Below are 112,908 nucleotides of genomic sequence, written 5' to 3'. Positions count from 1 at the left end.
GTTCAGCTGCACCCTCAAGAGCATGATCCGTAAGGTAGTGAGCTGGGATGGGAGAGATTGGGATGCCCTACTCCCCTACCTGATGTTTGCCATCTGGGAGGTTCCTCAGGCCTCCACTGGTTATTTTCCCCATTTGAGTTGCTGTATGGGCGGAGACCCCAAGGCACCCTGGACCTCGCTAAGGAGACCTGGGAGGAGCAGCCAAACCCAGGGTGCGATATCATTGAACATGTCCTCCAGATGAAGGACCAAATCGCCAAAGTTACCCCCATTGTCCGCAAACACCCGGAGCAGGCCCAAGAGGCTAAGCAAACTCACTACAACCGGCAGGCCAGGGTCTGGAATTTTAAGGTAGAAGACTGGGTGACGGTGTTGCTCCCGACAGCGGAGAGCAAGCTCCTCGACCAGTAGCAGGGACCCTATGAAGTGGTTGAAGTCCTGGAGGAGGTAAACTATAAGGTGCGGCAGCCAAAGCACCAAAAGACAGAGCAGGTTTACCATGTTAACCCACTAAACCCTGGCAGGACTGGGACGTGCAGCTGGCTGTCCTGGGGATGGTGTGGGTAGAGGAAGGCCAGGAGCAGCGAGTAAGAATCTCTCCAGAGCTAACCCCAGACCAGAGAAGGAAGTTCCTCAACACGCAGAAACAGTATTCAGACGTGTTCTTGACAAACCCCGGTTAGACCACTGAGGTAGAACACCATGTTGTCACAGACCCTAGAGAAAGGGTACAGCTCAGGCCTTACCGACTCCCAGAGGCAAAGCAACAGGAGGTGCAAGAAGATGTGAGAAAGATGCTGGAGCTTGGGGTAATCAAAGAATCCCATAGTCAATGTTCCAGTTTCGTTATCTTGATGCTTAAGCCTGACGGCACCCTCTGGTTCTGCAACCATTTCCAAAGGCTAAATGAAGCGTCCAAATTTGATGCGTACCCCATGCCTCATACAGATGAGTTGATTGATCAGTAGGGGAAGGCTCACTTCTTGTCCACTCTGGACCTAACCAAGGGCTATTGGCAGATTCCCTTGGCCAAGGAAGCCCAGGAGAAAACAGCCTTTTCCATCCCAGATGGCTTATATCAATACACCATCCTCCCGTTTGGGTTACGTGGAGCCCTTGCCACATTCCAGCGGCTAATGGGTAGGTTACTATGACCACACCGCACGTATGCTGCAGCTTATCTCGATGACGTCCTCATCTATAGCCCCGACTGGGACATGCACCTGGAAGAGGTGGAGGTGGTGTTAGATACCCTGAGGGGAGCTGGCCTCACAGTAAATCTGGCAAAATGTGCAATAGGACTGGCGGAAGTGAAATATCTGGGGTACGTCGTGGGAAGGGGCCTGGTGAAGCCCCAACTGAATAAAGTGGCAGCCATACAGAATTGGCCACGGCTGGCCTGGAAAGAGCAGGTCAGACCATTCCTAGGTCTAGTGGGGTATTATCAGAGGTTTATTCCCCATTTTGCTTCCAGGCCTTGTCCACTGACAGCACTCACAAGGGCCCGCGGCCCAGAGGTAGTGAATTGGACCCCTGCAATGGAGGAGGCATTCTTTGACCTGAAGGCAGCCCTATGCAGTGATCCAGTCCTCATCACCCCCGATTTTGGGAAGGATTTCTTGCTGCAAACAGATGCCTCTGAAGTTGGCTTGGGGGCAGTACTGTCCCAAATGGTTGGAGATGAAGAGCATCCTGTCCTACACCTGAGCCACAAGCTGCTCCCAAGACAGCGAAACTATGCGATCATCGAAAAAGTGTCTTCCTGTAAAGTGGGCCACGGAGAGCCTGAGGTACTACCTCCTTGGACAGAGGTTCACCTGGGTAACAGATCATGCCCTCCTGCAATGGATGCACAATAACATGGACAGGAACATAAGAATAACCTGGTGATTCCTGTCCCTGCAGCTGTTCAACTTTCGAGTACAACATAGGGCTGGGTCCCAGCATGGGAGAGCTGCATGCCGTCCCAAGTTGCCCGACCCTATGATGTTTAGCTGGGGAGGGGGAATGTGTGGCAGAGGGGGCCGGGAGAGGAAAAGACAAGAGCAAAAACAGGGCAGAGATGGAGATGAAAATCAGAATGGGAGCAGCTGAGGAGTAGGCTTCCCTAAATCAATTAGGGCCAGCTGAACCCACTCAGGGCTACCTTTATAAGCCCTTCCCCACTCAAAGCAAGGGAAGGGTGGCTAAGGAGAGTTTAGAAAGCGAGTGAGGAGAGGGAAGCAGACTTGGAGGAACATCAGAGACCACAAAAGAGGAGAGGCGCCTCAGCAACCCGGGGGGTGGGGCTGGACTGCCCCAGTCCAGAGGACGTGAAGCTCAACCAGAGACTGTGGGGAACTGGTCAGCCAGAGGAGCCAAACAAAGGAGGGGACTTGCTGCCATGGCTACCACTAGTAGAAGGCGGTACTGGGGGAATCATCTGGGGACGTGGCCCAGGGTGAAGAGCTGCAGGGGCAAGGGTGAAGGGAGTCAGCCCTCGTTTGCAGCAGCCATCCAAGGTCCCTGGGCCAGAACCTGGAACGAGTGGGTGGGGACGAGGTTCCCCTCAGGCCACCCCGTCTCCAGCAAGGGTAACAGGGTTTGTATGGTGGGGCCAGTGGACTGAACGGAGAACCTGGAGCCAAGGAATGAGACTAACCTTGCCATGCACCATGTTGCTAGATAGGCAACTGATGTAGTGCAGAGTGGAGTAATGGATTCCATGAAGGAGACCAATACCTATCTTAAAGTACTGTGCTGAGGAGTAGTTATAAGAGGGGTGACAGAGAGAGAGAGCCATGTTAGTTTATATTCTATCAAAACAAAAAAAGCAGTCATGCAGCATTTTAAAGACTAACAAAATAACTTTTCCTTTAAACAAGCCCCATTGCCCACTTTGTCCACATATCTATTCTGTTCTGGAGATACTGTCGCTGGACCTAATCACGTTAATTGCAGAATCACAGGCACATTCTCCTGTTCCTCAACTGACATCATATATGCCGTCATGTGCCAACAATGCCCACACACCCCATATATAGGGCAGACTGCAAACACTCTTTGACAAAGAATGAATGGACATAGAACAGCCATCAAACATCTCCAGATACACAGACCTATCAGCCAGGGCTTTAATGGAGTGGGCCATTCAGGTCTATTAAAGACCTGAGTTTGTGTTCTGCTTAAAAGAGACTTTAACAGCTATCTGCAGAGGGAATGCTTAGAACTAACATTCCTATTCAAATTTGACACATTAGCACATAGTTTGAACAGGGACAGCAATTATCTGACCCATTACAAGGACTCTTTCACATACTTTTTGATGTTTTCTCTAACTCGTAACTTCTCCACCCCCCCACCCCCCGCCCCCATCCTTCTGCTCTTGTGGTTTGCCAACTTCGATAACAATTTTTAGACCTCTGTGCTTTATATATTGAGTCTGTTCTGGTATGGCTATGATCTGAAGAAGTGGGTCTGTCCCACAAAAGCTCATCACCTAATAAATTATTTTGTTTAGTCTTTAAAGTGCTGCAGGACTACTGGTTTGTTTTTATATTGAGGGATAGCCACTTGTGGGACTGGGTGGGTTGTGGCCCACCCTCTTTGCATCCAGGCCACGCTGCAGTTCCTCCTCCCCACCCCCCAGCTCTTCTTGTGCCCCAGCTCTGCACTCCAGCCGGGGAACAGGACAGGGTGCGGAGGCTAATGCAGACTCTGTTCTGCCAGGCACTCCAGTCTTGGAGTGGGGTGAGGGCTCACCCCTCTCCATCAGCCCAGTGCTCCAACCAAGCAGTAGGTTCTTACCTTGCTTTGCCCAATGCTTCAGCCGGAAAGCAGGATCTAGGTGCAGGGGCTTCAGCTGTTCTGCCTGGTGCTGCAGCCAGACACCAGGGTTGAGGGCTAGCTCCACTCCAACCTAAACTCAGATGCTGCTCCTGGCCTGGAGGGCCGGGCAGGTGGGTGGAACAGGACAAGACCCTACATCTGGAACCCACTCCACGGCTGCATTTCTGGAGCAGAGTCCCCTGGTCAGCAAGTCTATTCCTCCCTTCCCCAAGGCCAACTGGCAGGGGGCAGGTGGCACAATCCCTTCTGCTCCTCCCTCCCCCGTCATCATTTGAAATCCAGTACTGTCTCAGATCCCCAGGTCCCAAAGCTGCAAGACATGGAGGTACCAATGGGAAGTCTAGGAAAGGGTAGTAGCCTATCCAGCGTCAGCACCCATGCCACTGTCTTCTTTTGGCTATGCCACTGAGCTCTATGACCTCTTTAAAGTGCTCTGAAGAAGCATAGGTGCCTGATGGTAGCACTTAGGAAGTGCACAACTGGCTATGCCCCGGAGGAAACTGTACTTACTAAATGAGGTGCCCACACACATCTTCTCCCTGCACTACTGGCTCCCCCCCCGACCCCCCGACCCCACCCCGCAGGCACCAGTCCCCTTTGCAAATAAGTGCTACAAAAGTATTATTACCTTCCTCAGAATTAGCCAGGAGGCTAGATCAAAGCCCCGTAAGAAAGCAGCCACGACACCAGCTTTTTGAACTCTGATGTATCCAGTCTTCAACAAAACAGCCAAAACTTTGCAAAATCCAAGTGCTAAGAGGAGGGTGTGAAAAGGCTACAACCCTTCTCTAGATATCCCACCACTACCTCCATGTATTGCAGCTGTTGGACCTGGGGAATCTGTGACATTACTGGCTTTTGAATTGAAATTAAAGCTATGTATGTTAGCCTGTGTCTACACGTGCACGCTACTTCGAAGTAGTGGCGCCAACTTCGAAATAGCGCCCGTCACGGCTACACTTGTTGGGCGCTATTTCGAAGTTGAAATCGATGTTAGGTGGCGAGACGTCGAAGTCGCTAACCCCATGAGGGGATGGGAATAGCGCCCCACTTTGAAGTTGAACGTCGAAGTAGGGCATGTGTAGACGATCCGCGTCCCGCACCATCGAAATAGCGGGGTCCGCCATGGCGGCCATCAGCTGAGGGGTTGAGAGACGCTCTCTCTCCAGCCCCTGCAGGGCTCTATGGTCATCGTGTGCAGCAGCCCTTAGCCCAGGGCTTCTGGCTGCTGCTGCTGCAACTGGGGATCCATGCAGCATGCACAGGGTCTGCAACCAGTTATCAGCTCTGTGGATCTTGTGTTGTTTAGTGCAACTGTGTCTGGGAGGGGCCCTTTAAGGGAGGGGCTTGCTGTTGAGTCCGCCCTGTGACCCTGTCTGCAGCTGTTCCTGGCACCCTTATTTCGATGTGTGCTACTTTGGCGTGTAGACGTTCCCTCGCAGCGCCTATTTTGATGTGGTGCTGCCCAACATCGAAGTTGAACGTCGATGTTGCCAGCCCTGGAGGACGTGTAGACGTTATTCATCGAAATAGCCTATTTCGATGTCGCTACATCCAAATAAGCTATTTCGATGTAGAGTGCACGTGTAGACGTAGCCTTACTGTTATATCAAATTGGCACCAAATCGTGTGCCAGGTAACCCATGTGAGATGCCTACTGAAAGCTGGCAAGGCCCTGAATCTGTTTATGTTGCTTTTATGTCTGTGCCATGTTTGTAGGTAAAGTAATAGATTTTGCCTCTAACTCTGTTCGCAATGTTCAGCGCCAAGGTGGCCTCTACAGCCAGGATGCTGGACTAAGAGAAAGAAATACATACCCAGATGGCCAATACACATCTCAGGAATGTGTAACTGGGCTGCAACAAATGGCAACACACCACAGTAACCCACCTGATCAGGTTGTAAGCCAAGCCCTACGGGAGAATAAAGGAATTTTCCCTCCATATAGAAAAACAAACAAACTATAAGACAGGCCCTGGCAGGGATCATCTTTGTTCTTTCCGGCCTCATGATTTAATCCTATGTGGACTGAGGGCTCAAAAGGATGCTTGCAGAGACTTTCAAGGCTCAGTATATAACATCGCTGGCCTGCATCAATATCCGTAATTGATGTATATAATGTACCACTCTAACAATTTTTCTCTCTCACCCTGTTCTTTCTTAGTTATTAAACCTTTAGATTTTAGATCTCAAGGATTGGCAGAGCATGCTGTTTTGGGTAGTATCCAAGTATATACTGACCTGGGACTGTGGCTGGACTCTTTGAGGCCCAGAAGAATCTGAGCGGAGTTGGTGAAATAGATTTTAAGAACCTCTCACCTGAGTAGGAGACTGTTGGACAAGGCATTTTGAGATAGCTGGAAAATCTGTGGGTTTGCTTGTGTGTCTTCTGGCTGGCCAGTGGGGGCTGGCAGAGGTACTTTTGTGGTAGTTTGATTTGCCTTAGTGAGAAGGTAATCCCAGCCTGGGGCTGTAAGTGGCCCAGTTTTAAGCAAAAATACCTGGACTGATTTTCTTAGCTGGGCCCAGAAACCCCATCATGTTACAGGATCATATAGGCAAGGATGGATAAAGAACTGATTTACTTCCATTGACACAGTATAGGAGCATATTATGAAACAAAATTCTAACTGGTTCCAATTTATGCTCAGTTCATATACACAGTTGGAAGACTTAACCAGCCCCCCCACCTGTGCTCTGCATGGCCCAAGAAGCTGCAGCCTAGTATGTGTCTGCGTGGGGTGGTGGGCGGAGGGTGAGGCTGACCCAAGAGGGATACTGGCAGGAGGGGAGTTGGCAAAAAGACCGTGGCAGGGAGAGGGGATAGACTTATCCGGGCCTGTGCACTGGCTGCGCATCTGGGTTCTGTGGCAAGTCCCTGTGTCTAAGCTAGGGGTTGGCAACCCCTGGCACACATGCCCAGCGTGGCACACTAGCAGATTTTCCTTGGCATGCAAGTGGGAGCTCAGCACTGCACATCCTCCCTAATGCAGCTCTTCGCTGCAGCTCCATGCCCTGGGCTAGTGCAACTTTGCCAGATAAAACCAGCCCCCTCCTTTGCCTGGCCAGGGTCCATCTTGGGCCAGCCCCCGCAACCTACTGGGCTGCAGGTTCCCAGGCTGCGTGAAGCACAGACAGTGGCTGGACTGACTACTCCCTGTGGAGAAGATGGGAAGGGGGATGGTGCAGGTGCTGTATATGTCGCTCTGGGGGCTGGCTTGTGGTCAGGGCTCATCCACCTCTTTCTATTCCCCCACTGCCTGGGCCGGGTGGGGTGGGGGGGCAGCTGAGGTCCTGCTGCATGCTGCAGAAAAGCACCTCATGGGCTAAGTGTGACACGTGTGTCACGGGGTTGCCAACCCGAGCTAGAAGATAAGGATATTACTGTGTAAGGCTCTTTGACTGGTAAAAAGACCTTGCACAGATGCAGCAGATTATGCCCTGAGCCTTAGGAAATGGCTAAGGGTGGGTACTTAAATTAACCAGATCACGCCTGGAGCCAGTGGATGTGTGAATCAATCAGGCTATGCCATGAGCCCTAGGAACTGGGTAAGTGTCAGCACCCTAAAGCGTGCAGGTAACAGCCCCAATCTGCCACTGCTGTTCTGTTAGCTGTACCTGGATGTGGGGTTTCAAGGCCCATGAGGAGTGTTTGGAGGCAGGGAATGACTGCTGGGAAACGTACCACTGTGTTCAACCAGGGCTGTGATTTGTTATGCAACACTTTTCCCTATGCTTGCATGCTGGACCTCACCTGCTTTTTGCTGTCTATCAGCTGGAGGAAAACCTGCTGGAACTGCCAGCTGGAGCTTCTGTGCAAAGGCTGGAAAGGTACTCTGGTCTGTAAGTTTTTATGGGACCAGGCCTAACATTTCATATCCTGATCTTACTACTCATGTGTGTGGAGTGAGTGATTAGAGGGTTGAAGCTTTATGCTGAAATGAGAAGGCATGAGAAGGCAATTTCTGGCTCAGGAAGCACCGATGAAGCTACAGGTATAGTATATCCTGATTACCCACAACAGCTGCTTTTGTGTACACAAGAGGAGTCAACTCTGTTAACTTTGAATGCTGCTTGTTACTGTGACACTAAAAATCCCGCAGGGCGCAGGAATGCTGTGTTGTGCTATAAAAGCTGAGTATGTATGTGGGGGGGGAGGGGTCCTTTTGAGGCTCTCCATTATCTGACCCATGTCACGTAAGCATCGACGTTTTCCACAATGGCAGTAGACGCCCATTTCCAGGAGTCATCACAAAGTGCATGTGTGCTCACTGAACCTCCCTGAAAAACTGCCCTCAAGCCAGGTCACTCAGCTGTGTGGGAATTCTCCATGGCTGCTGGAAGATTCCAGTTACCAAGGAATCCTCTGGGCTAGTGTATGGCTGCTGCAGCTGGTAGGCCAGCATGCCCCAGAGTGCTGACTGCCACTATAGGCCTGGAGCTTACTGACTATTGTTGCAGATTAAAATAAGCTGATCTAATGTGCACTGGTGCCGAGAGGCTCAATGATCAGAGGGTGCAGACAGCACCTTTACAATCTGCTGTGGAGCTATGCTGACTGAACCCCTTTGGGCACAGCTCAGATCAGTCTTACTACGGTGTTCATCATCAACGGAAGAAATTAGGAACTGTATAGAAATCCAGTCTTGGGCTCCTAGCAAGTTTCCTGTTCCGATTACTGACTGTAAAAATGTCTAATAACTTCTGTTTTGTGGGAACCACTGCATGTTAGCTCAAGGAATAAAACCAGAAACTGGCATTGCTTCATTCTACCATATGCTGAGCTCTTTGCAGGGGCACACATTCAAACAACACACCTTTATTCTAGTCAAAACAAACCATAAGTGCACAGCAAGGTTCTGGGATAATGCAGTGGAGACAGGTATCAGCTGAGTGTTCAATAACAGAAAAGCTGCACTTTGCACTGTTTAGCTAACTCTAGTGTCCTGGGGATTAATGCTGGCCCATCTTGGGGAAAGAACAAATGTTCAATTGGCATAAGCAAAATAAATTAGATGGACAGCAACAAAGACAGCAGTCCTAGTCCCATCTGCGATCCAGCACCATACTAAGATGTGATATTTTTTTAAAGACATTTTACTGACTTTTTGCTTTTCAATTTTAGAATAAACTACTTGTTTGCTTTTGCCTCCAGTGGGGCAACATCCCTCCTCTACTTTCTCAGGACTCTCCAGCACAGCCACTCCCTTATATGTAATGTATTCCATGTTATTTCTCTAAAACTCCCCTTTGACTGACAACCTTCAGTAATACAGAACTGGCTGGGATTCCCTTGGGACTTCATCAGCACCGTACCTTGAAGTGGCTGGGATAGTCTGAATTGAGTAAGACAAAATATTCCCATTTTTAGTTTTCATTCTGTTCAGACAACACTAATTCTGACGACATCATATGATTCAACTGGCTTTTTTATATCTGAAATTTGTTGACGATTAAAAAATGGAAAAATTCTGAGAGAAACAAAGTCTGTGTCTTCTTCGGCTGCCACCACAGGTTCTGGAAATCTGCAAACTGTATTCCAGAACAGCATAAGGCTGTTTCTTTGCCCTGAATACACTTCAGTTGCATTTTCAGAGCAGCTCTTCAAAAGGGTTTCTCCAGGACTGGATTCTTAATCCCTCAGGGTATCACTTCGCAGGATTGGTGTCCTGTCTGAATGGAGCCTGCCTGGTTGTATATTTCGCTTTTAAGGTACCATTTTTCATAACATTTATGTCAGTTTCTACACCTGACAGCAAATTCACCCAGTTGCGACTGCAAGGTCTTGTATGCAGAGCCTGTGAGCCAGGCTCCAGAGTTTTTCTCTCAGCCAAAGCCTTGGTCTGACTGTTGCACAACAAGCCTTTCACAGATGTCTTCTTTAGGGCACACAGCAAAGATGCTTGGTTGAATGTTTCTCTATTGTCACACTGAGGCAGTACAATCATTTTGCTTAATACTGTAGGCCTGGCCAAGTCCTCTGTTGTATTTGAACAAGCTGTTAGGTCTGCTCTGTACAAAAGAAATAGAACACGTCAATCATGTATCTCAGACCACCCCGTTCAACTAGTATTATAGACATGTCTACAAAATGCTACCTAGTGCAGAGGTCTCAAACTCCTAGCCTGCAGGCCATCTATGACTGGAGCAATTTTTCAATCTGGCCCAGGAGTCCTGATAGCCTGTGGGGCATGTCGATACCCAAGGGATGCGATTTCAGAGGTTACAGGGGTCTTTGTGTGGAGTGGCAGCAGTAGCTCCCCCAACCCTGCACTCACCACTGCTCCCCCACAGCTCCTGATGCCACAGTGAGTGCAGGGGGACCTGGCTGCTGCTGCTGTCTAACACCAGGCCCCCTGTAATTCTGGAGGCCACATCCCTCAGGAGATGAGCTGCAGTGGATGGGAGAGGGTGGATCAGTGATGGGAAGGGAGGGGTTTGAGGTATGGGTGCAGACAAGCCATCTTCTAGGTCACCGGGACTCTGGCCAGACTGCAAAAATGCTCCAGCCATAGCTGGATCCTGGGCCATGAGTTTGAGACCCCTGACCTAGTGGCTAGGCCCTCCAAAACCAGCTGTCTAATTATGCTATCATTTTAGGTATTTTACAAATTCTATATATTAATTAATAATGCTTTACAGCAGTATACACACACAATCAAAGGAGATTTATTTGACTACTGCCAAATCCAATGCTGGCCCCATTCAAACTGCTCAGTACCAGGTTTTGACTTAGTTTGGAGTACAAGCCATTGAGATGTAGAGAGAAAGAAAAGGAAGGGAGGGGGCAGCTCTAACTAAATTGAATGCTGGGTAACAAAACAGGATGAGAAATTTAAATAGCTCGAGTTCAACTGGATATGAGATTTTTTCACTTCCTATGCTGAATTCATAAATGGTTGCAAGATCAACTCCCAGGTTTCCACTGACAATAAAATGATACCCATATAAAGATTTTGTAAGACTGCAAAATGCTTTGGGATTCTCCTGGATGACCTTCTAATTTATCTATCACCAATCAAGAGATATACATGTCACTCTCAAAAGAGAGTTTGAGTGACTCAGTGAAAAAAAACTTAGCAGGATCCAAGAGTCAAGAACATCTTGAGATGTTAAACAAAAATGAGAGCTAAGTTCTTAGCTCATGTGCTACTGGGCTGGACTTTGCATTACCCTTCCTCGCTCCCAAAAATAAAATAAAAAAAATAGAACTGGAAGGAACTTCAAGAGATCATCAACTCCAGTACCCCGCAATCATGGCAGGACCAACCACTGTCTAGACCGTCCCTGATAGGTGTTGATTGAGCACAAATGGAAGTTTCTACTCAGGAGACTCTGAAGTAAGCTGATGTACAATGAGAACTGTGAGATCTCCCATACAGCAAACTCTTTCATATCTGGCATTCTATCATCTGTAACTCTCAAATAACTGGCCTTTTAACCATAAGTAAATTTTGATTATATTTTCCATAAGTACAGTATAGTGAAAGTAAATACAAATAAATACAGCAAATAAAGTTTACAGTACTACTGTTGGTAAATCAAGTATGTAGCAACACTTATTTGTTTTTTAGTATCTAATCTTGTTTTTCTTTAGTATTATGCATTGCTAGGTATTACCTCTCTATTATCCAGCATATTTAAAGATACTGGAGATGCACATCTCCTAGAACTGAAAGGGACCTTGGTAGGTTATCTAGTCCAGTCCCCTGCCCTCTTGATAGGACCAAGCACCACCCCTGCCATCTATTTGACTCAATCCCTAAATGGCCTCCTCAAGGATTGAGCTCACAGCCCTGGGTTTAGCAGGCCACTGCTCAAACCACTGAGCTACCCCTCCCTTCTGTAGAACTATTTGTCCTGGATCCCTAAATAGCCCCCTCCCCCTCAAGGATTGAGATTGCAACCCTGGGTTTAACAGGCCAATGCTCAAGCCTCTGAACTATCCCTTCCTGCCTTGAAGATGTGACAACCAAGCACCACCCCTGACATCTATTTGTCCAGATCCCTAAATGGCCTCCTCAAGGATTGAGCTCACAACCCCAGGTTTAGCAGGCCAATGCTCAGACCACTGAGCTATCCCTCCTTGCCTTGAAGCAGTGACAACCTCCTGGTCCTGGGGCAGCTGGATATGAAAGAACTTACTGTATTTCAGTTGCCCATCTGTGCATAGCTTAGAAATTAAGCAAGAACATTTGCTTCTGTTGATGCTGACACCCTCATTTTAATGCCATAATGGACATTCAACATATCACTGGCTGGAGAGGCAATTTCAGTACCTGGACTCTTCACTTACTGGTGCTGGCCAAAGGATTTTGGCTGTGGTTCACCCTCATGACACCTTTCATTGGATTTCCTGCCCTTTGCACCAGGCACTATAGGGAAAGAAAGTTGCAATGATTCCTGTGTCTGGCAAGACTAGATCATCCTAACATTCACTTCTTGGCTTGTTGCCCTGTTTTGACAGGACCTTGCACTTTTCAGTGGTGGCCTGTCCTTCACTTTTCTTTCTTCCCTGCTTGAACTGCTCTCTGTATGGTGGTCCAGATCTGTCCCAGGAAGGAAAAAAAGCTACACCACATCGGCCATGCACCACGATGGCACATTATTTCAGTGAAATCGACACCTACTCTGATAGCTGAACTAAACTTAGGAAAAATGGAAAGTCTGGCAGCAGTGGGTGTGTCCAGTATGCACAGTGGTCTGTAACATGCTTTGCAGCCTATTAGACCATAATGCATGAATCACTACCTGGGGTACTGAATTTTGTTTCACCTATTGCAAGTAGTAGGCTATTCTGTTGCTCTTATTAAAAGATTTTCTTGACTATTCACAAACAGCTGTGTCATATCTCTTTATGGCACACTGATGCATGTATGTGTTAGACTGTGAAACGGTGGATGGACTATTATCCCCAGTCACCGGATGGGAATAATGAAATGCTAGAGGTGTCATACTTTCAATACAATATATAGTGGTTCTTCAGGCTCATTTCTACTTGATGTTAAGGCCGAGGATAACAGCCTGTAGAAAAGACATGGACTGATCTCCTGTGTTGTCAATTTACCCAAATGAAACCAGTTCTGACATCCCCTGTGGCATGCAGGCTGTTGCTAAAAGCCAGCTGAAGTCCATTCATATTTTTCAACACAATAAATGCACTTCCATCATCTATCTCATTGCTTTGCAATATTCAGAATAAGGAATGCATAAAAGAAAAGCAAATCCTGTTCTCTTTTGGCACCTAAAATATTTTAATTAAAAAAACCCATGAAGAAAACCTTTCATACAAGTAACTGCCTTTTCTGTGCAGCTGGTGACCCTTCTGCCTGGGTGGTTCTCTACACTTCGGGATGTCATCTTGAAGAATGGTGAAGAGAGGTTTGCTCTCTTAGGTAGGGTGGTGGCTTGGGACATTCTTCCTCCTAGCCCCAGTGGCAAAGATTTCTTTTCAAGAATGTTGCCTTCGGCACCCTGAGTCATTCTTTCAGCACTGAAATAAGTGGGATAATTAATTTATTTCCAGACTAATCATGACAATATCTATATACGATAGATAGATATAAAAATAAAGGCATAGAAAAGGACACTGTTATAGGTTGAGGAACTCCTGCTTTTACATTAATGCCAAGTTAAACAGGCATTTTCCCATATATTTCACCTGTACACAACAAAGTATGGTGGCTCAATCATTTTTATTTGATCAATACTGGTGGAAATGACATTTCGTCATTTTACCACCATCCATCCAGGATATTACACTGGTGCCCATCCCAGTAGCATTGGAGAGTCACCAGAGTATCAGAAGAATGAAAAACAAGAACAATCATATTTTTCCCTTCCAGACACTAGGGCCATGTCTAGATTGCGCAGAACTGTTGGCAGAAGATATGCAAATTGTGCAAAGTATTTGCATATCTCCTGCTGACAGTTCTGTTGGGAGAGGCTTTCCCAGATTTGTCCCATCTACATGGGGCCAAATGTCGAGAAAACCCCCTCTGCCAACATCCTCCTTCCTCCTTGGGGAATGAGGATGACTGGAATTTCAGCAGAAGGCTCCCGGAGTGAAAGGCTGCTGTGGGGAGAACTCTGGGCTCCCGAGAGAAGCCTGCAATCTAGACATAGCCTAGGAGACAGGCTTATGTTCTCTTGTACTTAAAAAAAATAAAGTCTGAGAAATAAAGTGTTGTTGTGGGAAACCTTGAACAAAGAGGTGGATTTTGCATTAACCCCGAATGTAGAAAATTTAGTTGCCATCCTTATTTCATAAGCTTTTTAGGGCAGTGACCAGCTTTTGGTTCTGTTTATACACTGCCTCACACACTGGGATTCCAGTCCGTGATTGGGGTTTCTGGGTGCTACCACAATAATAACAGTAATAATAAACAGTTCTCAAGCTGTGGTTTGGCTCTTGTGAAGGTTCTTTCTCTACTGCATACAGAAAGAAGAAGACAAGGCTGCTGTTAGCCAGTCATGCAAGCCAGCTTGAGCATAAAATATATATATTTTTTAAACATATGGTTCTCTTTTATAAATACACTGGATGCTGACTGGCTGAAGCTTTATCCTCTTTCAAATGTAAAAAATAACTTTCTGCCTTCCTGTAATTTGACTGGCTAACATGCCACCAGGCGCTGTCAACTCAGAAATAGCTTACAGTGCATAGTAAACAAGCAAAAGGAACTAACAGCCTATCAATATGCAAGTGTTTATGTACATAATGAACACATTGAGCACCCGTGTTACTGGTATAAAAAACCTTCACATCCATAAGAAAATACAGCGTTCAGAATTCATTCCCAAGACAGCCAAAACCTGGAAGTGCAAGTATCTGTCTTACCTGTAAGCATGTGAATAGTCTCACTGACTTCAGTGAGGCAAATCACATTTAAAGTTAAGCAACTATAAAAAGATGTGCAGAACTGAGGTTTACAAAGACAAGATAAAATGACAAAGAACAGAAAGTCAGATAAACAAAAAAGATTGGCGGGGGGGAAAAAACCACCACCAACTCTGAAAATCATCTCCCAAAAGTTGGTTATTTTTGCCCTGCTAAAAGGTTTCAGTCTGTGTTTCAGTTTATTTCCTTTTCTACATCAAAGAGATAAAAAGTGACTCAGAAAAAAGTCAAACTGGGATAAATCTTTCCCCACACAAGAGGAATTCTAGAAGTTAAATATAACATTCTCTTACGTGAAGCATTTTCCCACTTGCTTGATGGAGGTCATAATAGGCAGCTTTACTGTAAAAAGTAGGTAAGAAACATTACTGTACTGAATGTACATGTCAGATTTACAGGAAATAGTTAATCATATAATACAATAGCTTGGTTTTTGTCTTTGCTAGTATACTCTGACTTTTGGGGACTAACAAGTCATAGAGAGTTGCGGGTTCTTAGGATCTCAGAAAATCAAGACACTTATTTAGGTGTTTAAGTACAGATTTAGGAACTGCTTTGAACATTTTGACTTTGGATCATATATCCATTATTTTGCCAGTACTTCAGCTGGATTTACTGTGATATTTGAAACAGAACAACTGATCAAACATCCTTTAGATTAAACAAAATGCAGACTATTCAAGATTTGGTAGATGAGTAACATACATCATAATTTCAATTAAATATGAGTAAATCCTGATTATTTATCATTTCAAATGGGCTCAATACCTTAGTATCTCAGCACCTCTAAGATTAACAAATTAACCTCAGTACCCCATGAAGCATGCAAGTACTATTATTTTTACTTTACAGATGGGGAAACTGGGGCATATATCAATTAATTGATTTGCCCAAGGCCACAGAAAACTCCTTTGATACAGTTTATAATTGAACCTCCAACTCCTGACTCCCAAGTCTGTCTTTAACCACAAGACCATCCTCCCTCCTATTTGCTATTATGCTTCTTTCAAAATCCAAGAGAAGTCCTCTCTACTGCACCCAGTTTCAGTATATTGGTTCAATACCTCACTCCACCACCAACTTTTTGTGTGACTTCAGGACGAGTCACTTCATTTTTTTAAGCCACCATGCTTCATCTGTAAAATCAAGATAACAGTATTTCCCTTCTTGTACTCTGAATATCTTGCCAACTTACCCTGTAAAATCTTAACTACCAAGACAGCATCTCCTCCCATGTACACACAGAGCACCTAACCCGGGGTCAGCAAACTTTTTACATTGGCACCCCACTTTTCATCCTTGCAATTAGCTGGGCCTCCCCAACCTGCCTAATGTAATCCAAACGGCTAGAAATTTCAGTTATGTTCATATGAAAGAAAACCATTTCAGTATGTATAAAAAATAAGTCTGTAGAATGTAAAAACTTTATTAATCAGTATATAAAAATGAGTACACATACACAAAACCAGTCACATATTGTATTTTAACATGGATGAGCCTGAGAATGAGCAGCTGATTGTACTGCACCCATTACAAAATTTCACCCCCACAAGAGGGTCCACCCCTGACTTTGGACACCCCTAGGCACTACTGTAATACAAATAATCAACAGATCTTCACAGTTCTGCTCTGTGGATTCTCAGCTGCCTGATGAGTTCTAATGTTAAAATGGCATTCAATTTTCCAGAGGTGATTTACCTTTTCATCTACCTTCTAGTTTCCACCACTTCTCACCTCTTCGCTGGGCCTTTTTTTCGTTCACTTTCGGCCTGTTCACCACCTTGGGAAGCTGACAGCCAGTGACCGCCCCATTCCCTCCAGTTGGAGCTATATAGCACATTTGTTTGAGGATGGCAGGAGGGAGAAAAAGTCTCTGGGATATGAAATCTTTTAGAGGTTGGGATACAGTGCTCCAGTCCAAGTCTAAGAAAACAACAATCATGGTAAAAATAAATGCAGTATTGTCATGCAGTATTGTATTCTTTCCTTTAGCTAGTGCAATTTCCAGGAAAGCCTGGGAGAATATAGTATTTTAATCTCTATAAACTGTGTATTTTTGGACAAGGGTACAGTATTTAAGGAGCATGAAAAAGAAAACACAACTCCTCTAAAGGCTGCAGGGCAAATCTCATAAACCTCATTATTCCATTAATCAATGCTCAAGTTCCTTGTTAACATCTTCTGCAGATAGGCCTTGAAGCAAAGCATTTAAAGCATGTGCCTCAATTAAATACATGAATGGGCCCACTGGAGTCAATCACGCTTGGAATTACTTGTGCCCACAATTAAAGACTGCAGGGAAAAAATATAAGGTCAGATGTTTAAAATATGTCCTTTCAGAATAGCTCAGCGGGTATATGTATTGGAACTGTATCTATGTAGGTGTGAAATACTCTCTCTCCCTCTCTGAAAGCTTTACTTTAAATAAATAGGTGGTTTTTTTTTACAATTGAAATAAATTTCAACAATAAAAATTGTTCAAATTGTATTGCTTAATAAAACAAAATTCTCAAACTGGAGACCAGCAACAAACTTTGGGTGGAATATTTGAAAGCTTAACTGTCGTCTTTCATCCATGAACCCAAAGAAGGAGAAGGTGACAAAATGTAAGGAAAGATTAAAATAATTCTTTTCTTGTTGTTCCCCATTAAGTTCTACACAATAAAGACCACCACTTAGATAGCTCCCTTGTTAGTGTTAGGTACAGCAGCTATGAATTCATGGCAGGAAAAACAGAGATTCAAAGACCTATTTTTATGTAGCATGAATGAAAAGCACAAAATCATTATTAAAACAAATGGTTAGAATATGAGATTAATATTATCCATCGGTATTATATCATGGGTTTGTTTTTCTAAATGAAACACCTTCACAATATACTAGTTCTTTAGGTATAAAAAAGGGAAAACTCCTGTCTAAAATTTATCCCTATGAGTAAGGCTAAGATTTTGTCAGGTATACTTTTAGTAAAAAACATGGATAGATCATGGACAAAACAGAAAATTCACTGAAGCCACTCTGACGAAATGGGGTTCTGTAAAACAAAAAACCAGTCCAGTAGCACTTTGAAGACTAACAAAATAATTTATTAGCTGATGAGCTTTCGTGGGACAGACCCACTTCTTCAGACCATAGCCATACCAGAACTGACTCAATATTTAAGGCACAGAGAACCCAAAATAGCAATCAAGTTTGACAAATCAGAAAAATATCATCAAGCTGAGCAAATCAGAGGGCAGAAGGGGGAGAGGGGGGAGTCAAGAATTAGATAAAGCCAAGTATGCAAAAGAGCCCCTATAATGAGCTAGAAAATTCCCAACCCAGTTCAAATCACATGTTAATGTGTCAAATTTGAATTCGGGGTTCTGTAGTTCTCCACCCTACTTCAAGAGAGGCATCTGCAGGGACGAAGATACCCCTGCTGCCTGACACTTCAGGTGTTTCCCATTGCCCCAGGGCCTGGGAGCTTGATGCTCTCTGCTGAAGCCATGTCAGAAAGACAGCTTCCAGTATCCTCACAACAGTTACTAACAGAAAAAGAAAAAAAAAAATCAAAAAGCTACCACATACCTGTACTTAACAATACATAATGCAAATACACTCCTTCCCATTGTTACAATTCCTCACCTGATGCCTCCTCAGGAAAACAAGGACCTAGATATTGTTCTGTATAATTCACTTGCTCAGCTGGCACTGCTTCTGGAAAAGATTTTAAAGATTGTATTTAAAAGAAAACAAGTTTCAGGCTTTCAACTGGCACAACATTTCACCACAACAGCTTAGCAGAAGTGGACCAGAGGGCAGAGCTTAATAAAAATGTAATTTGGGCAAAGAAAATGTTAAATTTTCTAAAGATGAAAATACTGATTTTGTGTCTAGGGAGAATCTTTCTGGAATAAATAATTATCAAAGGCATAAAAAATAATGTCCAAGTACAAATGAAAATTAGGACCAGGGTGGGATAGGTGCAGAGAAGGTTCATTGTCATAACTGTATCCTTCTACTCTCCTCATAGTCCAGCTTATAGACTCTTGACTGTGATGAACTAGAGTGGTGTGTCATGTCTTTCTGTCCAATTGTTGGCCCATATTAAGCAGCAGACTAATACCACACATCCCAACAATCATCAGTGCTAAGAGACAATATCTGGATTACAGGGTCTTCATTTCCCTCCTCTCTGCCCCCAAAACTGAGGTTTACCTTTCACCATGGGGTCAATTTCCTTAAGTATTTTATGTAATGCTGCCACGCTGCTAGTCTGTAAGAAAGGAGAGAGACATTTATTATGAATCTACTCTAAATGAAACTGTGAAACAGAAAAAGAAAATGACATTGTGCTGCTGCTCAGTGGTCTCCCAAAGGATTGCAGATTGGTTCAATGATTTCCTTAGAGAGTGAAAACTTGGGTAGGAGTTGGTGGGGTGGTGTTCAAATGGGAGAGGAATAATTTGATTGAGGCTGAGTGGGAGACTAAACTGACTGGTTGATTGCTCTTGAGATGAATGGCAATTACTGACCATGGGAGTGAAGCAAAAGGTAGAAATACAGGGTACATGTAGACTGATGGAAAACACTGAGTTACATGAGAGACCTTGTTCCTGGAATTCTTAATTTGGGAGTGGTAGAAACTCAGAAAAAAACTCAGGCAGGAAGAGTCATGGAATATAAATTTTATTTGCAAGGAGATCCAGCTAACTGTAGGGCCAAAAAGTGGGGCATGGCCTAAAAAGTTTGCTCACTCCTGTTCTAGAGGAGAATCCGTCTCTTTGTGCAGATCCCTTAATTTGTACAAGTACTATAGCATCTGACAAGCGGCAGCTCTTAGTAAAACAGGCTACAGTTCACAGTACTTTTTGAATACAATAGTTAGTGTTCCTGTGCCATCTCAGGGACTCTGACATGGCTTCCCTTAGGTCAGAGGTATCCATCCTATTTTTATCAGGTGGCACACACCAATCTTTTACATGTTCCAGGGGCCGAACACAAAATAGCCTCAGACTACCACCACCCCTCAGCCCCAAACCACCCTCAGGCTTGCAGCTCCAAGCCACCTCAGATAGCTATTGCATCAGATCCTTGGCCTTGCTGAAAATGAATTACTATTAATAAATGTATATAATGCCATGAAGGTGTTCTACAGACTATGAAAAAAGCTGAGTTTTCCTCCTGGGACAGGGCAAGCCAGCAGTGCCCAGTCATCTGTCCCCAGAGTTGGGCACCCGGCATACCCTCGCATGCACAGAGAGAGGCACCTGAGTTCCTCCAGCTCCTCACCAGCTCCCACATCTTCTCCTGGGTGCCCCCTGGTCTGTGCAGTGCAGGAGATCTGGCATGAGGGAGAACTGCTGCCTGGTGTTGCCTGGCCACATGCTGCAGGACCAGAGAGACTGCGGCTGGCAAATCGGGGATGTAGCTTCTGCCAGCTGCAGCGAGCTGAGGGAGCGGATCAGGATGGCCCAGGAAGCACCACAGGGAGCAAGGGGTGCTGCCCAGGGTGGTTCCCACCCTGCAGTGGGGATGCCACATCAATGCTGGGCCCTGAGACAGGATTGGGGCCAGAATCCGGGCACTCCTCCCTCTTGGAGGAAGCTGGCTTCTCTTGGGTGGAGAGGAACTTGCTGCGTCTTTCAGAGCCTGAAGCAGGGCTGGCCATGGGCAGCTGCGTGCAGCACCACTTGCAGTCCCTCCTTGATGTGTTGCCATAGGGAGGCACTGTTGACCTGCAGCCCACGCACTGGGTGTGAGGCCCCAGTGGGAGCCACAGTCCCCTGCCACTGGCTAGCTCTTCTCCGTGACGTCTGACTGGGGCAGGGAGCTGGAGCAGGAGTCAGTGGTGGCAGCATCCCGAGACACAAACGGCTCCTTAAAGAGCCACATGCAGCTCAGACCCACAGATTGCTGACCCTGCGCCCCAGGGCTGGCTTTCAAAATGGCACCGCTGCTGGCCCCCGGCCATGTATTGGACATCCCTGCTTTAGATATTGGCCCAAATGGCAGTAAGGTGGTTTTTGTTTTGTTCTTCCTGATTCCTCATGATGTAGCAGCCTGCCTGACAAATGCTGTCTGATGTGTCAACCAAAATCTTTCTTGTTAGTTTCTTCAAGGTGGACTGTCAATATTTGTAACATTATTTTGGCTTCTCAGTTCACTATGCCTGAAATTTACAAATACTTTACATGCTCTCTATCACCAAATCCTAGTTTGGACTGACACTATAAGCAGAACTAATTTAGTACTGTGGCTTTAATTAATGTCTTTTTTGCACCTACACTTCCCAGTTGGGGCCATTTTTTTAAAATCCCATGTATGAGAAATGCTAACCACCATATTAAAGTTGGATGTGGATTGATCCTTCTGGACAGACTGATTTATGATAGGAACCATAACACACTAGAGTACAAGATTCTTTCTGCTCAAACACAAGTACCTGGACTTTGGTAACATCATTGCTTCTTGAACTACAGGGGAGATAGACTGAAACCTTTGAAAAGAGAAATGTATGAATCATATGACAGAATGACACCATCAGCACTACAAACAATGAAACCAATTACCTATTGGTCAGAGAGTGCTCCGTAGAGTAAGGCAATGGAATAGTTCCAAACACCTTTTACATTTCTACTTATTGTATACAGTGAGTCAACAAAGGGAAAATAGCAAACAGATTTTTATTTACCTGCACTAAAAAAAGAATCACATTTGAAAACGTCTCTAAACATAACGTAAACATGGTTTTGCTAATCCAATTCTGAACAGTTTGGATGAAATTTTGTTTTTAAATAGCAACAGAAAGTTGGGCATTTAAATAAATGGCCCAACTTTTAAAAAATGGTGAACATTCAAAAGCAGTAACTGATCTGGCACTCTGATCTTTTGCAAAATTGGCCACTTAAAGTGTTTCCATATGAATTTAACTATTTAAAAAAATCCTGTCTGCAGAGTCAGATTTTCAGTGATCAAGACCTCAATAAAAGTCACATTTTTCAAACAGCATGGCGCCTAGTAAAAAAAGAATTCAGTAGCCAACATACTGAATTCTTTTGAAAACCTGACCCCATTTATGAAGCCAGATTTAGAGGCTAGAAATTGGGGGAGGGAGTGCGCTCCATAATTGTATCAAGAAGAGGCTAAAGTGGGATGAGGGAAAAAACATAAGGTACCATGCTGAACTTCAATATCAGGCTTAAGCCCTGAACTGGCCTGCACAGAGGAATTTTGTGGACATGTGTGGACCACAATTTTTTTCAATATAAAGGAGTTCAAGCAGTTGTGCAATGAATGCATAAGAGAGATTAATGAAAAATTGAGTAGAAACAGTGATTGATATTTATGATGATTTTGTTACAACAATCTAAAAATGTATACAATAGCACAGGTTTTACAGAAATTATCTTCTGGGATCTTGCTGTAAAATTATAGGTAAAAACCAATATTCCCTCATCTCCTTCCCTTTCCCATTGCTAATGGCCAGTGGCATGCTAGGAAATGTAGTCCCTTCCCTGCTCCAGAGCCAGTTCTCTAGGCAGGGAGCCAGCCAAGGAACTACAGTTCCCAGGGTGCCTTGGTTCCCCCCCATCATGCCCTGCAGATCCCTGCACAGTACAGCAGGGAGGGAGAGAAACTGGATGTAGGAGGGGAGGTGCATTTGCACCCTTTGCACCCCCTCGGCATACAAGCTTGCTGAATTTATAAGTGATTCCATGTTGGTGACCCCCTGTACTGGCACAGAACCCCACTGACCACCAAGAGAAAAGTGTAATAAAACTAGCGGACATTGAGAGCACTTTGATTTTGTTACCCAAGGCTTACTTAAAAAACAAAAGATGCTAACCTTGTCAGTCAATAAATGCTAATTATGATGTTACTCCCTTTGAAAGGTAGAAAGGCATGTGGATTGGCATTACAAATCATGAACAATGCAAATATTTTGATATTCAGAACTCTGGGATGAAATGATTTCCAAGATTATTTAGAATCATACAGGCTTTTTTCTCTAGAACCACAATGGGTTTGACATGATTGATGGAGAAGAGCTAGAAAAATGTAACATTTTAAAGGATGGACAGAAACTTCCATAAAGGGAAGTTTTTACAAAGGTGGAGAAAGAGTAGTAGGCGGCTTCTGAAGTCAAAGAGGGTCTGGTCAAATCCCATGCTATATGTATCCTGGAGAAGAGGGAAAGGCCATCAAATAACATGCTAGTGGAGACTGAATGTTAGTGTCTTTGGCCTCTCCCACATTGGATGTTGAGACATTGCTTTTGCTTGGAAACCTGTGACCTAAGATAAACACGTTTTACAGAAGAGAGAAGTGACCCTTTTCAGAAGAACTATTTTTGCTTTATCACAACGTGTCTGAACTCACTGCTTTGAAATTAAACTGCCCATGTGTTATTCTGTGGTCGGGTCAGATACAGAACAACCTCCTAAACTGAAAGAAGGCAACCCCATAGTTCAGAGTACAGAAAAACCCTCACATTTTTGCTGCCATTTCCTCTGTTCTTAGTGATGTTGTTAAAATTCTCTTCTGATGGTTTGGCTTTTCTCTAAATAGAAAACAAATAACCATCTTTACACATAAAGGAAAATATTACAGCTTAGGGAAAGGGTGATACAGGATACTATGTTCCCAATGGTAAAAGCACGAGGCATGAGCAAACAGCTAAAGATAAGTGCTCTCCTCTTACAGTTCTAGTCCCAAAACAGCTATGAATCCTGAACACAAACATAACTTGAACTAGCAGCAAGCCTCACTCTTCCTCATCACTTCATACCTGTCTTGGAATCTGGGACACAAAATTCTACAGCCATTTCTTCAAGGCCGCAAGAAGGGATGTTGATAAAAATCACTGATCTTGTCACTTCAGTTAGTAATTGAACCCAAATCCTCAAAGGAGGAAGACCATTGTACAACATACTACATCAGCAAGCGTTCAAATGAAAGTAATTTTTTCCAGGAGTGGTGATTTACTATGCTTTCAAACAGATGTGGCAAACGTTATTCATCTTTCCCAAGTAACAGTTCACACAACTGTTTACTGTTTCTTGTTGCTATTGTTCATATGGTAGAAATTATAATCCACACAATATGCAATGTGCATAGCACATTTTTAATCTCTTCCCACATGTGAGTAAATATCTAATAGCAAAAGGCATGCTGAAATTTCCTATGAATAGGATTTCATTATTTTTACAATATACTCTACACTACGTGTTGGCAGAATGTGAGGGGCAGCTGTAAAAGTGATTAGAATTGAAACTGACCAAATAAAGGCCTGATTCTGTGAAGAGACAAGTATCCTCAACACTCACTGACTTTAGTTTTTCATCTGAGATATTCTGTATCTTGCAGGATCTGTACAGCAACATCCTTACTTTTTAACTGTTTGCTTGCTACTGGCTAATTTGCAAAGTGTAATAATTCACAATGCAGTCCCTGATGCAAAACAGTAAGGCTTAAGTGATAATCCCAATCCTGCTGGATGGACAAATGCTGCTATGATTCACTAACACAATACAACCCTTGAAATCATGCCCTACCACTTGCTCTTGTGTTTGTTTTGTAAGGTTTTTTTCCAGTGTTTCTAGGTAACAATTCCTCTCTTTCTTTCTTTTCATGCACTTCTTCTTGGATTTTACCTAACAAACAAACAAACAAACTTTATGTGCATGAGAAACAGTCATACCTTACATTTCTATGGGTATGTCTACTCAGCAAAGTTAATTTGAAAAAGGAGTCACTATTTCGAAATACCTATGCGAGCACCTACACAACACAACCACTATTTTGAAATAATTTTGAAATAGCACTTGCCTTATTTCACAATAGGTAAACTTCATTCTGGCTATATACACACTAACCCCGGAACTTCAAAAGGGGCATGATAATGAACTTAATTGAAAGATGCTAATGAGACACTTCCATGACTATGCAGTGTCTCATTAGCATAATGGCAGCCACAGCACTTCAAAAGCACTACTTTCGGTAGCGTGCGGCTCGTCTATGCGGAGTCCTTTTCGAAAGGACCACACACACTTCAAAATCCCCTTATTCCTATTTGGTTATAGGAATAAGGGGATTGCAAAGTGTGTGGGGTCCTTACAAAAAGGACCCCGCGTACACGAGCCACACGCTACAAAAAGTAGTGCTTTCGAAGTGCTGTGTCTGCCATTATGCTAATGAGGTGCTGCATATTCATGGCAGTACCTTACTAGCATCTTTCAGTTAGGTTCATTAACATGCCCCTTTCGAAGTTCTGAGGCTAATGTAGACATAGTTTCTCTGAGGAAAAGTGCCTATTTTGAAACATGCCATAGTGTGCCCAATAGATCGATTTTGAAACATGCTCTGTTGTGTTTAGATGTGCTATTTTGAAATACATTTTGCACGTAGCTGCATTATTTCAGAATTAGCTACTCCAGAATACCTTATTTAGGAACAACGCTGCTGCGTAGACATAACTTACAAGTTTCACTGCTTTGGGTATCTGAGGGATGGATAAAAACAGTCATGTCTCCCCCACCATCTATTATTTTAATTTAAGAGTCCCTCTATTATCTTAAATCAAAATTATCCACAATGATTCATTGTCTCCCATGAAATTTGGATAACCAAGGTCATACTGAAGTGTCTTGCGTCCTGAGCCCTAGAATAAACCATAAATTTGTACGTCTTGGAACAAACTTTTGTGGACCATCTAGATTAACTCTTGTAAAGGCTCTAACTGCCAAATCAGTTCAATTCATAAACTCAGATTAGAACAGGGCCACAAAAATACTGTGTGGCTTTTGCTATGTAGAGACCAATGACAGCCAGCACAGGTGTAGGGCTGTTGGAATCAAAGTCAACCCTCTCTGATTACAGCTATGGCCTTTCCTGGGTGGAATACAAAAGAGTAATATACAACGATACATCTTTGTACTTTGCTTTCACAGGACCATATGACTGAGTTTGAGCTTTACTAGTTTATTTCTTTTTTAATTCAGGAGGGAGGGGTGGTAAATCAAGTGTAAACCTCAGGTTTTGAGGAAGATTTCTCATACTGCTTGCAGCTGGCTACTCCCCACTGCCACAGTTTTGTGTCACTCCTCAGGATAAACATGCATAATGCTAACCTGATGGCTGGCAGTGAGGCAGAGGGAATACAGAGTTTGAAATGGTCAGGAAAAAATTCCAGTTTATTTTTGTATAAATCAGTATTTACTGCTAAGTCTAGAATCTGGTTTAAATTTTTATTTAGCTGGTTTTAATAGGTAAACATTAACTCTTCACGCCTAGAACCAGAAAATTCTGACCTAAATACAGGTTGATCCTCTCTAGTCCAACACCCTTAGGACCTGACCAGTGGTGAACAAGAGAATTTGCCAGACCATGGGAGGTCAACATTGTCTAGCACAGCAGTTCCCAACCTTTTTGAGATGGGGACCCATTTTGACAATTCAGGAAGATTTAAAACAATTCAAAACTGGGGGTTGGGGGGGCACTCCCCCACCCCCCCTGGCTAAAACCCCACTCAGCCCCCAAACACACCTCTGTTCACCCCCTTAAACCTCTCTCAGCTTTACCTCCCCGCCGCCCCCAGGCTCAAAGCCCTCTCAGATAGGGGTGCCAGATTTTTGGAAAACTCACGTGGGACAGGCCGCCCCCCCGCAGGATCCCCAGTGAGGCCTGCCTGTCTTGCATAACATTTCCACAAAATGGGGCAGGTGGTGGGGACCCTGGCAGCCCTGCAGCTGGGAGCCAGCTGGAGCACGGAGCCCTGGCTAGCAGCGCCAGCCATGGGATTCCTGGCTGGGGGAGTGGGGAGGACCTGCAGCCCCACAGCTGGGAGCCGGCTGGGGCATGGAGCCCTGATTAGCGCTAGATGTGGGATTCCTGGTCGGGGTGGGGATACCCCACAGCTTGGGTGCAGAGCCCTGGCTGTCTCTCAACCTCTGCCTTGTCCCCAGGCTTCAATCCCTCTCAGCCTCCCCCCAGCCTTCACATGACTTCCACACACTGCTGCTCTTTCGCTGGGCTGCCACCTCCGTGTGGCTCCCCCCAGTCCTCCTATTAGTGCAGGCAGTTCCCAGCCCTGCCATGCTGAAATGGGACTCAATTTAATTGGTTTAATGGTTAGACTCCTCCACTGGCCATTAAGCCAATTGAACTGAGTTTCATTTCAGTGCAGCAAGGCAGGGCAGGGACTGGGAACCAGAGGAGTGAGCGGCAGCAGAGCCGCAAATGGCTCCTTTAAGAACCACATGCAGCTTGGGACTGCCCAGCTGGCAACCCTTACTACATCTAATCACAATCGATAGGTTGGGAATCCCTGGTCTAACAGCATTACCAACACTTCCACTGCTTACTGGGCTCTTAGAATACACTTAGGGGTAAATTACAGCTAAGTAACAGCACAGACCACGGAGAGGCAGAAATGTTAACAAAAATCATAGGACTACAGGAATCTTGGCCACACCCATGATAAGCAGTCATTCAGTTAACTAAAACCATGCCAGATTACAGATGTTGCCAGATGAGAGAGTGCCAGATGAGAGAGGCTCAACCTGTATTTGTTCATCTGGATTTAAAATTAATATGTTAATAACTCTTAGATTGAGTTTAAAGATGGTAATTCTTTGAGGAGGCCAACAGTGGATAAGAGACTGAAATGCCAAATAATTTCTCATACAAAAGAAGTAGTGATCTCTGAAGAGAAATAAATATAATTAAATCTGAGTTAAAATAGCCACAATAATTACACAGCATTAGTGTTTGGCTTCTGCTTGCATGGAACAAATTGGGGTGCAGAAGCTTCAGTTTTAACTAGATATCGTCTAAACTGGATCCACAAGTTAGAATCATTCAAATGAAATCATAGAGTCAATGAGCCTGGCCATCCAGAAAGCCCATGTGTGCTTGTCTGTAAAAGGATTTTAGAGGCAGGCTATTTTTGGAATATAGGTTTCAGTTTTACAACTTTCCTTTTATTATTTCTATTATGTTAAAATAGAAAGTAACAGTACATGGAAAATATTACTGTTGACTCAAAATTACTAATAAAAATAGTATTATTTCTGTCCCTACCATGTTTAAACCAATTTTTGGCCTTGGTCTTTAATTTTGCATGCCTGTGTTGGGTTCTTTTGTCATATTTAATCTTTGTAATTTGACCTCATTTCCACTTCTCTCTGACTCTTTTTTCAGTTTCAGATCATTGAAGATCTCCTGTTGATGTCAGGATGGCTACTTACCAACCTTCCTAGCTTTCCTATGCAGTGGGATAGTTTGCTTTTTTTATGTCCTTAATAATGTCTCTCTAAAAATAGCCAACTCTCCTGACCTCGGCATCTACATGGCCCCTTTAGCAGAGTGCTGCTACTGGCAGTGTTATGTTAATGATAGTTCATGAAATTGCAAATGAAGGACCACTTGCAAACTTGCGTGGCTAATTAGCATAAAGCATTCAGACATAACAGACTGGTGAGGGAGGTTGGCTTAGCCGGCAGAGGCATGTCCACATGGCCTCTGTACTGCTGGCACCCCCTACTGCCGAGAGCAAAATCTCACACAGCTACACTAAATTAGCCACACAAATTTGCAAATGGTCCTCCAGCTGCAATTTTGTGAACTGTCATTAGCATAGCACTGCCACCAGCAGCACTGTGCTAATGGGCCATACAGATGGGGCTCTCTTGTTTCTCTTTACTTTGCTTCCCACAGGAGCTTATCTACCAGTTTTGAGTTTGTTAACATGTGCCTTCTTAAAGTCCACTGTATTTATTTTGCTGTCCTCCCTCCTACCATTTCTTAGAGGTAGGAACTCTACCATCTCATGATCACTTTCATCTCAGTTGCTTTCCACCTTCAACTTCCCAGCCAGCTCTTTCCTGTTTGTTAGAGTCAAATCTAGAATTGCCTCTCCCTTAACTACTTTCTCCAACTTCTGTAACAAAATATCATCTCCGGTGCATTCCAATGATGCACACCATGATCCTAACCCTATTTATTCTTTTCAACAGCAAAAATATTTCTTTGTAACCAGAAGAGTTAGAAACTGTTTTTCTTCTGAAATGGAAAACCAAATGTTAAAGAAATCAGTAAAGAAGATTATGACAACAACAGAAAATTATGAGAAAACCCTAATTTTGTTTACTATTCTATCTTACAGAGTTAGATTGTACCTGCACATACAGTACAGCTCTGTGAGATGTGGTAGAGCAACAGAGACCATAAACTGTACTTCACACTATTCAGGAGGAGATTCCAGAGACACACTCAATTCATACAATAGCATTATGACTAGCTTGTTACACACTTTTACTTCCTGCTTAGTCTAAGCACATAAACTTGTTCTTTTAGCTTGAGCAATTTCTATCTTGCTACACTCATTAAAGAGACTGAAGCATCTGAGTGAAGTGTATAGTGTACCTGAGTATCCGGTTTTCGTTGGTGTGCAGCTGCATCGTTGGAGCCTGAGCTGTCAGAAATGTGGGTACTGTGAAAGATTGAACATTTTTCCATTTTATTTCCTTATTTTTGGACTGGAAAAAATATTTTATTGCACTGCTCCATATAATAAGCCACTGCCCTGCCCTGATTCCCTCTACACACAGTAACCCAATTGGAAATGTTGTATAGATTGTCATTTTCACACTTCCCTCATCTAAAAGTATACAAACCCAGTGTACAACAGAAACTCCATTCCTCAGTACAATGTCATGTGCACAAATGACATTTCCTGTTTCTAGATAGTTATATTATAATTCTATCTTGCATTTTCAGTCTTTTATTTAATTTAATAACACCTTATCTTGTTTTCCATAACTAACCCTTCTGTTAGTTCTCTCCCAAGATGCAATATATTGCAGGCATTAAGATAAGTCTGTCTGTATTAAAACAAAACTTCATCTCTTCATTTGCTTATTATTCACCAAGAGGAGGGAAGACTTCAGGTTTGAGATGTGTACTTCTTAATAATTTATAGTGGAGATGGTATTTTGAAGAGGCAGTTTTCAAATAATGCACTGACTAGGGCCACTAGATATTTAATTTCCTGTATTAATTAGAAACATCAAGATTTTCATAGTTACAATATATTACACTTTGTGACATGATTTTGGAGTTCTCCACACTATTCACAATAGGCTGCTCACAATCCACTGTCCACATCTCATTAATCACTGCACAGCTATCACTAATTAACTCATCAGTTTCAGGAGCGAGGTAAAGAGCAATTGGGCTTTGGAGAGTGAATTCTCCTCTGACATATACAGCTGGATTGCTCATGGGAGAAGCACATTGCTGAGACATTGTGGGGAATCTTGTATTGCTATTCCTTATGATGGACCTTTTCTGCAGATAAATGGACTACAGGATATAGTGGCATTTTCCTGCTGAATACAGTGGAACCTCAGAGTTTCAAACACCTCAGGCATGGAGGTTGTTTGTAACTCTGAAATGTTTATCATCTTAAGCAAAACATTATGGTTGTTCTTTGAAAAGCTTTCAACCGAACATTGACCTAACACAACTTTGAAGTTGCTATGGAGAAGAAAAATGCCATTTTCTCTTTTTTTAGCAGTTTACACTTAACACAGAAGGGTACTGCATTTACTTTTCCCCAACATCTTGCCTGCAGCCTGACTACATACTTCCAGTTCCAAATGAGGTCCATGGTTGACTGGTCAGTTTGCAACTTTGGTTTCTGTAACTCTTGAGGTTCTACTGTGCATTCATGTACACTGAAGTAAGTGATACACTTCATCCTAACTACAGCCAGGCTTTTCTACAAACAAGTATGGTCGAAAAACTGTGCACTGATTTCCACAGCACAGCTGATTAAGTTCTGCACCAGTTCACAGTCAGTGCAATTCCACGTCTGCTTATGAGCATTCAGAACTGTGCTAAATGAGGTTACATCTACGCAGCAAAGTTATTTAGAAATAACAGCGATTTGCCTCAGGTGCATCCTTGGAATATCATGGAAGGACAGAGTGGCCAACACCGCCGTCCTCGAGCAAGCTGGAATCCCAACCATGCACACCCTCGTCAGGCAGCGTCGGCTCCGCTGGCTTGGCCACGTCCACAGGATGAATGATGCAAGGATTCCAAAAGACATCCTGTATGGTGAGCTAGCCTCTGGCAAAAGACCTACCGGACACCCTAGTTGCGCTACAAAGATGTCTGCAAGAGAGACCTCAGAGAGGTAGACATCGAGCTGGACAACTGGGAAGAACTAGCAAACGACCGCAGCAGATGGAGGCAGGGGTTACACAAGGGCCTTCAGAAGGGCGAGATGAGGATCAGACAGCTAGCAGAGGAGAAGCGAGCGCACAGAAAGCACCCTAAGGACTTGCCAGACACCCACCACATCTGCAAGAGATGCAGCAAGGACTGTCACTCTCGTGTGGGTCTTCATAGTCACAGTAGACGCTGTAAATGCAGTCCTCAATTGAAACTATAAAGGGCGCGATCCATAGTCTATGCAGACTGAAGGATGCCCACTACTGAAATAACATTGAGAGCATCTACACTATGGCCATGCAATTTTGAAATAAATTTGAAATAGTGGACACAAACCTCACTGCAGAAGTAATAGCTATTTCTAAATAGGTGCTGTTAAGACAAGGAATAGTGCTGTTTCAAAATAAGCCGTAATGGCATCCAATGGGACTATTTCCAAATAGAAACTATGGCTGAGGCCACACTTGGCCAAACTTCGAAATAAGAACATAAGAACATAAGAATGGCCATACTGGGTCAGACCAAAGGTCCATCAAGCCCAGCATCCCATCTGCCGACGGTGGCCAATGCCAGGCGCCCCAGAGAAGGAGAACAGAAGACAAGTGATTTATCTCCTGCCATCCATCTCCTGCCCTTGTTATGAAGGCTAGGGCACCATACTTTATCCCTGGCTAATAGCCATTTATGGACCTGACCTGCAAAAATTTATCAAGCTCTTTTTTAAACCCTAATAGAGTCCTGGCCTTCACAGCCGCCTCGGGCAAGGAGTTCCACAGGTTGACTGTGCGCTGTGTGAAGAAAAATTTCCTTTTATTAGTTTTGAACCCACTACCCATCAATTTCATTTGGTGTCCCCTAGTTCTTGTATTATGGGAAAAGGTAAATAATTTTTCTATATTCACTTTCTCCACACCATTCATGATTTTATATACCTCTATCATATCGCCCCTCAATCGCCTCTTTTCCAAACTGAAAAGTCCCAGTCTCTCTAGCCTCTCCCCATATGGGACCCTTTCCAAGCCCCTAATCATCTTAGTCGCCCTTTTCTGAACCTTTTCTAATGCCAATATATCTTTTTTGAGGTGAGGAGACCACATCTGCACGCAGTACTCGAGATGTGGGCGTACCATAGTTTTATATAGGGGAAGTATGATATCTTTTGTCTTATTATCGATCCCTTTTTTAATAATTCCTAACATCCTATTTGCCTTACTAACTGCCGCTGCACACTGCGTGGATGTCTTCAGAGAACTATCCACTATAACTCCAAGATCCCTTTCCTGATCTGTCGTAGCTAAATTTGACCCCATCATGTAGTACGTGTAATTTGGGTTATTTTTTCCAACATGCATTACCTTACACTTACCCACATTAAATTTCATTTGCCATTTTGCTGCCCAATCACTCAGTTTGCTGAGATCTTTTTGTAGTTCTTCACAATCCCTTTTGCTTTTGACTGTCCTGAACAACTTGGTGTCATCTGCAAACTTTGCCACCTCACTGCTTACCTCATTTTCTAGATCATTGATGAACAAGTTGAACAGGATCGGTCCCAGGACTGAGCCCTGGGGAACACCACTAGTTACCCCCCTCCATTGTGAAAATTTACCATTAATTCCCACCCTTTGTTTTCTGTCTTTTAACCAATTCCCGATCCATGAAAGGACCTTTCCTTCTATCCCATGACCACCTAATTTACATAAAAGCCTTTGGTGTGGGACCGTGTCAAAGGCTTTCTGGAAATCTAGGTATATTATGTCCACTGGGTGCCCCTTGTCCGCATGTTTATTAACCCCTTCAAAGAATTCTAATAGATTAGACAGACACGACTTCCCTCTGCAGAAACCATGCTGACTTTTGCCCAACAATTCGTGCTCTTCTATGTGCCTTGCAATTTTACTCTTTACTAGTGTTTCTACTAATTTACCTGGTACTGATGTTAAACTTATCGGTCTATAATTGCCAGGATCTCCTCTAGAGCCTTTTTTAAATATCGGTGTTATATTGGCCGTCTTCCAGTCATTTGGTACCAAAGTGGATTTAAAGGATAGGTTACAAACCACTGTTAATAACTCCGCAATTTCACATTTGAGTTCTTTCAGAACCCTTGGGTGAATGCCATCTGGTCCTGGAGACTTGTTACTATTCAGCTTATTAATTAATTCCAAAACCTCCTCTAATGTCACTTCAATCTGAGTGAGTTCCTCAGATTTGTCGCCTAAAAAGGCTGGCTCAGATTTAGGAACCTCTGTAACATCTTCAGCCGTGAAGACTGAAGCAAAGAAATCATTTAATCGCTCCGCAATGGCACTGTCTTCCTTGATCGCTCCTTTTATATCTTTATCATCCAAGGGCCCCACTGCTTTTTTAGCAGGCTTCCTGCTTCTAATGTATTTAAAAAACATTTTACTATTGTTTTTTGAATTTTTGGCTAGCTGTTCCTCAAACTCTTTTTTGGCTTTTCTTACTACATTATGACAGTTAATTTGGGAGTGTTTATGTTCCTTTCTATTTTCCTCACTAGGATTTGACTTCCACTTTTTAAAAGCTGCCCTTTTCTCTCTCACTGCCTTTTTAACATGGCTGTTTAGCCATGGTGGTTCTTTGTTAGGTCTCTTACTGTGTTTTTTTATTTGGGGTATACATTTAAGTTGGGCCTCTAGTATGGTGTCTTTAAACAGTTTCCATGCAGCTTCCAGGGATTTTAGTTTAATTACTCTACCTTTTAGTTTCTGTTTAACTAGCTTCCTCATTTTAGTGTAATTCCCCTTTTTGAAATTAAATGCCAGAGTGTTTGACCGCTGCGGTGTTCTTCCCAACACAGGAATATTAAAAGTTATTATATTGTGGTCACTATTTCCAAGCGGTCCAGTAACAGTTACCTCTTGGACCAGATCCTGCGTTCCAGTCAAGACTAGATCGAGAATCGACTCTCCCCTTGTGGGTTCCTGTACTAGCTGCTCCAAGAAGCAGTCATTTAAGGCATCAAGAAATTTAATCTCTGAATCCCGTCCTGAGGTGACATGCACCCAATCAATATGGGGATAATTGAAATCTCCTATTATTACTGTGTTTTTTATTTTGATAGCCTCTCTAATCTCCCTTAACATTTCAGCATCACTATCACTGTCCTGGTTAGGTGGTCGGTAATATATTCCTAATGCCATATTCATATTAGAGGAATGAATTGTTATCCATAATGATTCTATGGAACATTTTGATTCCTTTAGGATTTTTACTTCATTTGATTCTATATTATCCTTCACATATAGTACCACTCCGCCACCCGCACGACCTGTTCTGTCTTTCCGATATAATTTATATCCCGCACGACCTGTTCTGTCTTTCCGATATAATTTATATATATGAAATAGTCATGCTAATGGCCAAATCGAAGAACACGAATGAGGTGTTGAACTGAATATTCAGCGCCACATTAGCATTAGCATGCTTCCGGCCACGGCACTTCGAAAGCACTGCCTTTGAATGCATGCAGCTCAGCGTGGCTATATGGGGGTACTTTTCGAAAGGACTCCGCACATTTCGAAATCCCCCTATTCCTCTCATCTGAGGATTTCCCCTTAGAGGGGATTTTCAAATGTGCAGGGTCCTTTCAAAAAGGATGCCTGTGTAGCTGTGCCAAGCCACGCACGTTCAAAAGCGGAGCTTTTGAAGTGTCATGGCTGGAAGCGTGCTAATGCTAATGAGTCACTGAATACTCATTTCAGCACCTCATTAGTATTCTTTGATTTGGCCATTAGCATGGCCATTCAAAGTTTTGGCCAAGTGTGGCCACAGCCTATGTGTCTGGACATGCTATTTCAAAATGCATTCTTGTGTGTAGCTGTGTTGTTTTGAAATAAGCTATTTAGGAATAGCTATTCTGGAATGGATTACTTTGAAATAATGCTGCTGAGCAGACGTAGCCTTAGAGACTACCTTTCTTTTGTAAAACTGGGCCAAGCTGAGCAGATGAAGGGGTTCTATCCACAGCCAATTGACCATTAAAGAGTCAAAAAGAGATTCACATATAATAACCTTTCAATAATTTCAATATTAAATTATTGATATTCTAATGCCTACTGTAGTGCTCTTTACCAAAGTGCAAAACAAAGAGGAATAAATCTCAATATCTTAATAGTTTTGATTTACCTGGAATCTTTGTCTAAGATGGCATCTGTGACAGAGGCATCAGAGTCACAATTAAGATTCTCCGAGTTTGTCTTAGGTTGCTGTTTCAGCATTTCCTCTAATTCTTTCAGATACAGATTATACTAGGGAAGAACACATACTCAGTTAATAGTGAAGTCCAGTGACTTATTGAAAGGGACTTATCAAAACCAATGTGGAGTTTGCCATGATGACCTTACAGAGGGGCTTCATTTAATGACAGACATATTTTTATTCCAATAGCTTTCAGAATGGCTTTTCTTACCTTACGCTTGTTTGGATCACAGTAATCCAAGAGGGCATCACAGAAATGGTATCCTATTGACTCTAGGTCTTCTGTGTTGAAGTGAGTACCTCGTCTATTCCCTGAAACAGCACCAGGAACACTCTCAAATGAAGACCCAATTGTCCTGCTCAACCCCCTGCAGTGATATTTTCCACATGGTGGTAAAAAGGAAGTTAAAATTTCTTTGCTTTAAACCTGGAAAAATCTAGTTTATAGTTGCTGCCCCCACAATAATATAACCCCCGAAAGCCATTTCCCTCAAAGTCATTGCTGAAGGCTGCTGGTTTTTCTAATACATTTTGGAACAGTTTTACCATCTCAGTACAATCACTCAAATGATTTGATTATGGCATTGTGGTTTTCTTCCTGTGTGCCAATCTGATGGAAGCCAGGGTATGAGCAAAACTTCTTGGAATGCATCAGTTGGTCCTCAAGCCTTTGATCAAATGAAGCTGGTGCTTCCCGGTGTCCCCCCCACCTCTCTCAGAGGTCAGAGGTTCATTTATTTCTTTTGGGGGTGGTTCATAGTAATTATCCCCATTGGCAGTCGATAAAACAAATGACCTCAAAAAGAGCACAATTGATTTAGCACAGCAAATAAAAAATAAGAGAGAAAAGTCATGCAACCACAACTTAAACTTAATACAGTTACTCTTTCTAGAAACAGAGAGGTAGCCATGTTAGTCTGTACACCAACAAAACAAAGCACCAGAAATGTAGAACTTTAAAGACTAACAAAATTATTTATTTGGTGATGAGCTTTCGTGGGCCAGATCCACTTCTTCAGATCAATTTCATTTCCAATACAGACTGACATTTATAAGTACAGAGGACAAAAAAAAAAAAGGGCAATAAAAAAAATCAAATAGGATTGAAGAAAGGGGGTGAGAAGTGGGGGGATGTTAATTGTCCTGTCTGAGATAATTATGAGCATCAAAGTAAGGGAAGCAGTCCTTGTAATATGTGAGGCAGTTCATATCAGAGAATCATAGGATCATAGAACACTAGGACTGGAAGGGACCTCGAGAGGCCATTGAGTCCAGCCCCCTTCCCCAATGGCAAGACCAAGTAGTATCTAAACCATCCCTGATAGACATCTATCTAACCTGTTCTTAAATATCTCCAGCGATGGAGATTCCACAACCTCCGTTGGCAATTTATTCCACTGTTTGACCACCCTGACAGTTAGGAACTTTTTCCTAATGTCCAACCTAAACCTCCCTTGCTGCAGTTTAAGTCCATTGCCTCTTGTTCTATCCTCAGAGGCCAAGAAGAACAAGTTTTCTCCTTCCTCCTTATGACTCCTTTTTAGATACCTGAAAAACACTATCATGTCTCCCCTCAATCTTCTCTTTTCCAAACTAAACAAGCCCAATTCTTTCAACCTTTTTTCATAGGTCACATTCTCTAGACCTTTAATCATTCTTGTCGCTCTTTTCTGGACCCTCTCCAGTTTCTCCACATCTTTTTTGAACTGAGGTGCCCAGAACTGGACACAATATTCCAGCTGAGGCCTAACCAGCGCAGAGTAGAGCGGAAGATTGACTTCTCGTGTCTTGTTCACAACACACCTGTTAATGCATCCCAGAATCATGTTTGCTTTTTTTGCAACAGCATCACACTGTTGAGTCATATTTAGCTTGTGGTCTGCTATAATCCCTAGATCCCTTTCTGCTGTGGTTGATCCTAGACAGTCTCTGCCCATTCTGTATGTGTGAAACTGATTGTTCCTTCCCAATCCCTTCCTTCAATCCTACTTCATTGGTCAGTTTTTATTGCAATTTTTTTTTGGTCCTCTGTACTTATAAATGTCAGCCTGTATTGGAAATTAAATTCATCTGAAGAAGTGGGTATGTCTCATGAAAGCTCATCACCAAATAAATTATTTTTTTAGTCTTTACATTGCTACATTTTTGCTGTTTTCTTTCTAGAAAATGATCAAAAACCTAGGTCAGCCACCCAAAAGTTCTGGGATAATAATCAGTGAATAATATCCAACATTCTGGACTTGACAAAGCAATGTGTCTGGTCAGTACACTATCTTGGTCTGTGTATGATTTCCTTCATTCTCTGGGCAAAAAAACACCCTCCTTTGTAACTACTATGGCTTTTTTTACAATAAGGAAACTTGGTCCTGGTACTTCCAACATTGTTGCACCAGTGGGAAAGTGGTTGTTCAGACAGCAGTAAGAAAGGTGCAGGCATATTTACACTAACACTTCCCTATCACTTCTACTGATTGAGTACCAACTATGGAAAATTCTAAATCCATGTGTTGCCAGTGTAGACATTGTCCCTGTTGTGTGTCAGAGGGACGGACTTTTATATGACATTACTTTAAACAAAACTAGCTTGGATCTAATAACATTTCTCCTAACCTCTCACCAAGTATTCTCAGTAAGTATTCCCTTCTCTCATTTGTGCAACTGTTTCTACTACATCTATTTCTGGTAAGTCCATTTAATTTGGTGGCAGGCCAACTAATTTATCTTGTGTTGGTTTCCAGTACATGTCTGTAATAACACTGGACTGAAATTTAACTTATGCATACTCGGTGTTAAAATGCTCACTCCATATTCACACAATATAATATTTACCTCTGTTAAGCAGGATTATTTGAGGACTATAGTAGCTAAAACCATGGTAGATCCCTACTGCATCTGTAAAAACACACGTTCAAAACAGACTGATGATTCCCTACAATCTCTCCCAAGTAGAAAGGTCTTACCTATCTTAGATCCACAAAAAGTGGCTTCCAAAGTATAGCTGTTGCAGATGCCCATCTTCCACATCACTACTCGACCTGTTCCTTCTTTGCTTTTATGCACTTTGAAATTGCAGTCTGGGAATGAAAACTTAAGGGAGAGATGTAGGGTCAGCTTCCTGTATTGTAAGGAGCATCCTTTCCCACTACAGTAGTGATGAAGATGACACAGTTTTATCTTAACATCACCAGTGTATAAAACTTTCAAGCTTCCTAATTAGGAAAATAGTGAAAGGTTCACTCCATCTTTCTTCCACCCTTTACTGGATAGGCAATTCACCATACTTGGTACACAATAGTCTAAGGATCAGCAACCTTTCTGAGGAGTGCCAAAATTTCCCCTTTAGACCTCTATGTACAGTCCAGGGGCCAGTGATACTTTTTAAAAGTTAATTATAGTCCTATTTACAACAGATTCATTAATAAATAAATAAAGATGCAGAGCTTTACTGTTTAGGTGGTGCTTGGTAGTATTAGCTTGTCTTTTGTTAATCCACAGGGTTTGAGCTCGTTCGCAGCTGCATGGGGGGAAAAGGGTGGAGCTAAGCTCCCACCTCGCATGCTGATGAAAATCGGCTCGTGTGCCACTTTTGGAATGTGTCCCACGTGCTGCTGACCCCTGTAATAGTCTTTCAATATCTAGTCACAACAGAGTGGTGGATGGGATGAAAGCCCCTCTTTGATTATAGGAGTTTGTTTTATTTTAACAAAGGACTTGTTAATGTTACACATGTAACATCTTTTAATATTGCTGGTCATACTATCCCCAAAGGAGTCTTCTTCAATTGTTGAACTAGCACTAGAGTTCTAGAACAACCCAAAACCCTCCATTTCTGTTTTTAATACCATGTAAGATGCATGGCTGGTAAAAGTCTGAATAGCTCCTCTATCATGAATGTACCACACAGAGCTCTGGATCACCTTGTCATTGGTTTCCGAAGACAACAGAATTGGACTCAAATACTACAGTACTGAAAATACTAATATGAGAGTTGATGTGTTGTGCTATTGTAGAATTTGATTGGTTTAGAAAATGGATTTGTTGTGTGTTTTAGCCAAAGAGAAGCCACTTGATCAATAAGAGCACACTTATGGAATACTTAACCCCTTTATAAACAAGCTTGTTTCCAACTTTACTGACATGTTAGCAAATCTTACTGGCTAACACAGATTCCATGTAGGGTAGTAAAGGACAATTTCATGTTAGTGACTTGCTTACCTTATCAGGGCAGTTCTTGCTCATAATGAGAGGAAAAATACGGTGGTGCAAACATGGCATCTCTGCTTGCTCCCCACCATCACAACCATACATGAAGACATTCTCTTTTCCGCTATGACCATGAATATCACAATACAGGAGAACGTCACGCTCCTCCATCACTCTACAACAAGAGGGGAAACACTATTTTAGTTTAAATGTTTTTTTAATGACGCAGCCAGGGCTGATAGATTGCAGCAATATTCATTGGAATAAAGTTGGCATAGGCTTAAGAGTTTAAGACAACGAGGAATCCCATTGATTTCAACAAGATTACTCATATGCCTAAAATTAAGCATGCACTTAATAGCTCAGCACCTTGCAGGATCAAACCCAAAGAGTGTGCCATGGATTAGTAACAACAAGATCCAAAGCTATGCATCAGAACTTCACATTCATTTTATCAAAACAGGTATCACGGATCAATCACCCTTCATGAATGCAAAAAGCTGGGAGTAATTATTTTAAATGTGAATAACAGAACTGCATTCCTTTTTGGATCTCATTTCCTTGATCTTTCCTTCCTCAACAATTACTATGTGGGTATTCTCTTCTTTCTCCACATTTCCCTTCGCAAATACACTTACCCTGCAAAATTTCCCCCCCAGTTTTATCAACACCCAGGTAAAGGAATAATCTTCTGCCACTTTAGGTGAATAGTAAAATAATTTTTAGTATTGTAAGGCACTGCATCAAAATGCTACTTTCATGTTCCTTGTTTTGTCACATCCTACATGTGATACAATCTTGAGATTTATAACAAGCCACAAACACATAGCACAGACCCGTGCAGCAGGTAGCCCTTTCTCCATTCAGGGCAAAAGAGGTATCGGTTTCAACTATCCATTTTTTGCAATATTGCAAGTTTTGGAATACACTGTATTTTATCTATATATTTTAAAAATTGCAAAACTGCACAAGTTTAAGAAAAAAAATCCCTGCAATTTAACACTTTAAAGCTAGTTCATGAGCTTAATGTGGTATCGTTGAAATCTTTCATGTCAGATCATTACTCTGAGCAGGAGCTGGCAATTCATCATGGATCAAGAAAGAAAGGTGAAAAAAGTATCATTTTTTAGTTGATAATGTGCTAAATGTGAGTTTGGCTATTTAGGGCATTTCAGCACATTTTTCTAAACGTATTTATTTTTATATTTTACTGTACTGGTTGCCTTTATATATAAAACTGAGACGCAGGGTGAAAAGTGGGCTTTTTCTGCTAATAAGTTTGCAAAAGCCTAGCTTGCGTCCCTAGATCATAAAACTTTTGTGTTCTCTCAAAACTATGTAAGTATTTCCCATGGGAGAAGAGTGAATTTTGTTCTCTAGAAGACTCTGAAGTTCTTTCCTGCCATCATCAAAAACTCCTGAAAAGCTCAGTATTTGATCAGAAAGAAAATAAGTGGAAGAATCAGTGCTGGAACTTGAAGTTCTTGGAATATTTTCCTAAGGGAAAAATGGTCAGTTAGAACAATTCTTGCTTGAAGAATGGCAAGGCACAAAAGGAAAATGCTTATGAGCAAACCTATACCAGAGAATCAGAGAATACTGTAAATGACAGTAGATTATTAGATTTACCAGTGCTGGGAAAGTCCTTTCAAAGTTAGAGGTATTGGAAGAACCCCGCATGCGTATACAGTTAAACGTATTATCCCACCACTAGATGTCTGCACTGCATAAGGAAGTGGAGGATTATACATTAAACCCATTTAAACTGAAACATATAGTAGACATGACAGGATTACTAATCAGATACAAGGTCAGGATCCACTCTGAACTTGACCTACTTTAGGGAACTGCCCTGCACCAATGAAGCTGGCAGACATTTTGCCACTGATTACAATGAAGCAAAACTGAGGACTTAATCTGTAAATCTTAATGAGTGGCAGTGAGAAGGACGACTATGCACAAAACTTCCCTTTCCGTTTTGGGGCTGAAAGTTTCCTGAAAAAATTCTCCTTTGTTACCCAAGCTCTCATCTCTATTCCTTGTATTAAAGCTATATTACAGGGTGCTGTACGACACAAGAAAAACACTGGTAACTGCAGTGAAATCCCAAGCCTTTTATAATTTTAGCAAACAATACAAATTGAATGGGTTAAATGTGAGATGAGATGCAATAAATATGAGGCCAATATAGCACAAACAGTGGTTCTACTAAATAACAGACATTAAGAATACAAAGGGGCTTTTTGTTCTGAAGAGGGAAAAGATGATGTTACCTTTTGATCATGTTCCGAGTGTACCAAACAGGAGGAAAAGATTCCTTCAGGTCTGATGTGTAATTACGATTTAAGTCTTGACCTGCTAAAGAGCAGCGGTAATTTCCCACAATCACGCCATCTGGATTCAACATCGGTACCATCTTGAACACAAAAGTGTCCCGGAGTAATTGAGCATCGCGTGAGTTGCCCAGAATATAATCCAGAAAGCCCTTCATTATCCATGAGCTGTTTGTTTCTCCGGGGTGCACTCTAGCAGTCAAAATCACAGCTGCCTTACGCTTTATCTCCTTGCCACTTTCAGAGGGACTGGTTATGGTTAAAACATACACTATGTTCCTTGCTAGGGAATGGCACAAGACGCGGATCTTGCAAAACTTTGACCTTACTGGATCTCTAGAGATGGCTGCCAGGTAGTCATGAAGGTTGGAATAGGTGTATGGATAGCAATGGGCAAAGTAGCAGGTGTCTCGATCATGTGGGAACTGGAACGTCCATGTGAGTGAGAAATACTGACGTCCATCTTGGCCAAGGTTATTTTTGTAATACTTAATTTCATCTCCTGTCCTTTGCCAGCCAACTCGACGGATCTTTGCATCCACCTCTGAGTACAACAATGGACGCATACCATGGTTATACAGGCTGCTGGGCTTGGTGAAGTTGACAATGGTGAAACGGTAAGGCATACCTGCCTGAGTGTTGGTGACTCGGAAGTAATACCATTGGGTGTGTCTATTTGTGTAGAGGTCAGTGCGCAGTGTCAGCTGGTACTCGAATTCACTACTGGTGTGTGGAAAGAAGACAAACATATTTAACACTGGTTACCACAAAAAATTAATTACAAACTCAAATCACGCCAGTGACTACAGGATGAGGAAGGAATTCCTTCAACATCGCGATGAAGCACTTTACAATTATCCACATGCAAGTGTGTGCAGTCAGGATATCAGAGTACATGGAATGCTTCAGTACTATAACACCACATTCCTGTACAGCTTAATTAAAATAATTAAAATGTGAGACCGATCCAAGGCTCATTTAAAAAATTGTCATCTCTTATAAAAGTGTGAAAGTGTGTGTGTTTGTGCACATAGGGTGAAATGTATAGCTGTGCAGAGAGTCTATATCACCATTTTGAAGCTTCACCTCAACACCAGTGGTACATAGTCCTTGCCCAGTCCATTTGTACAGAAGTGAATTTCACCCATAGACTATATATAGAGACTATATAATGCCATGGAACCATTATGAGACTGTTCCATTCGAAGTCCATATGAAAATATTCTTGGGGCTTATTCTATTCATGTAACTCTGAATGCAGGCCCCAGCAACACGCATAGCACCACTTACAAAGGTTTATTTGACTGCAGCTGTTGCCTACATTACCTCGTTGATGAGGAAAAGATCACAAACCTACACTTTGACCACCTTTTGTAGATTCCCACTCTCAAAACGTGCCTCAAAGATCAAAGTGTTGTCCCAGTCTTGAGGGATGACCTGCTTCAACGGCGAAGGGTAGCTACCCCCTACTCGAGAATACACAAAACAGGATTCCTCATCACCTAGTGAAAGGAGCAGAATATACATAGTGTTCAGTTGTGAATGATTTTCAGCAGTGCCCAAAACCTTTCACAAGAACTAAAAACCTAATTTTCAGCACATATCTAGAAGAAATTTTCAAAGGGGCTGTGCAAAGTTTTAGCCACTCCTGCCAATGACCTTCAACTTGACACATGGCAGAAACATCACCATTACGGTTTGAAAATGTATACAGTTAGTATTTGTTGCTATTACTGTAAAGCTCAGTTTTTAATTATAGCCTCTGTATTAAATTTATCTTATTTACATGTGACAAACTAAAACATTAATACACCAAACTGTGATCACCCAGGGGAGAACATACTTTCACGTAATTTTAATTTGCTGCCTTTATTGCAGCTGCTAAATCAGATTAATTATGTTGTATGTATGCAATTGCTGTAGTTACCACAGGGATGTTGTAAAATCATGAATTAGAAAGGAAATCGTCTAAGCTGTCATGACTTGAAGGGGTGACGTACATGAAACAATTTCTCTATTAAATCTGACCTACACTTTGCTATGTTTAAACCCCTGCGTTAACCCATTTCACTACTTGTTCTCTGGTTCCCCTGTTTGTGACAAAAGAATAATTATCATATGCAGTCAAGATTTATTTCAAAATTCTAAGATCCTGATTCAGTGAAGCACACAAACATGTGCTTAATCCTCACTGACCTTAATGTAAAGCACATGCTGAATTATTCAGACCTGGAGTCCAAATTAAGTGATTCCTATACTATATAAAGCATCTTGAGATTTCCCTTGATGGAAAGTACTATACACACTCAACATTTTTATTACACTTTCCTCCAACTTCTATGATTGTTACTGGAAGCTATGCACAAAAATCCATTAATCATGATAAAGACTTGATTTTAAACACAGCCTGTCATACCAAAGCAAATCACAGACATAGACTGATATACAAAATAAAAAATAAATATCACTTCAGTCACTGCTCAACCACAGCTCTGTCCAAAGTGAAAAGCAGTACTCAGCTGACAGCACACAGAACACTAGGTCAGTGTAGCAGGAAATGATCAGTACGATATCCAAACTGTAGGTGGAATTTTAATTAAACAGAATGTAATGATCCAACTTGGTATTTTGCCAGGACAACACAGTTAAAATCTCACCTCTTGTGAAAAGCACCAGGGGGTATTTAACATCTTATCCACAAGAGCCATACACTCCTTATAACATGTTTTGTATGTTATACATACACTGTGGTTCAGGAGAGACTCAGAAAACAGAGTACCACCAAATGAATCAAAATTACCACTACTAGCACCAAATAGTCTTCCCCTTAGAAATATGTAGTAGTCACCCAACCTGATTCTGTTTAACTTGAAGAGAATTGTACACAAAATACCTCCAATTTTATCCCTGTAATTATAGAAGAAAATAATTTGTGAATGTGCACACACTCTTTATGCTCAAATATTAGGAATTAGGGCCCTACCAATTTCACAGCTGTGAAAACCATGTCATGGACCATGAAAATTAGTCTTGCCCCATGAAATACAATTTCCCAGAAATCAGCTGGGTTGGAGAGGGACAGGACTTCTCTTCCCCAGACTCAGCTGTTATTGGAGGAAGATAAGACTCACCTCCACAGGCACCCAGCCTGGGATTGCTTCTGTCACCTGTAACTTCTGCTGTGACTCTGACTCTGGACTTCTCTGTCCACCCCATACCACCTGCAGCTCCTGCAGGGTTGGGGTAACCCCAGGCTACACCAGGGGCTTGGGCTTGCCGTTCTCCACAGCTTCAGTGCCTGCAGCTGCTGTCCAGCTCAAGGCGCTTCTCCCTGTGTAATACCTGCCTGGGCTTGGGATTCCAGCTCTGGGATTGCTGCCCTCCCTCCCCACTGCCATGCAAGTCCTGCTGGGGCTCTGGGCACTCAGGGCTTCTGTTCCCTCCCTACTAAGGCTCCTGCTCAAACTCAGGATGCCTGAGCTCTGATTTGCTGCCAGCCCTCCCACCTCATCTGTCCCCTGTTCCTGCTCTGGCACAGGACACCTGGACTTTGGGGTTGCTGCTGCTGCCCTCGCCTCCTCTTCACCCTCCCCATGGCTCTTGCCTGGGTTCTGGAGGTCACCTTAAGATTTGCTGGTGACCCCTTCCTGATCAGAGGGGCACCTGGACAGCAGTTGGGACTCAGAACTTTCATCCCATGTGCATCCTGTTTGAGCTCAGGGGGCGTTAGACCCCAGGAGCATTTTTCCATCACAGCTCCTGACTGAGCTCCTGGCTTTCCCCTCACTCCCCACCCTTTTTGTTTCCAGCTGGGACTTGGGATGCCCAGGTTCAGAGCTTCAGCTTCCATGGCTGCTACTGAGATTCAGGGCACCTAAACTTGGGGCTTTAGCCCCCATAGCACCTGCTGGGGCTTGGGGCTTCCACCTCATGTTTCCTGCCAGGGCTGGGGGACCCACTTTTTAAGTTATTATGTCCCCTGGGTACAGATTCCCATGGCCTGTGTGTTAAGCCATCACTCACCCTGAGTCTGACTAGCAGTTAGAAGCCTTTTTGGGGCCATACTTTCACCTCTGGGAAGCTCTTCCAGCTGCAACAGACTCCCTAGCTGCTGCCTTCAGAACTGGGTTCTCTGCAGGCAACACCAAAGTGAGTATGGCAAGACTACAACCCTCCTACAACAGCTTTGAGACTCCCTACAATTCCTTTTTGGAGCAGCATCCCCACAGTTGCAACATCATGAAATTTCAGATATAAAAATCTGAAATCATGAAACCGGTAATTTTTAAGACCCCATAACCATGAAATTGACCGAAGTGAACCATAAATTTGGCAGGGCCCTAATCATGAAGTCACAGCATTGGCTCTGGCCCCAGCCAAAGTTACGAGGGGTGGGAGCACAGCACCAGCTCTGGTCACAGCAGCAGGACATGGAAGGTGGTATATAGACCCAGCTTTGGTCAAAAGTGCAGGTGGGCTGAAGGGTGTTCACAGCCTTCAATGAACCCACAGGCTAGAAGACAACAACCATGGATTCTGCTGCAGCTCCGAGAGGGGCACACAAACCAAGCTCTGGCCAAAGTCAAAAGGTTCAGAACGTCGAACCTTCCATCTCCAACCCCTTAAACCAAAGTCATGGAAATCTAGTAAAGTCACAGAATCCATGCCGTCCCTGATCTCTGTGACTAAACTGTGTCCCTGTGAATAACATAAACAGAATCCACGAATGAGGCAAGAGCTCTAATTTCATCCTGTATCTTCAAATAGAAACACTTATGCAAAAACACATTAAAATGATGAGAGAGATTCCTATTGATTTAAATTGGCTATGAATCAGGCCCATAAAAATAAAAGAAACACAGTCAGTCAAAATGTGTACCAAAATTACAGGCACCTTGTAATAACATTTCACAAAGCAATGCCCACCTTCATCTGCTAAATAAACTACTGTGCCTTCTCTGGGGTCTTGGTACAGCGGCTCGAGCTCCAGGCCTGTTGGGTGGTACAGTGGCTCAGGCTTACAGGGAATCCAGTCTGAAAAAGGAGAGATAGAAAGAACTAAAGACTACAAAGGGTGTCTATAAGTAAAGAAGGGTCTGAAAGCTGCTCCTTGAATCTTCTGCCTGCTTCACAAAATTTGTCTGAAGTGGGAATAAATGAATCATGCTTTTGGAAGATCAAGAATTCTTAGTTTACACATGTTTCATCAGCTCATTCTTTACCTTGATAATTTGCCTTTAAAAACATCATAGTGGATGTCATGATTGGGGGGGAAGGGGGTGGCAATTCAGATCAGTAAAAAATTGTGTCATTTCCTGATGTGTAAAGAGGAGTGTCTTACATGGCCTGCTACTGCAGCTCAGACCCTAGACACCAACAGCCAGCCAATAAGCACGCAACACCATGAGTGTCTGCGTGCTGGGCGGCTCTGGTTCAGCGCTCTGACCTTAGCAGCCTGCCTGCAATACAACAGCCCCACCCTTGTCTTCATCAGCTTTGATTACTTTTTAGGATGATACCAATATACCCACCAAACCCCAAAGTTCCCCAAAAGCATCTACCCTGAAGTATCCAGTCTTCTCCTGAGTTCAAGTACAAGAATTAAAGACAAAAATGGTTACAAGCAAATAAAAGTAAAATATGCTTTCTAGTGACTAAGGACTTTCAACAGCTAAAATTTTACAGCAGAACAGCTGCAGTTCCAAAGCTGATGGGAATGGTTCTCTCACTGGTATAGATGAGGGTTTCCCAAACTTTATGTAATTAGGACCCATTTTTTTCCAGTACCTTTTTTGTGGCCCAAAAATATAAATGCAAATAAAAAAATGAAAACTGAATAAATTTTCATTGCTTATTATTTATTCACAATAATAACAATACATAGGAAAAATCTGTATGTTTTCTAAGGGCTGGTATTTTTTTTCCCCATGGACTGGTGCTGGGCTGTGGACCACACTTTGGGAAATGCCGGTGTAGATAATCCACCTCCCGGAGCTGTAAACTAGGTCAGTGGAAGAATTCTTCCATTCACTAAGTGCTGTCTATGTTGTGGTTTAGGTCGGCTTAATTGCTTCACTCAGGGTGTGGATTTTTCAGATATATAGCTGGGTCACCCTGATTTTTAGTGTTGACCAGAACTAAGACTTACCTCAACAAGCTACAGCCTTGGTTCAAGCTAGATTTCTTACCCATCTCTTTCCTTCCAGCAATGGTCAACTTCCTCTGTTAGAACCTCCTACTTATGTACATATGGTGGTTTCCCTTGTCTTCCTAAATGAAAGATCTTTGGCTCAGCTGGTTTCTGCAACATATTCAGTTCCCACAGAACTCACCTGCTATGTAAACAGCACTTCCATTGTTTTGGCCACATTTCCCTTAATTTCATTGGAGACGGGTAGATAATGTAAAATCCACCACTCATGAGAGTTACCAAAGGCAGTCCCTTGTGAAAGATGATCTCTCTTCAGAGGTTTGAACACCAGACACCAGTGATTGGTAGCCTCTGTTAGTAATCATTTTTGACAGGTGGTCTTTTTTCTGAGGTGTTCCTTAAAACCAGATATTACTGCAGCTCTTCCCTCCTATCTAGGAGAAAATCTGTTTCTCCTTTTGTTTGGCCACAAATTTTCTAGCATAATATCAGTGAGTATTTATAATTCTTCCTACAGTGTTAACACAAGCATTTTACAAAGATATGACACACCAATGTGTTATTGGTTTTCGTTACAGACCTTACTTGATTCATTTTTATACTACAGCAATCTCACAATCAAGTTGATATGATTTCTTCTCCCTTGATTACCTGACACCTGCAAGAGAATCTCCCTCCTACTCACAAGGTTGATGGCTTTATTCACTTTTTATATAAATGCACCTTTCTTGCCAGAAGACCAGGCATCTCAGAAAAACATATTTGTTTGTCCAAGGCAAGCTGTGCTTATGCTTTGCTTGCCAAACTCATTTTAAGAACAAATTCTAGTCCATATTCATAACTCTTTGTAAACACCTTGTACATACATCACACGAGAATATGAATGACCAGTGAGTTATTTTTCAATATCTTACTTGACCCCTTTTAGATACAGATTCTGACTAGAGTATGTCAGGTACAGTGAGTATGTCAGGTCTAACAAAAGATACTGATACAAAGAGTGAACCACAAATTGCCACCTGTGTCAAAGTGGATTGCTTTAAAAACAACTAAGAAATATAGAAGTTTGGAAGCTCCACTGCTCATAGTGACTGTTCGACCAAAACCAACAGATAAATGACTATCTTAACTCAAAAGATTAGTGGCAATGCAAAAAGAAAAATGGAAAGGCACATAGTCCCAGAGAAGCATGCAGCTTGTTAAAGGCCTGCAGAAATGTATACATGACAACTGTTTGTTAGGATTATTTAACTTGTAAGCAAAAATGAGCAAAACCTTTACTGGAGTATTCAAAATACGAAGGAAAGTATAGCTGTCCCTTCCTTTTTATCCCACCCTAGGATAAAAACATAGGGTAGTTAATTGATTAAATTAAAGGGCAATACATTTGGACCACATTTTTACTACCTAGCAACAATTCTCATTCACAATTTGAAATAAAAACAAGAATGCGTGTGTGTGGCTAACACACTAAATCTTTGCTTATGACATGAGTACAGTTCTCAGCCCATAAAACAGTTTATAAAGCAATGGCTAGAGGTGTTAATTATATCTAGCAGCACTTTCACATGAAGGGCTTCGTTGTCAAAGCAAGGTCCAAAAAGCCAGCTGTTGTTACAACTTCTATTACGGAATGGGAGACTGCACATTCATTCTGTGTTTAAAAAAGTGCTGCATCAAACCATAATGAATCATTCTTCCTATCAGTGTGCACAAGATTGACTCAGATACAATAAACAGACTTCGCTACATCTGGAAGTTGAAAATCTTTTTTCCTAGACTTTTCTATCCCCTTTATTCTAACTTTGAGAATACAGTCAGGGTCCCTGTATTATTTTTAGGGATCAGCATATTTTCAGGGATTGGATGCAATCACAGGATGGCCAGTGGAGAATTCAGCTACAGAAGAAAGACATTTGTGTAAACTTTTTGGCTGTCTGTGTAGATGCCCCACTCTTCCTTCCTTTTAATGGGAAAAATGGACATTTGCTTAGCACAGGAGGGGAATGAGAAAATGCAATGTGGGAAGATGATGTCAAAGACCAACAAGCATGCCCAGAATGCTATGGGGATGAGGGAACTGTGGGATAGGTTCCCACAATGCACCACCTCAACAGTCAACGTTTACCAATTTGAGTGTGGCAGCAATGATTCGACTTTTTGAGGAGCACGTGAGAACTAAGGATGGTCAAATTCAAACTTATAAATTCCAGAATTATAAAACTGATATTAATAAATTCAAATTTATCTCATAGTGTAGACACAGCCTAAGAGTTGTAAAGGTATTCAACTGTGAAACTGCAGTACTATTAACCATGTTATGTAACCTATTGCTTAAATCAGGCTCTGTACTAGATGATTGGTAATATAATGCAATTTTTTTAAAAAGGTCCACAGGTAAACCTGGCAATCACAGGCCTATAAATTCCACTTCAGTACCAGACAAATTGTTTGAAACAATAATAAAGAACAGAATAATCAGACTCACAGATGAAAATAATTTGTTAGGGAATGTACAGCACTAGTCAAAACTCCAACTGAATGTTAGAAACCATTAGGAAAGGGATAGATGATAAGATAGAAAATATTATAATATCTGCATATAAATATATGGTACCCACACACTGAATAGAGTATACAGTTTTGATTGCCCTATCTCACAAAACTACATCAGAATAGGAAAAAAACAGAGATGGGCAATAAAAACTATTAGGGGTACAGAACAATTTCTGTAAGAGGAAAGGTTAAAAAACTAGAGTTATTCAGCTTAGAAAAGAGATGACTGAGTGAAAACATGATAGAGGTCAATAAAATCATGACCAGATTTGCTTTTTCTCACACTCACACAAATATGCAGAATTTTAAACGCCATAAAGAAGTAAAATTAGGCATAAATCTAATTTTTGTAAAATGTCTTTTGCAGGTTTCTTTTAACTCTGATCCAAAGGACCAAGTCTAGAAGCAAGAACGAAGTTTGTTTTAGATATTAGACCACACAGGTTTTCTTGTAAGCCTGCTGTACAATATTTAGGATTTACTCCATTCTCTTGATATCCCAGTGGCACCCCACTCCTTTCATTTTCTAGAGTATTGTTTGTTCTCCTTGAACAGACTTACTTAAGGGTGCATTTAGGTATCAAGACAGATGGTGATTATATTCAAATCAAATCCACGTGACCAGCAATACAATAATTACCTTTCTATAATTCAGCTATTTGTCACTCTTCCACAGAAAGTATGTCATTTCCTATGCACAAGGTGAGGGAGGTATTATTGTTTATTGGACCAACTTCTGTTGGGAAGACAGACACACTTTCACGCATACACAGAGCTATGTTTCATCTTTCTGTAAGCTCAAAAGTTTGCCTCTTGCACCAACAGAAGTTGGTGCAATGAAAAGTATTACTTCACTCAAGATACTACTAATGGCCTGGGATCAACTCAGCTACAACAACACTAGGTTATCTCAGAAAACAAAAGAGCAGCCACGTAGCGCTTTAAAGACTATCAAAATAACTTATTAGTTGATGATCTTTAGTGGGACCCACTTATTCAGATCTGGAAATAGTGCTGAAAATGAACTGGTGCAGCAAATATATAACAGAGGGTGCATATACACTAGGAGGCATTACTTTGAAGTAGCTAACAGAGAGTCTACACACATTTTCCCTTATTTCGAAGTTAACCTCAAAGTAGGGAGCCCAACTTCAAAGTCCTTACCCCATTCCCAGGAATGGAGTAGTGCCCTGCTTTGACGTTTAACTTCAAAGTACGGTGTGTGTACATGTTCAACTTCAAAGTTGCTTATTTCAAAGCTGTACTTCCAAGTAAGCAACTTCAAAGTTATTTTTGTAGCATAGACAAAGCCAGAGCGATAGTAAATAAAAAAAATGAAATGAAAACTGACCAACAACTGGGGGAGGGCAAAGGGTAGGGAGGAAATTACTTATTTCTCTGTATGTCTGTTTCCAAAAATATAATTTTATTTATCTTCTCAATTTTGAAAACAAGTATGCCTCTACTAAGTGGGTAATGGCAACCCAATCCTTCACTACTCAAATCAGCAGGAGTCTGATCAAATTTTAATTGGAACAGAATCAGGGCCATTGACAGTTCAGTCTCACCCCAGAAAAGCACCTAATCACTAACTGCTCCCAAAGCACAGTGAATTGTATCACTAAACCACAGGGACTGGCAAACAAAACTCTTAATAGTATCCCAATGGCTTTGGCAAAGATTCATTTGTGAAAATGTGAAAAAAGGATTTTATAAGAGTTAAGCATTAGTATTACGAATGACCAATATTTAGGACTTACCAATGTGCTCAATTCTGTCCCTGATGACCTCACATTGATGTGGCCAACGTATTAAGCACATGTGACCTGTAGGGGATATGCCATAAAGATTGCGAGGCTCACGGAGCTGGGGTACCCATCTCCCAGAGTTATATGCTAAGACAATCTGTTTTGTCCATGGGAAAAGCTGATCACAAATGGAATCTACGGGAAAACAAAAAAAATATATACTTGTATCTTCTGTCCTTTGAGTAACAGCATGCAAAGTCATTCTGTCTGAAACCAATGGATAATCCACTACCCCACAACAGTTTCATGAAATTAGTGTCATCTCACTGAAAAAAAAGATCATCACTACAGGTTATAAATCACCCTGAATTTAAAAAGCTGAGTTAAATGGACTATGGATTTTATGTATCACAAAATACATCAAGCACTCTGCTATAAGTAAAAAACAGGAAAATACTTCAAGTCAGGACATTTCATTTGAGTCTTTGTAAATACGTATGAGCAGCTTATAATAGAGTTAGAAAGGATTTGTTTCATGTAATCTTGAGCAAATCTCTTAGGGTTATCATTGTTGGGGTGTTGAATGAAGAGAAAATAGAGGAACAAGCAGAATTTTCTGAAGGAGAGGGACCCAGGTAAGACTACCTACAAGTAACAGAAGTCACATTCTGAGAAGCTCTTGCTTCTCTTTTGGGTTCCTCACTTTAATATCACTGCATGGCACATGTACTCCTTGCCAGGTTGCCATCTTTTATGGAGAGGTCTCAGAAAAGGTGGAGAAGGTGGCCTGAGATGGCAGTCCAGGGTTCTAGGCAATGAGGACTGCGGGGGGAGGCAGGAAGGGGGCTGGATGAAGAGTTCTGGCTGGTCTCTCTCATGCAGGTACAGGTCTTGGACAAGGAAAAAAAAAAAGCAGTGAATGAAACTGTCACACCTAGACACAGGAGGGGTGGGAACACCTCCACGATGCCCTAAACCCAGAAAACAAGGCCACTACGTCCTCATGCTGGTTCTACCATCTCTTCAATTTCTGGGCCCGCTCTGAAAGGAGAAATGGCAATTTGGGAAACAGTTTCACAGGAATTTATAGTAGAAACTGTGGCCGAGGCGGAGTTGTTGCACCTATGCAGGGAATTCTGCCTTTTTAAAATGTTCAGTTTGTTTCTGCTGACTACTTTCTCCAGATCTGCTTTGTCTTATCACAACAGAGACTGGGACCATGCCTTACTTTTTAATCTCTTGGGATATGAGTTCAAATCTAGATTATATCTATAGATTAGATCTAGAGCAGGGGTGGGGAATCCTCAGACTGTCATCTGGATCCAGGCCATGGCTTGTCTGGATCCGGACCCCAAGGCTCAGGGCTCCACTCCATGGTCTCCAGCCCACAGTGGGGTGGAGGGTGTGGAGCCTGAAGCCTCATGGGCTGGATCAGGGAAGATGCGGTCCAGGTCCAGACTGTGGGCTCTGCTGTGGGATGGGCATGGGAGGCCAGGAAGTGGATCTGGGCTCCACTGCAGAATGCTGTTGTTCCCTCAGCCAGGGGAAGGGGAGAGGGAGGAGCAGCAGGCTAGGCAGCCTGCCCAGAGGCTTGCTACTGTTGCTCTCATTGGTCAGAATTCTGGATGCGATGCGAGACCTGACACACTAAGAAGTCTTCAGATCACAAGCTACAGACATTCATAAACAGATGCCTGAGGTACATCCCTCACATCAAATGGCAAGACTTTGTCACAAATGAGGAGCTTTGGACCACAGCAGGACAAGAACCACTTGACGTTCATATCAAGAAAAGAAAGTGGGGATGGCAGTCTCTGAAGACCATCATCCAACATAGTCCGTCTAGCTCTCAAACAGAACCAGCAAGGAAAACACAAAAGAGGAAGACCTTGGACAACATGGAGAAGACCTACTGAGCTTGAAGGACAACAACTGGGATACTCCTGGAGTCAGCTAGACATTTTGTCCTGAGCCACAGTGAAGTGGAAGAGACTTGTAGATGACCTATGCTCCACTTGGAGTACAAGGGTTTAAGTCAAGTAAGTCGGGGTAGAGGAGAGTGGTGCTGGGGAGCAGGGGGGAGAGAGTGTAAACCCATGTGTGTCTAGCATGCACTCCCATCACCCAGGTTCCATGGCCCCAGACAATTCCTGTGCCCCCTCCCATCCAGACCCCCACTCCCAGCCTCTTCCCCCTTCTCCTCCCAGACCCATCATCCTCATCCTGACCTCTCCCTCCCAGGCCCCACACCCCAAACCCTCCACCCTCTCCTGCCCAGAACCTCTACCCACATCCTGCTTTCCCTGACCCTTCCCCACCCCTCCCCTTCACAGACCACACCCCAAACCCTCCTACATCTTTCCTCTCACCTAGACCCATAAACCCAGCCTGCTCTTGCACCCCACCTCCCACTCAGATCCCATAGCCCTGTTTCCATACAGTTGAGACCACATCAGTAAGGTTTCAGGGGTTTTTTGCTTCTTGCTTCTGCGGCTCCTGGCTGATTTGTCTACAGGTCAGTGGCCCCTGACCTGAAAAGGTTCCATACCCTTGGTCTAGGGCACATAGCGAAGAAATTAGTTTAGCTCTCTCATTTTCATTCCTAGTGGATAAACATTCACATTCTGAAGCCACCACACAATTTGTAAAATCCACAGTTTCTAATAAAAGGAATGCAGCGAATTATGACTGAGGTGCATTAGCTGAACTGCCTGTGGAAACAAACATGAGAATTTGCTCATACTACACTTGGCTCTTTTGTCAATCCCTGCTTACCCTACTTGCACTGAAAGTATATGGGAATAAATGGAAGGGTTCTAACCTGTGAAAAATGCACACTGCTCAAGATCTTCTGCCACAAATGGGTTAAAGGGATCTTCATCCTAAAAATAAGACAACAGGATAGGTTCGTCTTATTTCTATTCAGCCAAAAAGAAGTAGAAACAGCATCTGTTCTGGCACATGTCCTAGAAGGATAAGTGGTTTTCAACAGTGAGTTTATTCGCTTGGTCATTATTATTATGAAGACACTATATCACAATGCAAATATTTCAGTGGTGGAGAAGAGGAGGACATGCCACAAAGGGAATGAGCTTCAACAAACATTGTCAATAAGAAGAACTAACTACTCTCTGCATAACTGATCAGCTTCCCACTGGCCAATTACCTTGCTGACTGTGCATGAGCAGTGGGGGCCAAGAGACTCACTGGGTCCCTGGGCAAGGTGTGGCAGACAGTTCCACACCCCTGGAAGTGGAGCGGCTTGGACTAGCTTCCCCCAGGAAGCCTCAGCACAGCTCAGAGCACAAGATGCCTCCCCCAGCGAGCTCTCAGTACTGCCTGGGACTCTGAAAGGTCATGGGGGTTTGTCTGCTGCTGTCTCTGCAATAGCAGCAATGGTGGGCAGAAACTTTGGGCCCTTTTGAATTGCCTGAACTCTGAGCCAGTCGCCTGCCAACCCCAACCTGTTGGTGGGCCTCAGCATGACTGAAATATTTTGTGGGACATCTGAACAGCAGCAATGCCAACTCTAATTGGCCAGATAAACGATTGGAGACTAAAAGGCTCAGAGGACTGGTATAGGACTCTAATTTTCTCACTTTGTTGGCCAGTCTGAAGTTAGTTATAGCAGAAGTAACTGAAAGTCATTGTTATTAGTGGCTGTTCAGAGGTCTATGCAAAATGAGTTTGGCCAAGTGTCTATACCACAAAAACCCCTATTTCACATTTAGCACTTTTGTTGGCAGGTTCAGTAGAGAGAGGAGAGAGTTCACAGAGCCTCTCTGAAGTGGGGAACTGGAATCAGATCTCAAAGTCTGCACAGAAAGCAAATTGTGTTATTATATTGATGGATATATCAAAAATATACATACAAAAGGCTGGAGACCAATAGAGGACATACCGAATTGTATTCCTCACTTATAATACGATTTATCAGCTGCTTTTCCTTGTCTGAATCTTCTGACATAATCTTCAGAAATGTGAACATTAAATTGCTCTGTAGCCTGTGAAATACATTACAATTTGAAAATGACTGTTTTTGCAGTGTACTTTCTGAACTGATTTCTACATAAATAAAAGGGCAAGCAAGGGTGAGAATCTTACTGAAATCTTTGCCTTCTATGAAAATATTTGCAGTGACAAGCAATTAGCATTATACCACCAAAAGAGGTAGTCAAACGCTATCCCTGCAATCAAGAAGAGATTAAAAAGACAGAAGAGGGAGCCATACAAGGAAATCTGTTGCAAAAGAAAGCAGATAACTTGACCCCCTGGAACATTTTTGTGATGGTATTTACATTAACCTCTTCCCTAACTATTTCAAATGTTGCCAGTGCCCCACACATCCTCCTGTGATAGAAATGGGATATGGTAGAGGATGGAAATGGAATACAGACTCAGCAGATTTCCATACCAGGGTATTCTCTATGACACTTTTCTCACAGACTCCTCAGTAAAGGGAAGGGGTATGGTTGTAAAAGGGAGATATGCCAGGGAACACCATCCTCTAACTATTCTCCTGTCCCAACAAGGTTGTGGAGGTGAGGAAGGCCATGCAACAAAGCAGCCTTAGGCTGCTCTGATTTATGGCAGGGATTCAAACACTCCATGATTCCTTTCTGGAACTGGAGCAAACGGTAAACTGCAACACAGCCATTTCTGCCTCCCTATTTTACAGAGCTCAGCTTGGCTACTGCCAAGCAAGGCCTCTGTTTAATCTGATTCTCTTTCTCTGGGGGAAAAAGAGAAAAATCAGATTTTGCAAAGCAGCAAGTTTAAACTGGCATAATTCTTGTTATTTTAGTGGTTGCAGCATGAAACAACGATATTCTCCATTTCACTTGACCATTGTTTGGTAAAGGTACCAGCAGAAGTGAAAGCCCAGGAACAATCTGCTCAGGAAGAGGATTCATAGTTTATATTTTTTTCTCCTTTTTGCTAAAAGCACCAACTTTCAAAAGTGAAATTTTGCAAATTAATAGTTGAGGCCCCAGAGATCACCAGATGCATTCAGGAAAGTGCGTTTTTCAGACTCTCCCTATACAAATCAGCAGTTAAACAGGGAGGGGGACATTCACAGAGGGGAAGCAGACAATTTGTGCCTCTGAGCCTTTCCACCTCAAATACCGTTGCGGTATGCGAGCTGGTTTGTCCCATCTGATACATTTATTCCCTTCTGAGGGACCCAGGACCTGTCTCCTGAAAATCCTATTCCCACCCCTTCCTGTCCAGGCCTGTCCCCATTCTACACTCACTGCACCACCCCCCATTTACATCCAGCCGCCGCCCCCGCACTCCCACCACACACCCTGCCAGACACTCCTCCCTCACACCTCACGCACACTCTGCCCTACCCTCACTCTACCTCCATTTAGTGTCTCCCCCATACCTTGTCCTCACTGCCCCCCCACCAAATCCAACTCATACCACCCCCTGCCACGACCCTATAGCCCGCCTCTACTTACCCCTCCCCACATCATATCCCCCACACGCTGCCTGCTGCCTCCCGCCCCCCGGTGCTCGCTCAGTTTCCGCGAGTCCCTCACTCTCTATGCTCTACCTGAGCCCCACCACAGGCCCAGACACAGAGCCACCTTGTTTCCCCAGCAACCGAGTTATTCTCAAATCTCGCGAGAAACGTGCCTATTCTCGCCCCCCACGAAGGCACGCGGCGAAGCGCACGTGGGCGGGGCGAATAGCTCCCGTTCGACAGCGAGCCCCTGCCCCTCCCCCCTGTGTCTCCGCCCCCTTCGCCAAAAGCCCCGCACCTGTGGCTGGTGGAGGTGGTTGGGAGGCAGCCGGGCTGCCTGGGTCGCTCCATGGCGGGGGCGCGTTGGGGCGGCTAGCAGCGCCCTTGGGGAACAGCGGGGCTGCAAGCAGTGAGCTCTTACCTTGCACGGGGAGCGTGTCCCGGCCAGCCCCAGAGGGCTCATCGCCCTCCCAGCAGCTTGCTGAGCATTGGCAGAACTGGCACTGAAATAGAGCCCAGCGCAGTCAACCAAACCCTTTCCAATGTAGTCAGAGGAAGAACAACGAGCTTAGTGGCACCTTAAAGACTTCACACTGGTATTATGGCATAAACTTGCGTGAGTTGCAGCTCAGAAAGTGTATGCCTTGATAGGCCCTCTGACTGGGATGTGGAGGCAAAGGAGGCAGTTGTCCCTGGGCCCTGTGGTTAAAGCAGCCCAGGCTCTGTCTACTGTTGCAATAGCAGTGGCAGCAGCTGGAGCCCCCAGGCTCTTTAAATCTCTGCTGGAGGGCCAGGCTTTGCCTTCTGAGCAGCCCTAAGGGCTGTAGGAGAAGTGGGTGTGCTGCACTTGGGGGCAGTGCTGAGGATCTGCTACCGTTTGCCCTGCGTCCTTGGCCCCACTCCTGGGAGCTCAGGGTTGTCCCCTCTCCACATTGCCCAGGGAGAGTGTTCCCTGTCAGCTGAGCTGTTGGACAGTCAGCCAGGAGGCTGTCAAATGCTGCTTAGCTCAGTGGTGTCCAAAAGGAATGTAAGGAGGTATGTGTGCAATGTATTGCCACATGGGAGATGCAGTTTTCAAGAGTGTATTCCTCTGCCACTCCTAACGTACCCTAGCATAAATGGCTCATTGTGGTGGCGTGACAGACAATAATGTCATCTCCCTCATAATAGACAAGACCCATCCAATTTTGTCCTTCTACTGAAGGGGACAAACTTTAACAAGCAGGATTGTCTAGTTCAGTTGTGCCCAACCTTATTACACAGAAGAGTCACAAAAACCTAAGCTCAGCCTTGGGAAGACCAAGCAGATTCTACATATTGTAATAAAATATAAATCAATACAGGTCACTTTAAACCTTAAGTTCCAAGTGTTTCATATGTAGACAGCTTATTTCTATGTACTGCATTCTCTGTTTACATACTTGAGAGAATCAAAAAGCTCAAATGAACATCCTATACATAGCTACGTGGAATGTGAGAACATTATTGGTGAATGGAAAACTTGAAAACATCAAGCAAGAGATGAAAAGAATGAAGATGGGGTGATGGGGCTTTGCGAGATGAGGTGGAAGGGAGCTGGAATAGTGACATCAGTTGGGTACAAAGTAGTTTATTCAGGTGGAGAAAAACATGAAAGAGGTGTACGAGTCATTTTAAGTCCTGGAGAAGTGAATAGCTTGAAAGGTTATTGGACAATATCTGACAGAGTCCTGCTAGCAAAACTGGAAAGGAAGCCTTTTAACGTGACTTACAATAATTCTTTGCTTGCTCTATTTCTGTATAGAACCTTTCTATGTCTTCTTCTGAGCTATCTGCAGAAATAGAGCAAGCAAAGAATTATTGTGAGTCATGTGAAATAATAGTTGTTCAAGGAGATTTCAACGCCAAGGTTGGATGCAAAAGAACAGAGGATATTGCAGGGCCTCATGGTCTAGGTTGCAGAAATGAGAGAGGTGAAAGACTAGTAGGATGGGTGAGAATTCATAATTTGATCATAGGGAATACATGGTTCAAGCAACATCCAAGAAAATTATGGACGTGGAGGAGTCCAGGAGATAATGTCAAGAACCAAATTGATTTTATTTTGATAAAAGATTCAGAAATGCTCTCATATCAGCTAAAGCGATGCCGGGAGCTGATTGCTATAGTGATCATGTACCGGTGGTAGGGAAACTGAGAGCAAAGTTAAAGAGAATCAGAAGAGCAGAAGGAAACATAAAACTGAATCTAAAGTTACTGCAAACAAATAGAGAAGTTCAGGAGCAATTCAGTATAGCTATTAAGAATAGATTTAGTGCCTTAGGAGAACTAAGTGATCAGTTAAGGCTGCTGCAGTAGAGAGCATACCAATAAAGAAAAGAAACGCAAAGAAGAAATGGATGACGGAGGAAATTTTGCAGTTAATGGACAAAAGGAAACTAAACAAGAGGAAAACGAATATGAAAAATTGAATGAGGAAATAGTGTTAAAATGTAATATTGCAAAGGAGAATTGGCTAAATGAGCAGTGTAAGATAATAGAACAGCAGCACAGAAGCAGTGCAAAAGAGATGCATAAGTGCTTCCAGGAGGTAAGAGGAGAAAGATCATGCTCATCATCTGGCTGCTTGAAATCAAAAGATAGCAAGATATTAACAGAGAAATTGGATATTCTAGATAAATGGTCAGAATACATAGGAGAACTATACGATGATGTAAGGCCTGAAAAGTTCATCTTGGGTAAGATTGCAGATGGTCCACAGATACTTCAGGAGGAAGTAAGGAAAGCTTTAAAAAGCATGAAAAGCGGCAAGGCACCTGGACTAGATAGCATTACAAGTGAAATGATTGAGGCATTAGAAGACTTTGTTATTGACATAGTTACGAAACTTTTAAATGAAAGATACAATACAGGTCGTATCCCAGTGGACTTATCAAAGTCAGTTTTCGTTGCTTTACCTAAGAAACCAGGGGCTTCTGAATGTGAGCAACAATAAGTCTCATGAGCCACATTACCAAACTACTCTTGAAAATCCTCAGGAATAGTGCACGAAATAGGATAAAATCAGTTCTCTCTGAAGAACAGTGTGGCTTTGTAGAAGATAAAGGTACTACCAATACTATTTGCATCTTATGGTCATCAATAGAAAGAGCATTAGAAGTACAAAAGGACATATATTTATGCTTTATAGACTTTGAGAAAGCATTCGATAGGGTAAAGCACGATGAAATGATAAAAATCTTAGAGGAACTGGACATAGATGGAAGGGATTTAAGAATAATTGGGAATATTTACTGGGATCAACCAGCACATGTAAGAATGGGTGGCGTACCAAGTGACTATAGGAAAATAAAAAGGGGGGTTAGACAGGGTTGTGTTTTTTCGCCAGATCTTTTTAATTTGTATAGTGAAAGGCTTATGTGAAAAATAGAGGGTCTTCCTGGATTAAATATTGGTGGGTACAATTTAAATAATCTTCAATATGCTGATGGTACAGTTTTAATTGCAGAAAATGAGAGAGATCTTCAAGAATTAGTGAATGTAATTAATAGAGAAAGTGAGCTGAAGGGACTTAAGTTAAACCTTGCACAAATGGAATCAATGGTAATAACTAAAAGCCAAGTTATGCCAAAGTGCCACATAAGAGCAAATGGGATAGTCATACATCAGGTGACTAAATTTAAATACTTGGGGTGTTATATCACATCAGATGAGAGGTGTACAATGGAAGTTAAATGCAGAATTGCACAAGCGAAGTCTGCATTCCAGAGAATGAGGAGTATCCTCACTAACAAGTCGTTATCATTAGAAGTTAGGAAAAGAGCTTTGCAATGTTATATTGAGCCAGTATTATTATATGGGTCTGAAGCACGGACAATCAGCAAGCAAGTTGAGAAGTCCATTGAAGCCACAGAAATGTGGTTTTTAAGGAGGATGTTGTGTATTCCATGGACAGCTAAGAGGACAAATGAGTCCGTTTTGATTGAAGCACAGTGCAGGAGATCATTGCTAGTGAGAACAAGGACAAGACAAGCAAAATTTATAGGACATGTAATGAAGAAATTAGGACTTGAACACCTAGTAACGACGGAGAAAATAGATGGTAAACGGGGTAGAGATAGGCAGTGAGAGAAATTATAGGGCAGTATTACCTCCTGGTTACGGTGTGGAATCACTGTAAAAATGCTAGAAGGCACTCAGAATGGACAGGGGTGGAGGGCCATGATCGCCTTCGCCACTTGGCAGGGCACTTAAGGAAGGAAGGAAATGTGGCAAGAAAAAAAACTAATGAATTGGCTGCTAGCATATCATTTTAAATTAGGCCTTATGATAGTCTCTTGTGGGTCCTGTACAACCCATAGACTGTGGATTGGGGATCCCAGGTCTATTTTAAAACCAGATGCATGGCCTTTCCCTACACCAAGCCTCCTTTGTAAAGAACTGAGTTGCAGCGCTGCCCACATACGGCCTACCTGCAGCTGCTGAAGAAGAGAGCTGTATAAGAGGGAGTGTTAAGGCTGAAAGAAAGTTGTGATTTTTTGTCATTGTTGTTCAAAAGTTGCAGCCACAGTTTGTTAAAGTTGTGGTTTTGGAATGGTTAGCTCAGCTACCACAAAAGGTAGTGTGGGGAGTGTGTGAGGGCGGATGTCAGAAAAGGGGATCTAAACTCTCGTTTTGTAATTGATTAGGTGTTGATTTAGCAGCAGGGTTCTTTACCGCTCGAGGGAGGGGATCCTCCCCTAGACCTCCCCTCCTCCAAAGTCAGTGTCTGGCTCTCTCTTCTGCAGCCTGTTTCCTCTTTCCAGCTCTGGCAGGAGCCCCAGCTCAGGTCCCAACCACCAGAGAAGGACAAGTTTACCACTGCTGCTCCCGCTCCCCACCCTGGGTGGGGCTGGCTTGCTGGAAGCAGGCTGTGCTTGGGACAGACTGTCTGAAGCACCATGCTGGGCTGCATTGATTCTTCTCCCCGATAACTGGTGAGCTCTGGGGACTCTGCTCATTTTGCTTCTGGGTAGCCAGGTGGCCTAGCACCAAGCCACAGATGGGGCTTTGCCTGCCCAGCTGGGTTGTGTGTGTATGACTGGTGAGGTGGCTGGGACGTGGGAGGGCCAAGTCTGGGCCACCTTTCCACTTAGCTTCTGCTACAAATGGCAAGCCCTTGGGGAACCCATCCCCAGCCTGCATGAGTCCTGGGTCCCATTCTCCTGGTCTGCCTCCACCACATGCGCCAAGTCAGAATGCCACTCACTCAGATTTGGCCCAGATGCCCTGTGCATGGCAGAGAGGTGCCTGGGTCAAATTAGAGAAAGTGGCAGTGTTTTCTTTCTTGGAAAAATGGTGCTGGAACACAAACCTCAACCTTCCCACCCCTCAGCCAGGCTTAACCTCCCCCTGGGGCCCCAATCTGTGACCAGGCTTAACCCCCTCACCCTGCAGGGCCCCAACCTGTTGCCAGGCTTAACCCTCACAACCGCCCACAGCCCCAACCCACCACCAGGCATAACACCCCCACCACGCAGCCCTCAAACTGCCCGCCACCTACTTCACACAGGAGCAGACAGGGGCTCCTCTGCTCTCCTGCCCAGAGCGGCTCCCCGTGTGGTACAGCTCAGCCATATACAAGCTGCCCAGAGTGGCTTCTGGTGTGGCGTGGCCATGCGCAAACCTCCTGGAGTGGCTCCTGGTGCAGCATGGCTCTGCCATGCATGGTGCCCGGCCCGCCCAGGGAGAAAAGGTGCCGGAACGCCGTTCTGTGGTGTTCCAGCAGAAAAAGAGCTCTGGAAAGTAGCATTGCAAAAAAGTTGCAGTGAGAGCGGAAAGTTGCAGTTTCCACAACAAAACTGCAGCCTGCCACTTTCTTTTGTTTCGGCGTTATTTATTCGCCCTTGACTGCTCCTGTGATGTGTATGAAAGACAGCAGGTCCCAGGGGCTGTAAATCCAACACTTCCCAGCAGCTCAAATTTGAAGTCTCAGAGGGGCAGCCATCTTAGCCTGTAGCTTCAAAAAACAAACAAACAAAATTTTAAAAAACCAGCAGTTGTGTAGCACCTTTAAGTCTAACAATTTTATTTGTTACGTTGTGAGCTTTCGTGGGTAAGACCTGCTGAAGTGGGTAAAACCTGAGGAAGTAGGAGCTTTCCCACAAAAGCTCACGACCTAATACATAAAATTGTTAGTCTTTAAGATGCTACAGGGCAGCTTGTTTTTTTGTGTGTAGTATAATATAAATAATAACATGCATTGCTATCAAAATAAATAAAATCAGGTAAAGCTTGCCCCTCAATCCCGCAAATAAATATTTATTCATGGCCACTACCATCTCCTAGCTCTGCATGCTATTAAAGTGAGTTAAAAGTAACTTACCTTAAATGCTGATTTTCTTCAGGATTATTCCCTTAAAGTTGAGGTGTTTTAAACAATGCCATTGAAATGTTAATGTTATTGAAGAGTTAATATTTAGGGACTAGAAAACAGAAGTAGAAAACCGAGAAATCACTTTCTCAAACCAGTAGCCTTCATTTTATGCTGTGTGCTTTGTACACTTTGGAGATCTTGCTAAATAATGGATTCTGCGGGCTTTCTTGCCTTGTTAATGAGAGGGCAGCATCATGAAAGAGATCCTCAATCTGTTGTTACAGGCAACAGTCAGGGATCTAACTAAGACAGTAGTGAAGAAGGGGTAGTAATGATATAAACAAAGAAATTAAGAGTGAAAGAAATCCACCTAGACCTCCCCCCGCCATGGGAGAAGTACACTGATATACAATAGAAATGACGTAATATTGTGCAGCAATCCTTGTTTCAGGTTAATGAAATGGAAAAGACTAAGTGATGAAATTATAGAGACAGAAAGATGCTGAACATGGTTTTCATTTGGGTATTAATTTTTACTCCTGTACTATTCATCTAACCCAACACTTGCCATATGAATTATCATGGAGGGGAAACGTAAGTTCCTCTTATTACTATAACATGTTTATTTTGAGACTTCCAAAAGATCCTGTTTCTCACTGCTGAATCATTACATGAGGGAGGCTTTGTATAACTGTTGGCTTGGTGAATGGACGTTCAGTAAACTCTTTCCTATCTGGCAGCCCCAGGACTGGGAGGTTGCTGGATATTCAAATATTCTGGATAATAGAGAGGTATACCTAGCAATGCATAGCACTAAAGAAAAACAAGATTAGATATTAAGCAACCCACAGAAATGTATGCTGAGTACTTCACCTGCAAAAGTAGTATCATATGCTGTACACTTATACAGTATTTGCTATATTTATTAGTATTTACTTTCACTATACTGTCCTTATCATAACTAAAATTTACTCATGGTTAAAAAGCCAGTAATGTGAGAGTTCTGGATGATAGCATGCTGGATATGAAAGAGTTTACTGTACATGGTAATTTAGACACAGAAAATGCATCAGGCCTCTTCTTCTCTTAGGACACTGAATTCAGAAGACACTCTAAAAATGGCACCATAAGAACAGAAATATGTTACTTATGATTTTTCTATGTTTTCCTGATCTCAGATCGAATGCATAACCAGAACAGCAAAGGAGGCCCTCAGGGATCATAAAGTAGGCATTCATCCATGCAGTCAATTCAGAGACTAATGAGAACTGTGATACCATGTCACAGAAGTGTACAGTATAAAAGAAAATTTAGACTGGACGTAGAAAATTACTGCAATGGCGTAAGTTGTAATGAAAGGTATGTTATGAGGAATTACTAATATGTCATTCCCTACAAGAGATTAAATACAGGGTCTTGTGCAAAGGACTTCCCAGGGACTAGCCATAGTCCTAATGGGGGTTTTGTGGGTTAGCCAGTCTTTCTCCTGCAGACCCTGACTCCCACCAGAGCCACACAAAGGATTTTGAAGGCCTGAGACAAAGTCTGAAACTGAGGGCCTCTCCTCTTACAAAAACATACATACACCCCACACAAGGATGTAGGGATGGGGGAATTTTTAAAACCACCAGTTGGGAAGCCCTAGGTGGAAGAGCAAGTTTGCCTTGCACTCACCAGTCAACCTATTGCTTTGCCACGTTGTTGTTCTGCTGGGCTGGAACAAGTTTCCCACTCTGATGGCTGTTGTGATTTGGTGCACAGGCTCATAGCCACTTGGTTTAGGGGCCCTCTCAGATGGAGGGGTGGGGGCAGCAGGGCAAACTGACCCTCCAGGAGGCTCTTTTTTTTGTAAAATGAGAGGAGCTGGTTATCAGCTGGCTCCGCTCCCCTCTCCTCAATGCAATCCCGCTGCCAAGGTGCCGGTATTCACTGTGTGCAAGCACCAGCACAACAAAGCACTGGTTTAAAGTGTCCCTTCAAAAGCAGGAGGGCCATCCTGAAGCAGGAAACAAGGCTCAGGGCACCTCCCACCCTGTGCCCTGGTGTGGGCCCTGGGTAACCCCTGATCAAACTTGTGCCATGTGCCCTGCTCTACCTGCGCCCTGGCCCTTGGCTCCCTTCTCCAACCAAGAACTTTTTTTTTTAACTTTCATGCAGAAAACACAAGCCCAGTGGTGTTGAGGCCGAGCCCTCACACAAATGACACACAGAGCTCAGGGCAGCAGAGGACGGTGTGCTTGCTTTTTGCTCCTCATTGCCAGACTCCCCAAACTTTTCAGGAGTTGTACATGGACTTGCTCTCGTATAAATTCCTGCAGGCTCTTTTGGTGCTCTGCCTGTAAGGCACGAACTGTTTCTCTGCATTTTGGGATTCATGGAAGGTCTGAGAAGTCTCTTTACTGCTCTACCACCCATGACAGAGTTTCTGCTCACTCCCAGCCTGCCAGACCGTTTCAGCAGTTCCTTCAGTTACACCACTCCAGGCAATTCATTCCCAGTTAGCTTGTGAGTTGTGATCTGGTGGTATAGCACATCCCTGTCTCTTCTGCAGACCCACCAAGGCTTGCTTTCTTGTAAACAGCTGCTGTCATTTATGTGCAATGATTTAATTAATCTATCAATACATACAAGTGTCTCAGCCCTTCCCACCATGGTGCTGAACAATTTTACAGAGGGTGTGTTTGTAACCCACACACCCATGTGCCTAACAGTCTGATGTAGTGGTACCTAGACCACTTCACAGAGAAACAAATAAGTATGCGCTACAGCCTAAGCTACCAGCCAGCTAGCCTTCAGCTCATGCTGTAGAAACAGCTGTATTAAGCTTCAGAGATTGCAGGTTTGAGACCTGCCCCCCCTACCCCCGTGGGCTGTTACATGTTGATAGTTGTTGAACCGTAAACCCACTATCTGATAGCAATCACTTGCAAATTCAGGGGTGCTGCTCAGTTTTCTCACTTCACCTCCAGAAAGGGAAGAAGAAATAACAGCTCTACTCAGAGATCTTTCTCTAGCAAATTTTCTTAACACTCCCATATTCTTTTGCACAGGTTCTTTGTTAATGGATCAATAGACTCCCTAGCCCCAATCTGCACTGCTAATCAGCCACACTTCTGTTCAGTTAGGACAGTGGTTCCCAAACTTTTTGGCATCACGCCCCCTGTTGATTTTTGAGAAACCCTTATGGCCCCCCTTCTTTACCATCATCCAACCCCCCTTTTAACAAAAAATTAAATTAGTAATTTAAAATTAACACAAAGACTTGATATAAAATGGTATTTAAAATTAAAAATAAGCACAAATAGTTTTTCTTGGCCCCTTGTGTGTGCCTGATGCAGCCCCAGCTGGAGCTGGGTGCCTGAGCCCTGTGCCAGCTGCCAGTGCCAGCTGCTTGCCTGCCTGAGACCTGTGCTGCCAGAACCGCCCACCTGAGCCCTGCACTGTCGGGGCCAGCCACCCGCCAACCAGCCTCTGGAGCCAGCCACCTGCCTGTCCACTGCCCGCCCAAGCCCTGCACTGCCAGAGCCAGCCGCCCACCCACCAGTCCAAGGTGCCTCTGCCCCATGCTGCTGGGGCCAGCTGCTCGAGTCGCATGTTGCTGGGGGCAGCTGCCCACCTGCCAGCCCAAGCCCCACACGGATGTGGTCAGCTGTCCGCCCTCCAGGCCGAGCCACCCAAGCCCCGCACTGCTGGGACCAGCCACCCATCCTCCAGCCCAAGCTGCTCGAGCCCCGTGCTGCCAGGGCCAGCCACCCAAGTCCCGCACTGCCAGGGCTAGCCACCCAAGTCCCACGCTGCCAGGGCTAGCCACATGAGCCCCATGAGTACCGCAAGCTGGCCGGCCACTCAAGCCCCACAAGCCCCATGAATTGCCCAGCCAAGCTCCTCACCTCCCATAAAGCCAGGCACCACCAGCCCCCCAATCTTACCCCATCCCCGTCCCCCTCTCCTGAGCCAGGCACCCCCAGCAACCCATTTAACAGGAGGAAGAGGGAGGTAGCTCCATATGGGTCTTCTAGCTCCCTGTGGGTTTTTCTGTCTGCCTGCTTTGTATAGTGGCCGCGCCGGGTCACCCACATAAAATGGCAGGGCCTGAGAGCCGGAAGCAAAGGGTGGCTCTTTCTTTAGGTGGGGGGAAATGATGGGGTGGGGCCTGGGTCACTTTGTGACCCTCCCTAGAATTTTTTCATGCCCCCTCAGGAGGACAAATCCCCCAGTATGGGAAACCATGAATTAGGGTTTGTCCAGGGGAACCTCATAAATATTAATAGTGACAAGAGGGTTGGTTCAAACTAGGGCGACTGTATCTCCCTGTACCAAATACGGGACAGGGAGATATGGTGGGAGGGGTGGCTCCTCCCGGCTCCACCAAACTGCAGGGAGCCAGGAGGGAGGCGGCAGTCACCCGACCCCTTCTCCCCCGAAACCATGGCAGTCCCCAGCGGTCCCAGGACCCCTGAGGAAGCGACAGTGATGGTGCAGCCACGGCGCTTCCCCCCAGCCTTTCCTGAGCCCACGGGGAAGGGGAAAGTAGGCTAACCTGAGGGCTCCCTGCTCTCTGGCCAGCAGCTGTGCCTGCTCAGCTGCTGGTGGAAAATACAGGACAATTAGTTCCTTTTCTAAAAAGAAGGAACATCTTTTTGGCATCCCAAATATGGGACCTTTCACCAAAAATGGGACAGATGGTCACGTTAGGTCAAACACTAGGTGTTAGTTCTCTGTCCTCAAAAACTCTGGTTGCCACTGTCCTGTGCGTGTAAAGAATTGTCAGTATTGTGTGACTTGATCAAGCCTTTTGTATAAAATTTGAAAAAGTGCCTCCAATATATTTTCTCTTCTGTCAAGTTCCCTAGCTTGGTATAACTAGCTTTGAGTGTTCTAGAGTTGTTTCTTCTGTTTTTAAAGGAGATAGTTCACCCAACATGCCATAAATACAACTTACACAAGAGAGAAAATTAGGCTAAATAATGAACAGAACAGGAATATATTGAGCAAAGTTTTTTTTTAATTATTTTTTTTAAATAGCATCTGACGAAGCAGGTCTTTGCCCACAAAAGCTTATGCTCCAAAATATGTTAGTCTATAAGGTGCCACAGGACTTCTTTTTGGTTTTGAAGAAACAGACTAACTTGGCTACATCTCTGATATTTGCACTTGTAAGTTTTGAAACAGTCTGGCCACATGGTGGTGGTAGTTGATAAGAGCTGCGTCTACACGTGCATGCTACTTCGAAGTAGCGGCACCAACTTCGAAATAGCGCCTGTCGCGTCTACACGCGTCGGGCGCTATTTCGAAGTTAACTTCGACGTTAGGCGGTGAGACATCGAAGTCGCTAACCTCATGAGGAGATAGGAATAGCACCCTACTTCGACGTTCAACGTCGAAGTAGGGACCGTGTAGACGATCCGCGTCCCTCAACGTTGAAATTGCTGGGTCCTCCATGGCGGCCATCAGCTGGGGGGGTTGAGAGATGCTCTCTCTCCAGCCCCTGCGGGGCTCTATGGTCACCGTGGGCAGCAGCCCTTAGCCCAGGGCTTCTGGCTGCTTCTGCGGCAGCTGGGGATCTATGCTGCAGGCACAGGGTCTGCAACCAGTTGTCAGCTCTGTGTATCTTGTGTTGTTTAGTGCAACTGTGTCTGGGAGGGGCCCTTTAAGGGAGCGGCTGGCTGTTGAGTCCGCCCTGTGACCCTGTCTGCAGCTGTGCGTGGCATCCCTATTTCGATGTGTGCTACTTTGACGTGTAGACGTTCCCTTGCTGCGCCTATTTCGATGTTGGGCTGAGCAACGTCGAAGTTGAACATCGACGTTGCCGGCCCTGGAGGACGTGTAGACGTTATTCATCGAAATAGACTATTTCGATGTCGCAACATCGAAATAAGCTATTTCGATGTTGGCTGCACGTGTAGACGTAGCCAAGGAGTGTGGAAATAACAGCTTTGAGCATTGCTTTTCACTCAGCTAGGGTGTCAAATATGGATAGATTACAGAATATAGGAGTGCATCGGGAAAGCATGCGGTCTTCAGTCCGTCTATCTACGTCTGCATTACTGAGGTAACTGCACTTGACTAGTTCTGCGTTAGGTAGCTTGTGAGAGAGCACCACACTTACATTCTTGTTAGCAGCAAGTGGAGAGGCATAGTTCAGTGGTTTGCCCATTGGCCTGTTAAGCTTAGGGTTGTGAGTTGAATCCTCCAGGGGCCTGTTTAGGGATCTAGGGCAAATAGATTAAATAAAGAGGAAAAGGGGGGGTGCTTGGTCCTGCCAAGAGGGCAGGGGACTGGACTCAATGACCTCCTGAGGTCACCTTCAGCCCTATGAGATGTGCATCTCCACTTCAGGTCACTCTAAGACTTCTGGGATCCACTCCAAGGTTCTTAACTGTCCTATTGAGCTGCTTTCTAAGCTCCACCCCAGTGAATTGATCTGTTCCTTCTGGGTACCTAGGGGGAATGTGGAAGATACTGCAGTAAAGAGAGGTCATGTTAGCAGTGTGAGTAGTAGCAGCCCTATGAACTTTTGACTGCTTGGACTAGCTAGCTGGCTGTAAAACCACCTTTGCATTCATGATAATCTTTTTTGCGTGTGGAGGACACTAAAGTTATGAGTTATGGCTGGAGTTTACTTTGCACTGAAGACAAGTCCTAGGCTGCAAGAAGGCAGAGTTTTGCTGTTTTCTAGCTTCATGAGCTAGCCCAGTGAGGAACAGCAGCAATACTTTATTGGGTAGTTTCACTCCATGCTCATACAGCTTAAGAAATGCCTTTTTATCTTAAATCTGTGTAAAGCAAACAAGAAGGTTTGGTGTTGGTGTATTAAGTATTTAAATTGAGTAAGAGCTCCACAAGTGGTTTGGTGCTTTGCTGAATGGGGCCCATAACACACTAGTTTCATTCTTGCTCCTTTCATACAGACCAGGGCTCAGTAACCTTTCTGAGGTGCAGAGCTGAAATGTGACCTTTTGATCTCTATGTGCAGTCCGAGCGCTGCTGATACTTTTTAAAATCAACAGTTGTCCTACTTACCACTGTTAATAAAGTGAAGTTGTCAGCAACCGCTGGCATGGATGCCAAGAGTGGCACACAAGCCAATTTTCATCAGCACATGAGGCGGGATCTCAGCCCTGCCCCGGGAGCTTGCTCAGAGCCAGGCCGCCTGTGGATTAACAAAAGACCAGCTAATGCTACGAACCACCACCTAAACAGTAAAGCTCTGCACCTTAATTCATTTATTAGTGAAGCTGTTGTAAGTAGGACTATTAGTGACTGGAGGTCTGGCCAGGAGGAAGGGCGTGGGAGCAGGCTAAGAGTGGGGTGCTTGGAACAGTGGGAGGATGCGGGAGTGAGCTGGGGTGGAGTGTCTGCCCAGGAGAGAGGGTGCAAGAGAGGTCTGGATGGCTGGGAAAGTGCAGCAGTGAGTGTACTATGGGTGGTTGGAATGTCTGGCCAGTGGGGAAGATGCAGACGCAAGAGTGAGTGCAGAGTCTGTCCCGGAGGGAGGGTGAAGGAGCAGGCTGGGGATGTGAGGTCCAGGAGTGGAGCAGGAGCAGGGCACAGGAGCCGACCAAGCTGGGAGAGCTGTGCGGGAAAGGGTGCACAGAAGAGGGATGGGGGTACAAGGGCTAGCCATGACGGGAGTTGGAGTGAATGCTTACCTGACTTCGCAGTCCCCATCGCTTGCAGGTACTGTCTTTCTCTGCTCCCATTGGCCATATATGGACAATTGGAACAGTGGGAAACCACTCCCACAAGTAGTTTCTGGTGCTGCATTCCCCCAGTGGCAGGAGGGAAAGTGTCAGCGCATGGTTCTGGGCTGCCCCCACACCCATACCAGGAAGCTGGTGCTGGTATAAGAAACTTGCAGGTGCAGGAGTGCTGCAGAGCTGGACTGTCAGCAGTGGCCCCCTGCCGAGGGGTGGTAAATCCCAAGCATCACAGCACGCCTGCAAGGTTACCATGAACCTCCAGTGCTCCAAAATATCTGTTAGTCTATAAGGTGCCACAGGACTTTTTGTTGTTCTCGAAGATACAGACTAACACGGCTACCTCTCTGGTGCTCTACAGATTGACTCTGGGTCATTTGACTTCAACCCTTTCTGGCCATTTGTCCTACTGGGCACAAGTTTTGCTGCAGCTCTGTAATAGCATTTTCAGCCATCATATGCATGCCTACATTTTAATCAGATAATGTCACAGAACCTTAAACCTTAACCAGTTGATTTATTTGGGCATTTCTTTACTTACAAAATCTTTTGCCCAAATAAATCATTTAGTCTTTAAGGTGCCACAGGACTCCTCATTGTTGTGGACAGATCCAGATTAACATGGCTATCCCTCTGAATAATGTCACAGACACATTTTTTTCAATTTTATATTAAGGGCTTAATAATGAAATTCACAGACTGTATGGTGACCAGCATCTAGAAATACCTGAGACTATTTCTATAGCTTTGGAACAAAAAAAAAAAAAGAATGTTTAACAATCTCTATTGTCATAAAAATTATTCTTTTGGAGACTGCCTAAGCCCCTTCCCATATTTAATGTGGGATAAGGAATTTTATAAATATTATTATCATAAGTGGGGTGGGAATGTACTTTGGTCAGATTTTCCCACTTACTCTCTTTGACTTGTATACCAAAAAGTAAATATTTCCCTAAGCACCTTGAGGAATTTTCCTTATTCTTGGCTTCTTTCTTTTCTGCCTCCTTCCATTTCCAAATCTTGGATACAGCTGTGTGACATTTTATCAACTACTTGATGCAAAGGGGAAATCGTTTTTTAATATTATAAACTTGGCTTGTGTTTGTCAAAAGTTTCATACACTTTGTTCCAGTTTTGAGATGACCCAGGGTGTTTTAAGGTTTCTTTCTAAACCCATAGGGTTGGATTTGTTCCAGCAGAAAACTTGGAGGGGAGTGGAAGGTGGAATAGACCAGTGTGAAGTGAACAGGAAAGAAGAAATCCATGTAAGCTGATAGTTTTTTATAGCTCTAGCTGATTCCATTGCCGTTTGGGGCAGAGACTGTCTTTTTAATTTTGTGTTTGTACAGCACCTGGCACAACGGGGCCTGATGGGTGCCTCTGAATGCTGCTGCAATCAGTGGTGATGTGTGTTGGGTGCACCAGGGTCACATGCACCCCCTCCTGTGTCTGCCTCCCCGTACGCTCATTGTCAGCACCTCACTACTTCCGGTCAGTGTGGGGACAGTACCTCCCCTCCCCTGGCGGTCATGCCGCTGTCTGGCGGTGCTGTTTTTGGGGAGGGGCGGGACTTCTGCTGCACTGCCCTGGAAGTGGCAGATGAGGGTGGAGCTATGGGAGGGATGGAGCAGGACATGGATGGGATTGGGCATTGGTGGAGCAGAGGTGGGAAGGTGTGGGGCATGGGCAGATTCTTCAAAACCCTTATTAGAGCTAACAGTTAAAAGATCAAAACTCTCTCTCTGTAGAATGGCTTAGGAAAGGGTTGCTTCCCCCCAGGTGGGCACAAGGTACAGCTATACCATTGATGTTCAAAATCCCTTCTCTGCGCCAAGAATCGTAGTTCCGTGGTCTATGCCTACAGCATGAGAGTGAAACATGGATAATGCAGATGAGGTCAGCATTATTTACATAGGGGAATGATAGTGGATTTGCAGGGAGGGAATGAAGTTGCAAGGGCCTGAACCTCAGCATGTAACATCTAACTTGAACCCATAGAAGCCACAATTCAGAGTGACCTTGGTAAAATGCAGGGAGAGAGACAAGGAGAAATGTGTTAGCTAGCTCTCTTCCTCTCCAGTGATAGTGGACAAACACACAGATTTTCTGCACCTTTCATTCTCTGTGCTGCAAAAGGAGAGAGGATGAAATGGCCATTTGGTTAGTTGAAGGTGCAGAAGGTGATGTATTTTGAATGAGGACACTGATATTCTGGAAGTATTTAGAGTTTTGAATCTTCTGTCCCTGAGAGAGTAGAAAACCTGGTATCTTAACTGTGCTTACAATATATTATAATAAGTGCTACAGGGACTTGTTCTAAAGTTGCGCTATTTGGAATCAGCATTTAAATATGACAGCGGGGATTAGTAAAAGTTACTGCCTAGATTCTCAATTGTAAAATGTGAAATATAGCTCCACTGGCTTTGAAATATGCATCAATGGAAGCTTAATTGTTCTTTCTTGTGAGCCCCAAGCCATGCCAGTTACCTGCTTTCAGGAAGTGTGATTTTTTTCCACCAACAAACCTCCTTTTACACACTTGTTTCTAGACAACAATATTTACATTGTCAAAAATTAAGGATGGGGCCACTTATGGGGATTTCAATAGCAAATCAAGCTACCTCAGACCTCAGGATGAGACCTCCGGCCTTTTTTTTATCATATGAACAAGGCTTGAAGTTCCTACTGCATGTTAACTAACCGCTGGTAATTAACAGAAAGTAAAATCCTAGAGAAGAAAAGATTGTAGAATTAACAAGCATTAGCTAGATAAAGTAAACCCTACTGTTTTCCTTGTCTTGTCTAGTGGTTTGGCTTGGCTCCACTGGGATTTTAGCTTATGTTACCATAGGTTAGCTAACACAAAGTAAGAGCACACTTCTTTTTTACAATCGTAACAGAGAGAAAGGCGTGCTAGTCTATATACTGTCAAAACAAAAAAGCAGTAAAGTGGCACTTTAAAGACTAACAAAATAATTTATTAGGTAAGATTTCATGGGACAGACCCACCTCTTCAGACCATAGCCATACCAGAACAGACTCAATATTTAAGGCACAGAGAACCAAAAATAGTAATCAAGGTTGACAAATCAGAAAAAAAAATTTCAAGGTGAGGAAATCAGAGAGTAGAGGGGCCGGGGATGTGTGTGTGTCAAGAATTAGATTAAGCCAAGTATGCAAAAGAGCCCCTGTAATGACCCAGAAAATTTGCATCCCAGTTCCAACCCTGTGTTAATGTGTCGAATTTGAAGATAAAAGAGAGTTCAAGACTGTTGTGAAAATTCCTCTTCAGTAAGATGTAGACTTTTAAGTCATTAACAGAATGGCCCACTCCATTAAATTGTAGCTGACCAGTTTGTGGATCAAGAGTGTTTTTATGTCTGTTTTGTGCCCATTAACTCTTTGTCTAAGGGAGTTTGAAGTCTGTCCAATATACAGAGCATGTGGGTATTGTTGGCACATGATGGCATATATGATGTTAGTTGAGGAACATGAGAATGTGCCCATGATTCTGTGAATAACCCGGTTAGGTCCAGTGATGGTATCTCCAGAATAGGGTATGTGGACAAAGCTGGCAGCGGGCTTTGTTGCAAGGAAAAGTTCCAGGACTGGTGTTCCTGTGGTAAAGACTGTGGCTGTTGGTGAGAATCCTCATAAGGTTGGGAGGTTGTCTGTAGGAAAGAACAGGCCTGTCACCTAGGGCCTTCTGGAGTGTGGCGTCCTGATTAAGGATAGGTTGTAGGTCTTTAATAATGCATTGCAGTGGTTTGATTTGGAGGCTGTAGGTAAAGACCAGTGGTGTTCTGTTCTTGGCTTTTTTGGGCTTACCTTGGAGTCTTCAGATGCAAATGAGATAGTCACCCCAGGCTCAAGAGAAGAGTTGCATCCACACAGGCTCTGATGAAGAGAAGATGGTCTTGTTGGCAGACACTGAGATAGCAGGTTATGGTCTTATCTACACAGAAAGGGTCACTTTAGTGGGTTTAGCAAAGATACACTAAATCAAGGGGTGATCACGCTCTTGTTGACTCTCATACTCAACCAGAATGAGACACATATGGGCAGACACTTCAGTAAGTCAATCTAAAATACACCCACTACACCCATGCTATTCATATAGCTGGAGTTGCATATCTCAGCTTTGAGAACAACCAGAAGTCCTGTGGCACCTTATAGACTAACATACATTTTTGAGCGTAAGCTTTTGTGGGCAAAGACCCGTTTCATCAGATGCATGAGTGGGGGCGGGGTTCAGAGGAGTATTTAAAGAGTGAGGTCCCAGTAAAAGGGAGGGCCAGAGCTGACAAGGTCAATTCAGTCAGGGTGGAAATGGCCCATTATCAGATCCCTGATGATGCAACAAGACAGGCCTCGCAAGGAAAACAAGAGGACACCACTGGCCATCACATACAGACCCCAGGTAAAGCCTCTCCAACGCATCATCAGGGACCTGCAACCCATCCTGGACAACAATCCTTCACTCTCACAGACCTTGGGAGGCAGGCCTGTCTCCACCTGCAGACAGCCTGCCAACCTTAAACAAATTCTCACCAGCAACCATGGACCACAACACAGGAACTCTAAACCTGGAACCAATCCCTGCAACAAACCTCGCTACCAACTCTGCTCACGTATTTACACCAGCAATATCATCATTCACCTGCACATCTACTAATATGATATACGCCATCATGTGCCAGCAATGCCCCACTGCAATTTACACTGGCCAAACTGGACAGTCTCTATGTAAAAGAATAAATGGACATAAATCAGACATCAGGAACGTCAACGTACACAAACCTGTGGGAGAGCATTTCAATCTCCCTGGACACTCAGTAACAGATTTAAAAGCAGCAGTCCTACAACAAAAAAAATTTCAAAAATAAAATGGAGAGAGAAATCTCTGAGCTGCAACTCATTTGCAAATTTGACTCCATCAACCAACGATTAAACAGAGGCTGGGAGTGGCTGGCCCCTTACAAAAGCAGTTTCTCCGTGCTGGAAGTTCACACCTCCACATTAGAATCTGACAATGGGCCACATCCCCCTGACTGATCTGACTTGTTTTCTCCTCTCTTGATGTATACTACTGATAATGGGCCATTTCCATCCCAACTGAATAGATCTTGTCAGCTCTGGCCCTCCCTTTTACTGGGACTCCACTCTTTAAATACTCCTCTGAACCCCGCCCCCTCACTCATGCATCTGATGAAGAGGGCCTTTGCCCACAAAAGCTTATGCTCCAAAATGTCAGTTAGTCTACAAGGTGCCACAGGACTTCTTGTTGTTCTTGAAGATACAGACTAACACGGCTACCTCTCTGATACATATCTTAGCATGACATTGCCTCCTAGTGTAGACCTGGCATAGGATGGAGAAGGCGACTGTGACTTCCTTGTGCAACCAGTAACAACGCTAAACATAATTCATTTGCAACAAATTAAGTTTTTCTCAGAGTACACGACATGGTGTGTTCTCTTAATGGAGATGCCCGAATGATCCATTTTCGTCCAGCTATTTCATGGAGAACCCAAATGCTAAAATGTTATACAGTAAATCACATGTTGGAAAGTTATGTATTTAAAATAGAACCCATTCAAATATTTTCAATAGCTGAAACTTGCAATATGAATAGAGGGCATGTTTTTACATGTCTTCAAGTTAATAGGTAGACAATGTTTAGGAATGGTCCTCCCGTAACATGAAAGAAGTCCAGCTGGGACATTTTAGAAGAGTTAGGAAGAAATAGATGAACACTGGCCTAAAATGTCATTACATATACAATAGAAGACTGTGTGGGTGGCAAATCTCTATGAAACTATGATGGATGAAAGAGGTTCAGAAACACAGCCATCAAGAGGAGCATTCATCCTTAATGCAAAACAGTAAGATGTACTCAGAAACCATGTCAGAAACCATGACAAGATTTTCCATCAAGCATCAGACAGGTTTGCCATCTTCAGGTTTTACATTTTGTCGGACATAAGTGAATGTAACCAGAGTTTAAGAGTTTGCTTTGCAGTGAACTTTGCCATTCCATTTTGGCTCATCGTCTTTCCACTATTTCTCTAGGAACTTTTGTTAAACTCCTCCATAGGCCTTCTGAAGAAACAGTGCCTCATATTTCTTCCAGAGGTGCAATTAGGTATAGTCAGAAAGCAATTTTGTGGATAAAAAAGGTCATAATCACAGCTTTCGAAACTATTGGTCAAGTATCTAGTCCTCATGAAGGCCCACATCATGGCATCATCTGCATAAGGCCCCACTTGTTTATGCTGTGCAACCTCCCAATGTTACTTTCCTTTGCTGGAAGCGTGGGCTGGAAAGGGCTGGAGGCTGCATTATAACAAGAACTCTCAATATATTGACTCTGAGTTCTCTACAATTATAAACAAACAACAGGGTGATGCACAGAGTACATTTTGATCCTGTTCAAACCAGTGAAGTCTCATTAATGTGTTTGTTTACTGCACACACAGAGCACAGAGATACAAATAGCTTCTTTTTCTTTATTTTGCTTATTAAGCTATATTAAAAGTGCCAATTGAAAGCCCTTGGTGTCTTTGCCAGAAGTTAAAAATACAGTCAAATAAAAAAACCAAACAAACCAGAGCCAGGAGTTGTTCTTAACCTCAAATCAAAAAATAACCAACCACAATAGAAAAAACCCTAACCAGTGCACCCCCCTCACCAAACAAGAACCATGATGGTTGCCTCCCCTCACCTCAGATCTACCTCCTGAAAAGGCGTGTCTCAAATACCACAGATTATTTCAGTGCTGTAGCTTCCTAGTATTATTCATTATATGCTGTAACATGTTCTTCCATTCATGCTCTCCCATGCATGCTGATCTTTAGAGCTGGTAACAACACAGTTAGGCAGAGTCCTTTCAGTCTCTTCAAACTGTATAGGATTTAATGTGGTGACAGATGCCTCTGTATAGGAAGCCCAAAATCACATGGGCTATTTTTGTTTTTTACAATCACATATTTGATTGTAATCTCACAGTTACTTTCCTTCAACCTATCACCCCAGGGTCTCTCCTGGGACTAGTTCCTACCACATTTCTTCTTACGTAAAGCTTGTATGTTGAATGATTACCTCCAGATGTTTTAACTTGCATTTTTTTTTCTATGCTGAGTATTAGTGTATGTCCTGCTGCTTTATCTGATCTCTCCAGACTCCAGGGAAATTTTAGTGCTCAGCTGCAGGGTCCACAGAGATAATGAGGGTGAGGCACTGCTCGCCAACTTGACACAGATGAATAATAATCTAGACAAATCCTGTCTCTGCTCCCTCCCTCCTGCCAATTCTCTCTGCGCATCTAGCAATGGTCTCCTCCCTGTCCTTCAGGCTGTGTAAGTGCTGTAGGCATAAAGCCTGTGGTGCGTTGCCCAGGCAGAACTGCCTTCCGGCTACAGTAAACCCTTGATTTAAGGGACTAATGGCAGGAAGGGGTGTCCGTTAATGCCAAAAGTCCATTAAAGTGAAATGGGTTACTGGACTGAACTGTACAGTATTCACCACAGCATCACCACCCCCCAGCCAGGATTCCCCCAGCCAGGATCCCTCAGCCCACCTGCTGAATAAATGCCATCAACTCACCAGAGCCACATCCCGGAGGAGCTGTCGGGGTTGCTGCAGCAGCTGGCGATGCTGGGGCTGGAGAAGCCATCAGGGTTGCCGCCACTGGAGCCACCATGGGCTTCTCCCACCAGAGCGTGAGGAGGCAGCACTTGCATACGCACCTCACCCCAATGGGAGGAGCGCATGGTGACTCCAGCAGTGGCAGCCCCTATGGCTCCTCTGGCCCCGGCCACTGCGGTGGCCCTGGCAGCCCTGGCCGCTGTGGCGGTTCCAACTCCAGAAGCTCTGGTGAGTTGCCGACATTTATTTATTTATTTGGGAGAGTGTCTATTATTTCCAATGCCCGTTAAATCAGGGTCTGTTAAATCGAGGGTCTACTGTATTTCCCTCTCCTTGACTTTAGGGTGTTTCATCTCCGCTGTTCTTCCTTCCTTTCTATAACATGGGCACTGCAGTGCTTGACTCTTTGAAGCATTTTGAAAGAAAGGGGCTATCAAAGTAAAGTGGTCTTGTGCTGAACTTTTCACTTGTTTGGGTGCCTACAAGCTGCCTTTCCTGTGCCCCTTCTCATAACTCTCCTCCCGCAGGTAATCCTGGAGCCATCTCCTCTGAAGCCACTGCCAATGACTCAGCCTTCAGGTATAGCCTTGTTCACTTTCCAGTTTTTTTCTGGGTAGAGGGGTCAGGGTGTGGGTGAGGGGTTGGTGGGGGCAGGAGCAGGGTGCTGATGGGGAATCGGGGGGGAGGGTGCAGGAAGGAGATGGGAGGGGGGCGCAGGAGCAGTTGAGAGCGTGATGGGGGTATGCACTTACTTGCTCACCTCTGAAAGCACATGGCTCTGCGCTGTCTCTCTCTGCTCCCAGACACCATCTTCCGCTGCTCTGATTGGCTGAAATTCTGGCCAATTGGAGCAGCGGTATGAAGCCTCCGGACAGGTCTGATGAGGTCACTTCTGCTCCCCGACCCCTTCCACCAGCAGAGCCCACAGTCTGGATCCAGCCCCGGCTTTCCTGATCAGGCCCACGAGGCTTGGAGTTCCAAACCCTCCACCCCGCCACAGGACGGATACCATGGAGGGGAGCCCTGAGCCTCAGGGTCCGTATCCAGACAAACCAATCCAGATGTGGGCTGCAGGTTAGGGGTTACCCACTCCTGCACTAAATCCCCTTGCTTTGTTTTCCATATTTCTTCTAATATTTTTTCCTGTGAACATACCTTTGTTCTTGAGAGAGATTGTGTGATGTGTACAACCCTTTGAGACATAACTGATTTAGTTTGGTGTACTTGGGAGTCACTGTAGGCCATATTACTGAACCTACACAAAGAGCCAAATACCTCATTTATCTTGAGGGTGGAAGATTTGGGAAGATAATATCTACACCCACTCTGCGCTCAGACTCAATAGAAAGGAAAGCTTTCATTATTCCCTAGAGCAGGGGCACAGTGGTGAGGGGAGAGCAAGTTCTGAGAGGGTAATGAATGTGATCGCAGTATCAGGGACCTCGTTGCAGGCGTGAAGCTCGGAAAGGAGGCAGTCTTCATGATGAAGCGGGTCTTTGCCCATGAAAGCTTATTCTCCAAAATATCTGTTGGTCTATAAGGTGCCACAGGACTTCTCATTGTTTTTGCAGATACAGACTTACATGGCTACCCCTCTGATACTAGTCTTTGGAAAGGGGGCATTACATTCCATGTGTTCTAATTTTTTTTTTTACTGTTGCCTAAGATGAGTGATTAACAGTCTGAAAAATCTTAGCACTGACAACTCTTGTGCAAAGCCTCAGCTGCAGGAGTCGTGTGATTATTAGAGAATCTCGGTTTAATGTAATTGTGTGTGTGGCGGTGGGGAGTTCCAGCCCTGATGGTTGGGAGGAAAAAAGTGCAAAGTGTATGCCAAAGGCTCACTAAAAGGTCAGAAACCAGAAGGCAATGAAAAAGAATTCAACGTTTATTATTTCAGCCAATCTCATGATTTTTTGGGGATCTGACTCACAATTTATGAATACTTGGGTTCATAATACTGAAATCTGCTTATTTTTTCAAAATGTTCTCCGCCATCACACATATGTACACTAGGTTATTATTGCAGGGTGATGTATGAGAGATGGCCTATCTACATTTGGTTGTTACTGACCTGTGACTCATATGCACTAGGTTGGTCACATATTCATTATCATAGAGCTGCTTAGAGCTGAGCTTGTTGAGTTTGTGAATTTAGAAGAAAAAGGACTATTGAAATATCTTTAGGGTAAGTAAATTTGGAAACAGAATTTGTAAACAGCTTCAAGGCTGTATCCATGGGGCTATGCTGGATCTACTCCCAGGCTACGTCTACACTAGCATGCTACGTTGAAGTAGCCTATTTCAAAGTAAGAACATCGAAATAGGCTATTTCGACGCGTATCGTCTACACGTCATCCAGGGCTGGTGCCGCTGACGGTCAACATCGAAGTAGCAATGGGGAACGTTGAAAGGAGCTGCCCCGGAAGGAAATGCGGTGTGTCCACGCACACAAGCACTCTCCATCGAAATAAGGGGCCAGCAAAGCCTGCGGACGGGGTCACAGGCTGGACTAGCCCTTGTGGGGCAAGAGCAAGCCGCTCCCTTAAAGGGCCCCTCCCAGACACATTCGGCCTGCACAGCACGAGGTCCACAGATCCGACAACCGTTTGCAGACCCCGGGCACACAGCATGGACCCCCAGCTGCAGCAGCAGCCAGAAGCCCTGGGCTAAGGGCTGCTGCATGCAGTGACCATAGAGCCCTGCAGGGGCTGGACAGAGCGTCTCTCAACCCCTCAGCTGATGGCCGCCATGGAAGACCTCACTATTCCGATGTAGTGGGACACGGATCGTCTACACACGCCCTACTTCAACATTGAACGTTGAAGTAGGGCACTATTCCCATCTTTGGATAGGAATAGTGATTTCGACGTCTCGCTGCCTAATGTCAATTTCAACGTCGAAATAGCGCATGGCGCGTGTAGACGTGACACGTGCTATTTCGACGTTGTGCCGGCTACTTCAAAGTAGCTGGCTAGTGTAGCCGCACCCCTAGTCTAATCTGACTAGAGGTGAAAGAAATAACATAAAACGCTTCAAGTAAAGTGATGCATTGTGTGTCTATTGTTAAAAGTGATTTCAGTTCATTTCTTCAAGAATTTTTAAAACAAATTTTCTTTATTTTTGTTTTTAATAGTAAAAGAAAGAATACCCTGTTACAATGTGTACATGCTGCGGTATTTCATTGTGTTTTTAAAATACACTTTTGCCCCTGCAACACTGCCAACTCTCACAGCTTCTGGAAATTACGATTGAAGGGACTTTCTTGTTCTCTCTTTCTGTTAAAGACCAAAAGGGAACGTGTTTTAAAATTCCTTTAATACCAGTCATTTAAATGAAAGGACCAGCTAGCCTCTTAAAAGAATCTCCCAAAACTTAAAACCAAAAGCAGCTGCCCCCAAACCCTTGCAAAATAAGTTTTCTACCAGGGATGAGAACTAGCAGGGAAGTTATTGATTTTGAAATCTTTGAGAGGGAAACTTAGCAATACTCCTGTGGTGGAATGTACCAATACCAATACTCCTGTGGTGGAATGTACCAATGTAGGGTTCAGAGAAGGAACTTTATCAGCACTTTGATGTTCACTAGAATGCCCTAATTTCTGGACTTCTTTAGAAAGAGGGAACTTTATGAATGCCCCAGTATTTGCTGACAGAGAACAGTACCAATGCCACAGGTTCATGTCTCAACCTGGTATGAAAATGGGAGCTCAAGGGCTACTCTAATGATCACACCTCTTGATATGTTCCTAATTAAGCATACTGATGAGAGAGGCAATGATCACACTTCTTTGTGTGATCCAGAAACTGGAACCAATAAGCCGTTTCCCAAACAAATTACAAGAGACAGAGACAGAATCTGAGAGGGAGAGATAAGGGTCATATACATACAGCAATATAAGGTGAGAGAAAGCACAAGAGAAAACTGATACCCTTATTTAATTAAAAAAAGATGAATGAAGTAAGTTACTCATATTTAAAAGCTAAATAAAATCACACCTGCACAGAGAAGATGCTAAGAAAGAGGAAGAGCTGTAAAAGGAGAAAAGGGAGCAAGAAATGAGGAGCAACAGTGCATGAAAAAAAAAAAGGTTATGGATGGTATCTGCCTAACAAGTAGCCTGGTGGTATAGTTCGCCAGGTGCCACACAACTGGTACATTGCTGTACTATTTTCCCTGTCTGTGTACTACTGCTTCCTGGTGACTGATCTACTGGGGGCAAAAAAGAGTACTACCAACAGTTAATATCCCCTTATCTTTAAGTGGTGAGTCTTGTGAGCGTTTAGACTAAAGATCCTCAAACTAGAATAGCTGTAGACCATGAAGCAGCCATGTATTTGTAACATACTTTGTGAAAGGTGATATTAAAATTTTGGCTTACACATATTTTCTAAACATTTCCGAGTAAAAATGAAGACATATATAAATCATTAGTTTGACACATACAGTGTAAAACAGGGAAAGGGAAATTTCAGTGCAGTGAGATTTGTGAAACTTACCACGATTAGAAAAAGGACAATCTTTTATGTACAGCTGATAATAAAAACCTGACCCTGAACAAAAGGAGAATCCTTTCTTAATGCAAGAGAGGAAGGGAATCTCCTTGCCCCCTTCCTGCACAAAGTCGAAGTGTAGCTAAATGAATCACCATTTTCCAGCCCCACAAGGACAAAGGCTGACTGAGACCAAGAGATAAATCAGTAAGGTTACGTGGAATTACTCTGCTTCTGCCTACTCCCAGCTGTTCTCTTTTTCCTACAGCCAGACTTGCTGCATGCATGCTATAGCAGTACACCCAGTCTCTGAGGTAAGGGCCTTCAACTTCAATATAAGAAATCTGCAAAGCTTTAAGTGAGGCGGGGCAGGAGAGGAAAATGCTTCACATTCCATGCTTGATAAGAATGGGGAGTGATGTGGGTGGAGGGAAGGCTCATAGGCAGTGACTCTGTGGGTGCTCTGGGGCTGGAGTAGGGGGTTGAGCACCCTGAGGTGAAGAGGCTGTCAGCACCTATGGGAGGGCTACTCTATGCTAAATATGAGGGAGATGGTGGTAGGAAGGACTCCAGCTTGTGCTAAACCCACATGGGGCTAGACCCGTGGTGCCCAACACACTTGCTGTTTGCCACATGTGGCAAACTGGACACTGCGGTGTGGCGAGATGCGGCTCCATAGAACCACACACACAAAGTGCTGTCTGCCTGCTCCTTGCATGTGTCCCACCACTTGGTGGGACAAGTGCCTGGCAGTAATGGCAGCAGTTCCCCCAGCAGCTCTGGCCCAGAGCAATGAGGCGCCTGTGGCCCTGGCACAGCCCTGGCAGCTGCAGACCAGCACAGCAGCTTTAGCCATGGTGTGGTGTGACTCGGCTCCAGTGGCGGTGGCACGGCCCTGGTGGCTGTGGCCCAGTGTGGCTTGTGTGGCTCTAGCTTTGGAGCAGCATGGCTTGAGCATGTTGTGTGACCTGGCAGATACAGGCTATTTCTCATGCCCATGTGGTACCAGGAATGGGAAGGGATTTTTCCTTGTAAAATATGAAAGTTTGTCTCACCCTGAGAGTGACTCGATTAACCCCCCAGGAGAGCAGAGAGAGGTGAGTGCTGAGATAGATTCACCTCGTGATCTTGAACATTCGGGCTGTCAGCTGTTCTCACTGGAGCAACAAAAACCTGCTGATTACTCCACTAACCTGGGGATAATACGGGGAAGCTATAGTATTTACAGGCCCTTCTGTGCTGTGAGGGTGATTTTTAGCATCCGGTTCATGCACATGTGAGAGACTCCAGGCTTGCATTCTTAATGGTGGTATAGTGGGATAGGTGACTCTCAGGACTCTGTTCCATATGTATATACACAGAGCAATTGGCTGCTGGCTCAGATATTGCGGGAATATCATCCATGTCTGTTGGACTTCATATACAGATGGAAAGCTGAGGCAGGAGAGTGTTCTGAGAGTTGGGGGAGGGGGTGGGTTAAATCAGAGTTATATTTCATTAGGACAAGGGTAGGAATACAGGATAAGACTTCAAATAGGCACATACAGACAGTATCTCTGGGAAGGGGACAGAGGGTGAAAATTCCTATGTACAGCATCCAAGGAATTAGGGACTACAGGTGAGACTTCACGCACATGAATACCCAGGGGGAAGATAGGACATTTCACATAGATATTTAAACATTTCTAATAATTTCATCAGATGAGGCATGGTGAATATTCAGGGTCCCTGATAACTTCTTGCCCAGTTAATCTGAGAAGAAATTGCTTAGAACTAGATGAATCTCATGAAGCCACCCTGCACATGCTCAACAGGTCAGCAGCTAGACGGAAGGGCCAAAAATAAGTGTCACTGGTGAAGAAGACCATTCTGGAAACTTGGAAGACATCAGGGACACCAGGGCAGATGTTGGTGACCTAGATGATACCAAACTGTGCCAGCTCGTGCAGTTCCAGATGGCTGAAAGCCTCCCATGGGCAAATCACTGTGATATCTGCAAGACAGAAAAAAAAAAACTGGATAAGCTCCATACAGTCTCAGTGTATCCCATTGATTCTTCTCTCCTAGAAGGATGGTCAGGCTGATTTATGAAAGAAATAGTGCAAGGTGAAGAGGAAAGGAAAATGGGCCTGTATTCAAAGACTAGGCTGAGAGGTGAGGGGCAGTATTCCCCCACCACATCAATGTAAGAGTTGGCAAACACCTGCCTCCTGCTACACTAAGCTAGATAAATGGTTCTCATGTGGCGTCTCAGCTCTTACTGCATCATAGTCCATGTAGTTTTGTATCTCCTAGCCAACAGCTGATAGCTAGAGCTAGGTGAACAGCTCATTTAAAAACTATTGATTAATTTTGCCTCCCTGTTAGTTTTTTTCAATTGCCAGATTGTGATTTTCTAGAATACTTTTGTTATTGGGCATTATTTGCTGAATAAGCTTTGTGTGTAAATTATTGGGCTGTATTTGATGTTTGAAACCTGAGCTCTTTTGATTAGACACTGATCACGTAGTGCATTTCTGGTCACTGGTTGGATGAACGTAACTCTTGAAATCAAGGTTCTGGTGAGAATGCTAATAATCAGCTATTTGAAATTCACCTTATGTGATTTTTCCTGCATTACTGGTATTCAGGTAACTGTGTCTGTGAACTTTCCTGCTGATGAAGTCATTTTCTAGAATATTTGCTGAAAGCAAACACAAGTGAGCCCATTCACAGCCAAGTGAACACCTTTAAAAATTCAAATAGACACAAGTAGCCTTTTTCAGAGTATTTACCTAAATCCATAGCTGATAAAAGATTGCAAGAAAGGGAAGCCAGAACACCCAGAAGGCTCCTTAACCACTTTTGCGTTGCTACATAATGGATGGGCAAAAAAGAAATTTATACCTGACCGTATCAGGCAATCGTATTAAGCATGAAGGCTGATTGTCCAGCTGTCTTGGATGGTTTAGACACAAGGAATCCTACACCCTGGGGGAGAGTTCAACTAGATGACCCTTGCTGTTCCTTTTAAGCATAGGAGTCTATGTTTTTGTTACAGAAATACAAGTGCAATATTACATATGACTTACCTGTTCCAAGTCCCTCCATACCTGGAATGTCATCTCCAAACCTGTGAGAAAGGGCCACAGAGAAGTGAGACTTGAACAGAACCAATGGATTACCTCCCATAGGAACTTCCCTAACTGAAGGGAGATTGGGTCAGTACTTGAGAAATGGGGATAATTCAGTGAGGATTTTGCTAATTAACAGGAAAAAAGGACATAAAGTCAGAAGCAGAGGAACAACTCACCAGGTGTTCCTTGCTGCCTAGGGGAATGGAGTTGCCCATTTTGGTTGGATACATTCCTGGAGATATCGCTACATGACATAGTCTTTAAAGATTAATCGTTGAGTCCTGAAGACCCCAGGCCAATCCTGGAGGGATGGCAAATTTAAAGGGGAGTCACACAAGAGTGTAATACAAGTATTTCGTGGTTTGGCCTAATGGATTCTATGGAGAAGTTGGTTCTCCTCTCTTGCAGGCTTCGTATGGGGTATGAATCACTTCTGGCATGATTTCTTCCCTATGAGAATGTATTCTGCCTTCTCAAATTCTATTCATTCAGAGATTCTCTGAAGGATTCCAGAGATGAGAAAGTGTATCAGATCACCTCACTGCCTTGCCTAATGTATGTGAAGGGTTAGACCACCCCACGGAACACTCATTAATGCTCTTACCCTTTTACTCCTTTCTTTGGGGGCTTGCTTTTGAACTGTCTTGTCTGCCTTTGCTTGAACTTGGGAGGTCCCTTGCGGGGTGTGGTGGGACCAGATGTTGCTTCTGTGGTGTTGAGGGTATTGGTGTCACTCATTCTTGGGTTGCTGTATGCAAGAGGTACTCCTCTTTCAGATCTTCCCGTCTGTAGAATAAATGCAGGTAGCAACATTGAAGGAGGGTGTTGAATTACAACTTTCAGATACCATCAGCCAAAGGAGAGAGAAAGGACTATAACTTTGACTAGAGCCTAGGGATGGGGATTCAACAGCCAGTATGGGCAGTGAAGTTGTCCTTAGACTGTTTGCCAGAAGTTGGGGATGGGCAACAAGGGGTGGATGATTCCCTGTTCTGTTCATTCCCTCAGGGGCCCCTGGCATTAGTCACTGTCAGAAGATAGGATACTGGGCTGGATGCACCTTTGCTCTGACCCAGTATGGCTGTTCCTATGTTGCTATGTACAGTATAAAAAACAGAATAGCATCTGCGTCACATTGCCAAGGATAAAAATGTCAAGTTCTCAGTCTCAAAGCCATGGGGACACCTGCCGGGGGGGGGGGGGGGGGGCAGGGAGACATTTATCCTCTTAATAGGATATTTCGCATTGACTTGCAGACAGATGGTTACATCTGCTTCTGAATTACACATTATTGGTTAATGCTGGAGACAAGTTGCTAGATCAGGTGGCCCAGTAATCAGTTCCATTAGAGCAGGAGGGCTAGTACCAATGGAGCTAGACAACAGGTGTGTCATATTCTGGTATGGCCTATTTTTTACTGAATATTCAGTATATATCTGTTGTGTATGACATCACCCTAAGAAAATGTTTATATTCATCACAGAATATCTGGGCTAAATGGAATATTAGCCACCAAGGGAGATAGCTTTTTTCCCAAGATGTTTTAAAATGGACCAAGTCAAAGCAGTGGAGAATATATTTTAGGAACTGATCCTTCACTGACTAGTACATTGGAGAGTGTGAATGGGTGAGATGATCTAACAGAGATTGTCCATCTCCAATTTTGATGATTTTAAGCAATCATGAGCTTTGAGCCTTGCATCCTCCATTGCTACACACAGATCAGGCCACAATTCCATACTGTTAAAAGAAAATCCAGGAACAAAGCTAACCGATTAACGCTGTGTGGGACTCAATATTTATGGGCACCATAAATCTGTACAGCTATCTGTTCAACAGATTGTAAAAATGGCTGAGAAATAAACTGGGCATTGTCACCGCCCAGGGGATGGAGGATAGGAAAGGATATTAATTCTATTGCTGGCACATAGAAGGAATAAATTCTCTTTCGTTTGAGGTGGGAGAGCTGCTGCATAGATATCTGAGCATCCTGTCCTGATATACCCTACAGCACGTGGATCCCTGACTCCTGTGTCCCAGGGGGTCACCTGTCCTTCACTAAGTCTGATGCAGCTTATTGCATGCTGTTCAAGCGCACCCAATGGTACAGTGGTTAAAAAGAAGAAAAAAAAAGTAAACTAGCCTACAATACATTCCATATTCTCCAAAGGAGAAGTGAGGAACCCTATTTATTCATTTTACCCACCCCTCTGCTCCTGTCTGCACCCATGGAAAAAGGGGCTTTCCATCTTTCTCCCTTCCTGAAGTCACATGTTTCTCTTACCTGAATTGTATTATGTAACTCCAGTCCTAAAGCATTTCTGTTGGTTACTGAATGTTCTAGCTAAGAAGTGTTAGAATTAGTGTCATGTTTTTAGTACTGATGTCAAATCCCTTTATGTCACCACAGTTACTCTGGTATAATCCCCCACATATCCCCTCCCCTCCCGCAACCTTCTGTGATGCTACAGACAGCAAAGATGAGCTCTTTCTAATCACCAACCTATAAAACCCACTAAAGAGCTGATAGCATTTTTAGGCTTGGTCTATACTAGGGAGTTAAGTCGACTGCAGATTCAGAATTCTAGCTATGACAATTGCGTAGCTAGAATCAGCTTATCTACAATCAACTTACCTGGCTGTCTACAAAGAAAGAGGTCGACAGGAGAAACCCTTCCATCGACCTTCCTTACTCCTTGAAATATTGAGGAGTTCAGGCGTTGCCTGTTGACCCAGATAGTTTAATTTTGCGCATATCTACTAGACACGTGAAATCGAACTGCAGAAGATTGGCCCTGACTGGGTCGATCTCCCCAGTAGTGTAGACATAGCCTTAGATCATTGGCAACCCAGAGAATAAGAGGGCTTTTTGCCCCACCATCAGTGCCTGCAATTGCTGTAATTTTCTCCTTTAAACAAACTGGGAAGGTCAGGGAGGAAAGCCTAAGGAACAAAGGATATATTCTTAGTAATTCCATTTTACGTGTTCATGTGTATTGATACACCGCATTCTTTGTAATAAGGGTGTTCCAGATGAGATACTCAAATACCAAAGTGATAAAAATGCTGTAAATACCTCAATAGCTGCAAATGTCCACATATAGTATACTAGAGACTGAAGAGTTAAAGCCATGCTAAGTGAAACAACAGATAGTAGCATTTGCAGTGACAGCTTGGAATAGCTTGAAATATATAGATGCTAGACCTCTTGCACACAGTATATCCATAATCTACCAAGACACTCTTGTTATACACTCCATTAGATTACAAACATAGTAAATCTGATTATATATCTTTCTGCTTACTTATATGATCCCTGTCACCATAATATCTGAGCATCTTCCAGGAATTTGTGGATTTATGGCCTTGCAGAGGGGGGAAAAATACATTTTACAGAAGAGAAGCTAAAATACAGAGATTAAGTTATTTGTCCAAGGTTACAGATAAATCTGTGTTAGGGAGAAGAATTGTACCTAGCTCTCCTGAATCCCAGTTGAGGGCTAAATTCTTTGCTGAAATAAATCAAATTGTACCAATTTACAGTAGTAGAGACATTGGTCCCCATATAGCTACAAGATCATCTTTCCTTCTCAAGGGTATGTTATTTAAAGAAGAGACAAAAATTTTAATTTCTGCTGCTTTGCTCTAAGAACGGTTGAGCTTTAAGCATAAAAATTAAGCATTGTGATGCATATGGGCTATACCTGCCTATCCTTGCTTTCAGAGACCGTGCACTATTCTCAAGAGCAATAAAGCTCAATGAGGCGCAGTTACAGTGATGTAGACACCCTCCTGGAGTACTCGAGGCACAGAGTAATAAAAACGTGTACACAATAGTCAAAGAACGTCTCTAAACAGCTTTGATCCACCATGACGAAGACCGATACTGGGCTGGCTGCCTCCTATCCTGGCCACCCAGGACAGAATGAAATGTGGCTTGATGGTAGAAACGGTTGACTGACATTTTTATCGCTGGATATTGACCCCAAGAAACTGGGGAGGCAGCCGGACTAACCTCTGTAGTGAGATCACCCCGTTTTAGCAGCCACCCAGCTGGTGCTAGCCCAACACTCCACCCACATCACAACCCTATTTGAGAGCCCGCTGCTTCCAGTCCCTCAGTGCCCCTTGGTCCCAAAGTTTCCTACAGAGGTAAAGCGGAAAATAGGAGGACCCCCCTCTGTGGAATTCTGAGCTTTCCCCTCCTTAGTGAGGTTTCTGCCACATCCACCTGATATACAGCTAGAGAAAGCTCCAGACAAAATCATATTACATCCTGTTTTTCATCTGCACTAATATAAGAGCGAGGGTATGAAATGGGATTGAATACAGTTAAGGAACTGCAGTTTTCTCTCCGCCTCAACACCTTTGTTGTTCCTGTTCTCCCTGTTCATTGCCACATCTTGAGAGCACCCTGGGACAGAGCATTTGGGTGAGAAGGACCCTCTGTGCTGGGAGAATACTGTGGTGGAACCAGAGATCACAAAATTACTGTGCTGATATTACACAGACAGGCCAGCGGGAGTTAATTGCTGCCCACACACAAGCAAAGGTGCTTTATTCTTGCAGCAGAGACCAATCCTCATCAACACAAGAGCTGCACCCCATGCCTCTGTGACCAATCTCTATGCCTCTATGATTGGCTCTTCCTCAATCATGCAGGATTACTAGAAGCCAAAGAGACACACAGCAGAGCCTTCTGCGTGTGTTTCACAGCCCCATCTATCTGTTTCTCTGATGGTTTCCATCAACCCTGAACTTAGGTGCCTGACCACCTCCTACCCCAGCTAGATTTGATCTTCTTTTCTGGCACTTCTTCAGGTTCTCTGGCACCTTACCTCTCAGTATGATCCAGATGGTTTGTCACAGGTCCCCTGCCCCTAACGTTGCTGGCAGACAGTGAAAGATAGTCCCAGGGTGAGAGAACTGATGGAGTTAGTGGATGTGGATTCCTGTCCTTTCTCAACGAAGGCTGCTGGACCACTGAATGTTCCTTCAGATCCTCTGTCTCCCTCGCTCAGTGTTAGCTAATTGGCTCTGACAGAACCCCTACTTGGCCCAGGATTTAATCATCTGCGTAATGGCCCTGCTTGCGTCTGAACTCTAATTTTATCTAATACACTTGTATGCAGTGACGTTCTTATCCCAACGCTAGCAGATGACATCCACCTCCAGATTGACTTCCAGGTTAATCTCCTTTCCCAGTGCCTCATGCTTCCAGTGCACCTAAGAAGGCTTGAGTACTAGTGAGAAATAGCTACTCTTTAATCCACCCCTTCACAGCCTTAATCTCTGATCCCCTAAGGAAAATTTCCCCGACAGGTGAAATAGGCATCTGACATGATCTTCTTTATAGCCGCATCAAACAGACTCCGCATGGGCTGTGACCTGCCTTGGGTGTGTGCCATGCAAACATCAGACACATCCTCCACATTTTCTGTGATCTTCCTACTGTGCTCTGGACAGGTCAGACAAGCATTACTGTATGCATGCGGGGATCTGCAGTGCGGCCCCAAAAATCTCAGACACAATGTCCAGGAGGGTGGTGATCTTCCCTGCAACAATGCTGTGGAAATATACAGCCTCCAGGTATAAATGCTCTTGCTATTTTATTCCACGTGGCAGTGGTCCTTGCAGTCTCAGATATGGACCCCATGTGTGCTACAGTGATCTTCCTTGCAGCAGTGCTCTCACTAGAGAACTTTGATCCCATGTCAGACACAACTGCAGCTGGATGGAGAGAAGTGCCCCCAACTCCACTGTTAGCACTTTGAATGGGGGATGTAATGAATGTTTCCAGACTCAGGCACTCCTCATGCCTGTATTGTACTGCTCAAGTGCTCAGACTCTTTTCTCTAGCAGTGATTTCAAAACCAAATAGGAACACAGAAGGATGCTCTTAAGAAAAGAGGCAGCTGTTAAGCTCGTTCTAAGTAGAAATGAGGTCCTGCTGCCCCCTTCTTGAATGAGAAGGTGAAATGTGGGAGCTAAGAGGACACTGTGACAGAGGGAAAGGGAGGAAAAGGATTTATTAGCAGCCTGGGGAAGATGGTGTCTATCAAGGTGAGCATCCTCACAGCAGTACCCTTCAAATACCTTCTGAGATTTCAGTAGTACCTTGTAAATGGCTGCCAAGTCCTGGACATCAGTAACATCTTTACCACTGCGCCCTGTAGATGTGGTTTTACATCAGTGCCCTACCAGTGACAGCCATACAAAGACTCAGGTGAATGCCACAGATGAATGCCAAGCAACAGTCCAAACTAAATGGCCACCAACAAAAACACTAAGGAAGGAGCTGCTTCCAAACCAGCCTGCCTCTGATAGGTGGGGTGAACATTCATGCAAGATATCCATTTACTTCAGTCAATGGATCATGAAACTATGAGACAGAGCAAAACATTACCTGAGAAATGAACATCTGTCTTTTTAGCTGCATCTGCTGGAACTGCTGGGGCTCTCTGGATTTTCCTGACACACAACTCCAAGCAATTCCCCAAGGATTTCAAACTTCTCAGCTAAGTTTATCTCCCACTCTTCCTCCCCACATGGGTTTGGGTAAAATACAGGGGTTCTAAGGAATACTTACGGTTCTGAGCACTCCTCTTGGAAATCATTAAATTGCCTTCCTCCTGCCTGAATAGAAAAAATGTCTGAAAGATGCAACTCATCCTCCAGAAATAGTCTGCCTACAGGTGACATCACAGACTGAAGGCACCAATCATAGGGAATTCATACCTGGAGGAGGAGGACAACCATGTATCCAAGACCTCTGACCCTGGCTTTACTGAGGGTGCCTCTAGGGGAAGGTTTAAAGAAATGTGATGAGCATGACATGCTCCTAAGGGAAGGCCCAAGCCAGTTTTCTGAGTTGGGAAGTGGATGTGGAGTAAAGGAATCCTTCCCCGTCTCCTACAATCTAGAAGCATGGGGCAAAGTGGTGGCGTAGCTGACTGCCATTACTTCAGCCCCTGGGCTGAGGTACTAGCTTGGTGTTCTGAGTGACTCTGCACTGGAGTAGAGAGGTTAGGCCTGTGGATGAATGCAGGGGTGAGGGAGAGGAGACAAGGGGAACACAACTTTTTGTGAGGACATTTTACAAGGGAAGCACATAGTACATTGGTCCAAATTTGAAGGGGTTAATAAACATGCGGACAAGGGGCACCCAGTGGACATAATATACCTAGATTTCCAGAAAGCCTTTGACACGGTCCCACACCAAAGGCTTTTATGTAAATTAGGTGGTCATGGGATAGGAGGAAAGATCCTTTCATGGATCGGGAATTGGTTAAAAGACAGAAAACAAAGGGTGGGAATAAATGGTAAATTTTCACAATGGAGGAGGGTAACTAGTGGTGTTCCCCAGGGGTCAGTCCTGGGACCGATCCTGTTCAACTTGTTCATCAATGATCTAGAAAATGAGGTAAGCAGTGAGGTGGCAAAGTTTGTAGATGACACCAAGTTGTTCAGGACAGTCAAAACCAAAACAGATTGTGAAGAACTACAAAAAGATCTCAGCAAACTGAGTGATTGGGCAGCAAAATGGCAAATGAAATTTAATGTGGGTAAGTGTCAGGTAATGCATGTTGGGAAAAATAACCCAAATTACACGTACTACATGATGGGGTCAAATTTAGCTACGACAGATCAGGAAAGGGATCTTGGAGTTATAGTGGATAGTTCTCTGAAGACATCCACGCAGTGTGCAGCGGCAGTTAGTAAGGCAAATAGGATGTTAGGAATTATTAAAAAAGGGATCGATAATAAGACAAAAGATATGATACTTCCCCTATATAAAACTATGGTACGCCCACATCTTGAGTACTGCATGCAGATGTGGTCTCCTCACCTCAAAAAAGATATATTGGCATTAGAAAAGGTTCAGAAAAGGGCGACTAAGATGATTAGGGGCTTGGAACGGGTCCCATATGGGGAGAAGCTAGAGAGACTGGGACTTTTCAGTTTGGAAAAGAGGCGATTGAGGGGTGATATGATAGAGGTATATAAAATCATGAATGGTGTGGAGAAAGTGAATATAGAAAAACTATTTACCTTTTCCCATAATACAAGAACTAGGGGACACCAAATGAAATTGATGGGTAGTAGGTTCAAAACTAATAAAAGGAAATTTTTCTTCACACAGCGCACAGTCAACCTGTGGAACTCCTTGCCCGAGGAGGCTGTGAAGGTCAGGACTCTATTAGGGTTTAAAAAAGAGCTTGATAAATTTTTGCAGGTTAGGTCCATAAATAGCTATTAGCCAGGGATAAAGTGTGGTGCCCTAGCCTTCAGAACAAGGGCAGGAGATGGATGGCAGGAGATAAATCACTTGATCATTGTCTTCTGTTCTCCTTCTCTGGGGCACCTGGCATTGGCCACCGTCGGCAGATGGGATGCTGGGCTGGATGGACCTTTGGTCTGACCCAGTATGGCCATTCCTATGTTCTAAATTAATCTGTACTCCACTGATTGTAGTACACTTTCTGAAAAAGACCTTTGTTGTCTATTGGTGATGGCTTTTAATGATTACAAGAGGATGAGAGGCGATCACTGACAGAGAGCGAGAGAAGAGCAGTGAGTCTGAGGATGATTTCGAAGAAGGCCAGATCTTCTGCTGCTGTGACTCCATTGACTTCCGTGGGATTGTGCATATTTACACCAGCCATAGTCAACAGGTGGGAGGTCCACACGCACACCTAGCGTACCCCCGCCCCAAGCGCTGAACCGCTTTTGATGAATGCAGGGGCAGTCCTGCTCCTTCCCCAGAGTGGGGCAGCCCAATAGCAGTGTGAGCTTCCTGGCTCGCGCCACTCTGAGGCTGTGCCACACCAGGGGAGAGGGAGGGACTGGCCCGGCAGCCACCAGTAGTGGCACGGTGCTTCTAGGGGCAGAGGTGGGTAGGGATGGGAGCAGGAGCTGGAGGGGGAGCGGCATGCGTGGGAAAGGGATGGGGTGTGGATAAAGCAGGGTGGGAAGGACATGAGCATGGCGGCGGCGGGGCAAGGAGTCATAGCTGGTGCCCCGTAGAATCTCTGCACCGCTCGCCTGTGATGCCAGCGAAGGATTTGGCCCACAGGTCTATTGATAGAAAGGATTCTGGGGCACACCTAGGACCCTAGTGGGCGTCTGAATGTGACTGAGCAAGAACAGGGACCTCTCGGAGAGGATAGAACAAGTGAGCAGAAACTCCTGATGCAGAAGGACAGTTCAAGACTGTACTGTGGGGGCGTTGCCGTAGCAGCGCAGTGCTATGCCAGGGCCTTATTCAGTGTGGCGTCCCAGGCAACCACTCACTTGGCTCCGGCCTGTGGCCACTTCACAGACAGCCACACTGCTGGGTCACAGTGCATTATGTCCGGTGCAATGAAGGGAGTGCAGTGCTGGCCTGTACCACACTCTGCCTGGCCTGAGCACAATGTCAGAGGTATTACCAAGCGTCACAGCTCTCACTGTGACTAAACCCAGATGCGCACAGGAATTGACTTAAATACTCTGAGGATTTGTGCTGTTGTGTTTTCCTTGCAGCATCACGTCTTGCAGGTTGGCCATTGCGGGCATATTTACACTGCCTTTAAAAATCCTGAGCAGATGACTTGGGTTTGTGGGGGCACAGGCTAAGGGGCAGCTTAATTGCAGATTAAATGTCCAGGGTCAGACTGTAGCCTTGTTCTAGGACCCTGCAAATTGGAAGGGTCCCAGACTTCAGTCTGTAGTCCAAGCTGTAAAGTTTACACTGCAGTTAAACAGACCCAAAGCCTGAGCCCTCTGTACCTGTGTCAGTGGCTTGGGCGAGCTGTGGGTTTCTACTCATGGTGTGATAATACCCTATGTGAGAAGCTCAGTTTTCTTTTAAAAAAAGGTCAGCAAGTCCCTTGTGCAGTAAAGCTTGCAAATGTGTCCAGAGTGTAACCTAATGGCCCTGAAACCAGAAGACAAAGGAAAAAAGTGGCATGTATTTTTCTAAAATTCCCAGGATTTCTTAAGCCAATCTTATGATTTTTTGAGGTTTAATTAATGATTCTGAGTATTTGGGTTGGCAGCTCCTCCTGACTGTAGGGACTGGCTCCTGCAGACAAGCACTCACAGGGTTAAAGGTGCTCAGCAGCTTCCTGCGGATGGGAGCTGGCATCTGGGGGACATAAGCAGCTGTGGTATGTTGGCACCAGACTTACCTCCCAAACTCCCAGCTCACTCCCAGCTCTCACTTGGCCTCTGGCTGGCCCAAACATCTGTTTTCTCCCTTTGTTTCTCCCTCTTATATTGATTGATTTCACAGGAACAACCACTTTGCTTTCCTCTGTGAAAAATCTTGGTGAAAATGGAACTTTTTCCAGCTTTTATCTTGAAAGAAAAATTAAATGTTTCAGTAATCAAAATCCTCAATTTTGCAGTTTAAGACAAACCATTTCCCCCCCCAAGGAATACCTGCAAATATTTGTCCAAAATTGACATCTTTAATGGAAATTTCCGTTTTGTTCAAAAAGCCATTTCCTGAGGTAAACAACATTTTGACATAAGATATTTAACTAGCTCCATTCATGGTCTCCTTTGTCTCTGCTTTCGTCTTTTTCCCATGGTTGCATACCCTTTCCTCTCTCCCTCATTCCATCTGTACTCACCCCTACTGTCTTGTGCTTTTCCCCTCCTGAAGGTTCTGGAGTTTGCTTTGCAACCATGGGGACTCCACAATGTTAATTGGTAACCTATTCCAGTGCTTAACCCCCTTTAGAGTTGGGGTATGCCTTCACTATGGGTGTGCCTACACTTGCATTCCTCTTTCGAAAGAGGTATGCAAATGAGGTAAATAAAAATGCAAATGAGGTATAAATTTGCACATTTGACACTCCATTGGCATATTCTAATTTTGAAAGAGCGTCTTTCGAAAGAAAAAAGCCAGTGTAGATGCTGCTTTTTCGGAAGTAAACCCCATCTTCGAAAGAATCTTTCTTCCCTTTATTTAATGAGAAGAAGGATTCTTTCAAAGATGGGGTTTACTTTCGAAAGAGCAGCATCTACACTGGCTTTCTTCTTTCGAAAGAAGCTCTTTCGAAATTAGAATATGCAAATGATGTGCCGAATTTGCAAATTTAAACCTAATTTGCATTTTTGATTTGCCTCATTTGCATACCTCTTTAGAAAGAGGAATGCAAGTGTAGACACACCCTATCTGGTTAGGCATTTTGGAGCATAAGCTTTTGTCAAATGCAAGCGGGTCTTTGTGCACAAAAGCTTATGGTCCAAAATATCTGTTGATCTATAAAGTGCCACAGGACTTTTCATTGTTTTTGCAGATACAGACTAACACGCGACCCCTGTGATGCATGGTCAAGGTAGATCTTCCGGAGTTCAGTTTCACACACCTAGTAGAGACACATGAAATCGAACTATCTGGGATCTGCAGTCGACCCCTGTACTCCTCAATATCACAAGGATTAAGGGAGTTTGCCCTGTTAATCTCCCTCCATGAGGATGGCCGGGTAAGTCTATTGTAGATAAGTCAATTCTACCTGTGCAATTGCTGCAGCTAGACTCGACTTATCTACAATCAACTTTAATGTTTAGTGTAGATTTGCCCTTAATAGCTAACCTGACTGTCCCTTGCTGCAGACTAAGCCAATTACTTCTTGTCCTACCTTCAGCAGACATGGACAACAATCGGTCGCTGTCCTCTTTACAACTGTCCTTAACAGATCTGAAGACTTTGTCAGGTCCTGTCACTGTCTTCTTTTCTCAAGACTAAAGATGCCCAGTGATGTTAATCTCTCCTCATTTCGCTGGACTGTCTGGCCATTTCGAAACAGGCCACTTTCTTTGAAAGTGGCTTGGCAATACACGGCCCGAAATATGCTAATGAGGTGCAGATGCAAATTCCCTGCACCTCATTAGCATACGGTCATGTGATTTGGAGTCCAGAAGACCGTTCTTCCGGACTCCAAAACACCGTTTAGAAGTGTGGCCCCCGGGGGGGTGGTCTTCTGGAAGGAAGTCCTTATTCCAGAGACCCCTCCTTCCCAAAAATTTTCGGGAAGAAGGAGCCTCCGGAAGAAGGACTTCCTTCTGGAAGACCCCCCCCCCAGGGGGCTGGGCTTCTAAACGGCATTTTGGAGTCCGGAAGAACGGTTGTCCAGACTCCAAATCACGTGACCGTATGCTAATGAGGCACGGGGAATTTGCATCTGCGCCTCATTAGCATATTTCGGGTTGTGTATTACCATGCCACTTTTGAAGAAAGTGGCCTGTGTAGAAATGGCCTCTCTGTTTTTTTTCACGTTTTCTAGAGCGTGACACCTGGAGTTGGGCACAGTTCTCCAGCTGAGGCCTCACCACAATCTAGTAGAGCAGACAATTGCCTCCCATGTCTGACAAAACACTCCTCTCTCAGATGACCCATGCAGGCTGATGCAGAGGGGAGAAAGGGAGTCACAACCCCAGAAAGAAGCAGCCCTTCTCAGCAGCTTCCAGATGTTCCTCCCAGCTCTGTCATTCCTTGCCCAGGGCAGTTCACAGATCACTGGCTCAGCTGCTCTGCAGAAACAGGGCACCTTGTGACCACGTGATCTTGAGGGTTATGAGATCCTGCATGCATTGCTTCTGCTCCTGTTAATACACCTCACAATAGTTGCTTTATCAATAACTGCATCACATGGTTGACTCATAGTCAAGTTGTGATCCACTGTAACCCCCAGATCCTTTACGGCGTTCCGACCAGCTAGCCGCCTTTTCCCCCATTTTGTGGTTGCACATCTGATTTGTTTCTCAAGCGTAACGCTTTGCACTTTTTTGCATTTTATCCAGTTGCTTTCAGAGGAGTTTTCCAAATTGTCAAGGTAGTTTTGAAGCCAAATCCTGCCCTCAGAAGTGCTTGCAACCCCTCCCGGGTTTGTGTCATCTGCGAATGTTATAAGCACACTCACCATTCCAGTGTCCAAGTCATTCATAAAAATATTTAAAAGTAACAGGAGTGACCCCTGCAGGATTCACACCCTCCCAGTTTGACAGAGAACCATTAATAACTATTCGTTGATATGGTCTGTCAATATTTTGTGTGCCAACCTTCAAGCCTCACTCGAAATCAAGATACATATATATCTATATATGTATCTCCAGGGCTTACCTCCATCTACTATGCTAGTGGAACAAGTTTTACACCAGTTGATGTTAGTGAAGCTACTCTTAATTTATGAGAATAAAACAAAGAACAGAATCAGGCCATTAGATCTAATATGACATTTGTCTTTAGCCAGATTATACCAATGGGGAAATAGAGACACCGAGGGTGTGTCTACACTAGAGGGTTTTGTTGACAAAACCTGTGGAGCATCCAGATTCCCAAGATATTCTGTCCACAGTAAATCGACAGAATGCAGTACTTTGGTTGACAGCCATATGCTGCTCTCTCATGAGGCATAATGCCTCTATTGACAGAGATCTGCTGACAGATAGCCTGTCTGGATGTGGCCCTCTGTTGGCAGTCTGGCCTCGACCTTTCAACAGAAGTTTTGTCAGAAGATATCTTCTCAACTTCTGTTGACAGATCACTGTAGTGTGGAAATGGCCTGAAAGGGGGAAATGGTTTTTACCTAAACTCACACAGGTCTGCTGCCTCTGACTCCTGTGCTCTAGCCATTGGGCACAGCTATATTATGTACTGACAAGATATTGAGTGCCTTTCAGACAACAGACTTTTCTTTATCATTCAACCAACAGTCTCACAGCTTCTGTCTGTGGGTGTGTTGGGAGTGGAGTGTTCCAACAGTTGTTCAGTCCTTTTCCATGTACCAGCTTTGCTTGATGGCTGACCAGCAGAGAAAGTTTGGTTTTGCACACTGGAACTGTTTTGAACAGTTTGATTTGTGAGGTTGTTTAAAACCTGCTTTCTTCCTTATTTTGCCAAGATCAGCTCCAGTTTGATTTTTATAAAAATAGACATTTTTTCCTATTGCTCTTTACAAAATAACAGCTTCTTTAAAGAGTTGAATTATGGCCTAACACAGAACTTTCCACTTCCTTTGATCAAGTTCTTGTACGTAGTTAATCTTCTTCTCTGTCTGACTACTTGCTGGGAATATTGCAGTTTGCACAGCATGTGGCAGTGCTAAAAACACTGCCCCAATAGCACCATTTTTGTAATGGCTGGATTCCTCTTTCATTAACACAAGGATCTTCCTTGGCATCCTCAGTCTTTTTCAGAATTTTGATCTCCTTGATTAACTCTGTCGCAAATTTGTGTAGCCGGTGATGGAACAATCCAGCAATGCTCCCTTAAAATGATCACAGGTAGACCTAAACATGAGGGAACTGTGATTTCTAGTCAAATCAGTGAAGGCTTTTAGGGGGTAGGTAGCAGGGGTATGGGTCGGGAGTTAATAGAGAATATTTGGTTCCGAAAGCTCTGATCAATTAATTTAAAATGGAAGATGAAATTACCCAGTGATATAATTCAGAGGAAATAGCTGTTTATGAGTAAGTTCAAGATGTTCTTTTTCGTAATGTCAGCTTCTTTTAAAAAACCTATTCTTTCCTCCTTCTCCATTGCAAACCAGCCTCCTGAATAAAGTTTGAAGTTCCGGTGCTTTTTTTTTTGTTCAACAATCCTTTCTTCTTCTTAACATATTCTTTTCCTTGTGCTCTTAGACTAGTCAACAGATGTTCCTTCCTTCATCCCCCAGTCAGGCAGGTACAGCCTTATTGTTCAGGGTCATTCAGTTAACCTCTGCTATCCAGCAATCAGCTTTTGAAAATGAACAGCTGAGATTTTCAAAGGAAGCTGAACAGAAGACACGTGTTGAACTCTGAAATCCCCTATCCATGCACTGGAGCGGTTGGTCTCCGCTTTTTGCAGCTGGGGTATCTGTGAAGTAAAGGGGCAGGGGAAATGCTTCTGCCTAGGGGGAGTGGAGAGGTGGAACACTTGGCTGCTGATTTTGAGCAACCTGATACCAGGACTGTAAGAAGAGCTTAATGGAAAGTCATACAGCTCAGGGAGGCTTTGAAAGACTATTTCAATAGTGAGCCGCAGTAATGGATGTTGTTGTTCTGTGCATTGCATGGCATTGGTTTTCTGGAGCCTGATACGAATCTTGTAGTGGGTGCTGAGAGGAGTGGGGTGGGGAGGACTGAAAATATAACACTGCAGATGCATCTATTGCTCTTATCTCTGAGTGGTATGAGCCCCAGTCAGCATATATTGTGAAATAATAAATCTAAATTAACTTTCCATAAATAGACTTTTATTCCAAACCCATGTTAACAGACATATTTATAACTGAATGAAACTGCATAGCCAGGGAAGGAGAAAGAACCGTCCTTTTCATGTCAGAAGCTCCTACACCAGCTGAATCTCTCATAGATTGGTTGCACAGCTGTAATTGCTTGTACTCTCCACCCAGGCTGGAGTCATGGTAGGGATAGTGCAGTGGCCCCGGATGCACTGTGGAATGTGGAGTATGTGTGTAGGAAGGGCCTGGAATGCAGTTCTCTGGAGGGTAGGAAGTGAGCATGGGTCTGTTGAACCTTAAGGTCAGCAAGAGTCTCCAGCATGTATGTTTGCCTCTTGACAAGTGCCAGCACCTCCTGCAGTGGGCCTCTCTCCTTTTCCGGGGCGTTTCTCTCTCTGCTCTCACCCTGCCCATTCTGTCCGTGAGGGTGATCCTCCAGCCCCTGTGCTCAGTGTCTGGAGCACCAGAGGCTTGCAGGATCTCTTGGTACATGTCATTCCACCTCTTCTTCCTTCTCCTTCTTAGCTGGTTGAGTAGCTCCCCTGGTGTGGCTAGAGAGATCTTTGAAGCTGCATTTCCAGCAGCAAAAGACCCAATGCACAGAGGTGCTGTTGTGAATATTTATTCACAAGGTAAATGGAAACTTGTTACACTAAACAAACTTCACCCATCCACACAAGTTGCAATCACTATGGTCTCACTTCTCCTTGGGATTCATCCAGTACAGAGGCAGTCTCAGCCATGCTGAGCACATCCTGGGGTGGGAGGGTGGTGGGGGCACGGCTGAGTTGAAACAAGGAGTATATGTGGAACAGGCAATGGAGCTGAATACAGGCACTCTTTTCCCTAGGCAGCGATTTGAGCTAATTTGTCACTCCTGAGCGTAAGACACTGAAGGAACAGCGCGCTGCAATGCTGTCTGCTGAAGTCATTGCCGAGTAGAGTGCGCAGGTCTCCTACTATGGCAGTCCTCCCCAGAAACCTTTGCAGAGGGTTGCAGGCTGCCTTCAGGGGAGTTTCCAGGAGATCTCTGTGGAGGACAAATGGGCCATCCTGGTGCACATACACCAGCTGTTCAGCAGGGCCCCCCCTGCCTGGCTGTACAGGGGAATGAGATGCAGGCAGCCACTCTGCCTCCCCTAACCTGATTAAAAAAGAGTAATCAAACAGATGTGCCTCGGCAATATCAAAGCGAACTGCAGACGTGCCAGAGGTGCCTTCTGCTGCATCAGGCTCTCTCATACTGGACAGTAGCGGAACCAGAGCCTAGATGTTTACACTAAACTCTTGCTTCTCCTGATGTAATGTGTCTGCTATGCCAACTTAATAACAAGAGGCATAGTGCTTAATTTGCTGTAATTAGGTCAACACAGGTCAGTGCACACACTTTTAGCCAGACAGAATCCCCCTGTTCTACTCCATCTTGCCCCTTTTAGGTGCCTCTGAGCACAAAGCACAAAGAAACAGCACAGTCTTAGAATGTTTGAAAGCACAGATGCGCTTATCTCAAGCCCGGACTTTTGACGCTTCAAAACACATATGTGCTGTGTCAGTGTGACCCTAGACTGAAGAATACAGACAAGGGGGCTAACAGGCTAGCTGTTGACCACAGGGCCTCTAACTGCCCTTGGCTGGTACTGATAATTGATACGCCCACATTTTCGTCCCAGAAGGGGGATCTCCTGCCCATACAAAAAGAATGTCCTGTTTTAATGATTTAGTTATCTCTACCTTACAAGTGTAAATTAAATTGCAACTGCCTTGTGAGAACTGGCATCACAAAGATGAACCAGTACAATTGGTACCTTTAGATAAGGAAGAATGTGCGTGACCCAATGGGTATAAAGAAGGGCCCAGCAGACCACTCTAACTGAGCTCCAATTTCCTGTACCTGCCGGTCGGGTAAGGTTATTGCTTCCCAAGGACCCAGGGGACCCCCTTCCTCGTACAGTTCTTCCCGAGGGATTCAGCGAATGACGTTGGCTACGCCAGGAGTCGAAGGACGCAGAGATGAGAATTATACCTGCAATGTACTTTTGTGCACATTTAATAGCAAGAGCCCTTTAGTCTGAGGCGTCTGGTCCTCAAATGGGTAAGTTTCTCTAATTGACATGTCATTTGTATCATCCTACTATAGTAGCTAAGCAAATAGAGCAATAACAGTGTAACCATTAAGATTTTATCTAACTTTTCCTGCAACTGTAACCATTAAGACTTTATATAATTCTGTAACCATTAAGATTTTCATTTCTGCTTTGTAATAAATAGTAACCATGTTTAAGCTTCAGCCTGACTCCTTCTAGTTGCTGTAACTTGGCCAAACACAAACAAAGAACCTTAGCCGGTTGGGCTATATTCAGCCTGGTCAGTGGTAAGGTGCAGAAAAGCTGGGCGCTGAGTCATGCTGCCTCCACAGAGCAGACTCTTGGGGCACCCGTCAGCCTCCCTGGCTGTCCACTGCGAAGGGACAGTCTGTCCTAGCAGTTAAAGACTTGGGTGAATCTCGGGGGCATCCGTCAGCCATCTTGGCTGCCCGCTGCGAAGGGACGGGCCGTCCTAGCAGCTAAAGACTCAGATGTAAAATAGGCTCACAGACCACTCATTACCCAGCCGTCGGCTAACAACACTGCGTTACTGACATTGACATCAGTGGCCCACAGGAGGTGTCCCACAATGATCCACCATGACTTCTCTGGTTGCCATTTTGAACTCCAATGCCTGGCAACCAGATACATAGATACATGTCTCTCTTCCCAAAGGTCCCATGAATTTTTGAAAATCCAGTTCCTGTTCGCTCAGTGTGGAGAGCTGACCGAGCAACAGCCTTGCTAGCCAGGCCAGCTCAGCACTGCAGCCAGACTCCTGCTGGAGGTGGTGGATCTCCTGGGTTTGTGGGGAGATGTGGTTGGGTAGACACAGCTCCAACCCAGCCATAGAAATGTTGATATCTATGAGCAGTTCAATCAGGGGAGAAGGGCTACCAAAGGACCCACAGCAGTGCCATGAGGAAGCCATACAGAAGTCAAGGGAAGCAAATCATCACTTCAACAGAAATCACAGTCAGAAGAGATGTTCCGGCAAAACTTCTGTCAACAGAGTGTCCACACACAAAAGCCAACCAGAAGAGCACTTTGCTCTGTCGACAGAGTGGCTGGGCCGTTCAGCTGCTCTCTTGACAAAACAGGTACCCGGGCGCACAGCAGACAGGGCTGCCATTGTCCTGAATGCCCTGTCTGTTGAGGAAAGACCCCACATAGCATCCACACAACTTTTTTGTTGACAAAATCTGTTGACAGAAATATTGTGCCTTGTGACTTAGAGGCAGAATGTTGCCAGAGAAAGTGCTGTGTTTTGTCGACAAACTGTTGACAAAATGCACTTTGTGGCAGATGTTTCACCAGTTTTGCTGTCCCATTGGCAAAACTTGCTAGTGTAACTGTAGCCCTATAGAGGTAGGTTGACATAAGCTGCCTTGCATCGCCTTACCTCTGTAGTGTAGACAAGGCCTGAGATATGCACTGGCTGTTCTCTACTTTGCATCTAGGGAGACCTGTAGAATCCTTTCCTATTTATCCAGAAACCTGACTCCTTTCCTGTATTCACCCTCTTCCTTAGGGTTGCCACCTTTCTAATGGCTGATAACTGGACCCCACCCCCCAAGGCTCCACCTCTGCTCCACCTCTTCCTTTGTAGTCCTTCCCCATTCTTCACTTCTTCCCCAGCTCCTGCCCTTGTTCTGCCACTCTTCTGCAGAAGAAAAATACCCCCACACACCAGACATGAGGGCTTGTCGAATTGCTCCTGGACACAGAAGCTGAAACCTGGACTGTCTTGATGAAAACTGGACAGGTGGCAGTCCAACAACCTTCCTAGCCCCATCTGCCCTCTCCCTTCCTGGATCCCTCTTTCTGGGTATGTGTACACTGCAAAGAAAATCTGTGTCCAGCGCAGGGGCTTGGGTGGGTTTGAGAGCCAGAGCTCCACCCGTGCTGGAACATCCACACTGCTATTCTAGGGTGCTGGCTCATGTCTCCTAGCACAAGTCTACCTAGCTGGGGGGGTGGAGGGGGGCTTGCTCCCAGCTGTAGTGTGGACATACGTTCATAGGCTTGAGCTCCAACTGCTAACCTGCACTAGAAGCTGAGCTGTTAAATTACTGCGTAAGAACGGCCACCCTGGGTCAGCCCAAAGGTCCATCTAGCCCAGAATTCTGTCTTCTGACAGCGGCCAATGCCAGGCACTCCAGAGGGAGTGAACAGAACTGGTCATAATCAAGTGATCCATTCCTTGCCACCCATTCCCAGCTCCTGACAAACAGACACTAGAGATGCCATCCCTGCCTGCCCTGGCTGGTAGCTGTTGATGGCCCTATCCTCCATGAATTTATCTAGCTCTTTTTTGAACCGTGTTATAGTTTTGGACTTCACTGCCACGTGAACTGAATTAGCTAACCTCTGTTAAGGGCACACCTCTTTTTTCCCCCATGTAGCTGTACCCTCAGTCTTTGGCCCCACTTTCCCATCCCAGACTGTAGTATGTTCTCTCCTGCTTCTCACTCCCCTCTGGCCCTTCTCTCCATCCTCACCCAGGTCTCTATTTTTCCCTTTCTTACCCCTGCCTCTCCACCTGCTTTCTACCATCTACCATCTCTCTCCCAGCTTGAGCCACTCACTCATTTCACCAGCACCCTCCCTGCCAGCCTTTCCTGCTGTGTGTGTTTAATAGGTGAGAGCAGCAGCAGCAGTTGCCTAGGGCTCCTGTGTCTTCCTTGCTCACCTTTGAGCTGGGGACGAGTTATGCGATTAGCAGCGCTTTAGCTGGCCTGAAAGCTGCTTAATCAGACCTTAAGTCTCCAATCTTCTCCCCATGCCTCACTTGGGCAAATCTCTCCTTGAAATACCTGGGAACATGCAGGAGAGATGGAGCACTCAGTCACGTTCCCCTGGGCTCAGGTTCCCACCTGACTCCCCTGGACCCTGTGCCACCAACCTGGAAAACACCTGCAGCCTCACCCTCCAAATGAATTTCAGGAACCTGCTGCTGCCACTAGAAACCTTCTACCATGACACGGCTCAGGAGACCCTGGAGGCCCCTGTGGTGTGCTGTGCATGTGGACCATTCCATGTGCCTCCCCTCCCATCTTTGCTAAACACATGCTCTGTGACCTGCCTGCCACAGGCAGTGCTGAGGCAGGTTAAGCAAGCGCCCATTCCTATATATAAGCTCTCACACTGTGCATCGGGATTCACCTCTCTGTCACTCTTGCTTGCTGCAGAAAACGGTGAATGAAGCGCGTAGCAAGAGTTAAAAAAAAATATGTTGCAGTTCCTGTGACTAGTGGTAACGGTTCCTCGGACAGGCTGGGGACTTGTATAGCATATGTGCAGATCTATGATTTCACTTCTGTGCCACATTCTCCCCACTGAAGTTGCTCTCTGTTTATTTTGCAACTTTCTTCCCACAGGATTAGGCCACTAGCTTACCACAGAGGCAGTCCAAGCATTGCTGTATGTTTCACTGGGGCAGGAGGCAATGTTCTTCCAGAGGTTTTCCATCAATGTGCAGAATAAATTTTGTCATGCGTACCGAGGGGTGTGCATATGTGCACCACCCATAGAAACACAGGCTGCTGGCTCTGGGCACTCTGCTAATCAGCGGGGTGGCACTTGCGTCTCTCTGGGTGGCCGCCCAAGCTCACAGTTTACAGGGAGCGCTGCTCTTAACCCCCACTCAGCCCCAGGCCCTGCCCTCATACCACCCCTTCCCCCAAGCTCCTACCCTTGCCCTCCCCCCACTCCACTCCCACCCTCCGCCACGCCACTCTTTCCCCTATGGTCCTGCCCCTGCCTTTCCCTCCCACCATGCCATGCCTCTTCCCCACCTCTTTCCACCCCCTCTCATAAGCGTGCCTTCTCCCCATTCCTCCCCCTCCCTCCCAGCCCCTCCAGTATGCTGCAGAACAGCTGATCTGTGGAGGGCTAGAGGCACTGGGAAGGACGGGGAAGAGTACATCAGTATGGCCAAGAGCAAGGGGGAGGTGCTGAGGGAAAAGGGAGAGCTTGGGTGCCAGTGGGTGGTTCTTCCATGGGTGCTCCAGCCCCTGTGGAATTGAGTTCTATGTAAAGCTAATGTTCTGAGTGTTAGCTGATAACACAGTACAGGTTGAACTTCTCTAACCTGGCACACTCGGAACCTGACCGATGCAGGAAGAAAGAATTTGCAGGACCATGGAAAGTCAATATTGTCTAGCAGCATTGCCAACACTTCCACTGCTTACTGGGCTCTGAGAAGACAGTTAGGGGTAAATTACAGCTAAATAACAGCAGAGAACACTGAGAGGCAGGACTGGTGGCTGTAAATAAACTTTATTGGACCACTGGAAACTTGGCCACACCTATGAGAAGTGGTTGTCCGGCTAATGAAAATCATGCTGGTTTATGGATGTTGCCAGGTGAGAGAGTTCTTGGTTAGAGAGGTTCAACTTGTACTGTCAGCCAAGGGATACAAGGTAACTTGAGGAGGGCTGAATGTCTGTTATGCCTGTGTTAAAGTATAATTTTTAAAAAGTTGATTTTTCCAACATTTTTTCTTGAATAGTTATCTCTGTAAGTGGTCTAGATGGATCATGTTTGGTACCAGTGGATTTGTGGGAGAAATGATGCCCATTTCTGATGACACTGTATTATCAAGAATTTCCACCAATCAGAGGACCTGGAACAAGAAGGTGACAGCACTGAAATTAAGATTCTGTAGACTTTTATGAATAAATGACAACTCTCATCTTTCGGGAGAAATTCTGAGATGAGATTTAACAGCTAGTTTGCATCACCTCTGCTGGTGTAAGGTTGCTGCGACAGAACTGAGAATTAATCCCAGTGAAGATCAGTTACTTGTATAGGTGGCACAGCTAATGACATAGGTTTATGACCAGAGGAAATTCAATAGAGAAGTGTGAAGTCTAATTAAATAATAATACTTTTATAAAGTTCTATACAAGTGCACATTTATACCCTTCATCCAAACATCACTACATGAGTCATCGTTTGCACTCAGAAAGACATAGGCTTTACATCTTTGCTTTCAGAAATGCTGGGATCTCTGCTCAAATCTCAAACATCTTGTGTCAGAGCTCATAACTGGAAAATTTAACCCTTAATGCTAATTGTTCTGGAAACTTATGAGCATGGGAAAACAAAAGGCTATGACAGAAATTACCTTGCAGTATTAACTACTTCTGGTAGTCACTGCTCTCACTTAGCAGACTATTAAAGATGACTTCATCTCTTTCTGAAATGCAGCTACCTCTGGGGTGGAAAATACAAAAGGCATTAAATGGTGTATAACAACATAATGCAACATTTCAGACACAAAATGAAGAGAAGACTATATCCAACTGAACTGAGGACAGCTACATTGTAATTGCCTGCAATATATTGTCAATTGCCTGCCCATTAGAAGTGAATATTCTGATTCAGAAAAGTACGAACTCTAGAGTCAAATGGTCAATAATTAACCATGAGACCACCTGGAGCTTCCCTTTGTTTATTTATTTATTTGTTAGTTATTGGTATTCTGAAATGTAGTGACAAGGGTTTGGCTTTTCTGGTTTCAGAAGGAGAAATAACTAGTAGTCCCTGGGAGATCTAACCATCACATACCCTTACACCTTCCATTACAGTTCCAAAAATGTTGTCCTCTAATGAGGGTCAGTCAATCCTCAGTTGTTTCAGGCTCTCTTAATATGATGAGTGGTGTACTGGGCTGAGTTTGATTGGCATTTCCCCCCTTCTGCACAGCTTTAGAGAACAGGCATGGTGGCATGGTATGTATACTTTGGGGATGAGACAGCCTCACATGCAATAAAAAGCTAATTTGCAGCTTTGGTGAGACTCAAATGCGTGTTTCCAGGCCTGCAGCTATTGAAAGGGTGGAGAGAAAGCCTGCCTCCTTCAGGGACAGAAAGCAAGATCATGCCTGAAGGGGTGCATGGGTTTACTTCAAAACATGTTAGGAGCTTCCTGAAGTGTATGAGATGCTCAGGAATTCACCTGGACCTGCTGGAAAAAAACCTCAAATAGGGGAAAGCCCTTCCACTCCACCGTCAACCTCAGCCTGGACCAGTCCACACAAGAGAACCACTTTCTGGACACTACTGTGCGAATAAGTGATGGTCACATAAACACCACCTTATACCGGACACCACGGACCTTTGTGCTTACCTACATGCCTCCAGCTTTCATCCAGGGCACACCACATGATCCATCGTCTACAGCCAAGCACTAAGGTACAATCACATTTGCTCCTGCTCCAATCCCTCAGACAAACACCTACAAAGCCTTTACCAAGATTTCCTGAAATTATAATGCCCACCTAAGGAAGTGAAAAAACAGATTGACAGAGCCAGATGGGTACTCAGATGCCACCTGCTACAAGACAGGCCCAACAGGGAAAATAACAACACAACTAACCATCACATACAGTCCACAGCTAAAACCTCTCCAGTGCATCACCAGTGATCTACAACCCACCTGGGAAAACAATCCCTCACTGTCACAGACCTTGGGAGGCAGGCCTGTTCTCGCCTGCAGACAGCCTGCCAACCTTAAACAAATTCTCACCAGCAACTATAGATCACAACACAGTAACTCTAAACCTGGAACCAATCCCTGCAACAAAACTTACTGCCAACTCTGCTCACATATCTATACCATTGACACCATCACAGGACCTAACCACATCAACCACACCATCAGGGGCTCATTCTCCCGCACATCTACTAATGTAATCCTGTGCCAGCAATGCCCCTCTGCCATATACATTAGCCCAACAGACAGTCTCTATGTAAAAGAATAAATGGACACAAATCAGATATCAGGAATGGTAACATACAAAACCTGTAGAACACTTCAATCTCCCTGGCCACTCAGTAACAGATTTAAAAGTAGCCATCTTGTAACAAAAAAACTTCCAAAACAGACTCTAAAGAGAAACTGCTGAGCTACAATTCATTTGCAAATTTGACACCCTCAACCAAGAATTGAACAGAGACTGGGAGTGGCTGGCCAATACAAAAGCAGTTTCTCCTCTCTTGGGATGTGTCTACACTAGGAACTAATGTCGAAGTTAACTTCGAAGTTAGGCACTACATTGAAGTAGCCGGCAGAGAGTCTACACACATTTTCCCTTACTCTGAAGTTAACTTTGAAGTAGGGAGCCCAACCTCAAACTCCTTACGTCATTCCCAGGAAGGGAGTTTAACTTCAAAGTAGGGTGTGTGTAGACACTCAACTTCAAAGTTATACTTCAAAGTAAGCAACTTCAAAGTTATTTTTGTAGCCTCGACACAGCCTAGATGTTCACAGCTCCACAGTAGCTGCCGATAATGGGCCACATCCTCCCTGACTGAATTGACCCTGTCAAATTGTTATGCTTTAAACGAAGCACACAAGATCTTTTATAGGAGAAAAGGCAGTACGCTGCATTTATTGAGAATATAATAGTAGCATGTGCTTTTCAGTCTCTCTCTCATGCACACACACACACACAGACACACACACACACCATGCACACAATCCTGCCAAACAATGTTATAATTACCAATCCAGAGTCTGGATCTATCTAGTGGCCAGCTAGACTGATCACAGAGTGGGAGCAGGGCCTTGTTGGTCAGGATCCGATGCTCTCCTGGAGTTGGTGGCAAAACGAACTCAAAGTCCCATGGCAAAGCACCCTGCTTTTATAATCCTTTCCTCCGTTGAGGTTTGCTGTGTCAGTCTGTGGCTGGTGTGTTATCTTTCCCATACCAATTGTTCTCAAAATGTCTGCAAAAGGGTCATCCTTTAATCAATAAACATCTCCAAAAGGCTCATCCTGTGATCAGTTGTCCAAAGGGGTGCCTGCTCCATGCTATAGAGTCGTCAATCTGCCAATCTAATCACTTCTTGACCGGGGGTACACTGATGGTCCTTCTCTGACGCCGTGAAGTCTGTCTTCACGCACACTTCGCCCCTCCTTCCTTGGCCATCTGGTTCTGGGTATAACCTTCACATCTTCATCTCAACACAAACATATCATGGTCACACGTAAACAATTCTTACACGGACTCTCAGAGAAAAGCAGAGTAAAAGGCATTGTAAATCAAGCAATTAAAGCTTCAGCCTTCAACATTGTGATGGGGTTCTGGGGTCCCCCAAGCTCTGCACCCTGTCTGCAAGCAGGAGAGTCTCTCACTCAGCAGGAAAACAGCAGGTTTATTAGCCGACAGGACACAGCATCGTACAGAGGAGTCAGTACAGCCGGCAGAGACAGCCAGTCCCATCCATGTTGGGGAGAGGAGGCCCCGAGGGGCCCCCAGAGCTGGGGCCTGGCCCCCTCCTTTGTCTCTCTCTCTCTCCCAGCCCAGACTAACTGCTTCCAACTCCCAGTTCCAATTCAAACCCCTCAGGCTCCACCTCCTCCTTTGTCTGCAGTACAAAGGTGTTACCTGGTCATCAAGGTTACCCTCAGCAGGAGCCCCACACCCTCTGTGAGCCACACACACACACACAGATATCCCCCACTCCATCACAAACATCACCCTGTAATCTTATTAACATAGACATAATACCAAAAACTCTGTCTCTTACTTACTTACTAAATTCACTAAACTCTAAAACAGGAGGCATATATTCAATTAAAGAACTTAATCAACACAATCAATAAGTGTTACATGTGTTAATGTTACCTTACATTGCTACCTTGTTAAGCTTAAAATTCAAAGTTTA

General features: G+C 44.3%; 2 protein-coding genes across 2 annotated transcripts; both read right to left on the bottom strand.

The window, feature by feature from the left end:
- Positions 1–9,702: 9,702 nt before the first annotated feature.
- On the bottom strand, positions 9,703–56,134 carry AGBL3 (AGBL carboxypeptidase 3). The gene is made up of 19 exons (XM_074983966.1): positions 56,069–56,134; positions 54,989–55,049; positions 52,180–52,362; positions 46,639–46,746; positions 43,070–43,214; positions 41,653–42,435; positions 39,392–39,554; positions 38,137–38,263; positions 35,388–35,488; positions 35,105–35,226; positions 29,138–29,204; positions 23,205–23,273; positions 21,156–21,209; positions 18,929–18,986; positions 18,356–18,427; positions 16,463–16,651; positions 15,022–15,070; positions 12,125–12,203; positions 9,703–9,840 (listed from the first exon to the last, which is right to left on the bottom strand). Exons 1-18 carry the CDS (start codon positions 56,132–56,134, stop codon positions 12,173–12,175), a joined length of 2,448 nt encoding a protein of 815 aa, XP_074840067.1. The 3' UTR covers positions 9,703–9,840; positions 12,125–12,172.
- Positions 56,135–85,727: 29,593 nt separating this feature from the next.
- PDE6H (phosphodiesterase 6H) lies at positions 85,728–87,665 on the bottom strand. Its single transcript, XM_074983965.1, has 3 exons — positions 87,532–87,665; positions 86,883–86,923; positions 85,728–85,804 (listed from the first exon to the last, which is right to left on the bottom strand). The coding sequence occupies exons 1-3, from the start codon at positions 87,663–87,665 to the stop codon at positions 85,728–85,730; spliced, it is 252 nt and encodes an 83-aa protein (XP_074840066.1).
- Positions 87,666–112,908: the final 25,243 nt, after the last annotated feature.

The sequence above is a fragment of the Carettochelys insculpta genome, chromosome 1 (assembly GCF_033958435.1).
Source record: "Carettochelys insculpta isolate YL-2023 chromosome 1, ASM3395843v1, whole genome shotgun sequence".
NCBI classification, from domain to species: Eukaryota; Metazoa; Chordata; order Testudines; family Carettochelyidae; genus Carettochelys; species Carettochelys insculpta.
Note: the sequence above shows the minus strand (reverse complement) of the source record. Positions and strands in the feature narration are given on the sequence as shown.

Bases quoted from the DNA above. Each gene is read 5' to 3' on its own strand.
- AGBL3 (XM_074983966.1), bottom strand. From the start codon at position 56,134: ATGTCAGAAGATTCAGACAAGGAAAAGCAGCTGATAAATCGTATTATA. The intron at 55,050-56,068 runs GTATGTCCTCTA...TCTTATTTTTAG, and splicing joins TAAGTGAGGAATACAATTCG to GATGAAGATCCCTTTAACCC. The intron at 18,428-18,928 runs GTAAACCTCAGT...AATCTTTTCCAG, and splicing joins AATTGACCCCATGGTGAAAG to AAGCAGTGCCAGCTGAGCAA.
- PDE6H (XM_074983965.1), bottom strand. From the start codon at position 87,665: ATGAGTGACACCAATACCCTCAACACCACAGAAGCAACATCTGGTCCC. The intron at 86,924-87,531 runs GTAAGAGCATTA...CCTTTCTCACAG, and splicing joins CCAAAGAAAGGAGTAAAAGG to GTTTGGAGATGACATTCCAG. The intron at 85,805-86,882 runs GTAAGTCATATG...TCTGTCTTGCAG, and splicing joins TATGGAGGGACTTGGAACAG to ATATCACAGTGATTTGCCCA.